General features: G+C 35.2%; 6 protein-coding genes and 4 pseudogenes across 6 annotated transcripts; 6 read left to right on the forward strand and 4 right to left on the reverse strand.

The window, feature by feature from the left end:
* Nucleotides 1-20761: 20761 nt before the first annotated feature.
* LOC110258887 lies at nucleotides 20762-21738 on the forward strand (annotated as a pseudogene).
* Nucleotides 21739-29071: 7333 nt separating this feature from the next.
* Nucleotides 29072-30100, reverse strand: LOC110258899 (annotated as a pseudogene).
* A 17517-nt stretch (nucleotides 30101-47617) lies between these two features.
* On the reverse strand, nucleotides 47618-48562 carry LOC110258877 (olfactory receptor 5F1-like). Its single transcript, XM_021082122.1, has one exon. It carries the CDS (start codon nucleotides 48560-48562, stop codon nucleotides 47618-47620), a length of 945 nt encoding a protein of 314 aa, XP_020937781.1.
* A 9368-nt stretch (nucleotides 48563-57930) lies between these two features.
* On the reverse strand, nucleotides 57931-63804 carry LOC100514090 (annotated as a pseudogene).
* A 3635-nt stretch (nucleotides 63805-67439) lies between these two features.
* Nucleotides 67440-68384, reverse strand: LOC110258878 (olfactory receptor 5F1-like). Its single transcript, XM_021082123.1, has one exon. The coding sequence runs from the start codon at nucleotides 68382-68384 to the stop codon at nucleotides 67440-67442; it is 945 nt and encodes a 314-aa protein (XP_020937782.1).
* A 5007-nt stretch (nucleotides 68385-73391) lies between these two features.
* LOC106507256 lies at nucleotides 73392-88552 on the forward strand (annotated as a pseudogene).
* Nucleotides 88553-102091: 13539 nt separating this feature from the next.
* On the forward strand, nucleotides 102092-103030 carry LOC110258903 (olfactory receptor 1052-like). Its single transcript, XM_021082148.1, has one exon. The coding sequence runs from the start codon at nucleotides 102092-102094 to the stop codon at nucleotides 103028-103030; it is 939 nt and encodes a 312-aa protein (XP_020937807.1).
* Nucleotides 103031-116561: 13531 nt separating this feature from the next.
* Nucleotides 116562-117491, forward strand: LOC100622779 (olfactory receptor 8I2). The gene has a single exon (XM_003354380.2). It carries the CDS (start codon nucleotides 116562-116564, stop codon nucleotides 117489-117491), a length of 930 nt encoding a protein of 309 aa, XP_003354428.2.
* Nucleotides 117492-122155: 4664 nt separating this feature from the next.
* LOC106507257 (olfactory receptor 8H3-like) lies at nucleotides 122156-125443 on the forward strand. The gene is made up of 3 exons (XM_013987099.1): nucleotides 122156-122220; nucleotides 122438-122474; nucleotides 124931-125443. Exons 1-3 carry the CDS (start codon nucleotides 122156-122158, stop codon nucleotides 125441-125443), a joined length of 615 nt encoding a protein of 204 aa, XP_013842553.1.
* Nucleotides 125444-134651: 9208 nt separating this feature from the next.
* On the forward strand, nucleotides 134652-135599 carry LOC100157785 (olfactory receptor 8H1-like). The gene has a single exon (XM_001926078.1). It carries the CDS (start codon nucleotides 134652-134654, stop codon nucleotides 135597-135599), a length of 948 nt encoding a protein of 315 aa, XP_001926113.1.
* The last annotated feature ends 2709 nt before the right edge of the window (nucleotides 135600-138308 follow it).

Raw genomic sequence — 138308 nt, forward strand, 5'->3', positions numbered from 1 at the left:
AATAATTCCATTCAATCCATTCAGGGAGGGCTGCACTCATTACATAAAAGCTATACTAAACTTGGTGGACAGTATCCAATCCCACCAGGACAGAGAGTTGAAAACAGGCTGGAGCAAGTGGTGAGCCAAGAGATGCCCAGGTGAAATGTGAAAGGGGGCACCCACATTAAGATCTGTGAGGTTCTACTGCACATCACAGGAAGTTATATCCAATCTCTTGGCATGGAACTTGATGGAAGATGGTATGAGAGAAAGAATACACACACACACACACACACACACATATATATATATATATATGTACACACACACACACACACACACACACATCTATAATAGATTCCTTAATGAGTACTCAGGGTTCTGCACATGTAGTAGTTGTATATGTCCTGATGACAAATACTATTTTAATTTATAAAGCTTATATTTTATTGTATTATTGGTTTCTATATGGGCACAAATGAAATCCGAGAGCCAGCTGTTGGATTATTATACCTAGATTAAAAATTAATTTTGGAATCATTGTTAATATTAATAGAGGAAATACTCTTCTTTCCAACTCAGCATCATATTATCTTTCCTCATTTCATTTCCAGGATGAATGAAATTTTAGGTGGGAATAGTACCAAACTTTATGTGGAATAAAATGAAATACTTGAATTTCCCAAATGAGAGAGTGGGAAAGATGCCAGGAGCATAGTCTGTGTCTCCTGGGCTTCAATTTTGGAAAAGACAATTATTTACAACATTGAGATTGTTTAAGAACCTTTTTGGCTTCCAGCCACTTCCTCATGTCAAGAAGTAGGATTTTTTCCCTGTTATTTAGTAAAAAGTGATTTCAAAGTGTTTATCATTAGAAGAGAAAATAGTTCCAAGAGAGGGAACTTCTACAGTAATGTGCTAACAGAGAATGAATATGAAGGTAATTACAGAGTATTTGGAGCCATGTGGCAGAGAGGGTGAAAAGCAAGTGAGGAGCGAGTGGTGAGAGAGTCTTCACATGGGGGCAAGATGTGACAAAGCACAGCAAGGGAGTGAGAGCCCAACCAGGGCTGAGCCCCTGCAGGTGCTCATCCAAGAGTAGCTATGCTGGGAAAGTGTCCTAAAACAGTGGAAAAAATAGTATCAGTCACAAATAGAAAAATCTTCTGATGCCATAAAACACAACACTGAAAAAAAAAACTCTAAGAGAAATGAAAATGTATCATATAATATGAATAGCACACAAATTTGACAAACTCTAAGAGAAATGAAAATGTATCATATAATATGAATAGCACACAAATTTGACAAACTCTAAGAGAAATGAAAATGTATCATATAATAAGAATAGCACACAAATTGGACTTTTAAAAAACACTGGTATTGGGATAGCAGAGGAAACTTCAGGAAATACAGAACACAAAAACTGACAAAAACACACAGAAATAATTCTAATGAGTACAAACAAACTTGCTATAAAAGTAAAGATAAAATGTATTGATAAAGATGACAAAACATGATAGATCAGGTAAGTACTATTTGCCTTTATTAATAACCACTATTTAATTATCAGAAAATCAAAATAAAACAAAAATAGATAAATGAGCCAAATACATGAAGTAATAGTTCACAGACAAAGGGGAAAAATCTCCTTTAAACACTTGGAGGATACTTAAATCATTCAAAAAAAAAAAAAAAAGGAATGATAGTTAAGAGGACAGAGATCTAGTTTATAAGAAAGCCTAAAATATTATCCTATATAATCTAGTGTTAAAATACGTTTGCTACAGTAGTTTTGAAAGTTCAAAAGCCCAAACCCTGTGGAGAGGAATTAGGAACCATCACTTACTCCTTTGCATCAATAAAACTTGTTAGAATATAAATTTAGGCAACTTTCCATTTGGCAACATTGTTTACACATGCAAAAGACTATAAACCAACCAAGTGTGAACGATCACTTGAGTTGTCTCTCAGATTAATGGGCTTTTATTTTTTTTTAGCTCAATGAGTTGTGTTACATTTGATAGTTGTACAATGATCATCGCAACCCAATTTTGTAGCATTTTCATCCCCAAACCCAAGCCCATTACCCAACCCCCCAAACTGTCTCCTTTGGAAAACAGTATTCCAAAGTCCTTGAGTCAGTATCTCTTCTGCAAAGAAGTTCGTTGTATCTTTTTTTTTTTTTTTTTTTGCCATTTCTAAGGCCGCTCCCAAGGCTAGGGGTCGAATCAGAGCTGTAGCCACCGGCCTACACCACAGCCACAGCAACGTGGGATCCAAGGTGCGTCTGCAACCTACACCACAGCACACAGCAACGCCTGATCCTTAGCCCACTGAGGAAGGCCAGGGATCGAACCTGCAACCTCATGGTTCCTAGTCAGATTGTTAATCACTGAGCCATGATGGGAACTCTGTATCTTTTTTTTTTAGATGCCACATGTAAGTGATAGCATATGATATTGGTGTCTCACTGTCTAACTAACCTCACTTAGCATGATAATTTCTAGGTCCATCCATGTTGCTAAAAATGCTGGTATTTTGTTCCTTTTAATAGTTGAGTGATATTCCATTATGAATATGTACCACATCTTCTTTATCCTCTCCTCTGTCAATGGGCATTTAGGTTGTTTCCATGCCTTGGCTATGGTATGTACTGCTGCAATGAACATTGGAGTACATGTATCTTTTTGAGTCATAGATGCTCAGGAGTAGGATTGCTGGGTCAAATGGTAATTTTATTTTTAGTTTTCTGAGGAATCTCCATACTGTTTCCCACAGTGGTTGCACCAATTTACATTCCCACTAACAGTGTAATAAGGTGCCTTTTCTCCACACCCTCTCCAGCATTTAGTGTTTATAGACTTTTCGATGATGGCCATTCTGGCTGGTGTAATGTGGTACCTCATAGTAGTTTTGATGTGCATTTCTCTAATAATTAGTGATGCTGAACATTTTCTTCATGTGTTTTTGGCCATCTGTATGTATACTTTGGAAAATTGTTTAGATCTTCTGTCCATTTTTTGATGATTTGTTTCTGTTTTTTTAGAATTGAGCTGCAGGAAATGTTAATACATTTTGGAGATTAATTGCTTGTCAGTCACTTCATTTTTCTCTAATTCTCTGGGCTGTCTTTTCATTTTGTTTAGGATTTCCTTTGCTGTGCAGAAACTTTAAGTTAAATTAGGTCCCATTTGTTTATTTTTGTTTTTATTGTCATTACTCTTAGGTGGTGGATCTGAGAAAATATTGCTATTGTTTATGTTGGAGAGTGTTCAGCCAATGTTTTCCTCTAGGAGTTTTATAGTATCCAGTCTTATATTTAGGTCTTTAGTCCATTTTGAGTTTATTTTTGTGTACAGTGTTAAGAAGTGTTCTACTTTCATTCTTTTACATGTAGCTTCCAGCTTTCCCAGCACTGTTTATTGAAGGGACTGTCTTTTCTCCATTATATATTCTTGCCTCCTTTGTCATAGATTCATTTATTGTAGGTGAGTGGGATTAATTCTGGGCTCTCTATCCTGTTCCCCTGAACTATTTTTCTGTTTTTGTGTCAGTACTATATGGTTTTGATGACTGTATCTTTGTGGTATAGTCTGAAGTCAAGGAGCCTGATTCTTCCACTTCATTTTCCTTTCTCAGGATAGATTTGGTTGTTCTGGGTCTTCTGTGCTTCCATAAAAATTTTAAAATATTTTGTTCAGAGTTCCCATCATGGCGCAGCAGAAATGAATCAGAGTAGGAACCATGAGGTTGTGGGTTCAATCCCTGGCTTTGCTCAGTGGATTAAGGATCCGGCATTGCCAGGAGCTGTGGTGTAGCTAGCAGACATGGCTCGGATCTGTCACTGTGGCTGTGGCATAGGCCAGCAACTACAGCTCCCATTTGACCCCTAGCCTGGGAACCTCCATATGTCATGGGTGTGGACCTAAAAAGACAAAAAAAATTTGTTCCTGTTCTGTGAAAAATGTCCTTGGTAATTTGATAGGAATTGCATTGTGTAGTATAGTCATTTCAGTAATATTATTTCTTCCAATCCAAGAGCATGCTATATTTTTCCATCTGTTTGTGTCATCTTTGATTCTTTTCATCAGTGTCTTATACTTGTCAGAGTACAGGTCTATTGTCTCTTTAGGTAGGTTTATTCCCAAGTATTTCATTCTTTTTGATGTGATGGTAAATGGGATTGTATCCCTAATTTCTCTTTCTGATTTTTGTTATTATTAATAGAAATACAGTTGATTTCTGTATATTAATTTTGTATCCTGCAACTCTGCCAAATTCATTGATGAGATCTAACAGTTTTCTGGTAGCATCTTTAGGGTTTTCTAGATATAATATCATGTCATCTGCAAACAATGATAGTTTTACTTCTTCTTTTCTAATTTGAATACATTTTATTTATTTTACGTCTCTGATTTCCATGGCTAGGACTTCCAAAACTATGTTGAACAGTAGTGGTGAGAGTGGACATCCTTGTCGTGTTCCTGAACTCAGTGGAAATTCTTTCAACTTTTCACTATTGAGAATGATGTTAGCTGTGGCCATAATGATATGGCCTTCATTATGTTGAGGTATCTTCCCTCTATGACCACTTTCTGAAGGTTTTTTTTAATCAGAAATGCATGTTGGATTTTGTCAAAATCTTTTTCTGCATTTCTTGAAAGGGTCATATGGTTTTTATTCTTAAGCTTGTTAGGGTGGAGTATCACCTGATTGATTTGTGGGTATTGAAGAATCCTTGCATCACTGGAATAAATTCCCCTTGATCATGATGCACAATCCTAGTAATGTGTCATTGGATTCAGTTTGCTAGTATTTTGTTAAGGATTTTTGCATCAGTGTTATTGGCCTGTAATTTTCTTTTATTTTGTGGTATCTTTGTTTGGTTTTGGTATCGGCGTGATGGTGGCCTCATAAAATGACTTTGAGAGTGTTCCTTCCTCTGCAATTTTTTGGAATAGTTTCAGAAACATACGTATTAGCTCTTCTCTAAATGTTGGATAGAATTTGCCTGTGAAGCCATCTAGTCCCAGACTTTTGTTTGTTGGAAGTTTTTAAATCACAGTTTCAATTTCAGTGCTTGTGATTGGTCCATGCATCTTTTCTATTTTGTCTTTGTTTAGTCTTGGAAGATCGTACTTTTCTAAGAATTTGTCAATTTCCTCTAGGTTGTCCATTTTATTGCAATATAGTTGCTTGTAGTAGTCTATTATCCTTTGTATTTCTGTGATATCTGTTGTAACTTCTCCTTTTTCATTTCTAATTTTATTGATTTGAGTCCTCTCTCTCTTTTTTTCTTGATGAGTCTGGCTAAGAGTTTATCAATTTTGTTGATCTTTTCAAAGAACCAGGATTTAGTTTCATTTATATTTTCTATGGTTTTCTTTGTTTCTATTTAATTTATTTCTGCTCTGATCTTTATGATTTCTTTCCTTCTGCTAACTTTAAGTCTTGTCTGTTCTTCTCTCTCTAGTTGCTTTAGATGTAAAGTTAAGTTGTTTATTTGAGCTTTTTCTTGTTTCCTGGGGTAGACTTGTATTGCTATAAACTTCCTTCTTACAACTGCTCTTGCTGCTTCCCATAGGTTTTGGATTTTTTTTGTGTTTGTTTTTGTTTGCTTCTAGGTATTTTTTAAGTTTCCTCTTTGATTTCTTCAGTGATCCATTGGTTGCTTAGTAGCATCTTGTTTAGTAACCATGTGTTTGTGTTTTTTTGTAGTTTTTTTTTTTTTTGTTCATTGCCAATCCTATAGTGCTGTCCTTGGAAAAGATGCTTGATATGATTTCAGTTTTCTTAGATACTGAAGCTTGATTTGTGGCCCAGAATGTGATCAATCCTAGAGAATGTTCCATGTGCACATGAGAAGAATGTATATTCTGCTGTTTTGGGTGGAATGTTTTATAAATGTCTATTAATTCCATCTGGTATAATGCATCATTTAGGGCCAGTGTTTCCTTGTTGATTTTCTGTCTGGATGATCTGTCCATAACTGCAAGCGGGGTGTTAAATTTCCCCACTATTATTGGGTTATTGTCAATTTCTCATTTTAAGGTTATTCGCAGTTGCCTTATATATTGAGGTGATCTTATGATATATTTACAATTTTTATACCTTCTTCTTGGAATGATCATTTTTTTATATCTTCTTCTTGGAATGATCATTTGATCATTTCATAATATCCTTCTTTGTATAATATTCTTTATTTTAAGGTAAATTTTTTCTGATGTAAGTATTGTTATTCCAGCTTTCTTTTGATTCCTGTTTGTATGTATGGAATATTTTCTGCCATCCTCTCATTTTCAATTTGTATGTGTCCCTAGAACTGAAGTGGGTATCTTGAAGACAGCATATATATGGGTCTTATTTTTGCATCCATTCAGCCAGTCTATGTTTTTTGGTTGGGACATTTAGTCCATTTACATTTAAGGCAATTGTTTACATGTATGTTCTCATTGCCATTTTATTAACTGTCTTGGATTTGTTTTTGTTGGTCTTTTTTCTTCCCTTTTTCTCTTGTGGTTTGATGACTATCTTTAGTGCTGTATTTGAGTTGTTTTTTCTTTTTTGTGTATGTATCTATTGTAGATTTTGGTTTGCAGTTACCCTGAAATTTTGATGTAGGACTCTATATATAAGATTGTTTTAAGTTGTTGGTTTCCTAATTGCAAGCGCATCTCCAGTGTCCTGCATTTGTACTCTCTTCTCACAGTTTCTGATTTTTGTAACATATTTGTGTGTAGATGATTTCTTACCTTTACTATATGTATACCTTTTCTGGTGAGCCTTGTCATTTGTAGTATTTTCGTTTCTAGTTGTGGCCTTTTCTTTTCCAATTAGTGAAGTTCCTTTAGTATTTGTGGTAAAGCTGGTTTAATGGTGCTGAATTCTCTTAGTTTTTGTTTATCTGTAAAGATTTTTATTTCTCCATCAAGTCTGAATGAGAGCCTTGTTGGGTAAAATAATCTTGGTTAAAGGTATTTTCCTGTCATCACTTTAAATATTTCATGCCACTCCCTTCTGGCCTGTAGAGTTTCTGCTGAAGAGTTTGCCAATTACCATATCAGGGTTTCCTTGTATGTAATTTGTTTCTTTTCCCTAGCTTCTTGCAATATTTTCTCTTTGTCTTTAATTTTAGTCAGTCTTGGGGTGTTCATCCTTGGGTTTATTTTATATGGTACTTGTGCTTCCTGGATTTGAATGAGTGATTTCTTTCCCCATGTTAGATACTTTTTCAGCTATTATCACTTCAAATATTTTTTCTGTCCCTTTATCTCTCTCTTCTTCTTCTGGCACCCCTATAATATGGATGTTGGTGTGTTAAACATTATCTCAAGAGTTCTCTTAGACTTCATTTCTTTTCTATCTTTCTGACATATCAGTGATGTCTGCTAGTCTGTGTTCCACCTCATTTGTTCTTCTGCCTCCTGTATTCTGCTTTTGTTTCTTCTAATGAATGTTTTATTTCCATTAATGTATTTTTCATCTCTTCTTGCCCAATCCTTAAATCTTATATTTGTTTGTTCAGTGTTTCTTGTAATTTCTCATTCTTTGCCTCAAGTTCATTTCCAAAGTCTTGAATCATCTTCATTATCATCAGTATAAAGTCTTTTTCATGTAGCTTGATAATCTCCAGATTAGTTAGCTTTTTTTCTATGGTTTCTTCTTTCTCCCTTATCTCAGTCTTAATTCTCTGCCTTTTCAATTTGTGTAGACTTTTGGTATGTGTCCTTTTTGCAGACAATAGAGTTAGTAGTCTCACTTGCTTGTGATGTCTGCCTCGCCCCTTGGTGACTAAAGTTGGTACAGGGGCTTGATATAAGCTTGCTGATGGGAGGGACTGGTGCCTGCCTACTGGTAGGGGGAGCTGATTCTCATCCCTCTGGTGGGTGGGGTTTTTTCTGGGTGAGATTTGAGGCAACTGTGTGTCTGGGGGGAAGGGCTTTAGTCAGCCTGTTTGCTGATGGGTGGAGCTGTGTTCCCACCTGGATTATTGTATGGCCTCAGGCTTTTCGGATATGATGGGTGGGGCCATATTTTTCCAAAATGGCCACCTCTAGAGGAACACACACTGATGATTATTCCAGAGAATTTTCCCTCCAGTGTTCTTCCCCATAATGAGTCATAGTCACCCCCTGTTTTCCCAGGAGATCCTCCAAGAACTTCAGTGAAGTATGGCCCAGATTCCTATGGAATCTCTGCTTTGCCCCGGGACCCAGTGCTCATTAAACCCTGTGTGTGCCTTTCAAGGATGGGGTCATCATTTCCCCCAGTCCTGTGGATCTCCTGCATGTAAGCCCACTGGCCTTCAATGCTAAATACCCTGGGGACTCCTTCTTCCAATGCCAGGTCCCCAGGCATGGGAACTTGATGTAGGGCTCTGAACTCTTACTCCCACAGGTGATTCTCTGTGATACTATTACATTCCAGTCTGTTTGCTCCCCACCTGGCAGGTATGGGGTTGCTTATATTGCATAATTGCCCCACCTATCACCTTGATGTGACCTCCTCTTTGTCTTCTGGAGTAGGATTTTTTTTAATGTATTTTGCAGTCTATTTGGTTAAGAGTGATTCAGTAGTTGGTTGTGGTAATTTTCTTGCTTTTATGAGAGAAGGTGAGCTCCAGTCCTCTACTCCATCTTAATCCTGTGTCAATAGGCTTCCATTTTGATATTGTCATCTACTCTTTCTCCCAAAAGTATTTGATGACCTCATAATGGAATTTTTATAATTTATCCAAATTTGTTTAGTGTTTTCAGCAGGAAAATAAGGCTTGCTGAGACCCTGTGTATCACAATCATAACTTAATTCTCTACTTGTTTTAAATGACCCTATTTTTATGCAGCTTATTTTTAAGTATGTCCATTTATAGATTTCACTTATTTAGTCTCAAAATAGTGCAGCAGTATCACCAATGTTGGAAAATTGATTTTTAAGTCAATTATTTGTTTGTTTGTCTTGAAGAAAAGGGAAATTGATTTGACTGATTTGGTTTCGGACTAAAATAGAAGCATGCCATTAAAAGAATAAAGAGCCTTTTGTTTTTGCTTTTGTTGTGAATGTGATGTATTGATTAGGGAAAATTTAAACAATAGAGCAAAAACTAAAAGAAAAAAATTTGTGTGTGAGTATTTTGATATATTTCTCTTCATCTTTTCTAGGCACTGTTTTATTTGATTCAAATCATATGCCCTCCAAAAAAATTATGAAATGTCAGCCATGTGAATCTATATAAAGCAAACATTCTGTAACCTCTGCTCAAGTCAGTTATAGAAAAACATGTGGGACATAGATACCCCATTAATCCTCCGATCAGTAAGAGTCATCTAATCAGTAGGCATCCTAAATATTGTCTTCTATCCTGATCTAAAGACATGCATGATGTGTTCATGCCTTATTTTGCACAACCTCATGTTTTATTCATCTCAAATGTACTTGTTTTATTCATTTTTTATCACTCTCTTCTTTTCCTTTATGTGAAGTTAACACAATCTTTTTTCCATTTTAATTTGATAAAAGTTTACTAGTATGAATGATGCTAAGATGAACATTCTTGTATATATGCATGGTATTCTACTGGACACACACCTATGAGAAGATTCTCCAGATGAAGGCAGGTATTTTCTAATTGAGTATCAATTTATATAGCAGCATTGAATGAGGGTTCCCATGACTCCACATCTTTTATATACTTGCTATGACCAGGCTTTTTAAGTTTGTGTTATTCTGATGGGTGTATCATGACCTTGGATTGGGGTTTTTGTTTGTTTGTTCTCAATCATGGATCTTACTTGTCATGAATGTCATTTTAATTTTCCTAGTTATCTTCTGTTGTTTCTTAACCATTAGGATTTTTTTAAAATAAGGTGTTTCTTCAAATTTCTTGTCAAGTTTTCTTTTGCATTTTCTATGATTTTAATATGGAACATTTATTTATAAGTTGTATACTTAAACACATTGTCCTGAAAATTTTCACTCTGACCACCTTATTTGAATAAAGTTTATTTCTTTTTCAATGCAGTCCAATTTATTAATTTTTGCCTATGGCTTATAATTCCCTGCAAAAATAATGGATATTATTTATATTATCCTTTAAATACTCTTCTGTGTGATAGTTTATATTTAATTTTAAAAACTACCTGGAGTTATTTTCTGCATAAATGATGTGATTTAAGGATTAAGTTTTGTTTTGTTTTCTTTCCTTATTTCTTAGCACACTTACACCTATGTTGTGTGAGTGATGGGATATATATTTTGTTCCACTCTTCCTTTTTTTTTCTCCTTGAATTACTATCATTAGATTTCTGCAGCACTATAATAAGTCTTGATTCCATAATAGGAAGTGTGTTTATTTGCTCTTTATCAAGCATGCCTTGGTTATTATTGGTTGTTGTCACTTCCATAATAATTTTACAATCAACTGAAGTTATACACAAACATACCCTCCCATCCCTCTCCTCTACACACACAGATGGGATTTCATTGTGTGTCACTGAATCTGTGGTTAATATTAGAGAAAATTGACTTCTTTTCAGTAATCAACACAGGAACATGATATATCAATCCATTTATTTCTTTTAAATTTTCCTCAAATTATTTTATAATTTATTGGATAGTCTTCTCACACATGTTTATTAGAATTACTCTTAAGTAGTTTATATATTTAATCATATTTACATTGTATTTTAGTATTCACCTATATTTGTATCTTTTATATGGAAACCAACTTATTATTATTATTATTTGCATTTTCATGCTGCACCCATGGCATATTGGAGGTTCTCAGTCTAGGGATCAAATCAGAGTTACAGCTGTTGGCCTATGCCACAGCCACAACAATGCAGGACCAGAGCCATGACAATGCCAGATCCTTTACCCACTGAGCAAGGCCAGGGATGGAAATTGCAACATCATGGTTCCTAGTCGGATTTGTTTCCATTATACCACAGTGGGAACTCCTGATTTTTATTTATTGACTATATTCAGAAAACATGTTAAACTAATTCATAATTTGTGATAATTTCATTTTATATTTTGTAATGTATTTTCTTTATATATATCCCCTGACAATAATATTAAGTATAGAAATTTTCACTCTCCACATTTTCCCTACTTCTTGGCCTGCACTTAATTATATTTTTAAAAATTGTTCTTATTTATCCTCTTCTGTATTTTCTTTTGCATCTTCTTCCTCTTTATTTTGTTAACATAATCATAAGTTAAATCTGTTTTCTAGCTGTAAATCTTATTGGTGAGATAAATGAGGTACATTAAGTGCCAGTTATGGTAGGGGAAGATCCTTAATCTCTGCTTATCCACACTAAATTTAACACCACCTAAATACTGCAAATACAATCTCATTCACAAGTTTGAACTTGATTTATTTTATTTTAAATTAAATTATTGAATAACACAATTTTATTTTTCCCCAATAGGATAAAAGTTTCACACAACTGGATTTTGTCTTTAATACACCATTGTAACTATATCATTTAGAAATACGAAGTCATTTTATATGTTCTTTGTTACAGCAGTCATCACCTGAATATCCCTGAGCAACCACAGTTAATACCACATGAAACAAAATAATCCCCTAACTATGCTCTGTCTGAATTCCTGACCCAAGCATTTATGAGATATAGAAAAAAATTATTCTAAGCTAGTGTTTTGTGTAGCAATGGAAAACTGGAATAGAGCCAGTCCATTATTTTTACAAAACCAAATTTCTTTGTATATTTTCTTCTATTAATCATCTAGATCAGCACCAAATAGAGCCATGTGACCAATAGTCACTCTCATTTAACATTCTCACCTCTGAAATTAGTGCTTTGATTTGCTTGCATGTTTGTCTTTTTAGATGATTTTAATGATGGCATGATATGTACCTAAACAACAGAAGAACTAGCTGGACACGTTAAGGCTATGTTGGAGCTCTCATCATGGCTCAGTGGAAAGGAGTATGTCTAGTATTCATGAGGACATAGGTTTGATTCCTAGGATGCTCAGTGGGTTAAGGATCCAGCGTTGCCATGAACATTGCCACGAGCTGTGGTGTAGGTCACAGATGTGGCTCAGATCAGGTGTTGCTGTGGCTGTGGAGTAGGCCAGCAGCTACAGCTCAGATTTGTCCCCTAGCCTGAGAACCTCCATATGCCACCAGTGCAACCCTAAAAACAACAGCAAAAAAAGGCTATGTCAAAAATAAATAGTTTTTACAATGATTTTTAATAAAGAGATAGATTTTTGTTAAAGGAGACTCATTCATTATTTACCAGTCCAGTTCAATTGAAAATGAATCTATTTTTAAGTAGAGTTTTGTCCGGATAGATGCCGCAGAGTGGGATTGCAGGGTCATACGGACAAAACTCTACTTAAAAGAGACACATGCACCCGCATTTTCATTGCAGCACTATTCACAATAGCCAGGACATGGAAACAACCCAAATGTCCATCGACAGATGATTGGATTCGGAAGATGTGGTATATATACACAATGGAATACTACTTAGCCATAAAAAAGAATGACATAATGCCATTTGCAGCAACATGGATGGAACTAGAGAATCTCATCCTGAGTGAAATGAGCCGGAAAGACAAAGGCAAATACCATATGATATCACTTATAACTGGAATCTAATATCCAGCACAAATGAACATCTCTTCAGAAAAGAAAATCCTGGACTTGGCGAAAAGACTTGTGGCTGCCTGATGGGAGGGGGAGGGAGTGGGAGGGATCAGGAGCTTGGGCTTATCAGACACAATTTAGAATAGATTTACAAGGAGATCCTGCTGAATAGCATTGAGAACTTTGTCTAGATACTCATGTTGCAACAGAACAAAGGGTGGGGAAAAAATGTAATTGTAATGTATACATGTAAGGATAACTTGATCCCCTTGCTGTACAGTGGGAAACTAAAAAAAAAATTAAAAAAAAGAAAGTGAATCTAAATGAGTCAATAGTGTTTTCAAGGAAAACATATATAGGAAAGAAAAGACTTGGTTTTCTTAACAATGCTTATTGCTCTTTGTTTGTTTAGACCCTAAAATGACTTGCTTTTCATGTGCCATCTTTCTCAAACAGGAAGTGTTAGAAAAAATAATGCAACAAATTTTCCTAGTACATTGATTTTAATTTCTCTTAATATTTCTTCAACTAAAGAATTCATAGTTAAGTCAAGAAATCTTGGTAAATAGATAATTCTATATTGGGGCAAAATAGTTAAAAATAGTTAAATCCACATCATATTATTTCCTTGAAAAAGAAAGGATACATTCATGTGTTTTTCTTTAATAAAGCATAAGGTGTAAAACTCTGGAGATGTCACTAACATGTTTCTGCCATATGTTGAAACATTTCCACAGAGATTTAGGCTAATCGGTAGAAGAGTAGAACAGAGAAATTCGAAAAATGATGAAGAAAAAACCTGACCTTTTTCAGATGTCTACTTCAATTCTTAGGGTAGATCAATCTCTCCTAGTTTAGAATTTTGGGGGGAGTAAACATTAAAAAAATTGTTACCATACACAAAATCATACAGTGTCTTTCTATAAAGTGTCTATAGCTAATTTTTAATTAGATTAAGTTTTAAATCTGAAAAAATAACATCGATGTGTTGAATGGGTAAAATTTCTGGAAATATAAGCTAGAGTTATTCAGAAATTATTCTCCAAAGACTTTCTATATAGTACATTTATTAACCGATGTCTTTTTGAAAACAAAACAAAACATGTAATAGCTAAGTAAGTAAGGAAAGGAACAAAGACATTCAAAATGATTTTTTAGGGTGGTATTATTATGATATTGGTTATTAAATAAGTGATTCTTTATTTTCAGTAAAATGGGTCCTAATCATGCGTTTGTTGGGTATGATAGACTAATTTGCTAAGAATGACATTTGAGGAAAATTTTGTTTCTTATTGTCAGGACAACACTGTAGCTATGTCAGATATTCTAGCATAAAAACAACATGCTCAAGAATGAGTAAAGACAAAGGACATACACAGTATGCATTCAATAGTTGATAGACATTTGGTTTATTTTCAGTTTAGTATTTTTTTTTCTTTCTTTGTTTTTTCCTTCCTTGCTCCCTGCCTTCTTTCCTTCCTTCCTTTCTCTCTCTTTCTTTCTTTTCCTTACTTCCTCCCTCTTTCCCTTTCTTTTCTCACTGTCTTTCTTTCTTTCCGTTCCTTCCTCCCTCCCTTTCTCTCTCCCTCACTTCTTTCCATTGCCTTTCTCTCTCTTTCTTTTTCTCCTTCTTTTGTTCTTTCTTCTTTCTTTGCATCTCTTGCTGTAGAATATCAACATTTGTGTAAGTTTCATAATCATTAATATAACTTCTTTTAGTACAAAGCCAGGTAATAATCCATAGAATCATATATGGGATCTGCAAGACAACACAACTCAAAAATTTGATCTTTGTCTCTGCCAGATCTGTAATATTCTAATGTTTTACTACATAAAATTTGACAGTTATTTTGATACTATTTATGAATTTATATATCTCCACTATTAAACTCTCAACAAGCTTAAATCTATCTCTCATACCACTTAGAAGTGTAGCACTTTAAAATGTAAATATCTACAGTAATCTTTAATGATAATTAAGGCTGCCCTAGGTTATGCTTTCATATTATTTCATTATATAAGTGCTTATAAAATTCTGAAAATAATAACTTATACTCTCCAAAAGAGGGAACTGGATTTCAGGAAAAGTGAATTATCAACTTATTGGCATAGCTATAAATATCAGAGCTAGGACTATGTCCTATATCATTAGCTCTCTTTTCCAGTTCTATGCATCTCCTCCTTCCCCTGAGACATCATTTTATACCAGAGGCCAAAGTGAAGCCATGTAATCATTTTTTGCCATGTAGTTCATTGCACATAGAATCAGGCTTTTTTAAATCACACACAAAAAGGAAATCATGTTTTCTATCCCAGAAGAGAATTAGTGTGTTTTGTCCTTGAAGCATCCCTGAGGACTTCAGGAAGAGCCAGAGAACCTGGTATAAGATTGCAAATGCTTAATATTGAGCAATTGGACTCTTATACCAAAAGAGTATAATTTTGAGTTAGTAGTTCATTTCCTCAGGTAAGATGAAAGATTTTTTTCATCACTTACAAAATATTTTAGAGGCTATACCCATGAATCTCAAACTAGAGTTTATGTTTTAATATTTACCTAGGAGATATCTATTTTAGTCAACTCAGAATTAAAGAATGAATGAGGAAATTTAAGGGAACACAGTATGGGAAATAGGGAAGACTTTACATATTTAGCTCAATAGCTATAAATTTAAAAATTATTTTAATTTATTTGATTAGGGATAATAATCAGAATAAGGGGAGTAGAAATAATTGGCTGTATTTAAACTTTAGGAAAATTATGGAATGGAAAGAAAATCATTAACCAGGTATTGGTTATATACCATTTGATTATTATTTTTTCTCTCATGGAGGGATTTAAGTGAATTTAAAATTTATTTCCCTTTTAGCTGATAACTCTAGAAGCTACATCAAAGTTTTTGTTTTGTGTGTTTTATATTAATTTCCTAATCTACTAAGCTTCATTTGAAAAAAAAAGTATCAAATATATAAACATGTTATTTTGTATTGTTTCTAGGGGATGACAGTTCCAAAATTGTGGGTGTCATGATTAGTCAATGGAAAATAGCTCAGCACACTGTATAGCAACAGAGAGATTTGTACTTTAATAATCCTGGTGCCGCTAGCAATTTGCTATGTGAGCTTGCTCAGTTCATAGGTCTAGCTGGTCCTCAATTGTGTCATCTATAAAAGAATACTGAATTATTAAGTTTGCAGGTAGATATATAGATTACGTGAAATAATGTATATACAATTTATAACTTCTTGTAACCACTTACACTATTTATGGTTGCTGTTATCACAGCTTTCTTTTCCTCAAGCTTAAAGCTTGTGATACTGTTTTCATGTCTATTACTGTATGTTCCCAGCTTTTTTGAGAGTAGGACTCAAAGAGCTACTTTGAGTCCTGCTCAAAGTAGGAACTCATTTTAGTTTTCCAGAATAATGCAACTCATTTTAGTCTTCCAGAATAATGACATTGTTATAGATTTGAGATCAACATTCTAGCCTCCTTCTCTCACAGTAAAATTAGCTAGATATAAAAACAATTAGTTCTAATTTTATTAAATATTAGTTGACAGAAGTCCTTGTTTCAAGAGCACCTTGTATGAAGTAAATCAACCATATTTTTTTATTGGCCATTCCTCCAGTTCCTTACAGTGAAGTAGATAATTGCTATAATTGAACATGATTTGCAATAAAATACAACTTCATTCAATGTCTTGCATTACAAAATCAGAGATATCAGAGTTATGAGAAAATTACTATGGATAAAATTATCACAGAGATTTAAGTGTTATTGACATGTCCAACATCAGGCTGTAATGAAAGAGATGAATTTTAGATGCTGTATATCATTTAATATTGGAATTTACTGGGTTTAATCACATAAGAATGATATTTTAATGTAATGTGTATCATATAACTTAAGGATAACAAAAGAAGAGATACTTAGATTCTGGTTTGCAGTCCATTCCTAGCTCAAAGCTTTGATAAAAATTTGATTTCATAGCTCCTTTTTTATTTTGTTGGACTTAAGAAAAATTTGAAAAAATGTCATATTTCATATGAGAGCATCCTTTGCATATAATTAACACTTCAAAATACATATTTAATGCATCTCATAAATTAGAATTCTGTAGTCTGACCATGTTAATGTTGTTGAACAAGACATGCATAGAAATCTTGATGAATCTTAGTATCCTCTTATTTGAGAGATAAAAGTACTTTCCTAGGTCACACTAAGTGTTAAATCTGAGATTTCAATATAAGGTCTTAGAATTCAAATATAATATTTTTTATCTTCCACAATTGTGCTGCTTCAAACACATCAGTTAAATAAAGGTTAGAATCATAATGAAGCTAAAATTTCCCAAAAAGTATGTCAACTAACACATTTATTTTAATGGATTCCTTTAGTTAGATGACCTATTGGTGCATTTTTCAAAATTTGCTTGAGTATTTTTTATTTATCCTCACTTTGTTTCTTTCTGTCACCCAAGTCCTGGTTTGTATCAGATTCTATTCAGTAAATATTTTGTATGTAGTATATGGATTCCTGAAAGAGAGGGTGAAAAAAAGAAATTTTTGTTATTTACTTATTGGCCATGCCTAAGTCATGTGGAAGTTCCTATGCCAGGGATCAAACTTGTGCCACAGCAGTGACCCAAGCCAATGCAGTGACAAAACCAGATCTTTAACCTACTTCACCACAAGATAACTCAACATAAACACATTTTTAATGTTCAAACAATATATTTAATGCATTTTAATGCTAACAATTTATTGTTTTATAAGATATATTAGTAATGCAACCATTCGAATTTAACTAGTTTTTATAATACATTTCTGTGTATATGTATGTTTAAATGAGTAATAGGTCAGTGGTCTGAATTAACAAAGAAATCAGTATTTGCCTTAATTATATATTTGCACTGTATAATTCTTCAAGGATTAAATGAGGCTTTTTCCTTAGTTTGGAAATCCCACATTTAAAAACTTATTTAATGTATGTACATATTAAGAAAAATTTTTACATGAATCTGAGAGGGATGTTCTCGGAAAATAAAAATACGTGACTTTTTTTCCCTTCTAATAGTAGTTTTAAACTGATTTGCTCATCCTCTGTTTGATGTTTGGAAGTCTCAAAATAACATAAAAATAGGTGCTTCACATTAGGAAATCATTTGATAGAACTTAGTCGTATGCACAGTAGGTTTTTCACTCTTTAAGATAAGTTTTAGTCACCATGCTGATATCTTGGTCTAAATACAACAGATACAATATTTAATTGTTTCAATGATAGAGGCTTTAGACATAGATACTGGTGACTGTAATATTTTGATTGTTTTGCACTTTTATTTCTTCATACTCCACTGAATAAGCAACAATCTTAAGGCATAGGGAGAGAGAGCAATCATAAAACACCACATTGCAGCTTATACTCTGATGTGCTTCTTTTATCAATAGCTTCTATAAATAGTTTTATTATCTATTATCAAGAGATATTTACAATCTGCCCTTTGGACACAAAAATTCCACCTCCTTGGATTCAATCATTTGTAGATCAAAAATATTGGGAAAATAGTAATTTCCAGATTTCAAAAACGAAAATTTTAACTTGCAGTGCACCAGCAACTATTTATATGGCATTTTCATTGCATTTACAATTATTTGCATGACATTCACATTGCATTATGCATTATAAGTAATCTCTACATGATTTAATGTATATGGGAAGATATGTGTAGCTTACGTATAGTCAGCCCATTTTACATAAGAAACTTGAGCATCTTCTCATTTGGTTATGGGGGAGGGGATTCTGGAACCACCCCACCCCTACTGAGGAACAATTGTATTTTATAGTAATTATAGAAACTTCATAAGCAATATGATACATTAAAGGCATAACCATAAATTATCTTTGATGGAAATATGTCTCAAAATATACAATATTTGTAGGAATAATGAGTATATTTATAGACAAAAACTTTGAATTGCCATTAAGTTAAAATTTGAGAACCAGGGAATTTGGGAATTTCCGTTGTGATGCAGCAGAAACGAATCCTACTAGCAACCATGGGGTTGTGGGTTCCATCTCTGGCCTTGCTCAGTGGGTTAAGCATCCAGTGTTGCTATGAGCTGTGGTGTAGGTTGCAGACATGGCTTGGATCCTGTGTTGCTGTGACTGTGGTGTAGGCTGATGGCTGTAGCTCCAATTTGACCCTTAGCCTGGGAACCTCAAATATGCCACAGGTGCAGCCCTTAAAAGCAACAACAACAATAACAAAAAATTGACAACCTATAACCATAAAATAAACTGCAGAGGCCAAAAGTTTACAATGTACTTTTATGTGTTTCAAGAAGCAAAGTTATTAAACAAAGAATCAAACCAAAACAACAATAAAACAATAATCTGCATTGTTTGCAAAACTTGGTACATTTATCTACGGAATAAAGTCCATTCACCACACCCAGAAATACTAATGAAATGAGATCATAACCAGAATAGAGGACATAAAATGATTTGATTGCAAAAGCCTGTCTCATATGATACCAGAATCCAGCTCCAGCAGCCAGGGTGTTCCTGTGGGGATAGACAGTGTTGGCGGATGCACATGGAGACAGCCTCTTTGTCCCTTCTTTCAGGGCACTGGACTGCTCAAATTTTATTAGCATGGGTAGCAGTTTATATAGACAGCTTAACTGTAACTTACATCACAGTGCTTAGATCATATTTTTAAAGGTTAAATTTTAGACTACATGGTACAGTAGATATACACTGTGTCCTAAGAATTTTAATTAAAACTGACAGATACAATGCATCATGTAAAACTATAATGGGTACAAAACATCATGCGGAAAAAACATTATATGAAAATAAGGTGATTTGGTACAAAACGTTTTGTGGTTACTCTTAGCAAGTACCACCCTTTATTGCTTTAAGCTAATCTTTAATAACTAGAAAGGTCACAAGCACAAAAATTTGACATTTACAAAAACTCATTTTTTAGATTAAAGCTTGGGGTACTAACTTCAAAGCATTATGGTCCGGGGACAGTATGAGAAAATATTTTTTTATATCAAAGGAACTTAATTTCCTAAAACATAAAAGCTTCCTACAAAATTCATTAAAAGCAAGATTATTATTATGTTTTTTTCCATCAAGAATAATGTATGTCTAACTTATTCTAACCTATTACACATTCCACAATTACCTACCTCTGAGACCTATTTTTACTTGTAACAAACTAACAAATACTTTGTTTTTACCTACATTAGATCTGAATAGGGGGAGTTCCACCAAGGTGAAGCTCTTATTATTTTATTACTGTTCCAATTTTTTGTTGTTCCAACTTTATTGAGTCACAATATAGGAAAATAACAAAGAATACCAAATAACAGGAAAGGCTGAATAATAAGTTAATAACAGGAAAGACTGATTTTTCAAGAAGCGACTTTTATTCTTGCACTGTTGTGCAAAGCCTTCATTTTGTTGTTGTTGCCATTGTTGTCGGGTTAGCAGGTGAGCCTCATTGTTTTTAGAGCTTGCCCTTGGAACTGTGCCACCAGGTAAGCCCTTTTCCGTATTTCTAAACCTGCCCTCGGAGCTGTGCCATCAGGCTAGTTCCCTTCCTTGGCCTCTTGCATCTCCTCGGCTCCCTGCACTATGACAAGTTGAAAAATAAAAACCAATAATCTAGGACATTTTAAAGCTAAATAATTTTCACATTGATTATGTTCAATACAATCTTATGATATAAGAGTATTTACTCCATTTTACTAATGGTAAATTGTATGCATGTTGTAGAAAATCTAGGATTAGCATTCGGATGTGTATTTTGTATTATAATATTTTTGGATTAAAAATTCTTATATTCATTTTTCTTTGTGAATTTTAATATGATGTGATATGAAAAATGTAGTAAATTAATATACTGGAAATTAAATCTAATGCACATAAATTGACACTATTTTTAACATGATGTATTTAACCAATAACAAAATGAAATAATTTCTTTAATTTATTTATACAGCATAATGCATCCACTTGGACTCAACTTTATGATCACTGTCCATTCTTCACTGCAAGGAATTTCAATCTACCCTTCTAGGAAACAAACATGAGTTTGTAATTGAGTGGACTCTATTTTTGCTGGATACTGCCTTTAGAACTTAATAACTAAAATGTCAGGGTTGCCATCAGACATGGATTTACACAGCGTTCAGATGAAAAATGTGACTGATGTCACCATGTTTATATTGATAGGCTTTACAGATGATTTTGAGCTGCAAGTTTTCCTATTTCTAGCAATCTATCTTTTTACTCGATAGGAAATTTGGGATTGGTTTTATTGGTCATCATCGATTCTCGGCTCCACAACCCTATGTACTATTTTCTTAGTGCCTTATCATTCTTGGATGCTTGCTATTCCTCAGTTATCACCCCTAACATGTTGGTCAATTTCCTATCAGAGTATAAAACTATTTCCTATCTTGGATGTGCAGCACAGATGTTTCTCTTTCTCACTTTTGGGACCACAGAATGCTTTATTTCGGCTGCAATGGCATATGATCGCTATGAAGCCATCTACAAGCCCCTCCTATATTCAGTTAGAATGTCACCCAGAGTCTATGTGCCACTTATAATCTTCTGCTACATTGGTGGCATTTTGCATGGTGCTTTACACACAGTGGCTACTTTTAGCCTATCCTTCTGTGCATCTAATGAAATTAGACATGTCTTCTGTGACATCCCTCCACTCCTTGCTCTTTCCTGCACTGACACTCACACAAACCAGCTTCTTGTCTTCTACTTTTCCGGCTCTATTGAGATATCCACTATATTGATTGTCCTGGTCTCTTACAGTTTCATTCTGTCAGCCATTCTGAGGATGCATTCCGCTGAAGGGAGAAGAAAAGTCTTCTCTACATGTGGCTCTCATCTAACTGGAGTGTCAATTTTTCATGGTACTGTTCTTTTCATGTACGTGAGACCAAATTCCAGCTATGCCTTGGATCATGACATGATAGTGTCTGTGTTTTATACTATTGTGATTCCCATGCTGAATCCCATCATCTATAGTTTGAGGAACAAGGATGTAAAAGAGGCAGTGAAGAGAGTGTTTGGGAAAAAAATTATTTGCTAATAAAGTATATTTTTCACATTAAACATAAAATTGAAAGAAATTGAAACATGCTTATTGTCTTCATATCAAAAAGTTATAATTAAATTGTTTTCTTGAAGTTTATGAATGTCTTTCTGTCCTTTTTGTATATTTTAAAATAAAGATCATAGCCAACCTACTACCTATGGAGGCTTTTTTTGTTGTTTGGTCACACCAAGCACAAGGAGGATCCTGGGCCAGAGGTCAAACCTGAGTGGTAGCTGCAGTCTACATAGCAGCTGTGACAATGTTTAATTCTTTAACTCATCATGCCAGGCCAGGGATAAAACCCAAATCCCTGCAGTAACCTGAGCCACTGAGTGGGATCCTTAACCCACTGCACTAAAGTGGGAATTCCTATGCAGTTTTATATACACACACACATACAGACACATACATATGTAAATATGCCAATACATGCACATGTATACATATATATGTATATATGCTAATACTGGTAATATTAGTTTGCTAGGGCTGACATAACAAAGTACCATAGACAGATTGTTTAAACAACATAATTTTTTTGTTTAAATAACAGAATTTTGGGAGTTCCCTTCGTGGCAGAGTGGTTAACTTATCCAACTAGGAAACATGAGGTTGCAGGCTCGATCTCTGCCCTTGCTCAGTGGGTTAAGGATCCAGCGTTGCCATGAGCTGCGTGGTGTGGGTCGCAGACGTGGCTCGGATCCCACATTGCTGTGGCTCTGGCCTAGGCCAGTGGCTACAGCTCCGATTCGACCCCTAGCCTAGGAACCTCCATATGCCATGGGAGTGGCTCAAGAAAAGGCAAAAAGACAAAAAATAAAATAAAAAAATAAATAACAATTATATTTTCTCACTGTTCTGGAATCTATACATCTGAAGTCAGTGTAAGGGCAGCACTAATTTCTTCTGATGCTTCTTTTCTTCATTTCTTGATGGCATCCTCACTCTTTGTCATCAAGTTATCATTTGTTCTCTGAATTTATGTGCCTGAATCTCTTCTTACAAAATCAGTAGTTACATTGTCTAAGACCCACCCTAAAGCCATCTTGTTCAGTTAATTGCCTCTTCAAAGACTCTATCTCCAAATACAGTTACATTCTGAGTTATTGGGGCCTAAGAATTCAGCCTGCAAGTATTGGATTTATTTGCAAGTATACAAACACAAATACACACACACACACACACACACACACACACACACACACACACACACACACAGAGGCACACATGGTTCCATGCTTGCATGCGAACATATGCAGAGGAATATTCTCGTGTAATCTTCACGTTAAATGTAAACTGTTAACTTTCATCCCCATATATCTCACGTTGGACAGGCTCCAGTGCAAGTATAAGTTACTTTACAATTATATCTGATAAGCAATTATCATCTCATGTATAGCAATATCACAGCTCATGTATTCCCAATCCACTTTGCATGAAGTCATTGGCATCTCACTCCAGATTATATAACCCTGCGTCATCCTTACATCTACACATTTGCAGAAAATGAATCCCAGCCTTTAATTCAGAGACCACAGATTCCGTGTTCAAATTCCTGGTGTCATGACCATGCTGTTTGAGAGGATACGTTTCTTTTACTTTCATTTGTTCAGTCAACATGTCCACTAAACCCACTCTATATTACTTCCAAGGGTACAGACACTAGGAATTAGCATTTATCAAGATCATATTTAAACTTAGGAATGACAACACCCATCATCATGGGTTTCCCTACTGGCTCTGACTCAGCTTTGACTCAGTTCTATTGGTTCTGCTTTTCTTGAGAACCCTGACTAATGCAGACTTTGTTACTGAGAATAGCTGTAGGGAATCTGAATTTTAAGGATTAATTATATAAATGTGTTCTGGCATCTCTGGAACTGGATGCCTAAGATGATTAAGCATTAGTATTATCTAAAGACACCAATGACGATTTCTAGTAATATTCTAGTAGTCTTCACTGATAGTCTGTGGTGTGGTCTGACAATAGAGCTATTCAATTATTACAATTGGTTACTTGTAATAAAGTAGAAGGATCAAGGATTGGGGTGGCTAAGTGTATGATATTTTCACACATTTTTAATCTGGCTAATTAATATAACAAGATTGATTTGTTGCTTCTAACGTCATTGGGCAAATTAGGGAATGGAAAGGATAATCTAATGGCTTCAACTGCCCAACATTAGAGCTACATAAATGTCTTCAAAGTTTCATTGCCTGCCCTTATCTCCAGTCGTGGCAGAAATAAGTTTTCTGAAAATGCAATGCAGAATCACCATCCTCACAGACTATCTACTATTAAAATGAGGGCACTGTGATTGTAGAATAAAAGGAATCCTTAAAATTGTAACAAGAACATGTGAGAAGTCCCTGATGAAGTTGGTATATCGATCCTCTAAATTTTGATCAGTCTATCTGGCCAATAGATATAGTGTTACCATTCTGATCACTTTGTTGGAGATAATTCTAAAGATAACACAGATAACTGTACTGGCCAAAGGGAGTGCTAAGGCCTCTTCTGAGGCAGTCATTGTGCCATTCAATGCTGATTCTCATCAGGACCCACCCCTAACACCCTTCTTTCCTTCTAGACCTATAACTACACAGGAGTCCTACAAAGCCCATAAAGGTGAGGTATGAAGTGTGACTCATGTAGAGGTATGCTACTCTTGCAAAGAACTGATTTCTCTAATTTATGTAGACAGTAATATGAGGAACATTTGTGGCTATTGAGGGTGAGGGACAATGGTGGAAAGAATATAATGTTAAATCAGAGCAAATTTATTGCTAGGGGTCTTCTAAGCCAAGATTCTTCTTTCATGTTGCCGATGGCAGAGTTATAAAGAACTCTAATAGGTTTGCTTGGTTAGTTGGCTAAACATGGAGCAAAAGGTGAGCTAATTGATAATGGCTGACCTGCCTTGGTTTAATATAGGGAACGTGACTCAAAGTCTTAAGGAGACTGGAATGTTAGAGTGCATTTCTCATTTAAGATCTATTCACTCACATTGGGAGTGTGCAAAAGACATGCCTTTCACTAGCAAGGTGAGACATACATTTGCGAAGGGAGCCCCGGCATTCTTGAAGATATCCATGATTGGTCTTTTCCATAGGCCAGATCTTACAAAGGTCACAGCTGCTAAACTGGGAATTCTAAATGTAGTGATTTGAACTGGATCCCAGAAAGGTAGAAGCCACCTGGCAGCATCCAACTCTCAAAAGTAAGGTGGTCATTTGTGTTCCCCTGTGACTCAGCATGTTAAGGATCCAGTGTTGTCACCACTGTGGCTCTGGTTAGAGCTGTGATGTGAGTTCAATCCCTGGCCTAGGAACTTCCACATGCCACAGGTGCAGCCAAAAAAAAGTAATGTGGTGTTTGTTACTGTAATGGACAGCAGAATCAGAATAGTTTGATTCACACAGACCTATGGCTTTGGCTATTTAATCACGGTTTTCTTAGAAGTAAAATAGATAGGAAACCTATTAAATTCTTACTTGGTCTGTATAAGCAGAAAAGTTTCAGATCAAATGAACCAAAGTCTAACTGAAGTCATTAAAATAGGTAGTCATGGGTCCTTAATTCCCAGACTTGAACCAGTTTATAGACCCATAATCCTTTTGATGAAAGGTGCCCCTTAAGGAAGCACCTAGTAAAATACCCCAAAATTTATATTTGTAATATTTACCCTAACCCTTCCCAAAGGGACCTAAAGATTTTTCCAGGGTTCCTGCACTGGGGAAAGGAAATAATCATGATTTTCTTGAACTACTGAAAACTGATGCTGAACTGACATTGATTACAGTAGAGACCCAAAATATCACGATGGCCTTCTAGTCAGAGCAGAACTTTATGCAGGTCAAGTGATTGTTAGAGTTTTAGCTCAGATCTGTCTCACAGTGAGCCCAGTGAATCCCTGAATCCATCTTGTGCTTGTTCTCCCAGTTCCAGAATGCATAATGGAATAGACACACTTAGCAGTTGACAGACTCCCCACATTCGTTACCTGAACTGTGGAGTGAGGGGTATTATGATGGGAAAATAAAAATAGAAACCATGAGAACTGACCATGCATATATGGTATATCAAAAGCAGTAGCACATTCCTAGAGGCATTGCTGAGATTAGTGCCACTGGCAAGGACTTAAAAGATGCAGGTATCTTCTCAATATGTTCCCATTTAACTCTCCTATTTGACTGGTACAGAAGAGAGGTGTTGAAGGGCAATAGTGATTATCATAAGCTTAACCAAGTGGTGTCTTCATTTGAAGCTGATGAACCAGATGTGGTTTCATTGCTTGAGCAAAAGATCTCATACCATGGACCCTAATTATCTTCTCCACACTTGTCTTTGAGGCCCACCAGAAACTATTTGTTTTCTGTTAGTAAGACAAGCAATTGCAGTAATACACCTTCACTCTCTCACCTCTGGGGTGTATAAATTCTTTGACTCTATGTGTCATAATTTAGTTTGCAGAGCTCTTAATCACCTATCCCTCCTAAAAAGCATAATATTTGTCCATTATACTGATGGCATGATGCTGATTGGTGCTAGTAAGCAAGAAGTAGCAACTACTCTTGTTTATTGGTAGTTTTTTCCTATCACAGGATGGAAAATAAATCCAACTAGATTTGAGGGGCCTTCTCCCTCTGAAATTTCTAGAGGGCCAATGATATGCAGCGTGTTGGGATCTCTTCTAAAATGAAGACTGAGAATGTACACATTTATATAAATGTATGACTGGGTCACTTAGGTGTACAGCAGAGGTTGTGAAAACAGTGTAAATCAACTACGCCTTAATTAATAAAAAAAGAATAATGAGTTGCATCAGGCATCTTCTGCAACAAAGAAAGAGGCATAACATCTAGTAGTCCTGTCTGAATTTTGGAGGCAACATATTGGAGTGTGTTCCTATGGCCCATTTACCAAGGGACCCAACAAACTTCTAGTTTTGATTGGAGCCCAGAGCAGAGAATGCTTTGCAGCAGGTCCAGGCTCCTGTGAAAGCTTCTCTATCACTTGGTCCATATGTTTCTGTAGACCCAATGGTACTCAAAGTATTCATGGCAGATAGGGATGCTATTTGAAGCCTTTTGCAAAGCCCTTAAAGGAAATTATAGCTCAAGCCCTTAGGATTTTAGAGCAAGACCCTTTCATCCTCTGTGGATAAATACTCTTCTTCTTAACAGTAAGCTCTTCCTGCCACTGGGTCTAAGTAGACACTGAACCCTTGACCATTATCCAGAAAGTTACCATAAACCTGAGATACCTATTATGAACTGGTATCATATGATTAAAATGGTAAAAACAGGAGTTCCTATTGTGGCTCAGTGACACACAAACCCTACTAGTATCCATGAGGATGTGAGTTATATCCCTGGCCTTGCTCAGTGGGTTAAGGATCTGTTGTTACTGTGAGCTGGCGTGTAGGTCACAGACACAGCTTGGATCTGGCATTGCTATAGCTGTGACAAAGGCCAGCAGTTGTAGCTCTAATTCAGCCCCTAGCCTGGGAACTTCCATATGCCACAGGTGTAGGCCCTAAAAAAAAAGTTAAGATGTTTTCCTTAAAGACACATGTGTACTCAAATAAATTAAAAGAAAAATATGATATTTGATGTTTAGACTTATACTTACCATATTTTATGTTTCTTTAGTTTATTTCTAATATGAAATTTCCACTGGTATCATGTAACTGCAGGTGAAATGATTTGTTTGACATTGCTGGTAGATCAGCACTGATAAGAGATTTTTTTTTGTTTTCTTTTACTGAAGTTTCTGTTTCAATTTTAAATAGTTCTTAACATTTTGTCAATGTGTAACTGAAGCATAATAATAATTGCATATCTGAAGCTTATGATTTGATGTAACTTGTATGTGTACACACCAGTGAAACCATCATCTCAGACAAGACGGTACCTATCATACCTAGAAATGTTCTCATCCTCTCCCCCTTCACCATTCCCTGACCCTCACAAAATAATGAAATTGAAATTTAATTCCGTTGTGGCTGGAGGATATATTCTGGATTGTTTTTTAATATTCTTTTTTTTTAATTGGTGCTGATTTTGGTCTATCTTGATGAACACTTTAAAAAGATACATAAATTATTGTGCTGGGAGTTATAGATTAAACACTTTGGTCATGTATTTTTATCCTAATTTTCAATATTTAATAATGTGTGTTTTTTATGCCTTTTATGATGACTGAATGACCTTTCCAAATGTGATCTACATTACTCAGCACAGACTTTTATTTCAGAGGAGACTCATATTGTGAAGGAAATGTCCATATATAAAGCAACTAGAAAATCTATCATGTATGGGCATTCCAAAACAACTAAAATGCAGATTCAAAATAGAAAGAGATTGGGAAATTTTTAAAGTCTAAGAATAACATACAGTTTAGAGAACAAGAGAGACATCTGTATAATAGATCCCAAAACTTTAAGTAGCCCTTTGTAAATCAGTTGAAATTTTATTCCATCTTTATATCATTTCTATATGACCTTTGGTCTCTTTCTATGTGCTCTTTCATTGTCAGGAGTCTAGTTGGACTTTTTTGCCACCGGGATGGAAATATTTCCATTGTTGGAGAGGACAAGTTGGAATGGTGAAGTGATATTCTTATATATTAATGTTCCCTTGGCCAAAGGTAATCATATAGATAAATCAAGAGTCAGTCTAGGAAGGATGACAAAAAAATGGATACAAGAAGAAATGATTTATTATTAACATGATCAGTGACTCTCTAATTTTCTATTATATTTATACATAATATTTATAAAATATTTCTCAATATGAACATTCATTTCCCTTTTTTGCTTAGAAAAATAGTTATGCTGTAAACATCATATTACACATAAATTATTTGTATTATTACTTCTTATACTTATATCCTTATGTATTCAGGCTTTTTTATTTCCTGTGAGGGAATCACTTAGTAATGACTCTGTTGCATCTAAAAGTGTTTTGTTTCTTTAATAATGCTATTGTGGTATAGAGAAAGGCATTAATAAAATAGAAAAATGGCATAATTTCAATCACAGACCATACTGCATATCACATCATCTGGTTTAGTTACATGTCTCTATTCACTAGTTTACAATGAAGGGGGAAACTGATCTTTAAAACTAAAACATTGTATATAATGTCTTACTTTTAAAGGTAAATAAACACAACTACCATAACTGAGGATATAAGGCTCTAATAAAAGGAAATTACATTTTATCTTACTAAAAATTTGAGAACATTACTGAAAAGTAGGTTTCAATTAAGTCTATATATAAATTTAATACATGAAAGAATAATTTGTGTTATTTCAAATGTCTCACAGTGCTGATAATTTGGGAAGAAATTTTCTCATTGCCTTTCTAACGTCTTTGTTCTCAGACTGTATATCATAGGATTAAATGTTGGGGTCAAAATTGTGTAAAGTAGAGAGAGCAGTTTGTCCATTCCTTCATACTGATGAGATTTAGGTTTTAAATAGGTGACAGTGGCTGATCCATAGAATAAAAATACGACAATGATATGAGAAGAGCAAGTGGAAAAGGCTTTGGTTTGTCCTGTTTTTGATGGCAACTTCAAGATTGTAGAGATAATTTTGACATAGAATCCAAGAATCAACAGAAAAGGAAGAGTGACAAATAATATTCACAAAGATATCTCCACAAGCCAGCTGCAATAATGGGGGGATATCACAGAAGAAGAGATTGATTTGGTTAGAACCACAAAAGGGGAAAGAGAAAATCTGGCATGTTTGTCCTATCTCAAATGGAAACCCACTGATCCAGGAGGCAACCACCAGCTGGACACAGACCTTGTGGTTCATGACTAAAGGATAATGTAATGGGTTACAAATGGCCACATAGCGGTCATAGGCCATCACAGCCAGAAGGAAACATTCTGTGACTCCCAGCATAAGGAAAAAACACATTTATGTAGCACAGGTTAAAAAAGAAATAGTTCCTTTCTGGGTCCAAAGGTCCATGAGCATCCTGGGAAGAGTGACCGATACATAACAGATTTCTAGGAAGGAAAAATTACTGAAAAAATTACATGGGGTTCTGAAGAGTGGCATCTACTTTTGTTATTAGAATAATGATGCCATTCCCCTAAAGGATAATCAAATATATGACTAAGAAATCCCCAAAAAGAAACCAGTGAAATTGGGGAATATCAGAAAAGCCCAAGAGAACAAATTCCATCATGATTGTAAGATTTGTTTCTGTAATTTTCAAATTATTTTCTCTCTGTAGATTTACATTTCTTGACTGCATTTTCTTCTTTTATAATTGGATCAAGACATGGGTTTTGGTTGTGATAAATTCTTAGTTACTTTGTAAGACTTGTGTTCTGTGATTCTGGGAGATTTGATGTGAAACCAGGAGCTATAAACTCATCTGCAGAAAAAAAATCAGTGCAATAAATAAGTTGCTGAAATTATGTTCCATGTTATATCTGCATTTTAATTATACCATTATGATCCGTATGCCTAGGTATTTTAATTTAAATTATGATATGAGAAGGGAGTATGCAGATGACATTTCTTTTGGTCAAAGCTGAAATTTAGCCATTAGTTGACCACTTTCATGATTTTCTTTACCAGTCAATCTGGTCCGTAACGTGATACCCACCCTATAACATCTAACACAATATTCCACTGACTATTTAGATGTCTTTTCTACCCTTGACACTACATGCAATAATTCAATCTATAAAGAATATAGGACAAGGCTCTGCCTCAATATGTTACTCCATAGATGCTTCTGAATTAAATTAAAAATAGAAATTACAATTAGAATTGGTATTGTCCAATAAGCAAGAAGAGATGATTAAACCTATAAGAATATAAAAGCCAATTTTTAAAAAATTTTCAACACCATATGTCTCCAGCAATACTTATTCTAATCTTCTGAATTAAAGTAGATTGCATTGCTTAAGAAACATAACTTTGGCCTTTAACTGCTTTAATTATTAATAATATTTGGAAATAGTGCTTTATTTCAAGCCAAAATTAATTGTTTCTAGGAAAAAGTAAGATCAATAAATAAGAAGTTCACCAAAGTAGTCAATACTCTGTCTAGCACCCTCACTGTGTACGACCTGATTTGTTTGGGTGCCATAAACAATACTAGAACATGGGCTACGGAAGTTGAACCAAATGTTCTTCTTCAGGAGATTATAATTTGAAAGAAAGAAATGCTTCACAAAATCCCCAACAGAAGGACAACCACTAATAAGAGGTTATTCATTCGCATAGAAATCTTTTACCCATAATGGCAACATTTACTTTATCATGAATATAGTAAAATATTTAATTAACTTAAATGCAATAAATCTTCTTTGAGTATAGTTCTCTTAAAATGTTATTTCTTAAAATGAATAAACTTAACATCTTTATCATTATTAACAATAATGTATATATTTTTAAATTAGAAATTATATATTTTTAAATGCTTTCATCACATTAACTTTTTAATTCTAAAAGTCAGAAATCTACCTTAAATCCTGGTAATTTAAATAATGAATACATTTCTGGCCCATATTCATGAGTTTAGTTGTTTGATATAATTTATTGAATCTTAATCATTAAATTAATAAAATTATCATGAAATACAAAATAATATCAAGATATTTACCACTTTTGATTTGGCTGATATAGCTTCTTATTGATAAGTATTTTTAATACTTTAAAGTATTAAGTTGTTTATGATCTGTAAGATTTTTAAACAAGAAGTACACTTGCTGTTAAAGAGCAAGTATGTTTATGAAGGAAATAGTCACTTCTTCCTCCTGAGAATATTTCTTTTCCCTCTTAACATCTAATTGCTAGTTGAATGTTCTTATTTGCAATTAAGTTGGTGTTTATGCAAACAGTTCTTCCATGATAGATCAGACTTTCCACTAAGCTCTCCATAGAATATGATTGCATACACTCTCCAATTCCCAAATACAGTCAGAAGGCATTGATGTCCTGGAAGAAAAACTATTCATAATGGTCCAACATTACCTGCAGGAAAATGTTCAAATTCTTTATCAGTTGATTTCTTACCTGGGATATTTTATTTTCTATAACCATTTGAATAGCCCTTCTCAGCCAATTATTCATTGTTATCATCGGACATGTTCTACTTCTTTTTGCAACTGTAAGAGGTGCTAATTTTCTTTGAAGAGGGTCTTATTTGTGTTTGTGGGATAAATTTTGTGAAAACAGAGGCAATTCTGTGTTATAAAAAATAAGATTATTTTACTCAAATTATGATTTTCTCTCAGACACTATGGAAATCCCTAAATATCCCCACCCAGCTTATTAATGGATTAAAAGATTAAGAAAAACTATTATCTATAATTTTTGTTCTAATGAAAAACCCATCTTTCTCATAGCAACATTTAGTAATTTAACATTTCTCAATCAACACTCCTCCATTTTTTTTTTTTGTCTTCTGTCTTTTTAGGGCTGCACCTGAGGCATAAGGAGGTTCCCAGGCTGAGGTCAAATCAGAGCTGGAGCCACCACCCCACACCACAGCCATGCCAGATCCCAGCCACATCTGCAACCTATACCACAGTTCATGGCAATGCTGGATCTTTAACCCATTGAGCAAGGCCAGGGATAAAACTCACATCCTCATGGATACTAGTTGGGTTCATTAACCACTGAGCCATGATGAGAATTCCCCTCTTCCAAACATTTCATTGGGAGAATCATTTCAAACATGAACCTAATTATTTCCAACCTTCTCGGACTCTGACTGCTTTACATTTGATCAAGTTTTGCTATTGTTCCTGTAACATAGTCATTTCCCTGCCTGAGGTTCTGCTCATCTTTCCTATATCAGGATAATATTTCTTCCAACTTTGCTCCTATATGTGTGTGTGTGTGTGTGTGTGTGTGTATTATATATTAAAGTAACAAATTATACTCTCTTTTAATTCTTTCACTACACTTTCCATGATGCTAGGTGCATTCTTTTTTTATTTTCATTAGAGTGTAGTTGATTTACAGTCTAGTGTCAATTTCTGCTGTACAGTGACCCAGTCACCAGTCATGTATACAGAACCTGAGAAGCTTCCATCACTATCTCCCTGATACATGTATGTTGCCAAGTCAGGGATGGAATCCTGGAATCTAAAAGGAGCTGTTAACTTACACCACAGCTTCAGTAATGCAGGATCCTTAACATGCTGCCAGAGGCTGGGTATTAAATGGGTGTCTCCAGAGAGACAAGCCATATTATTAACTCACCGTACCATAGTGGGAACACCAAAACATGTGAAGTTTTATTTCTTTATTATTTTTATATCTCTTTTTTATTACTCAAAGGAATTTATCATATCTGTAGTTGTATAATGATCATAACAATCTGATTTCACAGGATTTCCATCCCACAGCCCAAGCACATCCCCCCACCCCCCCAAACTGTCTTCTCTGGAGACCATAAGTTTTTTGATGTCTGTGAGTCAGCATCTGTTCTGCAAAGAAGATCAGTCTGTCCTTTTTTCAGATTCCACATGTCAGTGAAAGCATTTGATGTTGGTGTCTCATTGTATGGCTGACTTCACTTAGCATGATAGTTTCTAGATCTGTCCATGTTGCTAAAAATGCTAGTATTTCATTCTTTTTAATGGCCGAGTACTATTCCATTGTATATATGTACCATCTCTTCTTGATCCACTCCTCTGTCGATGGACATTTAGGTTGTTTCCATGTTTTGGCTATTGCAAATAGTGCTGCAGTGAACTTCGGAATACATGTGTCTTTGCAAGTCGTGGTTTTCTCTGGGTGGATGCGCAAGAGTGGGATTGCTGGATCAAATGGTAGTTCTATGTTTAGTTTCCTGAGGAATCTCCATACTGTTTTCCACAGTGGTGGCACCAATTTACAATCCCACCAACAGCGTACTAGGGTTCTTTTTTCTCTACACCCTCTCCCTCACTTATTGTTTGTAGACTTTTTGATGATGGCCATTCTGGCTGGTGGAAGGTGGTACCTCATCGTGGTTTTGAGTTGCATCTCTGTAATAATGAGTGATGTTGAACATCTTTTCATGTGTTTCTTGGCCATCTGTATGTCTTTGGAGAAATGTCTGTTTATGTCTTCTGCCCATTTTTTGATAGGCTTGTTTGTTTTTTTGGTATGGAATCGCAGAAGGAGTTTATAAATTTTGAAGATTAATCCCTTGTCAGTCTAGTCACATGCAAAGATTTTCTCCCATTCTGTGGGTTATCTTTTTGTGTTGTTTAGGCTTTCCTTTCCTGTGCAGAAACTTTGAAGTTTGATTAGGTCCCATTTGTTTATTTTTGTTTTTACTGTCATTACTCTAAGAGGTGGATCTGAGAAGATGTTGGTTTATGTCAGAGAGTGTTTGGCCTATGGTTTCCTCTAAGAGTTTTAGAGTGTCTGGTCTTATATCTAGGTCTTTAATCCATTTTGAGTTTATTTTTGTGTATGGTGTTATGGAATGTTCTAATTTCATTCTTGTACATGTGGCTGTCCAGTTTGTCCACAACCACTTATTGAACAAGCTGTCCTTTCTCCTTTGTATATCCTTGCCTCCTTTGTCATAGATGAGTTGGCTGTATGTGTGTGGGTTTAATTCTGGGCTTTCTATCTTGTTCCACTGATCTATGTTTCTGTCTTTGTGACAGTACCATACTGTTTTGATGATTGTTGCTTTGTAGTATACTCTGAGGTCTGGGAGCCTGATTCCTCCAGTTCCGTTTTTCTCTTTCAAGATGTCTGGCTATTCTGGGTCTTTTCTGCTTCCAAAGAAACTTTAACATATTTTGTTCAAGTTCTGTGAAAAATGTCCTTGGTAATTTGATAGGGATTGCATTGAATCTGTAGATTGCCTTAGGTAGTATAGTCATTTTGATAATATTAACTCTTCCAATCCATGAGCATGGTATATCTTTCCATCTATTTGTGTCATCTTTGATTTCTTTCATCAGTGGCTTATAGTTTTCAGAGTACACATCTTTTGTCTCTTTAGGTAGGTTTACTCCTAGGTATTTTATTCTTTTGGATGTGATGATAAACAGGATCGCTTCCCTAATTTCCTTTTCTGCTCTTTCATTGTTAGTATACAGAAATGCCATCGATTTCTGTGTATTAATTTTGTATCCTGTGACTTTGCCAAATTCATGGATGAGCTCTAGCAGTTTTTTGGAGGAGTATTTAAGATTCTCTAGGTATAGTATTATGTCATCTGCAAATAGGGATAGTTTTACTTCTTCCTTTCCAATTTGGATTCTTTTTATTTCTTTTACTTCTCTGATTGCTGTGGCTAGGACTTCCAGAACTATGTTGAAGAGTAGTGGTGAGAGCAGACATCCTTGTCTTGTTCCTGATCTCAGTGGGAATTCTTTCAGCTTTTCACCATTGAGAATGATGTTTGCTGTGGGTTTGTCTTATGTGGCCTTTATCATGTTGACGTAGGTTACAGTTATGCCCACTTTCTGAAGAAATGGGTGTTGGATTTTGTCAATGGCTTTCCATGTCCATGGAGAGGATAACATGGTTTTTATTCTTCAGTTTGTAAATGTGGTGTATCACACTGACGGATTTGTGGATATGGAAGAAAACTTGCATCCCTGGGATAAATCCCACTTAATTATGATGTACAATCCTTTTAATGCATTGTTGGATGCAGTTTGCTAGTATTTTGTTGAGGATTTTTGCATCGATGTTCATCAGTGAAATTGACCTGTAGTTTTCTATTTTTTTTTTTTTTGAATCTGTCTGGTTTGGGTATCAGGGTGATGGTGGCCTCATAGAATGAATTTGGGAGTATCCCTTCCTCTGCAATTTTTTAAAATAGTTTCAGAAGGAGAGGTGTTAGCTCTTCTCTAAATGTTTGATAGAATTCGCCTGTGAAGCCATCTGGTCCTGAACTTTTGTTTGTTGGAAGTTTTTCAATCAAAGTTTCAATTTCAGTGCTTGCGATGGGTCCATTCATCTTTTCTATTTCATCTTCGTTTAGTCTTGGAAGATTGTAGTTTTCTAAGAGTTTGTCCATTTCTTCTAGGTTTTCCATTTTATTGGAGTATACTTGCATATAGTAGTCTCTTATGATCCTTTGTATTTCTGTGATATCCATTGTTACTTCTCCTTTTTCATTTCTAATTTTATTGATTTGAGTCCTCGCTCTTTTTTGCTTGATAAGTCTGGCTAGGGGTTTATCCATTTTATTGATCTTTTCAAAGAACCAGCTTTTCATTTCATTGATCTTTTCTATGATTTTCTTTGTTTCTATTTCATTGATATCTGCTCTGGTCTTTATGATTTCTTTCCTTCTACTAACTTGAGGTCTTGTTTGTTGTTCTCTCTTGAGCTGCTTTAGACGCAAAGTTAGCTTGTTTATTTGAGCTTTTTCTTGTTTCCTGAGGTGGGTTTGTATTGCTATAAACTTTCCTCTTAGAACGACTTTTGCTGCATCCCATAGGTTTTGGATTGTCGTATCTTCATTGTCATTTGCTGCTAGGTGTTTTTTAATTTCCTCTTAGATTTCTTCAGTGATCCATTGGTTGTTTAGTAGCATGTTGTTTATTCTCCACCTGTTTGTGTTTTTTGCAGTTTTTTTTTTCCTGCTGTTTATTTCCATTTGTATAGCGTTGTGGTCGGAAGAGATGTTTGATATGATTTCAATTTTCCTAAAGTTACTGAGGTTGGATTTGTAGCCCAGGATATGATCAATCGTAGAGAATGTTCCATGTGCACTTGAGAAGAATGTGTCTTCTGTTGCTTTTGGATGGAATGTCCTATAAATATCTGTTAAGTCCATCTGGTTTAATGCATCATTCAGGGCCTGTGTTTCCTTATTGATTTTCTGTCTAGTTGATCTGTCCATTGCTTTGAGTGGGGTGTTGAAGTCCCCCACTATGATTGTGTTATTGTTGATTTGTCCTTTTAAGGTTGTTAGCAGTAGCCTTATATATTGTGGTGAACCTGTGTTGGGTGCATAGATATTTAAAATTGCTATATCTTCTTCTTGGATTGATCCTTTGATCATTATGTAATGTCCTTCTTTGTCCCTTAAAATACTCTTCATTTTAAAGTCTATTTTGTCTGATATGAGTATTGCTACTCCAGCTTTTTTTGATCCCACTTTGCATGAAATATTTTCTTCCATCCTCTCACTTTCAATTTGTATGTGTCCCTAGAAGTGAAGTGGGTCTCTTGAAGACAGCATGTATATGGGTCTTGTTTTTGTATCCATTCAGCCCGTCTATGTCTTTTGGTTGGGGTGTTTAGTCCATTCACATTTAAGGTAATTTTTGATATGTATGTTCTTATTGCCATTTTATTAATTACTTTGGATTTGTTTTTGCTGCTCTTTTTTCTTTCCTTCTCCTCTTGTTCTTTTCTGCCTATAGAATTTCTTTTAGTATTTGTTGTAAGGCTGGTTTAGTGTTGCTGAATTCTCTTATCTTTTCCTTATCTGTGAAGGTTTTGAGTTCTCCTTTAAATCTGAATTTGAGCCTTGCTGGGTAGAGTAATCTTGGCTGGAGGTTTTTTCCTTTCACCACATTAAGTATATAATGCCACTCCCTTCTGGCTTGCAGAGTTTCTGTTAAAAAATCTGCAGATAACCTTATTGGGGTTCCATTGTATGTTATTTGTTTCTTTTCCCTAGCTGATTTCAAGATTTTCTCTTTGTCTTTGATTTTGATCAGTTTGATTAATATGTGTCTCACTGTATTCCTCCTTGGGTTTATTTTGTATGGTACTCATTGTGCTTCCTGGATTTGAGTGAGTGATTCCTTCCCCATGTTAGGGAAATTTTTGGCTATTATCTCTTGGAAAATTTCTTCTGTTTCCTTCTCTCTCTCTTCTTATGCTGGCACCCCTATAATATGGATGTTGGTGTGTTTAACGTTGTCTCAGAGTTGTCTGAGACTCTCTTCATTCTTTTCAGTCTTTTTTTCTCTTTTCTGTTCTGCATCCATAATTTCCACTAATATGAGCTCCACCTCACTTATTCATTCTTCTGCCTTCTGTATTTTGCTGTTGGCTGCTTATAGCGAAATTTTTATTTGTTATTGTATTTTGCATCTCTTCTTGTTTGTTTTCTATCTTGTATATCTTTGCTCAGTGTTTCCTGTAAGTTATCCATCTTTGCCTCCAGTTTACTTCCAATGTCTTGCATCATCCTCAGCATCAACAGTCTAAAGTCTTTTTTCTGGAGGCTAAGAATCTCCTTCACACTTAGCTGATTTTCTGGGGTTTTTCCTTTTTCCCTCATCTGAATTATAGTTCTCTGTCTTTCATTTTTATAGTTTTTTGGTGTGGTGACCTTTTTACAGATAAAAGAGTTGTAGCCTCTCTTACTTCTGATGTCTGCCCCCCTGAGGCTGAAGTCCTCACTCTCTTCCCATCTTGCAGATTCATGTCTATGCTTCCTTTCCACTGGCCAAACTCAACTGAAACCTGAAAGTACTGACCCCAGTGATAGATTCTGCACCCTTGGCCTCCAGGACCAGGGGCCAGTGGAGAGTGGTCGTATTGCTTGTTCTCAGGCCTAGGTCCTTAAGTTGCCTCCTCTCTGCAGAAGGGATTTGTATACACTAAATGTTCGAAGGCTTTCCAGAATTTCTGCCCACCCTTCCTTTCCTGGAATTGAATCTCCCTGTGAAGTTTTAGATTCGAATAATCTTAGACCTTGTGAATTCCTCCAAATTTTTTCTTGTCTTTTCTGTTTGATTTTTCTGGTCTTTTTTTTTTCTCTTTTCAAATTTTGGTAATTATTTTCTCATTTTATTTCATTGCAAAAATATCAATTGACTATGTACTATAGACTATTTACACATAGTGTATATGTATATAGTATATATACATGTATATGTATGGTATATATATCACATATATATGTATTCTTTCTAATCTATATACTTTCCATATATGTGTGTGTGTGTGTGTGTGTGTGTGTATAGAAAGGGAATTAAATGTTCAGTGAAACAAATATGTTTGAATGAATTATCAGGCTATCGACCAATGTGTGTTTTGTCATATATATTGTGGTTTATTATAAATAAACACTAAATGTGTGTTAAATACTAAGTGTACAATTGGTAAAAAATATAAGCTCATTTTTTGTTATTATAGAGCTTATCAACTACTGAAGACAGATGGGTAATCAAGTACCTTAGAATATGCAATCTTCATGTCTGCATTATCATAAGATGTTATGGGAAGGCCAGATAAATAAATACTCAATAAAGTGATATCTAACCTAAGATTTTATCAGATCCCAGCTTATCACAGAATCATTGTTATTTTTAAGAAAAATAACAAAACATTTGCCAGGGAAAAAAATGCCCTCAGGTTCTTCTTCATTTTTGCATTCCAAAGGCTAGTCAAGTGCTTACATGAGTGAGTGGCTTATAATTTTTCCCAACAAGTAACTATGTAAATGAAGATATTCCACTGACTTAAACAATCAGGCTCCATTAACTAGATTCAAGTACTAACTGACCAAAGGATTGCAACATTGAGTGACTTAAAAAGGAAATTAGGTATTGTTATTGATAATTGATATCTTTTTTTTAATGATCTTTTATCCTGCCTTGGAGTAGCCTTTACTCAATCTAGGAGAGAAAGGAACGTACAGAGTAGTATTTTGGCAGGAATATTGAGTTAAAATTAAGAGAATATTTTAGTATGAGAGGATACAAATGAGCAGCAATACCTAGAGAAAAACCACACTAACTTACTGGGCTTTTATTTTTAGTTTCTCTTTTATCTGTGCCAATCTTTTAGAGTTGTACTTTGAACACATAAGAAAAGTAGAGCATGTTGTAGAAATATAAGCAAAATCAAATTTAAAAGTCCAAGTAGAAGCCTATTGAACATCTGAAAGCATACCCAAAGATCAATGTCTATGAATATTTTTTTCTTAATTTGATGTATTCTCTCCATAAACAATGTTTCTTTGGCAGTTCTAACTTGGGAAATTTAGTTTTTCCTGTAGCAATGTTTCCATTTGAGCAAGAACTATCCTAGACATGGAGAGTAGAGAAGCTTTATTATGAGAAACTGTATTTTTACTATTAACAATTTTTGAACATTGTTGGTGTGCTAACCCCTCTGTTAATGACTTTGTCTGTGTTACCTCATTTATTATATTCTGAATGAAGAAATTACTGTTATTATTCACATTTTGCCTATAGAACCAGAGGCATAGAGAGGTTAAGAAACTTGCCCAATGTCAAAAAGGTAGTATGTGACTTAGGTGACTTCAAATTAAGTAGTGTGATGCCAGTGTATATATTCTTAATGAAAACACAAAGGGCTTCATAGAATATTCAGTAAGAAATATTTTAATTTAATATTATGCATATTAATAAAACTAAGTAATTTTAAACTCACAAGAAGTTGATCTCACATCTAATTTATACCTAATTTACTACTGCAAAGATGAATGACTGATTACTTATAGTTACAGTCTGTGAATTTCAAGTTGTAGTGATTTATCTCCTTAATGAATCTGATTGGAAGGAAGTGTTCTCTTTATGAGTTAAAAAAGGATGCACCACAATTAAAAAGGCAGGTTAAAAATAGTTACTGGTCATATTTTATATCCTGTAGAAATCACTGTTGCTCTTTTGTCTGATGGGAGGCGGAGGGGGAGGGAGTGGGAGGGAAAAAAAAGAAATGGTCCTATGTAAAATATATATCTGGTCTGAATTATTCAAGTCCAAACTCAGACATTCTTATTTTTACTTGAAGCTTGTATTTACTTACATCAATTGGTGCACGTAGGTAGAAAATAATCCCTTATTATTGTGGAGATATCTTCTCTCCATGGGATACTGCATTTTTAATTCAGTAAACTCATTATCAAGTGGCAACTTAGACAAAAACCATGACTGTCTCTGGGTTGGCTGGTCCTGTATTGAAGTTCCTCTCTCTGAAATATGGTCTGAGGAGCCCACCTCCTGGCCACTCCTCTTTACCTGTCTCCCCATCCTCTCTACCTTAGGAAAGTAGAGGAATTCTCCTACTGAGAAAGTCTGTATAAGACATTCTCTGTTAAAGTTGGTCTACATCCACGTATGCTATCAGTAGATACTCAATTTTAAATTATTACAACACCATTTCTTAACCTCACCCAATGTTACTTGGAAATTATCTAGAATTCATGTGTTATCTTGTTTGTTTGTGTGTTAAGGCTCTCAGTTAATGTCACAGATAAAATTGATCATTAGTGACAAGTGTATACATAAGAAGAAGAACTGAATGGAAATAAGAGGATAAAATACACTGAATTTCAAGTTTTCTATATCAAAAAGTTAGGATGAGAAAATGATATGATGAGAACATGAGTAGGAGAGAAAATGTGGTGTAAATTTCTTTTGTTGCTATGAATCCTTGGTAAACTGTGAAAATAATTCATATACTCATTGTTTCCAATTTTTTTCTTGACTCATTCAGTCAATATATAACCATGTCATATGCTGTGCCCTACTCTTCAGGAGGCACAGAAAATGTATCTAAATCATTGGTCACAATGTCTGACTCCCAAACACCTGTTCATATCTTGGATGGGGCTGGTATGTCACATTCTATGGAATGTAACCCACTCTTCCTGCAAGGAAAGCTAAATATTTCTACTCTCATGTTTTCACACATAACTTCTAGTTTGACTTTTATTGTGTTTAAACGTTTATTCCATAATTTAACTTTCCCTCTTGTCATAAACCCCTTGAATCTAGGGTGTTTGTCCTGTTCAGTGACACAAATCCAGCTCCAATTATGGAGACATCTACACAGAACACTCTGAGTCTTTTAGGCACTCAATATTTGCATCTGTATCATGGAATCCTGACAGATCACAGATAATAGGCATTGTGTTCCTTTCCATTGTTAAAAGTGAATGTGAATGTCTGAAGGATGGTATGAAATAAGAGCACAATACACTTTAGTACAAATAAGAGTAGAAGCAGAGAAAGCAGGTAAGATGTGATGGCAGTTATCTACATGGGAAATGGTGACAGGATTTATGTAGAGATATGTCCAAATATTTTTTTGTTTTGAATCTCAGTTTTACCACAGATGATATCAAACACATTGGAAAATATTCTCCATCTCTTTCACCCACTTTATTCTGTCATTCATCAAATTATGCTGACTCTTTCATATAAATATGAATTAATTTCACTCATTTCCCTCTATTTCAATGAAGATTTCTTTAATTTATATCCAGGAATCCTTTCTATATTGAAATATTTTGTAAAAAGTTCTTTATCTTTACTATTATCTGACTTTCATCAATCTTCTCTTTCTTAATTCGAGAATGATATTTCTTCCTGGGAAGTAGACAAAACCATGCCCTTTTCCTCCTTAATTCACTTCATTGGCCCTCCTCGTTCTGCCTGACTGTATTGTGTGCCTTGATAAAGGATAAAAAGTGATCAACAAATTTAATTCTTCATTTCTTGTTTTCTTTCTTTTTTTTTTTCCACAGTAGATGGGATGTCTTACCAGTGTTTCATGCAACTTGTATGACCGGGTGACTCAGTTCCAGGTGATGAAATAGGAGAGAAAACAGCACGTGGAGATTTACTCCCTTGCTTAAGAGGACACCTCCCCCAATGTCTACCTCCCCTGCTTTGGCTGGCCAGCCCAGGAATGATCCCAGGAACTGAGTTAATCACCAGCAGAAAATGTCAAAGCCACTTGCCCATGAATGATTGTTTGTGGTGTAGTTTCACCCTAAACCTGGGATTCTGTTCAAGGTCACACTTCGTTAGAGCCCTTGTATCATAGAAATGTAGGAGAGTCCTATCTGCAGCTTCATTTAACCTAATTGAAGTAGATGTATTATTTATTTTTTACTCACTCTGCTTAAATCATCCTAGAACTTTCTTCATTCTCATACCCCACATTTCAAGTAGTCAGTAAATACCTCATAGCTGCACTCACCTGGCCACAGATTATTGCTTCAACAATGTGTGTTACACCAAAAGCATTTCCTGAGACTCTTTGAATAAGAAGCAGGAGAAAGTTTCTCCTCTGTACTTGCCATTTTTTTAAATTTAGGAAATATGAGCCATTGCAACATTTTAAAATTAGGAATTATAAGCCATATCTCCATCCATATTAAGTGGAGAAAAATTGAGATTCAGGCATTAGGGTCACAGGGAGAATCAAGCATATATATAAACAATTCTGTATAGTCTTTTCATTTTCTGTCTTCTCTTGACCAGTGTATTAATGAAACTGACACATAAAAAACCCAAGTATGGCTACTAAGTATATTTTGAAATTTTATTTGTCTTACAACACAAGGTTAAAACCATCATACAACTTCAGGAAGTTGAATGCTTTGAACTCAATTCACAACTCAGAGTTTTGGGCATAGCTCTTATTAGGTTTGATCTCCTCTTTGCAAAACCTTGAAATTACCTGACCAATATTTATCAACTCTTTCTTTAGAAACAAATATAAGGATCATAATACTTCTTAAGTGAATGAACTATCCCAAGGTCTATTCTGAGACTTAAGGATAGGATGCATGCAGTGATTTCACAGTAGGATTAATATCACAAAATATAAAAAGAATGTTAATGATAGTACATGCTTATTCTCCAGCCAAAACTGTACATTTTATCTCAGTTTAGCAATGAATGTCCATATTTCTTCTTTCTGATGCCAAACATTCTATTTGACATACATTCTATATATCTCAATAAAACTATTTTCTTTAAAATTATTTTTATAAAGCAGAACATTTCAATAAAGCTATATGTTTAATTAAAGCTATATGTTTTAATAAGATTATTTGTACTTTTCTCTTCTACAGATAATGTGTTCTCACAGCAATTCAACTACTTTATTTTGGATTTGGGTTTTAACTTCTCTGCACAATATTGTTTATCTCTGTCCTTTTGAAACTAATTAAAAACTACTATGCTATAATATGATGTTACTTAAACAGTGTAAAGTAAATTAGGATTCTTGCTTCACTTAATCTAAGTACTAACACATTATTATGAAATGCAAAACTTCTCATTTTTAATAGACCAATGAAAATTCTGTTGTGTATATTAGTTTATGCTTAACAAACTAAATTAAAAATTATTATGTATTAATATCAAGCTGTCTTCACAATTTTTTTGCCTAAAGGCAAGACCTTGTCTCTTACTAATAGCATCTTTTTTTTGCTTGTTTTCTGAATCCACATGATTCTTGAATATTGACTATTTAATTGCCTCCAACATGTTTATTTACTCTTTTAACTTCTTTAATCTGTGGCATTCACAGGTTTTCTAAGTCTCTGATTTATCTTACAGGTTACTAATTAATATTAAGAAAAACAATGCTAAGGCATACATTTCAAAATTCCTTTATTAATTTTAGTAAATAAACTACTCAAAAAACGTTGAAAAAGACAAACATGGATCGATAGCCTACATGGATAAAGTGGTGATAACATTTTCCTTTTTTTGTCTTTTTAGGCCACACCCATGACATATGAAGTTCCCAGGCTAGGGCTGAATTGGAGTTCTATCTGCCACCTATGCCATAGCCACAGCAATGTGGGATCTGAGCCACATCTGCAACCTATGCTACAACTCAAGGCAAGGCTGGATCCTTAGCCTGCTGAGTGAGGCCACGGATCAAACCCACATCCTCATGGATACTAGTCAGGTTCATTAGCGCTGAGCCAATCAGGAACTCCTGAAGGTGGTAAAATTAAACATTCAGGTAACATAAAAGAGTTGGAAATTTAGAGAAAGAGGAAGCAATGGAGATAGACTAGCAAAGAGGCACAAAGTAACTACATCCAAATGGAGGGGGATTGAAAAATGCCAAACTGTAAAGAAATGAGAAGGATAAAATCAAACACTATAATATCTAGAAGTTTCATTGGTTTTGCAACTTAAATTTCTTTGGCATTAAGGAAAATAAATATATTGTGTACCTATTTTGCATAAGTGTTTTGAAAAATAAGCAAAATATATGATAATTTAATAAATAATTTTTATAAGAAATTAGTTTATGTAAGAAGCACACATTGAGTTTACTTACAAATTGCCAATATCTACAACCACCATGAAAAATAGTATGGAGGTAACTCAGAAAATAAATATAGAGCTACCATATGAACAAGCAATCCCACTCTGTACAAAGGAGAATGGGATTAAAACTACTACTACACTATGATATGATATTACTTAAACTTGGGCATATAGCTGGACAAAACTTTCCTCAAAAAAGTCACATGCACCGGTATGTTCATCGCAGTGCTATTCACCATACCCAAGACATGGAAAAAACCTAAATGTCCATTGACAGATGAATGGATAAAGAATATGTGGTATATGTATACACACAATGGAATATTACTCAGCCATAAAATGAACAAAATAATGCCATTTGTAGCAACATGGATGGAACTAGAAACTCTCATACTAAGTGAAGTAAGTCAGAAAAAGAAAGAAAAATACCATATGATATCACTTATATCTGGAATCTAATATATGGAAAAAATGAACATTTCTACAGAATAGAAACTCATGGATTTGGAGATCATACTTGTGGATGCCAAGGGGGAGGGGGGAGGAGTAGGATGGACTGGGAGTCTTGGCTTAATAGATGAAAACTATTGCCTTTGGAGTGGATAAGCAATGAGATCCTCTGTATAGCACAGGTAACTATATCTAGTCACTTGTGAAGGCAACTTATGGAGGATAATGAGAGAAAAAGAATGTATATATGTGTGTGTGGGGGGGGTCACTTTGCTCTACAGTAGAAATTGATAGAACACTGTAAAACAACTATAATGGAAAAAATAAAAAATCATTTAAAAATTGCCAATATCATTGAGTTAATAGCTCCCCAAGTTGGAGATATTTGCAGACCTTGTAAATGAAATTAATTGTATATACGATACTGAAATAGAGAGGAGAGAACCTGATTCAAAATCCAATGTTTCAAACAAAAATCTCAGAATAACTGTACTTCGCTCACACAAAATATTTATCTTCCTACACTTTACTATAAAGTATTTAATGAAAGGAATAGAATATTATTATTTACTAGTGAAATATCTGGGTCTCATATATGATGCCACTCAGGGCAGGAAAAGATGAAAGAGAGCAGCCAACCAGCATCCAGTTGATGCAGAAGAATATAGGTAAGCCACTCAGTTAAAGAGGGAACCATCTCTGAGATCAGCCTGGTAAGTCTGCTTCAGGTCCTCCAGGGCCAGGTAACATGGAGGATGGCCCAATAGTGCAGAGACGAAGGAAATGTCTACATGAATATTCTTCTGACCAAGTTCAACTATGTGGACCACATAGAGCTTCCCAGATGGTGGAGCTGGATGGCCTTCTGTGACAGTTTATAAGCTCTATTTTACCACATCCTAGATGACTTGCCCATCATAACTTTTATCACATGCAACTTCAGTAGAATTTCCACCCAAAACCAATAAATGAGGCTGTTATTTTAGCAAGTGCTGAATCCCCCTCAGTTTTCTCCAGAATTCTACTAAACCAACTCCCATTCTACCTTTATATTAAAGCTAAGCTCTAGGAGTTCCTGTTCTGGCACAGTAGAAATGAATCCAGCTAGGAACCATGAGATTGCAGGTTCAATCCCTGGCCTCACTCAGTGGGTTAAGGATCCAATGCTGCCATGAGCTGTGGTGTAGGTCTTAGATGCAGGACAGATCTGGCATTGTTGTGGCTATAGTATAGGCTGGCAGCTACATCCCCAATTAGACCTCTAGCCTGGGAACCTCCATATGCCTGGAAACCTCCATATATACTGTCAGTGTGGCCCTAGAAATACAAAAGACAAAAATAAAAAAATAAAGCTAAGCTCTAATATTAACATTAACTTTACCAGAATTTTTTCGGTAAGTGATAATTTCCATAGGCAGGAAATCCATGAGCCTATTGTAAAGAATATATATACACATTTTTTTTTTGCCTTGCCTGCAGCATGTGGAAGTTCCCAGCCAGGGATTGTAACTGCACCAAAGCTGTAACTAGAACAACAAAACTACACAAGTGAAAATGCCAGATCATTAACCTGATGAGCCACAAGGGAACTCTCTAAATAATATGTTTTAGATTCACCCATTTAACATTAATCTACCTGCTTTGGGATTATGCACTGTTTAAACTGAGATAGCTGAATGTGTACACATGTGGCTTTATGTGTATGTACCATCTGGAAGAGAAAAGTAAGAGAATAGGAAAATTTTGAGAAGAAATCAAGAGAAAAGAAGAAAAACTGTTGTTATTGGTGCATTCTAAGCAGACAGCAGTTTTTGAAATAGAAATCTTTTACACAAATTATTACTTGTTCTTTAATGAACACATTTGTTTTTGAGGAGATAAAAGAAATAAAAGTTGAGGAGTTTACTGTTGCAATTAAAACTATGTACCTGAATTTTGATTTAAGCATCTACCTAGGAAATAATAAATAAAATAATACAAAGATAAATCGAATTTAAAATGTCTTGACCCGTGATATATAACAATCTCTTACAAATCATAAATGGTGAAAAAATGCATCAGAAAAATGCTGATAATTATAAGTATTCTGAATCGTTAGTTTCCGGTGCTATTGTTACTTTTGTCTCTAAATACTTAACCTTTTATCTCCCTAACTATGATTGATTAAAAAATAAACTCTATTTTTGAGAAACTAATGGAAATAGCGAATGATTGGATAAAAGGTTGATGTTCTAACATAAACTTGATAATTTCTACCTAATTACATATTCTTGAGTAATATCAGAGCATGATTACTCAGAAAATATCCTAACACATTCTACCTGAAATATGACCTACCATTTAAAATTTCACTAAATTCATTAAATACACTATTTAGTTAAGAAAATTAAGCCAACAATCATAGGAATGAAGGGACACTCTTCCTAGTAATTCCATTCCATAGAGCCTTCTTTACTTCCTTATTCCTGAGGCTGTAGATCAGAGGGTTCAGCATGGGGATCACCACTGTGTAGAACACAGAAGTCACTTTGTCCTGATTCAGGGAGTAGCTGGAAGTAGGTCTCAGATAATTATAGATGCCAGTGGAATAAAACAGAATAATAGTTGTCAGGTGGGAGGCACAGGTTGAGAATGCTTTGTGCCTCCCCTCCCCTGAATGCATACGAAAGATGGAGAAGAGAATGTAGGAGTAGGAGGTGAGGATCACCAGCAGAGTCCCAACTGTATTCACACCAGTAATAGTGGACACAATGACTTCATACAGGTGTGTGTCCGAACATGAGAGCTTAAAAAGTGGAGGGCACTCACAGAAGAAGTGATGGATGACATTGGACCTGCAGAATGGCAAACTGCTTATATAACCTGTGTGGACCGTGGCGTTCAACAGTCCTGCTGTAAGAGCCCCTGCTGCCATTTTTAGGCAGACGGTCCTGGACATGATCAAGGAGTAAAGCAGAGGGTTGCATATGGCCACATAACGGTCATAGGCCATTAACCCAAAAAGGATGCATTCCGTTGTGGCAAAGGTTATAAAGAAGTACATCTGCAGGAAGCAGCCGGCAAAGGAGATGGTTTTCTTTTCTGATAATAGGTCTACCAGCATCTTTGGAGTGATGGTGGATGAATAACTAACGTCTGCAAAAGATAGGACAGCCAGGAAGAAGTACATGGGTGTGTGAAGTCGGGCCTCCATCCTGATTAAGAGGATCATTCCAACATTCCCCAAGACTGTAAGTGTGTACATCACCAAAAAAAGCATAAAGAGGGTAATCTGTTGCTCCAGTGTGTCTGCTAACCCCAACAGGACGAACTCAGTCAGCAAAGTATGATTTTTTCTGGCCATTTATCACAATTAGAGTGCACGTAACCTTAAATTAAATGTAAATATTTCCCTCTGCAAAGCGCACAGGAATCAGTAGAAATGTTGATAAGTTTATTCATACATGACAAAAAAACTTGGATAATACGTATAGTAAATAGAGTGACAAGAAGAAAATTAGTGGATTGGAATATATGAGGAATTTGTATCTGCATTGTAAGACTCCCAAATCTCTGGTCTAAGTTCTCATAGCCCATCTCATTGTCCAAAAATGCATTACATGTGTTCCAATATTTCTCACTGTCTGAATTTATGAGAAATAGTAGAAATGTTAATGAGGTTAATGGCATATTGAAAAAAACACTAGGATACTATGGTGTGGTAAATAGAGTGACTGATATGAGTTAAATTAGTGACAAATGAATAAGCATTGGGATTTATTAAGTAACTGTCTGTATTGAATCTGGTTTGTAGGACTCTCAAATAATGATGTAAGTCCACATATTTCCCTTCAGTGTCTGCAAATGCAATGTATATGTCCTAGTCTTTCTCTTCTAGTCCACATCCAAAATGCAAAGTCCAGAACTATTCTCGATGAAGTTTCTCTCTTTCTATCAACAGGTATGTCTGTTTACCTCAAATGCAGCTTTTCTTTTCCTCCTCAAGGCCACTCCATATGTCCCTCAACTCCAAAATCCATGTATTGCCACCCCAAAATCAAAAGCAGAAAAAATAGCCAGCTTCAGATAACAAATACATTGACATCCATCATGTTTTTCAGTATATTTTTGTAGTGTTTCTAGCAGCGGCCCCAACAACCTTTTTCAGGACAAAATAAACTGTCAAATTAATGTCACAGTAGCAGTAGCAGCCACTGTACCTGTCCAAGTGAATGGCAGCACCAGATACTCAAAACTTCCTCCCAGGGTCTTACTTGTATAGCCTTTTATTTTTCTTTTTATGAGAATCACTAATAACTCATTGAGGCATAAAAGTAAAAGAGAAGAAATGTTTCCTCTTTCCAATGAAATACCGAAAAATTGAAATAGCTCTTCATAAAAATTTGAGACATCTTCTGAGTAAATACACACTGCTGCCCTTTTATCTTGTTTTCCTCAAAGAGGATTGGGAAACCGTGGGGACTAGATTATAGGTTTTAATTGAAGTCAATTCTCTAAAGATGGAAACTCCAGTCTCAAAAGGAAACAAGTTATAATCACAGGCATTAAACTGAATCAAGCATTAAGTGGGATTTGTATCCAAATGAAACGGGTTGGGGGGGGACGTGGATGCACTGAGGGTCTGGGATGGAAATGCTCTAAAATTTAGTTGTGATGATTGTTTTACAACTATGAATGTAATAAAATCCATTGAGTAATAAAAAAAGCAGTTCCTGGTCTCTGTGCTACTTTAAAATTTGGGGCAAAAGTTAAAAAAAAATTTCAATTGGCTATTTGCTTGCATCTTTCTTTGTAGTTTTATCTTATTCCAAAAAGTAACAAAGGCTCCCTACCAGGTTATTATTCTCCTGTGCATGTGTTGTGTGTGTGTGTGTGTGTGTGTATGTGTGTGTGTGTGTGTGTGTATCCCTCCCTTGTCTGGGTAAATTCAATGTCCAATCAAGCTCTGATCCAGGGTGAAATAAATGAGAAGGGGATGCTAACTACATCTGTCGTTTAAAGAAATATGATATCTTGAGCAAATAAGACAATCTGTAAGAAAACCTGTTTTTTTATTATTATTTCAGAACTATGCTGGTTGAATTGTCTGTGATTTTTATCTTACAAGGAGATGAAACTCCAGAATTTCCATGTCAAATACTGAGTCCATATGCACAGAGAGTCTGTATTTATATTATGATCTCATAATCCATCATTTCCCATTTAAATTCTCAATCTTCTACACCAGTCTTTGAGACTGACATTTTTATTTTACATATTTTGCAGAAGAGAAAAGGAAATTTTAAAGCTATTAACTGAATTTGCCATACACAAATTGTTAGGAGTTGTTAGAATAGACTCTGTTGACCTAATATTAAGAGACTGTCCGGCAGTTCTCCAGCAAAAATGAGTTTATTAGGACTCAGCAGAGAATTGCAGTGTAGTGTCTGCAACCATGGCAAGCCACCTGGAAGTTCCCACAAGCCAGGGGAAAGAGTGCTCTTTCATAGAAAGGAAGTGAACTTTCAGAGGACTCTAGTAAGCAAAAAGTCCATGACTTTCACTGGCTGCATCCTTTGCAGGAAAGGAGAGGAGTCCTTTTTCTTCCTGTTGGGCTTTGCTATAGTCATAAGCATGAGAGGTCCCCCTTTTCTGTTCTCTAAACTGTATTTAATTGAAGTTTGTGTTTTATTAACATTTTAAAAACTGAATATAATTTTGAGCCTGAAGAATTAATACCCAGATAACTTATTTTCCTGTTGAATGCCATTTTATCTTAGTCAGATTATTACGTATCACTTAGATTATTACATAGAGTCACACGTATATTTTTGTAAATGAATGCACATGCTTGTGTTATCTTCTATAAAATTCAATTTTCCAGTCATCAGAATAGATATAATGCCCCTGTACCTAATGATAGATTCTGCAAATTCATGGAAGGCAGTCCTTAAAAGCTTGACTTGTAAAGACCCTGTCTTCATGCCATGGAAAACTACTCCCTGCTTGATGATTATCAACTATGTAATATTTTTTTCTAAAGTATGAGAGTTAACTAAACAATTTAAGACAAGTATGAGCTTATGTGATGTTTCAGGTCATCATCAAGAACTAACTAAAACCAAGGCTTTTAACTGTAATTGCAGAATGACTTAATTTCTTGTGCCTCACTGTCCTCATGAATAAAATTGGGCTAATTATATCAAACTTCTGGGTTGTCATAAAAATTAAACAAAACAATGTATGCCAAGTTCTATGCAAAAAGCTTGGTGTATAGAAATCCTCAATAATATAAACTCCTATTAGTATCTCATCAAGGGAATAGACTATCAAATTGCCTACACCCAAAATATAATATTGGCACACTCACATATTAACCTATGATCTGAAATTTATCAGAGATTTCATGCACTTTAACTTTCATCCTCCCTGCATAAGCACTATGAGATTTTGTTATTTATTTTTTTGAATTTATTGGAATACAACTTGTGAAGTTGTATTTATTTCAGGCATACAGCAAAGTAAATCTGTTATACACATATGTGTATGTGTGTGTGTGTGTGTGTGTGTGTGTGTATCCATTTCTTTTCAGATTCTTTTCCATATAGGTTACCACACAGTACTGAGTAAATTTTTCTGTGCTATGTGGTAGGTCCTCTGTCTATTCTCTATATGGTAGTATGTATATATCAATCCCAGGCCTCTAACTTATACATCCCTCACCATTTTTCCACCTTGGTAAACATAATTTTGTTTCAAAATCTTTGAGTTTTTTCTGTTTTGTAAGTTCTATTGTATCATTTCTATTATATTCCATGTATTAGTGATCTCATATGATATTTGTCTCTGACTTACTTTACTTAATACAATAAATTCTTTCTTTTTTTTTCTTTTTAGGGCTGCAACCACAACATATGGGAGTTCCCAGGTTAGTGGTCAAATCAGAGATACACCTGCTAGCCTATGCCACAGCCACAGCAATGTGGGATCCAAGCTGCATCTATGACCTACACCATACTTCATGGCAATGCTGGATCCTTAACCCTCTGAGTGAGGCCAGGGATTGAGCCTGCATCCTCATAGATACTTGTAGGGTTTGTTTCCAGTGAGCCACAACAGGTACTCCTTCATTTAGTATGATAATTTCTAGGTCTATCCATGTTGCTGCAAATGGCATTATTTCCTGCTTATCATGACTGAGTAATATTCCATTGTATATATGTACCACATGTTTTTATTTTTAAATTATACATTTTACTGCCTACTGAAAAGGATCTTTCCCTATTACCTTTATAATCAGTGCTCCAAAGAGGCTAGAAATACAAGTTTTAAGGTTTAACATTAATCCTAGAATTAATTGGTTTGAATACTTTGGGTGCTTGTATATTTCAAGGGAAAAGATACAAAGGACTTTAAGCACTTTCTTGGAGAAAATCAGTACAAACTTAAAAATATCAAGGAAAATAGAAATTTGAGTGGACAGATAAATCACTCGAGGATTTAAAAATTAGTCTTCAAGGGGATGAAGTATGTAAATATCTCCTTTTATCCCACACCAAATATTCATGAAAATCTACTTTACATACCAATGCAAAAAAATTGGTAACTGGTATTGGATAAAAACTGATATGTGTAAAATATAAAATCTGAGTTACACATTTTCTATATTTTGTAGTTGCTAAAAAAGGACTTAAACAATGAGCCTGGATGAATCACTTAACCTTAGTATACATGCTGTTCTGACCCATTACTATGTCCAAAAGCAGAATAGTAGGTCAGAGTGTGACAGTCCAGGTTTCAAGCTTGTTTCTGCCACTTTTAGACCAATCACTGATTAAATTTTAATGGAGTGTAGTTGACCAACAATGTTGTGTTAGTTTCAGGTGTATAGCAAAGTGAATCAGTGACACATACACATATATCCATTCTTTTTCAGATTATTTTCCCTAGGTAGATTCTTAGAGAATATTGAGTAGATTTCCCTGTTCTACACAATAGATCCTTATTAGTTATCTATTTTATATGTAGTAATGTGTATGTGTTAATCCTAAACTAATTTATCTCTGCCCCTCACCTTTCTACTTTGGTAGCCTTAAATTTGATTCTGAAATCTTCGAATCTGTTTCTATCTTATGAATACATTCTTTTGTGTCATTTTTAACTAGATTTCACATCTACATGATATCATGTTCTTTCATTTTTTTATTAAAGCACAGTTGATTTACAATGTTCTGTCAATTTCTGCTGTACAGCAAAGTAAGCCAGTCATATATACATATATACATATATATATATACATACACACACATATATATACAAACACATATTCTTTTTCTTATTATCTTCCATCATGTTCTATCACAAGTGATTGGATATAGTGCCCTGTAATATCATATGTTTTAATGAGTCATTTTACTCACCTGTAAAATAAGTATCATTGATGCTTTCTTTCTATGGATTTAAGATGGATTTATATTAGTGTAGTAAAACATAAGTGTGCATTGCAATTAGTATAAGGGACTCATCAAGACCAAATCACCAGTATGAGGCTGAGGAGACAAGGATGAGAATATCTCTGGTCTATTTGTCTTTATCTTTTCATCCCTGACTTATTCAACATTCAATTCTTTCTCCTGACTTATAAGCAGGATCTTACACCATTCTTGTATAAAATATCTCTCCATTTTTTTTTCTGTGATAGTGGCACTTAACACTACAGTGAAAAGACAACTATTGGTTAGACAGCAATCTTCTGCTCCTATGTAGCATAAGCGGATCAGTTAAATAATGGTGGGATAAAGGAATTCCCATTGTGAGGCAGCAGGAATGAATCTGACTAGTAACCATGAGGTTGGGGGTTTGATCCCTGGGTTAAGAATCTAGTGTTGCCATGAGCTATGGTGTAGGTCACAGACCTGGCTCAGATCCTGTGTTGCTGTGGCTGTGATGTAGCCTGACGGCTGTAGCTCTGATTCAACCCATAGCCTGGGAACCTCCATATGCTTCAGGAGCAGCCCCCCCACAAAAAAAAGGCTAAAAAATAATAATGATGGGATATAATCTTAATGTAGTACCTCAAATAACAGAACTTGTGATTTTTCACTGGCTCCATGGTAGTAAACATGTTATATATGTGGTATAATGCAGTATGTATCTGCATGCTATAGAGCTGGAGAAATTCTTATGGATGACTGGCAAATTGCCTAAACTATTTAAGCTCCATTGTTTCTTTTTAATGCTATGAAAATTAAGTTGTTTTAATAAAGTGTGTGGCAAAAATTCCTGACATTTAGAAAGCATTCAATAATTACTATTCACTCATTTTTAGACCTTATTAATAAATACAATGATAATATGAATACAGCAATTCATTCAAGACTCCATGAATTGTTATGTTTAATCACTCTAATAATTATGAAAAAACCTAAAATATTACATTTGAATTCCATAAGAAATAGTCAACGTGGAGTCACTCACAAACTAAATTTAAAATGTCTCTTTGGAGTTCCCACTCTGGCACAGTGAGTTAAGAATCTGACTGCAGGGGCTTGGGTCACTGCAGAGGTACATGTTCAACCCCCCACCTGGCACAGTGGGATAAAGGATCCGGCATTGCCACAGTGTCAGCATCAGTGGCCGCAGTGGCCCAGATTATATTTCAGCCTCAGTGATGCTTTCTCTAGATTACAGGTCATCTCCAGTTTGTGCTTATTTGTCTGCTCTTCATTGCTCTTCTCCCTCTGATTCTGGATCTTTACCGCTTACTCTCTGCTTCTGCTCCCTTTCTCTCTTGAATTCAAAACTCATAGAAATTGTGATTCTATTTTTACCTTGAGACTGGAAGTTGATTTGGGGGTTTGAAATGATAGGGTCCATTGATTAGCAGGACACCCCAACTCTGAAAAAGTTTTACTCCAGACCACTCTGTAAACACTGCTTCGAGAGTTGTTTCCTTTGGAATATTATATATATTCTTTACTCTGTCAGTTTCCATCATGGTAGAGGTAGGGAGATAAAGCAGGAGAATGGAGGTGTGTGTGTTCGTACATATCATATAACCTTTTTCACTGAAGAAAACATGTTGCAGTCTCATGAATTAAGCATGTATACAACGTTGAAATAAAATAGAGAAAGCTTGCAGGGTGATCTTACCTAGTTTTTCTCCAGGCCAGGTTTTTGTTTTTCTTTTTTTTTTTTTTTTTTTTTTTTTTGTTAGATTGTTTTGTTTGTTTTTTTAACTTTATTTTTTTATTACTCAAATGAATTTATCACATCTGTAGTTGTATAATGATCATAACAATCCAATTTCTCAGGATTTCCAGGCCAGTTTTAAACTGAAGCCAATAACTTCCTTCCAAAGTACATTTTTTTTCATTATACCAACCAAACACACACACACACACACACAAACACACACACACGCTCTGCACATTTTCGTTTAAAAAATAGAGGTATGAAACCTGAGAATGACACCTTTATCCCCAAACTAAACTAAAAATCACTTTATTTTTTTTTACTTTTTGAGATGACTTTCTATTTCTGTATCCACTGACCCTGACTAGATTCTCACTGTTTTTAAACTAAAATAATGATACAAATTGTGAATGCTTTACTTTCCCTCTATACACTCTGCCCCATCATTTATTCACTATCATGACCACAGGATTCCTATGCCAACTGTTAGTACAAGTCACCCTCTGACAAGGCATTATTTAACTTTTCCCTCTAATTTCAGAGGAAAATATTCTTCTTCCTTTCCAACATGGACCTGGATCTTTGTGAAAGGATATATATTTCCCAAGGAAACAGTGATATGCAGAGTTTAAAAGGCTTGTTCAGAGAGAAGTGCCAGTTAAAAGAAGATTTTGGAGTCCATGTAAGTCGTCAAAACTAGAAAACCGAATCTGGGAAGGTTTGGTCTGCCTTTTATGTTGAAGGAAATTTGTACAGGAGTGATCTTGTACCCTGGCAATAACTGAGTTGGCCATTGCTGGAAAATATCTCTTTGGCACCAATATTGACCAGAGCAATGGTTCTTCTACAAAACTACACAGTCTCCTCATGTAGGTGGTAGGTATTGAGAGGACTATTATATTCAGAAACCAATATCTGGAGTTTGGGAGAGGTGAATGCAAACTATTACATTTAGAGTGGATAAGCAATGAGGTCCTCCTGTGCAGCACAGGGAACCATATCCAGTGTCTTTGGGATAGAACATGATGGAAGATAGTATGAGAAAAAAATGTATATATGTGTGATTGGGTTGCTATGTTTGTACAGAAGAAATTAACATGACACTGTAAATCAACTATCCTTTAATAAAAAAATAGAAAACATGACTAAACCACATAAATAACTAAAGTGACTCAAAGAAGAAAAGAAGGAAAGACACCAATATCTGAGGATGCCCTCCCATCATAAATGGTGGCATCCCCAGATTCAGACCTTCCCTAATTCTTGTAGAAACAGGGGTGTAGATAGGAATGCCTCACATTTATTTTCCTTCCCATAGCACACATTGCTTTCATTCAACATGCGATGATAATACAGCCACAACCTCTTCTCATCACAGTGGACAAATCTACACTGAGAGCTTTAGAGGCTACCATCTCCCAGCAATGTCTACTTTCTTCATTCTAGAAACCAGTTTCAAATGTTCTCTTCATGAATGTTGTTCTATAGGTAAATAACCACATCTTCCTGACCTACACTGACCCCTTACATAGGGAACTTTTAGAAAGCCTTCCTCAACTCAAATGCAGCAAGGTATTATTCTTCTTCCCCTTGTTCTTTGGAGCCAGGTGGTACACTGCCATTGAGTTAACATTTTATGTTTCTAAAAATTATGTTGTATTTGCAGCTAGAGTGCTCATCTAAATGGGACTATCAGTGCCATGCTTGCTATATTTTGCTATTAGTCACATATTAAAATAATAAAGTTAATTCAATGTCTATTACTTTTTCAGACCATGTATTGGGATGAGATATAAATATGAATAATCTATTTTGAAACAGAAAACGTAGGCAACATTCTGGAATCTTAAGCAACAATGATAACAACAATCATTAATGACTTCTATGTGTTCATTCAGAGAATCCAATACCTTGGCTTGAGCTTGGGATTAATTTTCTATATAAAAATAACAGCAACAGTTCCCTCATGGCTTGGTGGTTAACGAATCTGACTGGGAGCCAGGAGGTCACAGGTTCGATCCCTGGCCTTACTCGGTGGGTTGGGGATCTGGTGTTGCCATGAGCTGTGGTGTAGGTTGTAGACTCAGCTCTGATCCTGTGTTGCTGTGGCTCTGGTGTAGGTCAGCAGCAACAACAGCTCTGATTGGACCCCTAGCCTGGGAACCTCCATGTTCCACAGGTATGACCCTAGAAAAGGGCAAAAAGACAAAATAAAATAAAATAAAAAATAACAGCAGACCTTATGTAATGCAAAAATGTGAAATTTCTCATCTAGAATCATTAAGATTCATATAAAAATTGGGAAAGGACTTAAATTAGTGTGTGTAGACAGTTATCAATAAGAAATAAAGCAACTATATTGAATTTTTTTAAAAAAATTAAAAAAGAAGGCTGGATTTGAAACTCGTTTCTACCCCTGATAACTACATGACCTCAGACGAGTTTCCTCAACTTCCTCATTTGTGAAATGACAATAAAACATAGGATTATTTAAGATGATAAGAGATGAAAAAAAGTTTATAAAGTTATGTTTTTGAGTCATAGCACAACCTGTTTCAGTAGAAATTTTCTCAAGGCCACCATAACATCTTTGTTTCTCAGACAATATATCACAGGGTTAAACACTGGTGTGACAATGGTGTAAAAAAGAGAAAGAAATTTGTCCACCCCTATTGAACGACTGAAATTTGGTCTCAAATATGTCATGATGCCTGATCCAAAGAATAAAGCCACAACCATGAGATGGGAGTAACAGGCGGAAAAGGCTTTGGCTCACCCCGTGGCTGAAGGCAGATTCAAGATGCTCCCAAATAATTTTCACATATGATCCAAGAGTCAACATAAATGGAATAGTGACAACTATGACAGCAACCACATAAATAAACATCTCAATCATAAAAGTATCCCCACAGGTGAGTTTAAGGACTGGAGGTATGTCACAGAAAAAGTGATTCAACTGGTTTGAGCCACAGAAAGGGAGAGAGAAGATCTGGTAGGTAAACCCTACATGCACGAGGATTCCACTGACCCAACAGCCAGCTCCCAGTTGATTGCACAGCCTACTGTTCATGATGAGAGGGTAGAGTAATGGGTTTCAAATGGCAATATACCTGTCATAAGCCATGGGAGTCAGAAGAAAACACTCAGTTGCTCCCAACACCAGAAAGAAGTACATTTGAGTAGAACAGGCCAGAAAGGATATGTTTCTATTTTGTTTACAAAGACCTGTCAATAATCTGGGGACACTGACTGATACATAACATATTTCCAAGGATGAAAATTTCCTCAGGAAAAAATACATAGGGGTCTGGAGGGAAGGATCAATCTTGGTTATGATGATAATCAGGCTGTTTCCCATCACAATAATCACATAGATGATCAAAAACACCCCAAAAAGATATCCTTGGAGGCTGGGAACATCAGAGAAGCCAAGCAAGATGAAATCCAGCAATGTAGTCTGATTCCACTGCAAGGGATTTTGTCCCCTGGTTCCCTTCTATGAACAAAAATTTAGAATTCACTTCAATTTGATGGGTCCAGCAGAAAATGGGCCATAACAAATTACGCTTTTAAATGCACTGACACAGGGTAGATATCCATCTTTTGGGTTTGTTTTATATTTTTGTTAATGAATTCTAAACCACAATTTCAAATCAGAAATAATATGAAACCCTCTCATTTATGCCCATATTAAAGATTATGAATATGTGAATAACCCAGCACACACACACACACACACACACACACACACACACACACACACACACACAGACACACACACAAACAGTGATGCAAGAACCAATACATAAAGTAATCTATTCTCAGAAAAAGAACTGCTCTAGGCAACATGGGACATTCTCTCTTGAAAAACGTTTCTCTATCCTGATCATTTTCGTCTCCATTTGCTTAATTGTATATTTTTTGCCTACCCCCTTTTAGTCTGCAATCATTTATGTTATTCTTTCACATTCACTTTGATATTTTCCCTGAGAGCTCCATCTTGGATAATCAAAAAGCAGGGGTTATTGGTAAGACTCTGCTGCTAGGCCAAGTTCAGGCTAGCCCGACCACTCACTATCTGGGAAAGAGACTTGTAAAATAAGAAATATTTTCTTGCCTCCATTATAGAAAAATATTCCATTAAACATATCAGAGAAATATATGTAAGAAATAAAACATCCTGTGAGTCATATGTTCACTTGACACTTAGAAAACGAAATAAAATTAACAGGATTTTGTCATAATAGTTTCTCAACCCCACTAGGACCCTCAACCCTCTTACCAACCCTACTTATTCAAAATCGTAGACCTGTAATATTAATTAAATATGCGTATAGCCTTTATGGGTTAATTTTTTAAAAATAGAAAATTAAATGTATAAAAAAAAAGAATTTGATCTCAGAAATCATATACCTCACACCTGGCAAAATTCAGTATCTGTCTGTATGTTATATTTACCTTTAAATATGAATTTCTGAATATATATAAAACATGTTATACACTGAGGATGTGTTATATAGGTATATACATAATATATATTCAAAATCACTATATCTGAATTAACTATCAGAAAGCCTAGTGCTGGAGTTCCCATTGTGGCCTAGTGGGTTAAGAACCGACGTAGTCTCTCTGAGGATGCTGATTTGATCCCCGGTCTTGCTCAGTGGGTTAAGGACACACTGCCACAACCTGATGAGGTGAATGTGATGTTGCTCTCGCTGAGGCTGTGGAATAGGCTGTAGCTGCAGCTCTGATTTGACCGTTGGTCTGGGGACTTCCATATGCTGCAGGTGTGGCTACAAAAAAAATTAAAACAAATTGAAATTAAAAAAGAAAGTCTAATTCCAATTGCGATGTAGCATTAGCCTAATCATCTCCTCATAATTAAGCATTTGCAGACCAAATAAGTTCAGTCTCTTGTCCATGGTGCTGGATCCTAAAATCACTTTTTGTGGTTTCCATCCAACCTTCATTAATGCTGAACTGTGACCTTTTTCAACAGACTGCCATATATTCCTAAAGTCACATTTCTGTGAGTGATTTACATTTTCCTTAATTTCCCAAGTCTGTATTCACTTCCTACACAGTACAGCCTCCCTTTTTTCTTTTAAAGTCCTGAGTTCCTCTTCCTTTTCACAAAACCCAATCAACTGAAACAACTTAAAATTTCTTTTAGTTTCTTAGTTCTCACTAATATTAAACTCCCCCCTTCTGCGTTCATTAATTTTTCTTTAATTCACAAACTTTAATTTTTCACAGCACACTCTAATGGCAAAAGTTCCCTTCTGGCTCATCTCTGCTTATAGCTCAGAAATGTCAAAAGAAGGGACCAAGGACCTGGGGAGTTATAGATACAAATAATATCTTATTCCAACTCAGACCTATGATACTCCACTAAAGCTTATCTTGCTATATCTGTCTTTGTGTTTTCTGGTCTCTTCTCTTTTTATTTATCCTCTTTTTGCAATTTGGTAGTTCTTTTAGCACTTTATATCTTCTTACAATTTTTGAGATTTTATGTCTATTACAGTGTATGTGTGTTTTGTTTATCTTCCTCAATTATACCTTATGAAAACAAACTGGAGAATAAGGGAATTAAATATTTGGTCACTAACATGTTTGAATGTAAATCAATATTTTGCAATAATAATAATAATAATATATTATTATACAATAATAATGTATATTATTAGAGTATATTATGAATAAATACCAAGTTGGTGTTAAATACAAGGTGTATTAAATACTATGGACACTAATAATAAACAGTATGAGCTCAGTTACTGTCATCACAAAGCTTAGAGATGAGTGGTAACTTCAGACATGTGAGTCAGGTATTACCCTAAAATGTGCAGAGTCTGTGCAGAGTCTATGTCCAGTTACTGGAGAACTGGACAATGACTCAGGGCATGATATTTAATCTAAGACTTCATCAGATCTTAGAGTATCACAGAATCATTCCATTATTTTTACTTTTTAAAAAAATTTATTGGAGTATAGTTAATTTACAATATTGTATTAGTTTCAGGTGCACAGCAAAATGAATCAGTTTTACATATACACATGTCCATTCTTTCCCATATGGGTTACTACAGACTATTGAGGAGATCCCCTGTGTTGTACAGCGGATCCTTCATAATTACCTATTTTATATACAGTGCTATGTATATATTATTCCCATCCTCCTAATTTATACCTTCCCTCCCACAGTTCCCCTATGGTAACCATAAGTTTGATTTTGAAATCTGTGAGTTTGTTTCTGTTTTCTATGTAAGTTTACTTTTAATAAAACATAATGAAACATTTTCCAGGAAAAAAAATATCCTTCTCTTTTGATTCAGTTTTATATCTCTAAGACTATCCAGGTGTTGTTATGGGTGAGTAGCTTATAAGTATTTCCTGACAGGTAATTAATTGAATGTAGATTTGCCCCTAATTTCAGTAATCACATTCCATTTACCTAGATTCAAGTATTCACTGATCTTGACACTGAGCGACGTTAAATGGAAATGAGATATATTCTTATAATATATCCTTATTTAAATTATCAGAGTTTAACTTTTCTTGTTTTAAGATGTATGCAATAATAATATGTAACACAGGAAGTTGTTTTGAGGAGTAAGTAGCATAATCTATGTTAATGACTGATTTAAATAGGTGGGTAGGGTTCTTCAAGGCATTCTTATAATCATCAAACTTACTGTATTTATCATCATTATGTTAACAGATGACTTCTTTTTTTTCTCTCTTTTGAAAATTTGGTCTCTTTTTCCTACCTTGGAGTAGTCTTTCCTCAATCTAGGAAAGGAAAAATGTACAGGATAGAGTTTTGTCAGGATTAATGAGTTAAAATTAGTACACTACTTTCTACTGAGTGAGTACAAATCAGCAGCTATATCAAGGTGGGAAAAAAAAAAACAACACTCTAACTTACTGGGATTTTCATCTTTATTTTTTCTCTTTCTTATCTGTGCCAGTCTCTGACAATTGTTCTTCAAACACATAAGACAAGAAGACTATGATATAGAAATGTAAGTAAAATTAAACTAAAAGTCTAATTCAAATCTTGTTTAGGATCTGAGCCTCCTAAGAGATAACCTTTGATAATTTGCCTTCCTGAAGTTGATCTATCCTCTCCATTAACAATTAACGGTAGGTGGACAGTTCTAACATGGGAACTTCAGTTCATCCTTTGGCAATTTTTCCATTTTAGCAGGAATTGGCATAGCTGTGGAGAGTAGAGAAGAATGGCTATTCGAATTTTTTAAATTGTTAACAATGTTTCAACATATTATGTGCTAACCCTGCTAATGATTTTGTGTTATCTCAATGATCGTATTCTGAGTAAAGTAGGCACTGTTATTATTTACATTTTCACAGAGAGCCAGAGGCATAGAGAGGTTAATAAACTTCTCCAGTGTCAAGGAACTAGCAAGTGACTTAAGTGATTCAAATTCAGGAAAGCAATGCTAGAACCCATATCTTTAATCAAAATCAATGTGTTTCACAGAACATTCAATGGTAATTTTTTTTTTTTTTTTTTAGGTTTGCACCCATGGCCTATGGAGGTTCCCAGGCTAGTAGTAGAATTGGAGCTGTAGCTGCTGGCCTACACCACAGCCATAGCAATGTCAGATCCACACTGCATCTGTGACCTACACCAAGGTTCACAGCAACACCGGATCCTTAACCCGCTGAGGGAGTTCAGGGATCGAACCTGCATCCTCATGGATGCTAGTCAGATTCATTTGCTCTGAGCCATGGCGGGAACTCTGTAAATATCATTTTGAGTTTAATATTCTGAATAATAGTAATAGAACTGAGTACTATAAAACTCTTCACAACACCCAATTAAAATCACATCTATTTAATATTTCAAGTTTTGTTTTAAAAATGAATGGCATTACTGACAGTATGTATATTTCAAGTTCAGAAGATGTATTTCATAAAAGAATCTTATTGGAAGAAATTATTTTTATGTCTTTTGGCTTTTGAGTTAAAAATTTACTATAATAAAATAAGCCTGGTAATATTATAATTGTTCACCTTTTGATTTTATGGAGCAATAACCATGTGTTGGTCTTTTAGAGAAAATACGGTCTTGTGAAATACAAATGCCTGGTTTGAAGTGTTCAAGTAACAAGTTGAGCTATTCTTATTTTTTCCTTGAAATTCAGACTTGTTTTAAATGAATCAGCACATCTTAAAAAATACCCTTTTATTTATGGCAAACATCTTCTCTCCAGGACATGCTGTACTTTTAAGTTCGATAAACCATTTATCAAGTGTTAACTTAGAAAATCATCACAACTGTCTCTCATTGGATTAGTGCTGCACTGAAGTTTCTCTCTCTAAAGAATACGGCCTGAGGAGCAGGAGCCTACTGGCCACTCTCTTTACCTGCCTCCCCATCCCCTCCACCTTTGGAAAGTAAAGCAATTCCCATACTGGGAAAGGTTGTATAAGACAGTCTTAAAGTTGTATCTGTGAATGAATTCTTTAGATACTAAATTTTCAATTGTTTATAAATATTTTTTAACTTAGACTGGAACTTGGAAATTTTCTAGTGTTCATGCATGATCTAATTTTTGTATGGGTTAAGGCTCTCTGTTCATGCCATGTAAAGAAGTTATCTTTAGTTATAGGTACATACAAGAAAAAGATGAATTTGACCAAGAGTTCGTAGTACAATAAGTTTCAAGTTTTTTATTTGAATTAGGTCAGGATGGGAAAATAACTTGAGGGCTGTAAAACTAATAGGAGAGAGAAGGTAGAATGAATTTTTATCGTTGCTATGAATCTGCTAAGCTATGTAACATAATTAATTCATGCATTCAGCATTTCTATATTTATTTAATCATTCAATAAATATCTAACCATATCATATGCTCCTCTATACTTTTCAGGAGGCACAGAAAACTCTGTATCCTACAAACAGGGGGTTCTTGAAATAATAGTGTTTATGTATTTTAAAACATGATTATGCATTAATACACTACATTTGATTTTATTTGAGCTGTCTTAAGTTAAAAAGGTTTGCTATTTATCTTATCTCACAACTACCCTTTACTTAATTGTTGTTTACAGGATGTAGGATTTCTAATTTTAATAAACCAATGAAAATTATTTTTGAAAATATCAGTTTAGATTTAACAAAGCAAGTAAAACATTTTTTCTTTTTAGGGCTGCACCTATAGCATATGGAAGTTCCCAGGCTAAGGGTAGAATCAGAGCTGCAGTTGCTGGCCACAGCCACAGCCACAGCAATGCAGGATCCAAGCCACATCTCTGATCTATGCCACAGTTTGCAGCAATACCAGATCCTTAACCAACCAGTTGAGGCCAGGGATCAAACCTGCATCCTCACAGACACTGTATCAGGTTCTTAACCCACTGAGCCACAATGGAAACTCCAAAACATTATTTTTATGTATTAATGCCAGTCTGTTTCTGCACATTTTTTTCAGCAAAATAAAGGACTTTATTTATTAATAATCTCATCTTTTTTAGGGGGCTGTTTATTTGGATCTATGTGATTCTTAAATATTGGTGATTTCATTTCTTCCACTGTGTTTGCTTTATGACATTCACAGGTTTTGTAAATTAATTTCTGATCCCACTGAATCGCTGAAGAATATTGACCAGAACAACATAAAGGCATGCATTTTAAACTGAATTCATTACAAATTATTCAAAAACCCTTTAATAAGGAAGAATATCAGTTGATAACTATATTTGAGGAAGGCAGTAATATTAAATATTTCAGTGAAATAAAAGAAGATAAACATTAGAAAAACTGAAAGCAATCCAGAGAAGAAAAAGGCAAAAAGAATGCTACATTCATAATGGAGGGGCTTAATAAATATTGTCAGATTAAGAAGAAAGAAAGAGAGAAGAGAAAGAAGAGAATGATAAACTCAAAGTCGGTATGATAATTGGAAGCCTTAACACTTTTGCAATTAAAATTTCTTTTGAGTTAAAGAAAATAAAAATATTCTGAACATGTTTTATGTAAGTGCTTTGAAACATAAGCAAAAAATATAATAATTTAAAAATACTTTTGGAGTTCCCATTGTGACTCAGTGGTAACGAACTCAGTTAGTATCCAAGAGGATGCAGGTTTGATTCCTGGCTTTGCTCAGTGAGTTAAGGATCCAGCATTGCCATGAGTTGTGGTGTAAGTCATAGACACAGGTCAGATCCCATACTGCTGTGGCTGTGCTTCCATATGCAGTGGGTGAGGCCCTAAAAAGTAAAAAAAAAGTTTTACAAACAACTATAGGTTAAAAAATAATCTTGATTTATGTAAGAATTACATATTCAATGAATTAAAGTTAACTAATAACATTAAATGATAATGACCCACAAAGTTGGAAATATTTGTAGGATTTCTAAATGAGAGTAATTAAATGTAGGAGAGCAGAATTAGAAATTAAAGAAGGTTCAAAATATAGATGTCTAAAGTCGAAATCTCAGAATAACTGAATCTCATTCCACACGCATTATTTCTATTGCTAAATTTTACTAGAAATTAAAGTTTTTAATGGAAGGAATAGAATATGAGTATTTACTAGTGAAATATCTTGGTGCCCTATGTGATGCCACTAAATAACTATGACAGGGGAAACAGAAAGACACCAGCGTAGGAGAAACCAGCTGGTGCAGAAGAATATAGATTTTCGACTCAGTGAAGGAGGGAACCATCTCTGAGATCAGCCTGATCAGTCTGCTGCTGGACCTCTCAGGCCAGATGACCAACAGAACCTGTGGGGTGAGAGCATGGCCCAGGGTGCAGGGACAACACTGATGACTTCAGGAACTTCCCCAAGATGAAGGTCCAATATGTGCACCATTGAGGACAAGGGATGATAAAACTGGATCAACTTTAGTGATATGTCAGTAGTCTGCTTTGCCACATCCTGGGTGACTTAAATATCACAGCTTCTATCATGTGGCACTTCAGCAGCAAGGGCAAGGGAAGGGTTGTGGGAGTTTCCCTCTAAAAACTTTAAGGGTGGGCTGTCTTCTTAGCAAGGCCTGGCCCCCACTCAGTTTCCTCCAGAGTTCTACGAAGCCAACTCACATGTACCTCCATAGTAATGCTTAGTTTTAACATTAAGATGCATTTTAGGTTATTTTTTAATTGTTATTTCCTGAAAACAATTTTTAATTGATGTTTATTGTCCATTGATAAAATATTTTCATAAGCAGGAAATCCATGAGCCTATTGCAAAGAGTATATGTCAGGTTCATCCATTAAACATTAATCTGCTTGCTTTGGAACTATGCATTGATTAAACTTGCCAGTAGCTGAATGTGTGTGCCTGTGGCTTTGCGTGCATGTGTCAGTCTGAGTGAGTGAAAGGGAGAGAAGAATCGGAAAATTTTGAGAGATAGGAAAGGAATTGGAGAGTTTTGTAGTTGGTATATTCTAACCATATAGCAGTTTACTTGATACCATACATTGGTACAAACTCACACTTGGTATTTAATGAATATATGTGTGCTTTGAAGGAGAGAAAAGGAATACATATGGTGGAGAGTTTATTATTGCAGTTATAAACATAGTCCTTGAATGTAATGTAGGCAACTCCTCAGGAAATAAGTCAATAAATTGAAATGGAAATCTATTGTAAATTCAAAACATTGGTGACATAGGTGATATCTAACAATATTTAATGAATCGTGAATGGTGAAAAAGACGGCCCAGAGAAAAAACAAATGGACAATTACAAATATTTTATGTGGCTACAGCCATGTGATTATAACCTTTACTTCTAAATGCTTAACCTTTCCTTCTGTAACCAAATTTTCATTACTAATAAGCCCTGTTTTTGAGAACTTAACAGAAATATAGAATGATTAGGTGAAAATTTCCATAGGTTTATATAAGTTTGATAACTTAGTTTATATCTAATTAGATACATACACTTGAGTATTAAAATAAAATGATTATTAGAAAATAATCTAGCAAAAAACAGAAAGCTTGGAAGAGTATTTGAAAATTCATTAAATACACTATTTAGTTAAGAAAATTAAGCCAACAATCATAGGAATGAAGGGACACTTTTCCTAGTAATTCCATTCCATAGAGCCTTCTTTACTTCCTTATTCCTGAGGCTGTAGATCAGAGGGTTCAGCATGGGGATCACCACTGTGTAGAACACAGAAGTCACTTTGTCCTGATTCAGGGAGTAGCTGGAAGTAGGTCTCAGATAATTATAGATGCCAGTGGAATAAAACAGAATAATAGCTGTCAGGTGGGAGGCACAGGTTGAGAATGCTTTGTGCCTCCCCTCCCCTGAATGCATACGAAAGATGGAGAAGAGAATGTAGGAGTAGGAGGTGAGGATCACCAGCAGAGTCCCAACTGTATTCACACCAGTAATAGTGGACACAATGACTTCATACAGGTGTGTGTCCGAACATGAGAGCTTAAAAAGTGGAGGGCACTCACAGAAGAAGTGATGGATGACATTGGACCTGCAGAATGGCAAACTGCTTATATAACCTGTGTGGACCGTGGCGTTCAACAGTCCTGCTGTAAGAGCCCCTGCTGCCATTTTTAGGCAGACGGTCCTGGACATGATCAAGGAGTAAAGCAGAGGGTTGCATATGGCCACATAACGGTCATAGGCCATTAACCCAAAAAGGATGCATTCCGTTGTGGCAAAGGTTATAAAGAAGTACATCTGCAGGAAGCAGCCGGCAAAGGAGATGGTTTTCTTTTCTGATAATAGGTCTACCAGCATCTTTGGAGTGATGGTGGATGAATAACTAACGTCTGCAAAAGATAGGACAGCCAGGAAGAAGTACATGGGTGTGTGAAGTCGGGCCTCCATCCTGATTAAGAGGATCATTCCAACATTCCCCAAGACTGTAAGTGTGTACATCACCAAAAAAAGCATAAAGAGGGTAATCTGTTGCTCCAGTGTGTCTGCTAACCCCAACAGGACGAACTCAGTCAGCAAAGTATGATTTTTTCTGGCCATTTATCACAATTAGAGTACACGTAACCTTGTATTAAGTGTAAATACTTCCTTACCCAAACTTAACAGGAAATAGTAGAAATACTAATGAGGTCAGTAACACATGGGGAAAAAATAAACCCTGAGATAATATAGCTTATTAAATAGAGTCACCACAGTAATGGGAAAATTAGTGGACAAATGAGCATGCACCAGGATTTATTAAGCAATTGTCTGTATCTGATTCGAAGGATTCTCAATCACTGATCTAAGTCCCTTGCTTGGACTGCAATGCCGCATACATATTCTTTCTCTTCAAGCCCACATCCAAAATGCAAAGCACAGAATTATCCTTGCTGAAGCCTTTCTCATTCTCTCAACAAGTATGCGAGTTTAACTCAAATGTGGTTTTTTTTAATCTCATCAAGACTAGTCTGTATATTCTTCAACACCAAAATCCATGCAACGCCATCCAGAAATCACTCGGCTTTTGTCCAAGCAGCAAAAAGAGTGACCATTTCAAATTACCATTATGTTGATAGCTATCATATTCTTAAAAATGGTTTTCCAATATTTTCACAGTAGTCTCATTCCAGAGTATGCTATCAAATCAATGCCATGTAGTAGTAGACTCTATACCTGTCCACAGCTGTGAATAATGGCACCAGATACTTAGAGCTTCCTTCTCAGAGTTCTACTTGTGTAGTCAATTATTTTCTTTTTTATTACTGTCCTTAGCAAGCTCAGGTAAAACTTAAGAACATTTTTGTTCTTAAAATGAAATGAAAAGCAGAGAAACTTTGAATTAACACTTTCTAAAAACTTGAGATACCTTCTGAGTATATACACATTGCTGCCCTTTTATTTTGTTTTCCATAAAGAGGGTTGGGTAACCATGGGGACTGGATTACAGGTTTTAATTACGGTGTCAATCCTCTAAAAGGAGAAACTCCAGTCTCAAAGAAATTGAAATAGGATAACATGAAGATAAATGGAATAAAATATTATGTGGCTCTTTAATCATAAATTGGTTTCTGATCTCTACGTTACTTTCAAGTTTTTGTCAAAGCAGAAAATAATTTTAATTGGCTGTTGAATTGCCTCTTCATTTGTAGTTTAAGCTTATCAAAAACATAATTTATTCTTCTTTTGTGTGTGCATGTGTGTGTTTGTGTGTGTAAATGTGTGTCTGTGTGTGTGTGGGTACACACTCCCCTTGTTTGGGTAAGTTTAACCTTCATTCTAACTCTGTTTTGAGTGAAATGAGGAGAGGATACTAACTAAATCTGCTGTTTAAAGAAATACTATAGCCTGGGCAATTAAGACAGTGGATTATGATATCACTTATTTGTGGAATCTAAAATATGAAACAGATGCTATAAAATTTCATTGTGATGACCATTGTACAACTATAAATGTAATAAAATTCATTGAGTAATAAAAATAAAATAAATTAAAATTAAAAAATAAAATATGGAACAGATGATCCTATCTAAAAATGAAAACAAACAAACAAAAAAAACAGAAACAGATTATGGCCAAGAAGAGCAGACTTAGGGTTTCCAAGAGGGAAAGGGGAGGGAGTGGGATGAAGAGGCATTTTGGGGTTTTGGGGGAATGCATATTGTTGTATTTGGAATGGATGGGCTAGGATCCTACTGTACAGCACAGGGAAATATGTATGATTGGGTCACTCTGTTGTAAAACAGAACTTGACAAAATTCTGTAAATCAACTATAATAAAAAAGGACGTTGGTTTAGGAAAACCTAAATTTTTAAATTTAGATGTGGTCAATTTCCTATATTACATTAGTTTCAAGTTCACAGCATAGTGATTTCTATTTCTATAGATTATATTCCATTAAAATTATTACAAGATAATGGCTATAATTTCCTGTGCTATGCAGTATATCCTTGTTGGTTATCTATTTTATATATAATATCTTAATCACATACCCCTAGTTCCCCCTTCCCTCTTCCTCTTATTCATTTTGCTTTCAGAGATAGATCCAGAAAATATTGATATGATATATGGCAAAGCATGTTCTGCCTATGATCTCTTCTAGGGAATTTATGATTTCTGGTCTTACATTTAGGTTTTTAATCTATTTTGAGTTTATTTTTGTGAAATAATGTTCTAATCTCATTGTTTTACATGGAGCTGTGAAGTTTTCCTAGCAGTACTTGAAGGAACTGTCTTTTCACCACTCTATATTCCTGCTTTCTTTGTATTAGCTTAAATTGACCATAAGTGCATGGGTTTATTTTTGGGGTCTCTATTCTGTTCAATTGACTTATGTGTCTGTTTTCATTCTAGTATCATGCTGTTTTTGATTACTTTAACTTCATAGTGTGGTCTGAAGTCTGGGAAGGTGACACCTCCAGCTCTTAAAATTCACATGGAACCACAAAAACCCCTAATTGCCAAAGATACCTTGAAAAATAAGAACACAAGTTATTTTTATGATTTCAGAATTGTGTTGTCTTGTGCAATTTCTGTGATTCTGATCTTGCAAGGGGATGAACTTACAGTTTTTCCAGACTGAATTACACAAGTACAGGTGGTGAGATAAATCACACTGGGTGCCCAAATCATGGGGAATCTCTTTGCACAGAAAACTCATAATGCATCAAGTAGTATATTACAGTTTTCCATTTAAATTCTCAATTAATTTTCTATACCAGTCTTTGAATTTGACACTGATAGTTTACATATCTTGCAGATAAGACAAGCAAAATTTAAAACTACTAAATGACTTTGCAGTAGACAAACTGTTAGGAAGTGGAAGTATCAACTTTTTTGATGTGAAATAGACTGCCAGATAGTTAGTTCTCTAGCAAAGTTTATTTAGGATAAGCAAAGAATTCCAGTTCTGGCTCTGCACCTATGGTGAGCCACTTGCAAATTCTTACAAGGCAAAGGAAGGAGAACTGCTTTAAGGGGAAGAAAAGGAATTTGGGAGGGCTGCAGAAAAAAGCAAAGAGCTAATGGTTTTTTGTTGGATGATTCATTTTTCAGAAAAGAAGAGGAGTCTTTCTTCTTCCTCTTGGGTTCTGCTATAGTCAGAAGGCATGAGAGTCCCTGTTCTGGTCTCTGAACTCTTTAGCTGAGGTTTCTGTTTGTTAATTTTTTTACAACTTGAACATAATCTTCAACAGAAATAGTTATAACCAAGTACCTGATTATCTTGTTAAGTTCCATTTTATCAAATCACTTAGGATCCATATACATTTACATATGTGTGTGTGTGTGTGTGTGTGTGTGTGTGTGTGTGTGTGTGTGTGTGATACCATCTAGTTAATCCAATCTTCCAGCCATCAGAATAGGTAGAGTAGTTCTGCACCTAAAGATCTGCACATGGTACAAGATACTGTTTGAAAACTTGACTTGTAAAAATCCTTTCACCCTGCCATTAAAAATTATGTCATGATTGATACCTGTGAAATGCACAGTATTTATCTACATGTATGAAACAATTAACAGCTTAAGAATAGCAATGCTTAAAAACAACTTGTAACTGATCAATCAAAAATTTGAATAATGAGGAATAGGAGGAGAATTAGCATAGTGAGTCATCTTGAATTATAGATTGTCATAAAGAACAGATCAATATTATTGAACCCTAAAAACAAAAGGAATTCTTAAATTCTACAATACTAATAACAGCTTTCAACTTAAACTTCAAGAGAGAGACAGAAAACCCTGTTCTCTGCTCCTCCTAGAAACACAGCATAACTTCAGCCATGTCTAGAACAACTCTCTCAGAATGACCGGGAGACTAGTAGTATTCCCCCAAGAACTACACAGAGATGGGGGAGAAGAAATGATCTCATGGAGAGGCACACCCCTGGTGGGCGACCCAGAAGAGAACAGGGGTACCCCAGGCTCAGGCATTCCCTGAAAAACAAGGTGTTCAAGCCCCACAGTGCTCACCCCAGCCCTGGTGTTCTGAAACATGAAGACAAGCTCCCTTGGCTTCTTTTAAAAATTTTGGGCCTTATAGGAGGGCTGTGGGAAATCGAGACACAGCTTTTAAGGAACATACACACAGATGTGCTCACTCCCAGTTCCCAGTTAAACTTTCCAGTCTAAATCAGATTCACAGAGTTGTATCCAGGCTCTTTCTATAATAACTGAAATTCAGTTAAATAACACCTGTGTAAATAACACCAGCTATGCACAACTCCTTTTTAATACATACACAAGCCTAATAATATGATCATAATTTTCATAAAGCTTTTAACATTTTTAAATCTTACTTTAGTTGAATGAATGTACCCACATATAATAATATTGTCATACCAGTTAGGTAATACTATGTATAACTAGAAAACTTACAGTGGAGATTGATTCAATTGTCTTTTACCCAAATCTGGTATACACACACACACACACAAAAAGAAAAATAACCATTTGTTTTCTAAGAAAATCTTGAATAATTACAATTCCATTTATTTTTGGATATGTGAGTGTTTAATATTTGAAGCTAATGGGATAATATTGTAGGTATTTCTGAGCAAATGATATAGGATGTGAAACTGATGGAAATCTTAAAACTGGTAAATAAAATTTCATTTAACTTTAAAGGTTTTAAATTTAATAGATGCTTATATTATTTTATATTATCCAGATCATTCAACTCTTACAAATATCTGCAATAGTTATAAACAGGCAAGATTTTGTGACTATTTTCCTAGAAGTCGTTTCAAAGCTTCCCAGAAAACCAGTCACTTTTTAGCCTATGGACACCTTTCTCTACTGGAAGGTGAATCTTTCCCTAGGTTTCTCTGGGCAACCAGCATTTCTCAGTACTTTCCTAAAAAACTAATCCAAACCTGGGCTTAGCCATCTGAGTTCATAATATTTGTCCCTCAGTAATAAGGCCACACACACAAACTTTCCCCATAAAAAACATAGCAGGAGTTCCCACTTTGGCACAGTGGGTTAAAGAATCTGGCATTGGTACACCTGAGGCATGGCTTGTGGCTGTGGCTCGGATTCAATCCCTGGCCTGGGAACTTCTGTATGGCATGAGTACTGACATTAAAAAGAAGAAGGAGGAGGAGAAGAAAGTAGCAGAGGTAGAGCTGTCTTCTAGAATGCAAACTTACTCCCTATCATACAGTTTTTCAAGGTCTCCATAGAATAATAAAGAGGTGAGGGAGATATATGTCTTTTTTGAAGACTTCTCACTTATAAACTTCCCCCAATCTTGATCCTTCACTCCAAAGAATTAGTGGTTAACGAATCTGACTAGGAACCATGAGGTTGCAGGTTCCATCCCTGGCCTTGCTCAGTGGGTTAAGGATCCCGCTTTGCCATGAGCTGTGGTGTAGGTTGCAGATGCAGCTCAGATCCCATGTTGCTGTGACTGTGGCATAGGCTGGCAGCTATGGCCCAGATTCAATCCCTAGCCTAGGAACCTCCATATGCTGCAGAAGCGGCTCAAGAAATGGCAAAAAAAAAAAAAAAAAAAAAAAAAAAAAAAGTAGAGTGGTGTTTGCATTCAACTTCCTCACCACAATAACTAATTAAATTAACTATGACTCTAATGACTTAGACTCTGGAGAAAATCTTGTTTTCTAAGTGAGAGTATAATGTTCACAGGTGCAATATTACTGTCTTGTCACCAATGATTCCTCTTGTGACAATACAGGAAAAATAGAAAACTGCATAGGCTACTACAGTAATAGAATAATTTAAAATTCAGCTGAGAAGATCGCCTTGACAATAACTGAGGTTCTTACCATTTCTTAAATAATGTATTAATTCACATTATGTAGACATAAATATTGTAAGGGCTAAATATTGAGACTATGGGAATTATCTTCCACAAAGGGAGGTCCTATGAAATGTACCTTTGGGTAGAGACATCATAGAGTTTGAACTTCTGTAAGGTGTCTTTCCTTCAGTGCCATTGCTAACTTACTTTGTGTTAAATCTAATGACTTTATTTTATTCTTTAATTTAATAATATCTCAAGAATTTCACGCATCTATGGAAACTTCTATTATTTCTGCATGAATATATTTATTTTTCCTTCTGATTATCTTATGAGGTGATATAGAAATTGACTTCACGGAAGGTGCACAAGAAATAAACTCTCCTATTCCAATAATTATAGTATTTTGACCAGCTATAAATTGGGTGCTAATCAAAGGGACATTACAGTTTATGAGATGTGAGGTAAGTCCTATATTATCAGGTCACTAACTCAACTATTACCATAAACAAATTACACAAAAAAGTAATTTGAAAGACCTTTTAAATGAGCAATCTTTGTTAATTATTGTTATCAAGTAAAGATGATATTTATTTTTTGACAATTCAGTTTTCCACATATCTTGGTTTATTAGATAAGATTATCATATACTTCTTAATTAAACATTTTCAGAGACTTCAACATCAGATAGAATGAAATCCTTAGTAATAATAATAAAAATGTAATTATATATATATAACTAATATAAATAATAAAATATAATATAATTATACAATATAATATAGTAATAATAACCAAAAAATCCACTCTAGTGTATTTATAAACCATGTTACTAACTGAATGCATTTTTGGTTTTTTGTTTATGTTTTTCCTTTTTACTTTCCTAATAACCTTTTTAGAGAACAAATCTTTGTAGTTATTGGCCAAAGTAATAGAACAGTGTCTGTCATGTAGTACCCATTACTTCATTATATTTTAAAATGTTGAATTCAAATCTTTAATCAGCTTTATAAATGATTAATGATACATCACTTCTTATATTATGAACATTTTTATGCATGTCATTTCTCTAAGGATAACCTAAATATGTAAATATTACTCTAGTAAGTTTATTCAAATTAATAAGGGAAATGCATATAATAAATCATAATTTAAGAATGTAGGAAACACAGGGCCTTTACAGCCATTTCTGTTGCTAAAATGCATGTGTGGGTTTTTTGCTAATATAGATGAATGAAAATTATGTTGATTCATTAAATAACTGTAATGTCTGCTGTTTTCTCTTGAGATTCAATAAGAAATAGCATAATTAGGGGACATTCAGATTCTGAGCCCTATATTTTCCCCAATGCAAGACATAGCAATTCACAATTTTCAAAGGGATTCATTACATTAAGAAAAAAATAAAGCTAGGAAGGAGTCCTGATTTCTTTACCATTTATTCATCAATTATCTCTTAGGAGAGCATTGTTAACAGTACTTATTCCCTCAGTAATAACTGCTCGGTATAGTCTTTAAATTTAAGCTAAAAAATGTACCAAAGATTATAGTTAATGAGACTCTTTGGGTATTCAGTTTGCATGATTAGTGTTGGTCTATCTCAAAAGATGGCAGCATTAGCACAGCAAATATGGGGATTAAAAATGGAAAATGAAAATGCTTCCATAAATATTGGACAGTTACCTTAAATGTCATATTTGCTTTCACAAATTAATGATTAAAGGTTTTTTATTTTTTTGCTTGAGTATTTTTCTAAAAGAGTTATTACCCAAAGTGGTTTTCTTGGTTGTTTGTTTGTTTTTTTTTTGGTTTTGTTTAACTTATCTTCTTTTATGTGAATAACAATACATGGCAAGCCAGATAAGTTGCAAATATAATTTTAATTAGTACTTATGATTTTAATCAGTACTTATGATTGAATTGACATCTCATGATCCAAATATAATTTTAATCAGTACTTATGATTGAATTGACATCTCATGATCCAAACTAATAAACTGAAGATTAGTTATATTCAATTTAAAATTACATAAAAGAAAGCCATGTGCAATGTTGCCAATTCTATGTAACAATTACGGGAGGGTGCAGATAGCAGAGGAAAACACCCCCACAATAATAAATAACATATGCATGTTTAAAATGTATAAGGAATCGAGTCATTTTAAGGGGTAAAAATGACAGATTATGGGAAAAGGTTTCTCTGGGTTGCTAAATATAGAATCAGTATTTTATTTGAAAATTATTTGCATTTCTCATCACCGCCTAAAATACTTAGAGCACAATTTTTCTTTTTTCTTTCTTCTTTTTTTTTTTAGTCTTTTCAAGGCCACACCCCCAGCATATGGAGGTTCCCAGGCTAGGGGTCCAATTAGAGTTGCAGCTGCCACCTACACTACAGCCACAGCAAAGCCAAATCCAAGCTGCATCTGTGACCTACGCTACAGCTCAGGGCAACACTACAGTTCACGGCAACACTGGCTCCTTAACCCACTGAGAAAGGCCAGGGATCAAACCCACACACTCATGGATGCTAGTCTGGTTCATTAAGAGCTGAGCCATGATGGGAACTCCATAGAACACAATTTTCCAAAGAACAACACAACAAGGTCCATAAGAAAATAAATCCAACATCAGATACTCAAAACATTTTGGAGAAAATTATAAAAATGATTAAATTATTTTAAATAAAGTAAACAGTAATAACATTTTTATGAGAATGACTCGATATTTTAAAGATATAAGTTTTGCAAAATTGGTCTATAAATTTGACGTGATTCCAAATAAAATTTCAAAAATATTCTAAAAGGGATAAGCTGGCGGTAAAGTTTTGGTAGAATAACCACACCCACACACAAAATTAAGCCATTCCTTTAGAAGTATCTGGCAGATTTCAATGCCATTATAGGAAAGAAAGTTTACCAATAGACTCATGACCAGAAAGGAGTCCAGAAACAGATCCACACATAAATTGAAATTGAATACACCATAAGGTGGCACTGAAAATAAATGGAGGACATACATTTAAAAAATCAGTGGGGAAAACATGCTATCTGCATTCAAAAAAGAAAAGATCGCCAATATAATACAATGGTCAAAAAATAATTTCAGAAGTGTTAAAGATTGAAATATCTATCACCTCCATTATGTTGGCAGTGTGTTGAATGTCTGACTAAAACAAGTGTTCAAAGGGATTTAGAACCTAAGGTAAGGTGTGCTGTTCTTGAGACTATAAATGTGAGACAAATTTAGGAAACATTTTACTGTATCATAAAATTGAACGTATGTATACCCTGTATCCAATCAATGCCACGTCTAGGGATGTACCAGGACAAACTCTTGTGCATGTGCACCCAGTGACATGCAAAGTAACACAGACATCAACATTGGTCATGATAAAAGGAAATGGACATTTAATGAAGACAAGTGAAGGAACAATAATACTTTAAATTTTTGAAATTAAGAGCACAGAAATACTTACGAACAGAAGAGAATGTTAGAAACGTACTATCAAAGAAAAGTACAAACAAAATAGAAGACAAACTGAAATTATATGACATCACATTCATAATATTCAAAAATAAAAAATAGATTTATTTAAAATATCATTTTAGGGACATGGATAAATTTTATTTTTAAAATTGATTATATTCAGGAATGTTCCCTCTATACCCAGTTTGGCGAGGGTCTTGATCATGAATGGATGCTGGACTTTGTCAAATGATTTTTCTGTGTCTATTGAGATGATAATATGATTTTTGACTTTTCTTTTGTTAATGTGGTGTATGATGCTGATTGATTTGCATATGTTGAACCATCCTTGTGGACCTGGGATGAATCCAACCTGGTCATGGTGTATAATTTTTTTGGTATGTTGTTGGATTCGGTTGGCTAAGATTTTGTTGAGAATTTTTGCATCTATATTCATCAATGATATTGGCCAATAGTTTTCTTTTTTGGTGATATCTCTGTCTGGTTTTGGAATGAGGGTGATGGTGGCATCATAGAATGTCTTTGGGAGTATTCCTTCTTCTTCAACCTTTTGAAAGAGTTTAAGGAGGATGGGCACCAATTCCTCTTTATATGTTTGATAAAATTCACCTGTGAAGCCATCTGGTCCTGGACTTTTATTTGTAGGGAGTGATTTTATGACCTCTTCAATTTCATTTCTAGTGATGGGTCTGTTCAGTTGGTCTGTTTCTGCTTGATTCAGTTTTGGCAGGCTGTAAGATTCTAGAAAATTTTCCATTTCTTCCAGATTGTCAAAGTTGTTGCCATACAGTTGTTCATAGTATTCTCTTATGGTTTTTTGTATTTCTGCTGTATCCGTTGTGATTTCTCCTTTTTCATTTCTAATTTTGGTGATTTGGGTTCGTTCTCTCCTCTTTTTAGTGAGTCTGGCCATCATTAATAAATCCACAAATAACAAGTGCTGGAGGGGCTGTGGAGAAAAGGGAACCCTCCTGCACTGCTGGTGGGAATGTAAACTGGTACAGCCACTATGGAGAACAGTTTGGAGATACCTTAGAGATCTTTACATAGAACTTCCATATGACCCTGCAATCCCACTCTTGGGCCTCTATCCGGACAAAGCTCTACTTAAAAGAGACACTTGCACCCGCATGTTCATTGCAGCACTATTCACAATAGCCAGGACATGGAAACAACCCAAATGTCCATCGACAGATGATTGGATTCGGAAGAGGTGATATATATACACAATGGAATACTACTCAGCCATAAAAAAGGATGACATAATGCCATTTGCAGCAACATGGATGGAACTAGAGAATCTCATCCTGAGTGAAATGAGCCGGAAAGACAAAGGCAAATACCATATGATATCACTTATAACTGGAATCTAATATCCAGCACAAATGAACATCTCAGAAAAGAAAATCATGGACTTGGAGAAGAGACTTGTGGTTGCCTGATGGGAGGGGGAGGGAGTGGGAGGGATCGGGAGCTTGGGCTTATCAGACACAACTTAGAATAGATTTACAAGGAGATCCTGCTGAATAGCATTGAGAACTATGTCTAGATACTCATGTTGCAACAGAAGAAAGGGTGGGGGAAAAACTGTAATTGCAATGTATACAGGTAAGGATAACCTGACCCCCTTGCTGTACAGTGGGAGAATAAAATAAATAAATAAATAAATAAATAAATAAATAAAAAGAAAGCTTGAAGAAAAAAATATAAATAAAATTGAAACTAAAGGAATAATAAAAATAAAGAGGAGTGCTGAGTTCCTGTCATGGCTCAGTGGTTAATTAGCTCTACTAGCATCCATGAGGACTTGGGATCAATCCCTAACCTTGCTCAGTAGGTTAAGGATCCAGCATCGCCATGAACTGTGGTGTCGGTCACAGACGTGACTTGGATCCTGAGTTGCTGTGGCTGTGGCTGTGGTGTAGGCTGGTGGCTAGATCTCTGATTCAACCCCTAGCCTGGGAATATGCATATGTCATGGGTGTGGCCCTAAAAAGATAAAAAATTAAAAATAAATAAAAAATAAAAAATGCAGGGGTGCTTTTTTATTATTTTGTAAATTGAGGTATACTTGAGTTACAATATTATATTAGTTTCAACATTACAATATAGTGTTTCAAAATTTTATACATTATACTCAATTTAAAGTTATTATAAAATATTGTATATATTCCCTATTGCTGTACAATATATCCTTATGGCTTATTTAGTTTGTACCATTTAACCCTCTACCTCTGTTTTGTCCATGCCCCTTTCCTGGTAACTACTAGTTTGTCTCTATATCTGTGATTCTATTTATGTTTTATTATATTCATTCATTTGTTTTATTTGTTAGATTCCACATATCGGTGATAACATAAAGTAATTGTCTTTCTCTGACTTACTTATATCACCAAGCATAGTACCATTTAGGTCCACCCATGTTGTTGCAAATGGCAAAATTTCGTTCTTTTTTATAGCTGAGTATTTTTCAATTGTGCATATATATCACATCTTCATTTATCCATTTTTCTGTTGATTAAAGATACTGCTGTGGTGCAGTGGGATAGGCAGCATCTCTGGAGCACTGGAACACAGGTTCTAAACCTGGATTGGCATAGTGGTTTAAGGATCTGGTGTTGCTGCAGCTCATAAGTTGCAGCTTCAGCTCAGATCTGATCCCTAGCCCAAGAACTTCATATGCAGTGGGGCAGCCAAAAAAGAAAAATGTGGTCATTTGTTGATGGACACAGGTTGCTTCTATTCCTTGGCTATAGTAAATAGGGCTGATGTGAATACTAGGATGCAAGCATCTCTTTGAATCCCTGTTTTTATTTTCTTCAGATATATAAGCAGGAGTGGAATTGCTTGCTCATCATGCTGGTTTACCTTTCGTTTTATAAGAAATCTCCATACTGTTTTCCATAGGGGTTGCACCAATTTAAATTTGTAGCATCGCACAAGGATTCCCTTTTTTCCACATCCTCAGCAACTTTTGCTATTTATGGTCTTTTTTAGGATAGCCGCTGTGACAGGTATGAAGTGATTTTGTGGTCTTCATTAAGGAAGTAGGATAGTGGGGGTGATCACAGAGAACTTCTGCTTTGGGGAATATTCAAAGTTTTTTGTTTTATATTTAACCCAGGAGTTAAGTTTATATGTATTCATTTCTCCTAATTTGCATATTTTAGAATAAAATTTCATATTTAATGTAATATAAAAATAAAGAAGTTTAAAATCTTAACTAAAAAAAAAGAAAAAAAAATCCAGGAACTTTTTCAAATTTAGCACTTGTGTCAGAGGGGCCCCAGACCACTATCAGGTTCAGGGATTCACTAGAAAGGAAGGCCTCAGAAAACTTAGAAAAGCTGTTATATTTATGGTTATGGTTTATTTCAGCTAAGATACAGGTTGAAATTGGCAAAAGACAAGCGTGTATAGAACAGTGTCAAGGAGACACCAGGCAGGAGCTTCCAGTGTCCTCTCCTGGTGGAGTCACATATACAACTTAATTCTCCCAGCAGTAATGTCTGTCAACTCTTAGGAAGTACTGTCAACTAGAAAAACTTAACCAAATATTGGTGCCTAGGGTTTTATTAAGGGTCAGTTCACAGGCATGGAGAAGCCACAAAATTGTCCCTAGTTACTTCATCTTGAACAACTCCACCCCAGAGGCAAAATGATGACAGCTTAGTCAAAGCCTCAGGTGTATAAAAAATAGCCATTCACCATTAACCACATTATTGGCATATATTGCTTGGTGTGGAATCCAGGATACAAAAATGCTCTCATTAGACAGGCTATCCCAAGGTTCTAGAGGTTATCTCCCAGGAGCTAGACAAGAGCTAATCTTGAAGATCTTCAGAATATGCGGTGTTTGGGCAGCTCAGGATGATTTAGTTAACTGCTGACTACCTAATAACAATATAAATAACATGGTGACAATGATTCATCAATAATTGTAATTCGACTCTTTAATTCCCCAAGCATAGCAAATGATTGAATCTTCAAAATAAGAGTTAACTATTGTGTTTTTTTTTTCCTTTGTATTTAATGGCTGCACTCATGGCATATAGAAGTTCCCAGAACAAGGATTGAATTTAAGCTGCAGCTCCGACCTGTGGCAATGCCAGTTCCTTTAACCCACTGTACCAGACCAGGCATTGAACTGGGACCTCCATGGCGCCCCAAGATGCTACAGGTGCATTCTTAAATGACTGAGCCATAGTGGAAACTTCTGAGTTAGTTATCCTTTATGAATGTAATCACCTGAGTGCCTCTGTTTATAAGCACTATTCCATGTCTGATCCTCTTACCAGTTACATGGTTACAAGTTTCATAGGACAGTAACTACTATGTAGCTTTTAATGTGTATAGTGCTTTATCCACCTCCCTGTCTGACAACTGGGAAATAAACCTTCCATATTATTTTACTTTTTCTTTGCAGGGAAAACCAAGAACTTTCAGAATTCTGTCTAAATATGGACAGTTTAAGCTCTGAGGAAACAAATCCACAATGGACAACTGGACAACTACCATGGCCAACTGGAAATGTCAGAGATCTAGATCCAAATTTTCCATGAGTCCAGTCACTTGGGGTATTTTGGGATATCCCCTGGAAGTGGAAGAACACTTTTCAAAACCTTGAGTTCCCAACCACAAAAAAGATACAACATATTAATAAACTGCTTCCAGTTATGGAGGCTACACCTTATATATGACTTTGGACCTACTTAGGAAATCCTCTTAAAGGTTAACAACTTTGTGTAAGATGCCTTGCCAGCAATTCTGGATTTCAGTCCTCTTCATACAGCAGTCTCAAAATTGACTCTGGCACATCAAGGTGCTATATGTAGTAGCAGAAAATTTTCACTATTTTATGTAGATCAAATTTTGGCTTCAGCAAATTTGCCTTTCTGATTTTGAGAAATAAGCATCATGTTGCTACAAGGATCTAGTTGAGACGAAATATATAACCAGGCAACACCATGTTATCCTGTATCCTAAATTCTCTGTTATGAACATGAAGTTATAAGAGAAAATGTCATTATTTCCTATAATTTGCATATATGGAGCCAGGCCTGAGAAAATCCTGAAGGTTAAGTAATTTGTAGGAGATCCTCTCTTATTTTTTCCAACACAACATAGTGTCCAGAACCTCTCTGTTACCAGTTTTAAAAAAGAGATTTTTTTTTAAATAATCAAAAATAAAAAACACTAGCCTGACTGATAGATGGCTCTTCATGCTACAGTGGCTATTGCCAAGAGTGGATTGCTACAGTATTATGATCCCAGACTAGGAAATTCCTAAAGAGTATTAGAGCACATCAGAGAATATTATCAATAAGCATAGCTTCAAGAAATAAAACCTTTTGTCTGCAGTGCTCTTGGTAGGAGACATCTATTTTGGGTTGTCTAGAGGACCAGGACCTAAAGGAATACAACTGGTAAGAAAGGTGGAAGTTCAAGAAAGTTGTGTATAGATGGACTTCCTGGTATGGCTCAATCTTCAATCTAGGACATTCTCATAAAAATCTTGCTCCCCTTCTGTGGAACTCCTGGCCCAGAATGGGATTTCTGATTAGCCTAGGGCACATGCCCAAGCTTTAGTTTCTATGGAGCTGGAAAAGGAAATATATTTCCTTAGGTTCAGTCATGGAGCATGGAAAGACCCTGTGACATTGCCCAATTTTGTTGAGTCACCACTGGTATCTTAGAGGAAATGTTCTCTGCCTGTGAAAGGCTCTAAAGTGGCTAGGCCGAGAGATCCACAGAACTTTGTTTTTACCAGACAGGTAGGGTTTATTACATGAAAAAGAAAAAGAAAGTAAGAAAGAAAAATATTATGGGCAATTTCTCTCACTCTGAAAAAAATCTTAGCTGTATTTTTTCAGGTCCTAATTTTTCATACATATGGCAGTTTTGACTAAGGAAAGATGGCTTTTTTCTTTAAATACACTGGCCTTTCATCTGTTGAATAAGACACGCATCTCACAGCAGCAAAACTCATTTCAGTTCCCTTTTCTCCACAGCCCCTCCAGCACTTGTCATGTGTGCATTTATTAACGATGGCCATTCTGACTGGTGTGAGGTGGTCTCTCATGGTAGTTTTGATTTGCATTTCTCTTATGATCAGAGATGTTGAACATTTTTTCATGTGTTTGCTGGCCATCTGTATATCTTCTTTGGAGAAATATCTATTCAGGTCTTTTGCCCATTTTTCCATTGATTGATTGGCTTTTTTGCTGTTGGGTTGTATAAGTTGCTTATAGAGTCTAGAGATTAAGCCCTTGTCAGTTGCATCATTTGAAACTATTTTCTCCCATTCTGTAAGTTGTCTTTCTGTTTTCCTTTTGGGTTTCCTTTGCTGTGCAAAAGCTTTTCAGTTTGATGATGTCCCATGGGTTTATTTTTGCTCTAATTTCTATTGCTTTGGGAGACTGACCTGAGAAAATGTTCATGATGTTGATGTCAGAGAGTGTTTTGCCTATGTTTTCTTCTAGGAGTTTGATGGTGTCCTGTCGTATATTATTTTTGTGCATGGTGTGAGGGTGTGTTCCAATTTCATTGCTTTGCATGCAGCTGTCCAGGTTTCCCAGCAATGCTTGCTGAATAGACTTTCTTTTTCCCATTTGATATTCTTGCCTCCCTTGTCAAAGATTAATTGACCATAGGTGTCGAGGTTTATTTATGGGTTTTCTATTCTGTTCCATTGGTCTGTCTGTCTATCTGTTTTGATACCAGTACCACACTGTTTTGATGACTGTGGCTTTGTAGTATTTCTTGAAGTCTGGGAGAGTTATGCCTCCTGCTTGGTTTTTGTTTCTCAGGATTGCTTTGGCGATTCTGGGTCTTTTGTGGTTCCATATGAATATTTGGATTGTTTGTTCTAGTTCTGTGAAAAGTGTCCTGGGTAATTTCATAGGGATTGCATTGAATCTGTAGATTGCTTTGGGTAGTATGGCCATTTTTACAATATTGATTTTTCCAATCCAGGAACATGGAATATCTTTCCATTTCTTTCCATCTTCTTTGATTTCTTTGATTAAAGTTTTATAGTTCTCGGGCTATAGGTCCTTTCTCCTTGGTCAGGTGTATTCCAAGGTATTTGATTTTGTGAGGTGCAATTTTAAAAGGTATCGTATTTTTGTATTCCTTTTCTAATATTTCAAAAATACGATACCTTTTAAAATTGCACCTCATTTCAGTTTTCTCACCAGAATTGGGAAAGAGACCAGTTGTTTGCTATAAGTCTGGCATCTTGTTTATTTACGAATTATCCATTACCTTGTTATCTTGTTTTTTACCCATTACCCATTCTCCTGTCTGTCCATCTTAAAAGGCTTAAGACATAAATTCCATACCATTTCTCATAATTTAAAGAAAGGTAAAATCTAGAATTGCACTTTAGAATATTAAGAAATATTGCCATAAATATTGACACGGGGAGCCGAGGAGATGCAGGGATTCGAGGATGGGACCTTGGCTGATGGCCAAAAAAAAAAAAAAAAAAAAAAATGAAGTCAGGTTCCTAATCAAGGAAGGGAGCTCACCTGAATGGTGCAAGCCGAAGGTGGGCTTCTGGTCAGGATAGAAGCCTGTATATTCGGTGAAAAACCAAAGGCGGGCTGAGGCCTGTCTGTATGGTGAAAAACTGAGGACAGGCTGAGACCTGCCTGTAAGGTGCAATCCGAGGGCAGGCCTCAGGTTACACGGCTCTCACGTTGATGTTGATGGGGAAGAATTGGGGCTTTCCTGGGAAAACAATTTCCATGTTTGCGCTGGAGAACATGGATTGTTTCTCGGGTGACCTTCTCTTTCCTGTTCTTTTATTTGTTATTCAGTTTTCCTCAGTCTTTCCTGATTATTTGCTTATTATTCTTATTTCCCATTCTTATTTTCCTGTGGTGATTTGTGATTTAACAAAATCACAATAATAATATAATAGGAATTTCATCCTAAAGGACTTTCTGCTATATAAATCCAATTTAATTAAAAACATAGTATTTATCTATTAACCAGTTATATAGTAAACTTTAGAGTTAGGATTTTAATGAAGTTTATAGAAGTTAGACACATATTATTCATGATCAAAAGAAACCCAGCTGTGAGTTTTGTCCTTGATTTTAGAAACTTTTAGTGGTAGCTAGCTAAGTTGATGTGTATTTTCTCACACTGTCTCTCTGCCAAGGACACTTTGAAGATAGACACTAGTCTGAAGACAGGATTTTGTGTGTCTGTAACTTCTTCAGCTTGTGGGAATTGGCTGGCCATGAGATGGTTTGTGCTGGGTCTCCTCTTTCACATGATATGCTGTGCCTGTTTGTCCTTGAATTGTACTCACTGAATCTAGTTAGGCTAATGACTTTAAAACATGATGTATTGCTTCTGTACCACGTGATCAAAAAACAAAGCCTAATAGCTAACCAATGTACTTTTAACACTATGATGTAATCTGTAGTGAAATACTGTCTGTATAATCAACCACTTATGCCAATAAAATTTGAGCAGTCCAGTGCCTTGAAAGAAGGGACAAAGAGGCTGTCTCCCTTGCATTCGCCAATGCCATCCATCTACTTCAGGGTGTGCACTCCCTGGCCATTGGAGCTGGCCTCTGGCAGTATTGATATAATTACAAAAGAAAGCTAAGTGTCTTCAAATGAGTACACTGTGCTACAGAAGGGGTTACGTATTTGCATGTGTTATCCCAATCTTAATAAGAATCTAGTGAGGTAGGCAATAATTATTCTTAATTTAAAAATTTGTAACAACATTAGATAATCAATAATAATAAACCTTAAGCAATTACCTTGATAACAATAACATTAAATAATATCTCACATGGAGTTCCTGTCGTGGCTCAGGGATTAACGAATCCAACTAGGAACTATGAGGTTGCAGGTTTAATCTCTGGCCTTGCTCAGTGGGTTAAAGATCCAGCATTACCATGAGCTGTGGTGTAGGTTACAGATGTGGCTCAGATATGGAGATGCCATGCCTGTGGCGAAGGCCAGTGGCTACAGCTCCAATTAGACCCCTAGCCTGGGACCCTCCATATGCTGTGGGCGTGGCCCTAAAAAGACAAAGACAATAAATAAATAAATAAATACATAAATAAATAAATAACATCTCACAGTTGGAAAATGGCAAATCTAACACTCAAATCCAGGTTGTTTGATTCATAAGCTCTTACTTTTCATCATTCAAGGCACATTTCCTCCTAGTCAGGCAGATAATTGAGAAACGAACTAAAATGGAGGTACCTGGGATTCTTCTCAATATCATTGGGCTTGCACTTTAGAATCCTAAATCTTAAAAGCATAGAATATAAGTAAATGCTTTAAAGTATCTTTAAGTATCTGATAGAGATCATAGAATTTATGGGAAGTTTTTTTGTTTGTTTTATTTTAAATCACTTGGTAGAATGAAAGGATTTTTGTTGTTTAATCTTAGATCTGCCAGTAAATGGCACATGTTACACTGTATTTGGCTACAAGATAGTGAATTATGTTACCATTTTTCACTGTTCTCTGACAACATTCTTCTAGCCATGCCACCTGAAAGGTCGTTGACAACCTGAAACCCACTGTGAGGTTGGGAATTATATTGGCATGATATCACACTTGTCACAGACTAGAATATAAATACTCACCCCTTGTAAGTTCTATGTGTAAAATCTGGGGAGAAATGATGTCAGCCTCTTGACAAATAAATTCTAGATTTCAAATCCCAGATGGTGCTGAGGTAAGTGAGACATTCCCTAAAGCAGCAATAAAATGCCTGGTATGAATGTAGCAAACACAATGTTGCCTTAGATAAAATGTATCTTCATTGACTCTGCAGGGTTTCTCAGTTCCTATGTGCATGTGGGCTGTAGGAGTAAATAGAGGTGGTGGACTTTACTTCCTCAGGGCATTTTCCACAAGTCACTACCTGATTCATTGTGTTCCTTATTTCCTTGATGGGAAAGCTGACTGTGCCTATTTGTAAATTTTGAAAAAGCCAGTAGACTAAGTGAGTAAGCTAAATTAAGTAAGCTGAACTTCATCAGTAGGCCAAACCTGTTTCTCTGAGCACATACATGTATTCATGTACAGTATGACTATTTTATACTTGTTCCCATAATTATCAACTGAAGGAACTTGTGATTTTGAAGTCAGTTATTGAATTCTTGGTATTTCTATCAATATATATACTAACTGTGGTGGGAATATAGGTTTAATAATTATAGTTAATATCAATCCGAGCCTTCAAACTCCCATGTATTATATTCTCAGCAATTTGTCTTTCTTGGACATCAGCTATTCTACAGCAATCACTCCTAAAATGCTCATGAATTTTGTAGCATCCAAGAAAAGCATCTCTCCCTAATGCTGTGTCCTGCAAATGTTTTTCTTTGGCTGTTTTGCTGATGCTGAGTGCCTTAATCTGGCAGCAATGGTGTATGACCACTATGCAGCCACCTGCAATCCATTGATCTATTCTACGCTTATGTCTAGGAGAGTCTGTGTCTGCTTCATTGTGTTGGCATACGTCAGTGGAAGTATGATTTCAATGGTGCATGTCTCACTCGAATTCAGACTGCCATTTTGTGGTTCCAATATTGTCAACCATTTTTTTCTGTGACATCCCACCTCTCCTAGCTTTGTCATGTGCCAATACTCATGTCAATGAGCTTCTGCTCTTTGCCTTGTGTGGCTTCATTCAGACCAGAACTTTTGTGGTCATAGTTATCTCTTAATTCTGTGTCCTCATCACTGTTTGAGCATCAAGTGCTCAGGGGGTAGAAGCAAAACATTCCCTACCTGTACCTCCCACCTCATAGCCGTCCACTTGTTCTATGGAACACTCCTGTTGCTGTACTTACATCCCACTGCCAGCTACTCCCTAGACACTGATAAAGTGGTTGCAGTGTTTTACACTGTTGTCTTTCCCATGTTTAATCCAATCATCTACAGCTTCAGAAACAAGGATGTAAAAAATGCCCTCCAAAGGTATTAGACTGAATGTGTATGTGTTCAAGTCAATTAGGAATACCTAAGGCATAGCCTACCCCTCCAATGTTGTCATCAGTATACCACCTAATGTGTCAACTTTTTAAAATGTATCAATCACTCTCCAGAAATAAGGATAACTTTCATTCTCAATACTTTAAAATGTTTTCATTCTCTCTTGCAGATATGTTCTCTCCAAAATTCTGTTCTGTGAAACATTCCTAAAAGAAAATAAATAATAATAATTGTTCTGCAATTATTGTTCCCAAAATACCTTGTGCATTGATTTGTTATATTCTTTTTTTTTGGGGGGGGGCTTTTTATCTTTTCTAGGGCCCCTCCTTCGGCATATGGGGATTCCCAGGCTAGGGGTCTAATCGGAGCTGTAGCCGCCAGCCTACGCCAGAGCCACAGCAACACAGGATCGGAGCCACGTCTGCAACCTACACTACAGCTCATGGCAAGGTGGGATCCTTAACCCACTAAGCGAAGCCAGGGATCGAACCCTCAACCTCACGGTTCCTAGTCAGATTCATTAAGCACTGCGCCTTGACAGGAACTCCAATTTATTATATTCTGTATCATTTTTATTGAGGGTATATGTAGACATCTATTAACTCACCCATATTAGGAACTCCTTGTCAACTGGCAATATGTAACTTGTTTGATTTTTCTAACCTCTATGCAGCACCTGGTATTTAGCACATCTTCATTACATATGTATATAATTAATAAATTATTATACACTTCAGTGGATGGATGGATGAGTAAATCCAGCCTTCTGTATTTGGGGAAATAAATCTAGATTCTACACTTTCAAAACATTTTCCACCAGGGATCCCCTAGTGGATGATGATGCTTTCACTGGATCTCAGAAAATCAGGTATAAGGCACATATAGCAATAGTCTCTTTAATAGTAGAGCAAAGTGACGTTATAGGACATTGCTTTCCTTTGGGCTAGATTGAGTCCTGCGATGGAGCCTCTCCTTCTCCACTCACAGTGGATGTGTGTGAACACCAGACATGTTTGGGAGTATCAGAAAGGTTATAAACTATACACATTACTAATTATTTGCACAAATGTTATTGGCATAATCTTTGAGGCTCTGTCTTCAGGAAGGGGTGAACGATTGCACTGGCCTTGGTATTCTGCAAATTGGCAATGCAAACTAATTGAAGCATGAACACTTCTCTCTCTGGGATCAATTTTTTTTTTTTTGTCTTTTTGCCATTTCTTGGGCTGCTCTCATGGCATATGGAGGTTCCCAGGCTATGGGATTAATCAGAGCTGTAGCTGCCAGCCTATGTCAGAGCCAGAGCAACGCAGGATCTGAGCCACATCTGTGACCTACACCACATCTCATGGCAACACCGGATTGTTAACCCACTGAGCAAAGGGCAGGGATCGAACCTGCAACCTCATGGTTCCTAGTCAGATTCATTAACCACTGTGTCATGACGGAACTCCTGGGATCAATTTTGAAACTTAAATCATGAGGCATTTTCTGTAGTCACTTTATTTATTTATTTATTTATTTGCTTACTTGCTTGCTTAATTTTGCCACTCCCAGGACATGCAAAGTTCTGGGCCAGTAATTAAACCTGTGCCACAGCAGTTACCTGAGCCACAGCAGTGACAACACTAGATCCTTAACCTGATGAGCCACTAGGGAACTCTTCTGGGGTTGCATTTAATCCTTGAGTCTTCATTTCTTTTTTATTTCATTTTGGCAAGCTTGAAGGAATAGATTGTATACATGCAAATATATAATATTGTGCATTATGTGGTAATTATGAAACTATAAAAGACTGGATTTATTATAGGAATTCAATCTTGTAAATGAATACTATAAAATATTGCACACTGAAATGGATTATTTTGAAGCACAAATGAACATATATATGTAAAGCTACTAGTATATGCATAATTTGAGAATTACATGATCTAAAATGTATAAATATATATAAATGTATAATTCTCCCAGACTATATGTAAAGATCTTTGTGCCTGTCACATGGCAATAACATATAATTGTTATTTTATCATTATTGTATTACTACTTGATTTTAAGACAACAATCAGGATTTGATTTTTAAAAGAAATTAGGAACTTTAAAAATATCTGTGAGGCATTCTAAATGTTCTGAGATGCTATCAGAGAGAAAAAAATAAATAAAAAACTGGAACAGGAGTTCCCGTCGTGGGTCAGTGGTTAGCGAATCTGACTAGCATCCATGAGGTTGCAGGTTCAATCCTTGGCCTCGCTCAATGGGTTGAGGATCCAGCATTGCCGTGAGCTGTGGTGTAGGTAGCAGATGTGGCTCAGATCCTGTGTTGTTGTGGCTGTGGTGTAGGCCAACAGTTACAGCTCTGATTCGACCCCCAACCTGGAAACATCTTATACCATGGGTGTGGCCCTAAAAAGCAAAAAAAAAAAAAAAAAAACAACCTGGAACATAATACACAACTGAGGCCACTTCATCTTGTGAAAACATATGCCCTCAGTGAAAACTTTGTCAGAGTACAGAGTACAATGCCATTTACTTGTTCTAATTTGTGAGTGGTTTCTGAAATGTATGGGTTATTTTTCATAGTTCTTTTACTTTTACTGTACTCTCCTAATAAAAAATATTGACAATTATCATAGAAAGATCAGATTTCTTATACTCATCCATCCATTGTGTTAATGGGTCATAAAGTTGTGTAACGAAGCAGAACAGCTTCCTTATAGGAACCTATCAAACTTAAGCCATAAATAAATAAGTAAATCTAATTAATTAAAAGTAATAGTTACAAATATCCTGCTTTAGTGCAACATACTTTCAACTGTGTTCTGCTTTATAAAATATATGCAATGTTTATACATGTATATATATACATACAGCTTTATTTTATGTCTTTGTTAAAAATCATGTGTTAACTCTCTGGTTTATGTATGTTATCACAGCAGATTTTAGAATTTAGGGAAATAATGCTGAACAAAATAAATAAAATCACATCTGAGTTGTTCTTACCAAAATAATTATTCTGACTTAAGTTCAGATAGTGACCCCTTTCTTAAGGGTTTCATTTGCCTTATGGACAAAAATATAGTGTGGAGTAAGTCCAGTTCAGTGGTTCTCACTCAGGGATAATTTGCCTCCAAGGGACATATGGAAATGTTTGAATACCTCTTTTTATTTTCTTCTTTCTTTTTAGGGCCACACCTGGAACATAAGAAAGTTCCTGGGCTAAGGGTCAAATCAGAGCTGCACCTGCCAGACTATGCCATAGCCATAGACACTCAGGATCTGAGCCATGTCTGTGACCTACCACACAGCTCATGGCCATGCCAGATCCTTAACCCACTGAGCAATGCCAGGGATTGAACCACATCCTCGTGGATACTAATTGGCTTCATTTCTACTGAGCCACAACAGAAACCCCTGAATATGTTTTGATTATCATAAATGGGGAGGTGCTACTAGCATCCATAGAGTAGAGACCAGGGAGACAGCCAGCCACTCTAAAATGTACAGGGTAGGAGTTCCCCATGGATTAAGAGGTTAAGGATCTGACATTGTCACTGCTGTGGCGAGGGTGTGATCTCTCACCCGGGAAATTTTATATACCATAGACGAGGCAAATTTGTTTTTAATTAAAAGAAATTTACAGGGTAGAGCTTTCCTCTTCTTCTCCCAACATGAGTATTGGCCCAAAAGTTCAATAGCGTTGCTTTTAGAAATTCTGGGCTAGATAACCTCTTTTAACAATTTTGTAGTTTATGAATACATTGTAGTTTACTTATTTTAGGCTTCATTTAAAAAATGCTATGTCTTAAATTCTTTTTTTTTCTTTTATGGCCACTACCACCATATGGAGTTCCTGGGCCAGGGATCAGATCCAAGCCACAGTTTTGACCCATACACAAATACAGTAACGGTTTACTTCAGTTAAATCCTTTAACCCACTGTGCCAGGCAGGGGATCAGACCTGAGTCCTGTCTCTGCAGAGGTGCCTCTGATCCCTTATGCCACAGTGGTAACTCCAAATCCTAGGGTTTTTTTACACACTGGAGAATAAGTTTGTAGAACCATGTAATAGAACTATGCATATTAATTAGAAACAATAGCAATGTATCAGTTATAAATTACAGCATGTCCTGTCCACCATTCTTAACAAAGTTTTCAGCCAGCTAAAAGAAGGTATGAGTTCTCAACCATATTCTCTTCAAATCTCTAGCCTTATGCTATTAACATGGAAACATTATCTTACATGTTTCAAGAAAATATTTTTATTTACTTCTGAGAAACAAAATTTACTCATGGATATACCCCTTGGGAAATAAATATTTACTTTATCCTTTAAATATTACAATTTTTTTGTCTGATGTTATTAGAAAAAATTGTATTTTTCCACTCATGCCATCTAACTCATTTTCTCCTGACGCCCAGAGCTCAGCATTAAGGGCCATCAAGATGGAGATTTGGCACATTATTTCTGATGTGAATTTGAGATGTTCATTACAATGTAGGTATTTTTAAAGAGTGAGCATATGTTTTACTTTTTTAATTTGTATGTTGTATTACTTTCTCATGACTGAAATGTAATAAGCTTCTTGGCATTCTCTCTTACCATAGATAAGATTAAAATAAAGATAACAGGAGTGCCCTTGCTGCTCAGTGGGTTAACAAACTAATATAGTGTCCTTGAGGATCAGGTCTGGTCCCTGGCCTCGCTCAGTGGATTAAGGATCTGGCTAGCCCAGGAACTTCCATATGCCACAGCCAAAAAGGATAAATAATAAAACCCTAGGATTTTACTATAACACATCATTTTTCCTATATGAGAAGATAAAATATTTTATCTCTACAAAAATCATCTTTTTTGTTTCATGCATTCTTGAGCAAACTAAAGGAAAATGACCTGACACCTCATAGAGACAGAAAATTTGTTAGGAGTACTGTTCTTTTCACTCATCCCATTCTGAAGTAAGTCTAGCTGGATCATCCATTGTTAGAAGTGGGATATATGTCTTTTAAAGTATAGTATTAGAGACGCATCAATCCTTCCTTTAGCTGATTGGGAAATGGGTTCCACCAGCCATATGCCACGGCCAAACCCTGAGTTCTAGCTCTTTTCTGCAAACGCAAAATTCTTTAGTTGGAGGGCACCAGCTTCTCCTATAGCTTGACCTTGAGGCTGAAAAATAAGCCTTATCACTGAGACCATGCAAGGGACAGAATACTGGCATTGTCACAAAATGACATCACCACATCTCTGGATAGCAAGGACTGGGGCCAGATCTCCGAAGCTGTTAAACATGTGACTAGCTGCCACTGCAGTATCTGTTCTGATTGTATGTCACTCTGCTACAAAACTTAGTAGCTGAAAACAATAAGTATTCATTTATCTCAGGAATCTATGATGTGGGTAGAACTGGAGAGAGATAAAGTCTTTGCTTTCCGATGTCTGGAATGTCATTTGGAATGACTTGAATAGCTCATACTAGAATAGCTGGAGGTTGGCTGGGCATCTCTTTTTCAGGGCATCTGCCTTTAAACTTTTCAGGTGTTCTCTTCAGCAAGATGGCCTCAGAGTAGTTCATGAGCAAGTGTTCCAAAAGCCCAAGGCTGAAGCTGCTAGCTTCTCATGTTTTAGCCTTGGAAATTCCATAGCATCATTCCTATTGTCTCCTATGGGAAAGCAAATCACTAAAGCCACTGGGATTCAGGAGGAAGATTGTCAGTGGATTCACAGCCATGTTTAATCCATGACAGCTCGCTATCATCATTTATTTTTTCTTTCTTTCTTTCTTTCTTCTTTTTTTCCTTCCTTTTCCTTCCTTCCTTCTTCCTTCTTCCTTCTTCCTTCCTTTCTTTCTTTCTTTCTTTCTTTCTTTCTTCTTTCTTTCTTTTCTTTTTTTTTTCTAGCAGCTGCACATGCAGTATATGGAAATTCTCAGGCTAGGAGACAAATCAGAGCAGCAACTAGAGCCTATACTGCCACCACATCTGCAACTTATGCCACAGCCTGCAGCAACACTGGACCCTTAACTCACTGAGCGAGGACAAAGGATCAATATACATCCTCACAGAGACTACATTGGGTTAACTTGCTGAACCATAATGGGAATGCCATAATTTATTCTCTTAACTTCTCAACTCTACATACTTTTCATAGGAATATGAAAAAGCAACCAGGAGGGAACTGATTTGGACAAGTTAGCCCTTAATTCTAGTTTCTCAATTCTCATCCAAAGGGTGTTTTCCATGATTTATACATTACGATGTCAGTGATCCATGCCATTTTAACTAAAAATGACTGTAAGCCCAAACCCAGATATTGCACAGGGACACGGTTATATATATTTAGGGTAGTATAAATATATGTTTTTTCTATGTATACAAAAAGAAAAGTGTAGCAACACTTGAAGCCTCAGTAAACCAGGGGCCAGTCCATCTAAATATCATCCAAGAAAATGTCAAAGGATAGGAATTCACCTGGACCTTCCTCAGGGCAGGAGACTCCTGATGCTGAGCTACATGCAACATAATGTGCACTAATTAAAATTGCTTTGATCTCCATTAAAAAAATTGTTAGCATTATTTTAATATCCATATTTTTACAGATGTAATTGCTCTGCATAAAATGAAATCAAAGATAACATAATGGTGGACTTGTCTGAATACGACATCATGTAGCTCTATTTTTTTTTTTTCTTTTTAGGGTCACACTGGAGCATATGGAGATTCCCAGGCTAGGGGTCAAATCAGAGCTGTTGCTTCTGGCCTACACCACAGCCACGGTAATGCCAGATCAAAGTCACATCTGCTATCTACACCGCATGTCACAGCAATGCCAGATCCTTAACCCACTGAGCAAAGCCAGGAATCAAACCTACGTCCTCACGGATGCTAGTCAGATTCATTTCCACTGAGCCACGGCAGGAATTCCAGGCGGCTCTATTTTTCAGAGACACCCACGCAAAAATTCTAGAGTGTCTCTCTATTTCATAGACCAATGTTCCTCGTTCTTTTTCCTGAATCAAGTTGAAAGTTCATAAGGCAGTTTGAGCTGCAACTGTGGATGAGGAAACAGGTTTGCTGAGGCCTAACAGATATGTAAGTTTTCTTTCCTCTATGATGTAGTGACTCAGAGTGTGGATGCTTGGGTCAGATAACCCCTCTGAGTATCCATTTCTTCTACTACCTAGATCATCTCTCTACTGCACCTATGAAATGGGAACCAATAATATTATTGATCTTATAGCAGGTCTGTGAACATTAAATGGAATGATGTATTAGTCATAAGAGGTCACCTATGGTATGAGTTCATTTATATGAAATATCCAGAAAAGATAAATAAATGGAAATAGATGGATTGGTGATTCCAAGGGGATGGGCGAGAAGGGAATGGAAAATGCTTCTTTAATGGAATGAAGTTTTATTTTGGGGGTGACGAAAGTGTTTTGCAACCAGATAGATGTGCTAATTATACAATGTGGTGAACCAATGAAATAACACTGTATTGTTCACTTGAAATAATTAATTTCATGTTATATGAAGTTCAACTAAATAAAAAATCTTGTTCTAAATTTAAATTACAACACACATGGGGAATTTCTAATGTCACTCCAGGCTGCCACCATATTATAATTTACCTTTAAATACACATTGAGGCTTCTTTTCTTTTTTCTATCCTTCCCTCCCTCCTTTCTTCTTTGTCCCTCTCTCTGTCTCAGCTTCTCTCTTTTTTAGTATTAGATTTAAGGGGGCACAAAAATGCAACTTTAAATCCAATATCACTAGAATTCTGTGAATGATATGTGGGGATCTGGATATAATGTTTATATTAATAAGCCAAAAGGAAGGCATGCACTTTAATTCTGTGTGTGTGTCTGTGTCTGTGTAATCACTCATAAACTTTAGTGTGAATGATTATTAAAGGTTTGGGAGTATAATGTCATGCATTAATTTACATCAATTTCATAATGTATCAATGAAGTAGATAAAGCATGTATGAATGTTACCATTTTACAGGAAAAAAAAACTTCAGCTTCTTCCTCATTAGAACACTTGAATATTTCTCTGAGCAGTGTCTATGTCATTGGATCATATTCCTTGGTTTCCGCAATAACATTTATTCTCTGTGTTGTGCCTTATCCCAAGGTTTTTGAGTTTTTAGACAACATACCCATTTTAAGGTTGTTTTATTTATAAAGGAAAGTATATTTTTATCACAGTGAGAGATGAGGCACCTACTGAACAGCTTTTGAGAGGAACTGAAGCTCTGATTACTTTCAGTCTCAAGAGAACAAAAAAGATGCAAATGATCCAACCTGTGGACATCTGAGATTCACATCTACAAGGTGCTACTGCTTGTGTCCCCAAAAGAAAAAGAAGCAATAATAATAACTCTACTCTCAATGATAAGTCCTTTAAGAATCTTGAAAACCTGGTCTTCTCTGGATATTCTGCTTACTCGATTTGCTTAATTGTGAGTATGTTGAGGAAGTAGTGATAGATGTTTCTTTAAAAGCAAAAAATTTTTTTCAGTCTTTTTAGGGCTGAACCTGCAGCATATGGAAGTTGCCAGTCTAGGAGTTGAATTGGAGCTGTAGCAGCTGGCCTATGCAACAGCCATAGCAAAGTGTGATCGGAACACCGTCTGCTACGTATACCACAGCTCACAGCAACACTGTATCCTTAACCCACTGAGCAAGGCCAGGGATTGAACCTGCATCCTCATGGATACTAGTAAGGCTCGTTACTGCTGACCCATGACAGGAGCTCCTGGTTTCTTTAAAATTTTGACATTTCCTGCTATCTCCACACTAAAAGCAGCTGTTACCAGCCCTATGACTTCAGTCCTATTCCCAAATAGCCAGATAACAATTTCCTAACTTGTGTTTACTATCTTTCAAAAGCTTTCTTTCTCCTTTTGTGGAAAAAGGACACTGTTTATAATATCCATGTTCAATAGTTTCATCTGTGTGTGTATGTTCATGGTATTTCATATATGATTTATATGATTTATACTGTCAGTTAAAGTCATCTGCACATGTGGGGAAAATTCGAGACATTTCATGGAAAATGGAATGTTGCAGAACTGCAACGTATTTGGCAAGGAAATGTACAAGGAAGATCATTTCTTCCCTAGCTTATTAATAGCAGTTTCTTATATGTGGAATCTAAAAAAGGATACAAATGCACTTATTTGCAGAACAGAAGCAGACTTACAGATTTGGAAAAATTTAGGATTATCAACAGGGACAGATTGGTGGGAGTGGCCTGGGGGTCTGAGATTAGCACTTGCACTCTGTTTTAAATGGAATGACTGGCCAAAGGGGAGCAGCTATATAGCACAGAGAACTCTACCCAATATTCTGTAATAAACCATGCAGGAAAAGAATTTGACAGAGAATAGATATGTGTACATGTATAAGTAAATCACTTTTTTGTACCACAGAAATTATCACACCATTGTAAATCAACTATACATCAATAAATTTACAAAAATATAAAATTACAAAAATATAAAATTACAAAAATATAGTTTCTGAAATCTTGTAGATCTACATTTATATAATACTTCCAATATAATATTTAAAGAATTATTTTCTGCTTTCCTTGAGCTCATTATTGCATGCCGTCTGATACAAAGCCTGAGCATGGACGCAGATAATGATTTCCATGGCTTAAGACTGCTTTTACTGCCATAGCTCCTACTTCTCCCCAATTCAACTCCAGTGTGCCCGAATAAAGTAGTCTACAAATAAATATGTATTATTTAAAACTAGACTACCTAAGCTATATAGTTGTGGGTTTTTCATTGTTAAACTGGTTGTTGTTGATAGAGGTTTTTTTTTTTTAGTTTTTATTTATGATTGTTGTTTAAGTTTGTGTGTGTGTGTGTGTGTGTGTTTGAAGTTTTTACTTCTTTTTGTCTTATAAACGGGTTTCATGATAAATCATTTAGTTTAGGAGTTCCTGTTGTGGCTCAGCGGTAATGAAACCAACTAATATCCATGAGGCTGCAGGTTCTACCCCTGGACTCAGTCAATGGGTTAAGGATCAGGCATTGCCCTGAACTGTGATGTAGGTTGCAGATGTGGCTTGGATCCAGCATTGCTGTGGCATGGTGTAGATGGCAATTGCAGCTCCAATTTGTCCCCTATCCTGGGAAAATTTATATGCTGCAGGTATGACCTAAAAAGCAAAATAAATAAATAAATAAATCATTCAGTTTATATTACTTTAAGGTATAAGTATGTTTATACACTTAGAAATGTATGTATTTATGTATGTAGTTCATAGATAATGTAGTCAGTTATATATTTGTCTGTATATAATATTCTGTAATAGCTTTTACAATAACATAAATGATAAATGAAATATAATATTTCCACATAATGTTTTATCATAATTTCAGTTATAAATATGATGAAAACATAGTCATATTTGGAGAGCGAATCTCATTGAGAACATATAGTGAAATAATTCCATTTTGGTTTACAGCATAGTGAGACCATTTTTGGCAAATTATTGATTCTTTTGATAGGTATTTGCCTAGAATCCCTTTTTTATTATCATAATAAATGCTTTAACTTTGTGACTTCTCTTGCCAATACTCTACTTGCTGTGTCCTTGATCCTTTAGGATAGCATATTTTCTAATGTTCTTTTGGAGTCATAAGCCAAAAACAAATTACTGTGAAAGAATTTCATATTTTTTAAAACAAATACCAAGTCCTGCATTTAGTGACAGAATGATTCTGTGTTATAGTCACAATTCTAACAACAGGAGAGAAAATCATACCTTGATCTTTGGTAACACTTTTCTCTATTTATATTTTTCTCCTGTCATTCTGTCAAACTGTTGCTAGAACTCTTACTGCTAATTCATTGGACTCACATATGTGGCTTTTATGTGTCCTGGTGTTGAGACATGTTCATCAATATCATGCATATCAATATCATGTATCAAATCATTGTTACATCTTCCATGGGAAAACTAATGCTGGTTACACTGACATAGGAACTCCATTTTTCCCTCTTTCTCTAAATGATAAATAGATAACTTACATAAACTCTGTGGTCTTCATTATTTTTATGATTTATTGTGGATAGATGGAACGTATAACAGCTCAAAGGAAGAGCTATATTGGAACTCAACCATCATAATTCTAATATACTCCAAGAATGTGATGTTCCCATTATACTAAGCAGGCTTGCAGAAGAAAAAGTTTGCCAATACAAACATTATATGTCCCTTCACCGCCAAAGTTTTTTTCTTTGATTGAGCTTATTTCTGAATTATAAAACCCTGATTCTGTATTTTACATTCTGGGTTTATTGACAGAAAAAAAAATGTTCGTTATTTCCAACAATTGTTCCCAGAGGGAGTTAGACTTGGATTGATATTTCTTCCCAATTCCATTGATCTAAAGGGGGTATAGACAGGATCTAACTTAATATCTTGGTCTGTGGGTGATGCACCTCTGTACTAATAGAATGAAGATTTGGGTTTTGATTTACAAGATCCTGAGGACTGCATCCCAAGCTCACCCAAGTCCTGATTTCTGTAGTCCTCAAGTTCCATAAGAACACAACACAAATATCCTTCCTGAGATGTTTAATGTCTAACATGGCACCTTGCATAAGAGGCGTGTTTATTCTTTGAAGACACCAATTGTTGCAAACTTATTACAGTAGCAAGAGGAAACACTCTATATGAGTACTTACCATCTCTTTCTAGTCATCCTCTCCTTTACTTTTCTTCCTTGTACTTACCAACATATAAGCTCCTTGACATTATGACATTTTTCTTGTTCACTGCCTCACCTCTGGCAAATACAACATTTCTTGGCGTAGGTAGTAAGTAATACATATTTATTCAATGTTCAAAAGTATACATGAATGGATTAATTTATTGATATTGCACCACAAATATTGTTGAATTAGTATTATATCATGTAAAAAAATGAAACTTAGTGGCAGCCTACATATTGAAAGCAGGACATATGTGACCAATATAGACACTTTAAAGGCACACTGTTCTTCTTTACAGTGAATTTTGGGGTTTATTGTTTTAATGCTAATAAAATCCAGAGATGAGAAGGTACATACAAAAATATGAAAGGAAGGAATTTTCAGGAGAAATCGCTCTGCCGTTTTGTTTGATTGGGTTTAATACTAAGTAAGTGAACATTTGCTTTAGGACTGAAGAACAGGTGCTCTGAAACTTAAGAAAAAGTTAACATAAAACAAGACACAGAGACAGTTATCTTAATTAAAGGTGGGAATGAGGGATTGAAGGTCTCAGGGACCAAAAGTGCTGCCTCAAGAAACCACACTGCTCTTTAGGATTATTCCAAGTGAGGAGGAGGTTGTAGGTGCAGGATATAGTTTTTTTATTATTACTATTTTAAAAGTTCTTTTATTACTTTAAAAGTCACATAGCTGGTAGATGGCTAAGCTTTTATTCTGACCTTCAGGCATTTAACAGTCATCAGCATTTGAGGAAGCTTGGCATCCGCTATCTATGCATAGCATGTAGAGAATCATCATTGTGCTTCCACAAATGGTATACCTATCTGCAGCAACCTGGTGTGTGTGTGCCTAGGATTGCACCTTGGTTCTCCTTGCTGATGCATATCTGGCTAACGACCCCTCAGAAACCCCTTGGGACCATGAGGCAGATCTTCCTCTTAATCTTAACAGGACATATCATGTATGCAAACGGTGTGCCTATCTACACAGATCAAGCATGCTTAGACAATGCATTATGTCCTCATTCAGCTGACCACTTGAATAACTTATGCCTTTTGGTCTTTGTTCTTAAGCTTAAATTGTTTACCCACACTGTGACTGTTTTTTCGAGCAGGAATATGGGGTAAAATAAAGCAGGACAAGATGGAAATTTTAGTATGGAAAATAGAAGCAAAGAGGCTAAGAAAATATTGTAGAAACGTGTCTCCCGACATCCTGATTTACCTTTCCCAGAAGGCACAGCAACGGCATGATTGTCCAAGTGGGGAAACTGAGCATAAGGTGAGGTCAAAAAAAGAAAAAAAAAAGGTCTGTTGTTTGAGATTTGTAAAGGAAGGGAGCTGAATATTATGAAAGATAATGTCATGAGTTACCTGTGTGTGAAAACACAGGAGGAGGTTAGCCAGAGAGGAAATCATTTCCATCACAGTGGGCCATAGATTGTAACCCATGTAAACAGACCCCTTGTACATGTAAGACTGAGTCAGGGGTTTGGCAGGAGGCATTAGAATATCAGTTCTACCTATTAACAGCTTCATGATAGAAGAGAATCCCCTAATCCCAACTTCAATGGTGTGGAAACTGAGAAGAAAGGGATAAAATAATCTCTCACTCCAAAAATTTGAGTGACTATAAATGAATTATGGTACACTTCTGATGTTAATTTCTTTTTTCATCTAACTATGGGGTAAACCTGAAGGTCCCCAGCTATTATTGACACCAGATTATGGTGATCATATACATATTTTTTTTTATCTTGTTATACAGCTAAAGAGCTATCCAAACCTGAATGCATGGCTGGCTGGAATCATACAGGTGTGAAGGAATTCCTTCTGGTAGGTTTAACTGAAAATCCTAATTTGCAGATTCCTCTCTTTTTGCTTTTTACCCTTATTTATTTTATCACTCTGGTAGGTAATGGGGGCATGATTATGTTGATCTGGCTAAATGCCCAACTTCATACACCCATGTACTTCTTCCTAAGCAACCTGTCTTTTTGTGATATCTGCTACGCTACTGTGTTTGCTCCTAAAATGTTGGTCAATTTCCTTGCAAAACACAAGTCCAGCACATTTTCTGGCTGTGTTCTACAGAGTTTCTTTTTTGCAGTATACATCACCACAGAAGGCATCCTCCTGTCCGTGATGGCTTATGACCGCTATGTAGCAATAGCTAGCCCCTTGCTGTATTCAGTTATTATGACCCAAAAGGTTTGTATTCAGATGGTTCTTGCATCTTACTTGGGAGGGCTCATTAACTCCCTGACACACACAATAGGTTTGCTCAAACTAGATTTCTGTGGTCCTAACACTGTGAATCACTATTTCTGTGACATTCCTCCTCTTCTGAGACTTTCCTGTTCAGATGCCCATAACAATGAACTGCTGCTTTTGCTATTCTCTGGGATCATTGCAACGTTCGCTTTGATTATCATCATGGTCTCTTACATCTGCATCATCATTGCCATCCAGAGAATCCACTCAGCTGAGGGGAGGCGCAAGGCCTTCTCCACATGTGCCTCCCATCTGACTACTGTGACCTTACTCTATGGGTCTGTGACCTTCAGTTACATCCAGCCAAGCTCTAAGTATTCCCTGGAACAGGAGAAGGTCTCTGCTGTGTTTTATACTTTGGTGATCCCCATGCTCAACCCACTGATTTATAGTCTGAGAAATAAGGATGTGAAGGAGGCAGCGAAATGGTCTATATGGCGGAAGAGAACTTCAGCTTAACCCAATCTTCTCTATGGCTTTGCAAACCTAACATTAAACTGAAAATAGACTTTCTGTTAACCTGTATCACAGATATGACCACAGAGTTTGACCTGAAGATGGAAAATCACTCCATTTCACCCTTCATTGTTTTGTGATTTAATAGTTTCATTCTCAAAAGAGCTGATAAATATTTTTTCCTAAAAAAAAAAACCCCATGATAAACTCTGAAAGTGTTCACATGGATTTTAAAGGATCTGCTATTGACTCAAATCAAAAGAATAGTCCAGTAATAAGCATGTATCAAATGCAACATTATGTCAGAGAGAAATGGAAATGTTTCCTTAGCATGGTTTTTATCGATATACCATTATTTTTTCTTCTAAAAATCCAATCACTCAACTAAAAAATCTAATATTCAATTATTTATTTATTTATCTATTTATTTTTTGTCTTTTGACTTTTTAGAGCTGCACACGTAGCAAATGGACATTCCCAGGCTAGGGGTCTGATGGTAGCTACAGCTGCCAACCTATGCCACAGCCACAGCAATGTTGGATCCAAGCTGCGTCTGTAACCTACACCACAGCTCAAAGCAGTGCTGGATCCTCAACCCACTGAGAGAAGCAAGGGATCAAACCTGCAACCTGAAGATTCCTAGTCGGATTCGTTTCTGCTGTGCCATAATGGGAACTCCCTATTATGTATTTAAATGGCATATTTTAATAGTATCTTAGAAGAATGGCTATAGAAAATATATTTCTCATTAGTTATAGTTTGTTCATTCAATAATTTTTTTAGAGCTGCTTATGCATCATGTGGAAGTTCCCAGGCTATAGGGATTAAATCAGAGCTACAGCTGCTGGCCTATGCCACAGCCACAGCAATGCAGGATGGGACCCACCTCTGCAACTTATGCTGTAGCCCTAGGCAACACCAGATCTGTAACCCATTGAGTGGGGCCAAGGATGGAACCTACATCCTCTTGGATACTAGTTGGATTCATCACTGCTGAGCCACAATGGGAACTCCTCAACACATTTTTATTGAGTACTTTTATTGTACCAGTTACCTTGTTTTCCAAACCTAAATAGATTTAAGGTATGGGCAAAAGCTGTTAAGAGGATCAGGCAACAGAGGAATATGGTAAAGAGGAAGGACAATTAAAATATAGGAAAATAAATGAATTTGACTCTAGCATGGAATTTTAAAGCAAAAATCGTCAAAAATAAATCTCTGAAGTTACTTAATGCCACCTGTATAAAAGCCTTTTAATGCCAGTATAATATATTTTAGACTCTATCAATGGTTAATAAATGCAACTATAATGAAATGTAAATATACACTTCCACAATGTCACTGTTATTAACATTTTGGAAAATCAAAGAACATATTAAGAAAAAGTTACTCCAAGATTCAAGGGATAGTTCATGAAAATTATCCACAGACTTGAGAAATGATTAGGGTTTAGGCATTCTTTTTCCTCTTTCTTTCTTGTTTTTAGATTTGCCTTTTTTTTTTTTTTTAGAAAAAAAATAGTTAAATGATTGGGAAGTTTTGAGCCTGTGTCATTAGTCAGATAAATTAGATAAGAGAAAAAATAGATGTTATATATTCCCGTCATTAGAATTGCTAAAGGAAATTTCTAGGAAGTGTATATAACCAAGAACAATGAGAAAAAGATGAGAGGTTTCCTAGAATGTTCGGGAGCTAACAGAAAGCTGAGAACTGAAGAAAGAGAGAAGAATTTAAGTAAGAGATGTTGCCAGAGAGGAAAAGGGGTCCAGAATATGACTGGTATATGCATGGGGTTTGAATATGAGTGAAGAAAAATGCACAGGAGGGAGTCAGACACAAGAGAGACAGGATCCAACTCACATCTTAACAAGCTCACTCTGGCTGAAGTATTGATGATAGACCAGAAAATGGCAAGAGTGGCAGGCAGAGGCCCAGACAGGAGGTTGCATAACAAGTAAGCAAGGAATTGATGGCATGTTAGGCCAGAGCTGTTTCTCATGTTAGGGAAACATGAGAAAATCAAACACAGGATTTACTTTCATGTTCATCCTGGCAAGAGGGTGAGGGAAAGAGAGGAGTCAAAGATGATGCCAAAATTATTTCAACAGGGAGTGAACAAAACATGGTAACACATTCAGAGACCTCTGATAATGTGTATTATCTTCAAGCACACAGTTTCCAAGGTTGAACTCAAGATGAGAGCAAAGAAAGTCCCAAAACATATAAAAAGAGAGTGTGACTAATTCTATAACAGCAAACATGATACTTAAACTCCCTTAACTCAATTTCTTTACTTGTAGAGAGAGAATAAACATACCACTTCAAAGTTTCATAGCTAGATAGGTAGGCAAATGAGATAGATAATGATAGCTAACTAGCTAGCTCTATGTATATAAATTTAGATACAGGGTAGATGTAAACATAGTGTTTACTAATTTTAGCATCTGTTAAGAGCAGAAATTCTATAAGAAAGGAAAAGTATATAAAGGTGCATGATTCTGTCAAGTTCAAGGATCTCAAACTATAAACAACATGAGTCAAAATTCTGCAAAGCAAAACTATGTGATATAGCACATTGACTAGAGCTTACAGAGTATTATGAATATGCTACCGAATATTAGCTCTCAAAATTTGAGAAAGTATGAATACCTATTATATCATTATTATGGTTAAATATACATATGTATATACATTTATTTTTCATTTACAAAACTATGTATATTTTAAAAAGAAAGGGTTTACATGAGTGGGGGATTTTGTACCTGTGACACTAGTAAGATAAATTAAGAGGAATAAAATAGATTTTAAGTTCTGTATGCCATTAGAATTTTCTGTCTATATATAAATGAGATGAGTGAGAGACTGAGAGAGTGATACAGCAAATGTAGTAATTCCAGTTGGTATATATAGGTAAGTGGTACGATTGAGTGATTGTTTACTATTTTTGCCAATTTGCATTATCCTTCAGACTCTTCTGTAAGGCTGACACGTTTCAAAATAAAAAAGTTATGAAAAAATAAGGAAAGCTGATTATCAGATGAGAGACCACCTTTACTTCTGGATGGATGGATGTGATTCAAACAACATTTGTACAAAAGTCACACGAAAAATAAGATAATTTGGAATTTGAACAGGTGTAACCTTAGACATGTGAGCTGATTTTTGTCTTACTGACTCAGGGCACACTTGAAAATTCAAATAAATTTAAATTAAAAATAAAAAAAGAGTCATCAAAATCACAAAATGTGGACAAGGGATGTTAGGAAATAAATAGAACCCCTTTTTTGTTTCTCTTCTTAATTTTAGATAGTAATGAAGTGTTTGAACCTACAGGATCATCAGGCTAAAACACACAATTATAGCAGGGGTTAGCATACTGAAAAAACAGGGAAACCACAAGCCAAAACCAAACATTGTATTCACAAAAAATGAAAAAAAACAAAACCAAAAAACACTCAAGCAGATAATAACCAGAGACCATCCAACCAAAAAACGAAAGGAAGAGTGGAGAACCATAGCATCAACTGGAACATGAGGTTCAAAATGGCAATAAATAATCATCTATCAATTATCACCTTAAATGTCAATGGGCTGAATGCCCCAATCAAAAGACACAGAGTGGCTGAGTGTATAAAAAAGGCAAAAACCTTCTATTTGCTGTCTACAAGAAACTCACCTTAGGACAAAGTATACATATAGATTGAAAGTGAAGGGGTGGGAAAAAATATTTCGTGGCAGTAGACATGACAGAAAAGCAGGAGTTGCAATACTCATATCAGACAAAATAGACTTTAAAACAAAAGACATAAAGAAAGACAAATAAGGACACTACTTAATGATTAAGGGATCCATCCAAGGAGAGGATGCTACTATCATCAACATATATGCCCCAAATACAGGAGTATACATATACATACAACAAATGTTACAAGACATAAAGAGAGATATTGATGGGAATACAATAATAGTAGGAGACTTTAATACCCCCCTCACACAAATTGTCAGATGCTCTAGAGAGAAAACCAATAAAGCAACAGAGTTCCTAGAGGAAACAATAGAAACGTTAGACTTAATTGATATCTTCAGGACACTACATCCAAAAAAATCAGAATACACATTCTTCTCAAATGCACATGAAACATTCTCAAGAATCGACCACATATTGGGACACAAAGCTAACCTCAACAAATTGAGGAACATAGAAGTTATCTCAAGTATCTTTTCTGACCACAATGCCATGAAACTAGAATTCAACCACGGGAAAAGAAATGAGAAAAAACCTAGTACATGGAGACTAAACAACATGCTACTAAAAAACCAATGGGTCAATGAGGAAATCAAGAAGGAAATTAAAAAATACCTTGAAACAAATGATAATGAAGACACAACCTCTCAAAATCTATGGGATGCTGTGAATGCAGTGCTCAGAGGGAAATTTATAGCAATAGAGTCCTTTCTCAAAGAAGAAGAAACATCCCAAATTGACAACTTAATCCTCCAACTAAACGAATGAGAAAAAGAAGAAAAAAAAAAGACCTAAAGCCAGCAGAAGGAAGGAAATTATAAAGATCAAAGAAGAAATCAATAAAATAGAGATTCAAAAAATAGAAAAAATTGATAAAACCAAGAGCTGGTTCTTTGAAAAGGTAAACAAAATTGACAAATCCCTGGCCAGACTCACTAAGAAGCAGAGAGAAAGAACTCAAATAACCAAAATTATAAATGAAAAAGGAGAAATCAAAATGGATACTGCAGAAATACAAAAAAAAAAATAGTAGAATACTATGAACAACTATATGCCAACATGTTTGACAATCTGGAAGAAATGGACAATTTTCTAGAATCTTACAGCCTGTCAAAACTGAATCAAGAAGAAACAGACCAACTGAACAGACCCATCACTAGAAATGAAATTGAAGAGGTCATAAAAACACTCCCTACAAATAAAATACCAGGACCAGATGGCTTCACAGGTGAATTTTATCAAACATATAAAGAGGAACTGGTGCCCATCTTCCTTAAACTCTTTCAAAAGGTTGAAGAAGGAATACTGCCAAAGACATTCTATGATGCCACCATCACCCTAATTCCAAAACCAGAGATACCACCAAAAAAGAAAACTATCGCCCAATATCTTTGATTAACATAGATGCAAAAATTCTCAACAAAATCTTAGCCAACCGAATCCAACAACATATGAAAAAAATCATGCACAATGACCAGGTAGGGTTCATCCCAGGTTCACAAGGATGGTTCAACATATGCAAATCAATCAACGTCATACACAACATTAACAAAAGAAAAGTCAAAACTCATATGATCATCTCAATAGAGGCAGTACAAGCATTTGACAAAGTCCAACATCCATTCATGATCAAGACCCTTGCCAAAGTGGGTATAGGAGGACATTCCTGAACATAATCAAAGCCATTTATGAGAAACCCACAGCAAATATAATACTCAATGGGGAAACCTGAAAGCCTTCTCACTCCAATCTGGAACAAGACAGCGACGCCCACTCTCACCACCACTCTTCAACATAGTTTTGGATGTCCTAGCAACAACAATCAGGCAAACAAAGGAACTAAAAGGCATCCATATAGGAAGAGAAGAGATAAAACTGTCACTGTATGCAGATGACATGATACTATACATATAAAACCCTGAGGAATCAACCCCAAAACTACTTGAACTGATTAATAAATTCAGCAAAGTAGCAGGATATAAGATTAACATTCAGAAGTCAGTTGCATTTCTGTATACCAGCAATGAAATATTAGAAAAGGAATACAAAAATACAATACCTTTTAAAATTGCACCTCACAAAATCAAATAATCGGAATATGCCTGATAAAAGAGGTAATAGACTTATACACCTAGAAATATAAAATTTTAAAGAAATCAAAGAAGATGGAAAGAAATGGAAAGATATTCCATGTTCCTGGATTGGAAAAATCCATATTGTAAAAATGGCCATACTACCCAAAGCAATCTACAGATTCAATGCAATCCCTATCAAATTACCCATGATATTTTTCACAGAACTAGAACAAACAATCCAAACATTTATATGGAAGCAAAAAAGACCCAGAATCGCCAAAGCAATCCTGAGAAACAAAAACCAAGCAAGAGGCACAACTCTCCCAGACTTCAAGAAATACTACAAAGCCACAGTCATCAAAACAGTGTGTGGTACTGGTATCAAAACAGACAGACAGACCAATGGAACAGAATAGAGAACCCAGAAATAAACCCGGACACCTATGGTCAATTAATCTTTGACAAGGGAGGCAAGAACATAAAATGGGAAAAAGAAAGACTATTCAGCAAGCATTGCTGGGAAACCTGGACAGCTGCATGCAAAGCAATGAAACTAGAACACACCCTCACACCATGCACAAAAATAAACTTCAAATGGCTGAAAGACTTAAATAGATGACAGGACACCATCAAACTCCTAGAAGAAAACATAGGCAAAACACTCTCTGACATCAACCTCATGAACATTTTCTCAGGTCAGTCTCCCAAAGCAATAGAAATTAGAGCAAAAATAAACCCATGGGACCTCATCAAACTGAAAAGCTTTGGCACAGCAAAGGAAACCCAAAAGAAAACAAAAAGACAACTTTCAGAAATGGGGGAGAAAATAGTTTCAAATGATTCAACGGACAAGGGTTTAATCTCTAGAATATATAAGCACCTTGCACAAATCAACAGCAAAAGAGCCAATCAACCAATGGAAAAATGGGCAAAAGACTTGAATAGACTATTCTCCAAGGAAGATATACAGATAGCCAGAAAATACATAAGAAAATGCTCAACATTGCTCATCATAAGAGAAATGCAAATCAAAACAACGATGAGATACCACCTCACACCAGTCAGAAAGGCCATCATTAATAAGTCCACAAATAACAAGTGCTGGAGGGGTTGTGGAGAAAAGGGAATCTTCCTGCACTGTTGGTGGGAATGTAAACTGGTACAGCCACTATGGAGAATAGTTTGGAGATACCTTAGAGATCCATACATAGAACTTCCATATGACGCCACAATCCCACTCTTGGTCATATATCTGGACAAAACTCTACTTAAAAGAGACACATGCACCCACATGTTCATTGCAGCACTATTCACAATAGCCAGGACATGGAAACAACCCAAATGTCCATCAATAGTTGATTGGATTTGGAAATATGGTATATATACACAATGGAATACTACTCAGCCATAAAAAGAATGACATAATGCCACTTGCAGCAACATGGATGGAACTAGAGTATCTTATACTAGTGAAATGAGTCAGGAAGACAAAGACAAATACCATATGATATCACTTATAACTGGAATCTAATATAGAGAACAAATGAACATCTCCACAGAAAAGGAAATCATGGACTTTGAGAGTAGACTTATGGCTGCCTGATGGGAGAGGGAGGAAGTGGGAGGGATCAGGATCTTGGGGTTATCAGAGACAACTTAGAATAGATTTATAAGGAGATCCTGCTGAGTAGCATTGAGAACTATTTCTGGATACTCATGTTGCAACAGAACAAAGGGTGGGGAAAAAATGTATACATTGAAGAGTAACTTGATCCCCATGCTGTTCAGTGGGAAAAGATAAAATTAAAAAAAATAAAAATAAAAATAAATAAATAAATAAATAAATATTTATTACTCAAGCTATAAATTGATACATCAGATTATCCAAATAGCTTTAGACTGAAATCTAAAAAGTCACAAAAATTCACGTCTCAGATCTAACAAGACTTGTTTAATAAATTGTTGAGTTCATTATTTCAAAAAGTTGTTTTATTATATGTCCTGACATCTTGATATTAAAGAGTAAGTTGATGTTAAAATAGGAGTTTTTCCATTCAGTACAGTAAAACAAAACAAAAAGCATCCACTTGTTTGAAACTGATTTTCAAAAATATTTAAAATGACAGTCGTATAAACAGTATACAAAGATACGACGAAGTGTTTCTCCTGCAGAGTAATGAAATAAATACAGAACAAGATAACCTTTGTTTTATTAGGTTTTTAAAATATGATGCTTAAAAAGTTGTAAATGATCACTATGTGCAAGTTCTGATGAAACTGATGGTCGGGGAGTATGCTCATGGAAATTAAAATTTGCTAAATTGCTCTAGAATGCCTTACACTAATAAACCTCAAAATATTACTTTTAGTTACTTACTAAAGGAAGAAATCCATGGGTATTCTGCATTACTTCAAAAAAATCATGAATAGTGTGAAAGTTGAACAGAGGAGGAAATAGTTGAATAAATATGGGTGTCTGAATATGGTAGATTATCATCAAGCTATTCATATTAAGGATATATGACAAATACTACCTGAATGACCTGTATAATCCCAATACCACACAAGATATTTTATATGTATCATCTTGTTTCATCTTCACAAACACATGAGGCAGGTATTACTACTGTCACTTTGCAGACAAGGACACTGAGGATCAAAGAGACTAAGAAATGTTCACATGGCCACAAATCTAGTAAATTTCTGAACACAAATTCAGAATTACTTTTCCAAAATCTAAATGTTTACTATCACATAATCATCAACTGAAAAGTTACAATGACAAAAACTAGAAAAATTAAAAGCATTAAAATAGTAAATATTTGCTATATAGTTTGAAGTGGAAAATATAACCACACATGTGAAAATAAAATACATTGTCCATATCCTGGTTTCCAAATACAATCCTCTCATAAAAGATAGCAGAGCTCCTTGGGACAGTGGTTTTTCTAGAACTGAGTCTGGGAAAGATAAACCTGGAGCATATTGTGCTACCAGGATCTAGGAAGTAAAAACATAACAAACAAAAAAATGACAAGAACTTGTCCTAAAAGCAAAGCACACAGAAACAAATTCAATGATGGTTCCATTAGCAAAGCTAGAATGACTTGAGCAAGAAAATAAGTGTACTGGTATTGACTAATGACACCAAAAAACAAAATAATGATCAATGACTGTATATTGGTATAAATAAGAAAGAACTTATCTTTATAGAATAATTTCAATTAAAACATGGTAAAAGAATAAAGAAAATGGCAATTTACTGTGAAAACCATCACCATAGAAATTGGTAGTAAAAATATATTGATGGTGCTAAAAATATAAATGAAATATTTACATAGTCTAAGTTTTCTTCCATGTATGTAATTTATATGTATGTATATTATATCTATATCTCTATCTATCTATCTATCTATCTATCTATCCATCTATCTAGGTGACAAGGCAAAGCATCATAACCTTACAGTAAAGAAGTCTGGCAGACACTACATGAACTAAATGATCAAGTTTAAAATCACTAGTAGTTTTACTAATGAACATCATGTATACTCTTATTGTATGAAAAAGCATACATATCACAGTGCTGGTACTTTTTCCCATAATGAATAACTTCAAGTTAATTATGAAAAGACACCAGGCCAACTTAATTTGAGAGACATTCTGCAAAGTACTTGACCAAAAATCTTGAAAAATATCACAGTCTTGAAAGAAAAGGAAAGAAAATGGGACAGCCACATATTGCAGAAAACTAAAGAGACAGGACCCTAATCGCAGCTTGATATTCTCAATTGGATCCTGGAACAACAACAACAAAAAAGACATTGTGGGAATAACTGGTGAAACTGAATAAAATCTGTAATTTAGTTAATATTAATGCATCAATGTAAACTAATTTTTGTTAAAAATTGTGCTTTAACCATGTAACATGTTAGCATCTATGTTGCTGGGTAGAGTGCATATGGAAACTATAAGTCTGAAAATATCTAAATAAAAAGTTAAGTATAGATGATTAACAACTACAACTCAAATACATTTATAAGATATATGAATTGAATTGAGCAAGCACTTATTACATGTCCATTGAGCCTATAACATGGTCAACCATAGTCCCTCTACCAATTATATATTGGTAGCTACAATACCTACTAGCACAACAAATATCAGTGTATTGGGAAAACAGACAAATTTTGAGTCTTGAAAGAGGCAATCAACTCAAAGTAATGTATATATAGAGACACTTATTCTCATCTTTGCAATCTCACACAAAGCACAGTATCTATCAATTAACAGCTGCTTAATAAAGGTATGTTAAGAATAAGTAAGATCAGGAGTTCCCATCATGGCGCGGTGGTTAAAGAATCTGACTAGGAACCACGAGGTTGTGGGTTTGATCCCTGGCCTTGCTCAGTGGATTAAGGATCTGGTGTTTCTATAAGCTGTGGTGTAGGTCGCAGACACAGCTCAGATCCCTTGTTGCTGTGGATGTGGCGTAAGCCCTAGCCTGGGAAACTCCATATGCCATGGGTGAGGCCCTAGAAAAGGAAAGAAGACAAAAAAAAAAAAAAAAAGAATAAGTAAGATCAGTGTTTCCTGGTGGCCTTGCATTAGGGATCCAGCTTTGTCACTGCTGTGGCTGAGGTCACTGCTGTGGTATGGGTTGGATCCTTGCCCTGGAAAATTCCAAATACCACAAGTATAGTCAAAAAACAAAGTAGAATAGTGGATGGCAATTTGAAGTTGCAAGTATACAACCCAATTCTTTCAAAGTTTTGTTTTTCAAGACATAGTATAGTGGAAAAATGTAACCATTTTTTGATATAATATGTGAATATGTTGATCACTAGTTAAGTGATATGGCCCTTCTGTGATAGATTTCATTCCCCTTTTTAAATATCTATTGTGAGATATATCTTTTTTTCTTCAATGAAGAATCTGTCTTCCTTCATCATTGTAATACAAAATCCTTTCTAAAAATGAGTAAAATAGGAGAATACAGCATCAGTAGAAAATTAACTTAATTAGACAAGTCTGTGAGATACATATAACCGAGCACTTGGAAATAGTCCATGGATATGAGGCATTTTGAAAATTTTACTTTTGTGAATCAATCTAAGACCTACCAACCCAGAATCATTACAGGTGTGTGGCCTAGGAAGCTGCTTTTTTAAAAAAAAGAATAATAATGTAATTAAAGTTTTTGAAGTACTGACAGATCAGCTGAGCACGAAACTGAGAACATGGGCTTTAATTGTACTTAAGATTTTTTATTGTCCTTGATGGTGTACTTATCCTCAACCAATTATTTTTTTGTATGCAACATTATACACAGTCAATTAAAAATCACTGAATACCTGCATTAAAAATAAGTGTGTGTAATATATATGTGTGTGTGTGTGTACATATATATGATTTATTGACATAGGCGGAAACATAATTTCAGTGTATATTAACACCTTTAAATCAGATAGGAAAGCTCATTTCTCTTTGCTGGGAGAGTTTACCTTGACTGTCAGGCAGGGGCAGTAGTTACCTGATATCTTCTAATATCATATATATCACTTATATTTCATAATGTTTTAGAAGAGGTGTTATATATGGATGTGTGTTGGCATATAACATATAAATATCAAAATTAATAGAAAAATTTTAAACTATGGTAATTGCAGTTTTTAGTATATCTATGGATACTGACATTGAAAAACACAAAAGTAAGGAATATTTATTTCCAGGCATTTCCATTGACGATGTCTCCCAGACAAAATAAAAATAAACCTTTGGGTACAATTAAAATACAAATCTCAAGAGATCAAAGACGCTAATTAACCAATTCCTTTATGATATATGTTTGTGTGTTTAAAAAGAGATGCTGGTATAAAAAGACTGCTTAACTCTAGCTTTCTGAAGACAATCCTTTGGCATGGGACAGTTTTCGAAATATATTATGAAAAAAATTAATCCTGAATACAAATATAAATTTAAGCTTAAAAAAAGAAGGCACGTAAAATAATTGCTTTGTCAATTTGGCTCTTATTTGTATTCTATCAATGGAAGTTAATATACATATTATCAAGAAATGTTATCAAAACCACCAACATTTTTTCCATCAACTTCCTAATATTATTAGGTGTCCATTACATAGGAGATAGAGCTCAGTGTTAACAAGAGCAGCAGCAATAACATCAGATTCAAGCTATTCTATTGAGAATCCATGGGATTCAAAATTGTTGAGGCAAACACAGCTATATGCCAAAAATACATGGTGAATTTTGCAAATATTGCACAGTGTTTTCTTTTCTTATTGCCTGATCATAAGCCTGAAAATAGCTGGCAGAGAGCTGAAGGGGAAGGGAGTTTCCTCCTGAGGACTAAATCCCAGGTAAGTCTTAGTTGTCATCTTCTTCATTATTGTGTGTGTGTGCATGTGTGTTTCTCACACTGAGAATTTTTTCCTTTCACAAAGGCCTGTATCTTCCAGTAAGCTTTAAGAAAAGTACCTTTAATGACAACAAGAGAAAAATGCTGCCATTGACTAAATAGTAATTAAAGGAAAGAAGGGACACATAGGAATACCTTGAACTTGAGAGATACTAAGTTATTAAATATACTTAACATTCCATCAAGTCACTTAACATTCCATCAAGTCCTTTTGGGCTACTCCAGCAGAGTGCTAAATATCTGAAACAAACTTGCATTAACTTCATGCTAGTTTCAGTTCCGGATATTTATCACACACTTATGTCAATATAATGAAGCAAATATGTTCTCTAACTTCTAGAGTAACTACCTTATATTTTATTTTTTTTTGTTTTATAGAGCAAGTCATATTTATTGCACTGTTTGTATGCTTTTTATTATTGACTTGAAAAGTTCCATATTGGAATGAATTAGTTATCCCCTGAGGACGTAGGTAACCACGTGCTTCATGTTGGAAACAAATGTGGTTTCTAAGTGCACATAGAAAAATATTTGGCTCTGGTATAGATTAAGTTCCTCATTTGGTCATATCTCACCAATTGAAAGAAAGAATATGTGATAAAAAAAGTGTAGAGAATTTTGGCATTAACATAAAATAAGCATGCTGCTGCTTTCTTCCTTTTTATATATGTTTTTATATACTTTATAACTTTATAGCATGTGTTCATATGACATAAATGTGTATATCTATTTTACAAAATTTAACAAAATTTATTGATTCCAAGAACCATTAAAATGTGTCCATTGTAGATCTTATTAAACTCTTAAACAATCTGTTAAAGTAGCTGTTAAAAGCTGAAATTTTAATTCTGTGGCACAAAGATATTCTTAAATTCAGAAATTACAGATCATGCTTTCCTAAATAACCCTTATATTTTCTAAGAATACAGTATAATTTATTCCAGGAGGCAAATTTCAAAGTCAGCTAGGGTGGAGGCTGGTATACCTTAGAAGGAATCTCTTCAAAATCATTCCCAATAGATGCCTTTTTGAGTGCAACCAATTCCACACAACTGTGAAATTTGAAAAATTTTAATTCATGTGTGTCAGATCTTTAAAGGGTAAAAATTATATATAAATTCTCAATTAACTTGAAATCGTTAATATTCACATCCCATCGGTCACTCTCCCCTTGTGGGAGGCTGAGTCTGTGTTGATTATCAAGCCTTCAGACTTGCATCCTTCTCTAACTTCCATTACTGTTATTTGGCAGGTAAGTCAGAGGCCTCAGTTGATAGAAATGACGGGGAATAATTTCACGGAGGTGACTTTCTTCATCCTCTCTGGATTTGCAAATCGCACTGAGCTGCAAATCAGACTTTTCTTGATGTTTCTTTTTATTTATCTATTCACTGTTTTGGGGAACCTTGGACTGATTGTATTAATTAAAATTGACTCTCAGCTTCACACACCCATGTATTTTTTCCTTAGCAATTTAGCATTCATTGACATATTTTATTCCTCTACTGTAACACCCAAGGCACTGGTGAATTTCCTGTCAAAACAGAAAACCATCTCCTTCATTGGCTGCTTTGTCCAAATGTACTTTTTTGTGGGCTTGGTGTGTAGTGAGTGTTTTCTTCTGGGATCGATGGCCTATGACCGCTATGTTGCAATCTGTAATCCCTTATTGTATTCAGTAGTTATGTCACAGAAAGTATGTAACTGGCTGGGAGCAATGCCATATACAGTAGGCTTCACCAATTCTCTGATATCCATCTGTGTGATCAGCAGTTTGGCATTCTGCGATATTAGCATCAATCACTTTTTCTGTGACACCACAGCTCTTTTGGCCTTGTCCTGTGTGGATATATTCAGCACAGAAAGGGTGATCTTTGTTTTGGCTGGGTTCACCGTTCTTAGTTCTCTCTTCATCATCATCACCACTTACATTGCCATCATCTCAGCCATCCTGAAGATCAGGTCTGCAGCAGGCAGACAGGCCTTTTCCACCTGTGCATCCCACCTTATGGGTGTGGCCATCTTCTATGGGTCCCTGATTTTCACATATTTGCAGCCTGATAACACATCATCCTTGACCCAGGCACAGGTGGCATCTGTATTCTACACCATTGTCATTCCAATGCTGAATCCACTCATCTATAGTTTGAGGAACAAAGATGTAAAAAATGCTCTCCTGAGAGTCATGCAAAGGAAACACTTTGCATGACAAATCTCTTCATGTTGCAATTAAAGGAAATCTGGCTGGTTTCAAGCATTCCATTTGCTCCAACATTTAGTAAAACACTAGAATATCTCCAAAAAGCCTAACATGAAATAACTAACAACAGAGTCTTAAAATGTGAGAGACAAATTATTATTTAATGTGTATACCAAATCATCATCTTAAGAGTTCATTTCAGTACAGTATTCAGATGCAGCCATGCACAAATAAGAAAGCAACTGACTGGTAATTGAATCTTTCACTGAACTTTCTTGAGTGAGCATGCTGTCCTAGTAATACATGTTAGACAATTATTTAATTGACTTTTCCTATTGTTTGATATTGTTTCCTCAACCATCAGCAGATTGAGAGGAGTGATAAACTAGTAGATGAAGAGATGATGACTCTCAAATATCATTAACAAGAAATTATTGCTGAAAGTCAGAGAGCAAAAGAAAGTGCAGCATTACCAAAAGCAAATATAAGTCCAGCGTTGAACAGGTTGAGTTGTTGAAGTTATTTCAGTGGTGACCAATGATAACAAAAGACATTTCACCCTAAGAGTTATAATTTTGATCATTTATTTCTGAAACATGATTTTGATTACACAGAAAAGAGATGCACTCATGGAGTTCGGTCTCCATCAAAAAGAGCAGTTTAATTTCTTCATCACCTTGCTGTGCCTCCCTAAGTTCAAAGACTTGAGAAACTTTTAAATGTGTGTGTCTCTGTGTCTGTTTGTGTAGATAAATGAAGTACTCGCAGTAGCATAATTCCTGAGGCATTTCAGAGGTATCTGTAGAGATCCTCATTTTTCTGAAAGAAGCAAAAAAACTTCACCAAGTCTCTGGTATTAAAAGGAGAACCTGAGTTTCCCTTTTATTTTTCCTTGAAAAGACACTTAAATTAAATCTCATTTAATGAACTCTCCCAGGCATGGTTACAAAATGAAAATGAACTCTGGAAAAATAGTAACACTCAGTACTGTTTTACTGAGGGTGAATCATTGAGTAGTAACAAAGGAATTGGGCCACAGCATTTAAAATATGTTTTGAAAGGAATTTGATTAGGTGCTGTTAAAAGAATATGAGTGATTATGATATTTATCTCTCTCTAACAGGTTTGTAAGCTCTCTGGCAGGAGAGTTTGCTTTGTTATATTTTTGCTCTTTACTGCACATTGAGAATGTATCACATATACAATGCGTAATTAAATATTTCTTTGCTTCGTATTTGCTTGTGGAAGCACAGTGAGGGATGCATTGAGGTCAAAGATTCTACCTTAGTGATGTTGATTTCTTTCTTTGGTATTTGGAGACTTGTATGAATTTTGGCATTCAAAAACACATTAGTTGGGAGTTCCCTTCATGGCTCATTGTTAACAAACCTGACTTGGATCCATGAGGATGTGCGTTTGATCCCTGGCCTCGCTCAATGGGTAAAGGATCCTGTGTTGCTGTGGCTGTGGTGTAGGCTGGTGGCTACAGTTCCAATTTGTCCCCTAAACTTGGAACTTGCATATACCCTGGATGCGGACCTAAAAAAAGCCAAAAAAAAAACAAACCCCAAAACAAACAAAGAAAACAGTAGTTTAAACGAAACTTCTATTTCTAGGATTCTTGCAAAATCCTCTCATTTATATACTAAAATGGCATAGTAATTAACAGATTTCTTTTCAAATGATTTTTCCTTATGGTTAAGATATGGAAATGAGTATATATATATAGATTTATACATTGTCTATATGATTTCAAATCCTTGGAATCAACTGGTTAAGACTCTAATATATCTTACATCACAAAAAAACCACCTATGAAAACAATCAGCCTTCAGTCTTGGGAGTAAGTAGCTAAATATAATTCATGTGAAAGGATCTGTGTATGCACACATATATATTTGGTTTCAACTTTTTAATTTTCGTCTCTGATCTACAAGTTTCTGATCCCTGCAAACTCATTTTTAAAGTAATATACTACATTATCAACCATTGTAAGTGACAACTTGAAACATACCCTGCATTACTCTAGGGATGTATTGAGGTCTTATTGGTCATTTCCTTTGTTAAGTCCTCATGAATATTTTTCCTTCTAAGCACAGAGTTTAATTCAGATTGGTTGCTCTCAAGATTATTCCTCATCATCATGGAAAACCATTAAACTGATTATATTTCCTTTTTTTTTTTTTTTTTTTTTTTGGTCTTTTCAGGATCGCACCCATGGCATATGGAAGTTCCCAAGCTAGGGGTCTAATAGGAGCTGCAGCTACTGGCCTATACCACAGCCACAGCAATGCCATATCTGAGCCATCTCTGCAACTACTCCCACAGCTCATGGCAATGCCGGATCCTTAATCCACTGAGCAAGACGAGGGATTGAACCCGCAACCTCAAGATTCCTAGTCAGATTCGTTTCCACTGTGACATGTCAAGAACTCCCCTTTCTTTCCTTTTATTCCAAGGATTTTCCTTCATGCATTGCTCAATTTTTTTTATAATTGTCTGAAATATAATGACTATCGAACTTTATTTATATTTACCTTAGGTCTAATTATATGTATGATATTTATTTTCACTTGTGTTGAATATGTATACTTCTATAGATAATTGCAAGATTTTATAATTTTTACTATCAATAAAATTATGTATCTAATTATTTTTATGTTTTAATGTTTCTTGTCTCAAAAAGAAAAAACATGCCATACTTTTCTCACTAATCATAAGTAGAAAAATAACTTATTTGTCCAATGTTATGACTAAATATCCATGTATATTTTTCAATATTCTCCTCATATTTATGCCTGTATAACTTCCATCATTCTCTCTTCTAGATGCTCTTTCTATACCTTCCCTCTAGAACCTGTAATACACATCTGTCTAGAATGGCCATTTATATCTTTGTATTTTCTCCAGTCTTTCCTTCTGCCAGACTCTCTCCAGACTCTTGCACTTAATCAGGCCAGATGATCAATTCATTAATGTTTGGAACAATGTCCCCAAAGTGATCATGTGATCATAATGTGTAACATGACCCAGATATTTTCTTTTTCTTTATGCTAAAAAAAAGACACTCAGTTTAAAATGCTTGATTCATTGGTCTTCAAGATAAAAATGCTGAGTGTTTTTTCAGTTTGTTTAAACTGTAGTGCCCTTGAAATGTACCTGTTAACATTTGTGTTCCTTAAGTTTGTGTTCTATTTCACCAATTTAAGACATCTTTTCTATCAAAATAAAGACAAAATAAAAATTATGTTTCTTTTCTTTTCTTTTCTTTTTTCTTTTTTTTTTTGCTCATGCCCATGGCATGCAGATATTCCCAGGTCAGGGTTCCAGGGATCAAATTCAAGCTCCCAGCAGCAATGCTAGTTTCTGCAGTGACAATGCTGAATCCTTAACCAGCTGTACCATAGAACTCCTTAATTTCTTTGACTTCAGGAAGGATTGTAGAAATTCCTGAATAACCAAATTACTCAACGAATGTAAAATGAAATTGACTTTTTTTTGGTCTTTTTGCATTTTCTAGGGCCACTCCCATGGCATATGGAGGCTCCCAGGCTAAGGGTCTAATAGGAGCTGTAACTGAGGGCCTACGCCAGAGCCACAGCAATGCCAGATCCAAGCCGTGTTTGAGACCTACACCACAGCTTAGAGCAATGTTGGATCCTTAACCCACTGAGCAAGGCAAGGGATTGAACCCACAATTTCATGGTTCCTAGTTAGATTTGTTAACCACTGAGCCACGACAGGAACTCCAAAATTGACTTTTTAATAGCAGGCAGTCAGACTCACTCTTTTGACCACAGACAATGTTTAGAGATCAGTTCAGAAATGAATTCGAAATAGTATCTGAATTGGAAAAAGTACTATAAAGTTAAGATTTTACATGGGATATTTGCATTTCAAAATATGGAAAAGAGGAATGGGCTGAGAATCTAAAAATAAAGAAAATAAATAAGAAAGAAAAACACAATTTAGAAAAAATATAGAAATATTGGTATTATAAAACATGAATATATTAGAGAAAAATATAACTAATTTTATATTTATTCCATATGAGAAATTCTTCTAAAAAGACAAAAAATATCAGTGTGCGTCAAAATACAATCACTGGTATATTACATTTTTCACACAATTTTTACCAAAATAAAGTGATGCAAAACATTGGGATAGAGTAACTAATTTTATAGAATGTTGTTTTTACTCTTCCATTTGCCTGATTCTCATCTCCTCCAGATAGTTTTTGTATTTTCTACTTAACTTATTTCAGTGTGACCGTATCACTGACACCACTAATGAAATTTCCCTGAGGAAAAAAAAAATTAATGTTATGGCCATGCACACAGCACATTGAAGTTTGAATAGGAGCCACAGATATACCAACACTGGATCCTTTAACCATTGCACTGTGCCAGGAATCCAACCTGCACTTCTGCAATGACCAGAGCCACTGCACCCTGCACTTGGTTTCTTAAGGCAATCCACTACAGTAGGAACTCCAAAATTTGTTTTTTAAAAGAAGAGTTCCAATCATCCCCATGCATCCTTGGCTCTTTGTTTTTCTCTAAAACACTTATCACCATAGATGAGCAAATACTCCATTATTGTTTCTCCTGCCACACCTCCCACAACGTAAAAAAACACTGTTACTGCCAAGTACTCTCTGCCCCTTAGGTTGCATGGCCCATCCACCGCATGGGGCCTCTGCTCTGATGTTCCCCTGTCTCGATGACTCCCTTCCCAGGTACCTGCATGACTAACTCTTCCTTTGTCCACATCTTTGCTCAAATTCCAGCTTTGTATTTAAGCTTCCCTTGACCATACTATTTCTGATTGCTCTCTCATACCCCTACCCCAGAACTTCCTTCCTCCAAGATATCTCACATTTTATTTTTGGTAGCACTTTTCTTCTTATAACATGTTATATGACTATTTTGTTGTATTTTTCTTGTTTCACCCAGCTGTGAACTTATAATCTATGACGTTAAAATTGATCAGGTCAGACATACATATCAACATTTGACTTTTTCTTTCCCAGCATCTGTGAGTCAATTATACTAGTGGATTAATCTATAAATTTAAATCCAAAATTAACTGAATTTCAATTAATTAATCCATGAATTAATTGATAAATTGATTAATCCATAAATTTCACTGTTACCAAATTTAACTTAAAGGAGTCACATTTTCTGACTGCATTGAAGTACAATATAAAATTGATATTTAAAGAATAAAAATATATCTTTCAGCTTGAACTTAAATTTTTTAAAATCTTGAATTATTCTTACAACAGGAAATTTAAAAATTTAATTTTAGATTATCTATTCAATATGCCACAATAAGAACAATTAATATCACTACATATATATCAAATTTAAAACAACCCTCAGATGAATAATGTATATATTAAATTCCTATATTAATCAAACAGGTAACAAAAAGTAAATAAAAAACAGATATTACTGTGCTAGAGAAAAAAACAATGAATTCAACCTAAAGGGGAAAAGAATTGTTATGCCAAACTTTGCCTCTTCAGCTTAAGGATTATCTTGAGCTGGTTATTTTTAAGAAAGAGCAGACATAGGAGATGTTCTCAAAACTGAGTAGAAGTTACCTTTTTGTAAGAGATATTTACATTTAAAATAGAAGTTTTCAGGAGTTCTCATCATGGCATAGAGGAAACAAATCCGACTAAGAACCATGAGGTTGCAGGTTTGATCCCTGCCCTTGCTCAGTGGGTTAAGGATCTGGCATTGCCATGAGCTGTGGTGTAGGTTCCAGACTCAACTGGGATCCTGAGTTTCTGTGGCTGTGGTGTAGCCTGGCAGCTGTAGCTCTGATTCAACCCCTAGTCTGGGAACCTCCATATGCTGGGGGTATGGCCCTACAAAGCAAAAAAAAAAAAAAAAGGAAAATATTTTTAAAAGACCTCTCTCTCTGTATCAATAAGAAGATAACTAAATATCTAGAAACTCTTTTCAGTGAAGAGGCTTGGAATTGAACCAGCATTAACAAACATACCATTGTTTACTGTTTTGTCCTTCCTCCCATCCCACCCCTCAATCATCTTTGTCTTTAGCATTATATGGTATCTAAAGTGATGGCTTGGGACATTTAAAGGAGCCACTCAGTATTCCTGGGTGTTACCCATGGAAACAGTGGTATAAATGTTATTAAGTTTATGCTTCTTTTTCTCCTATTAATCTTTCCTGCATTAGAGTGGGTGGATCACAGCCAAAAACCAAGAAGAATAGAAGGAAAATTATTTGTTGTTCTCCATAATCCTAGTGAAGTAGGGGAAGAATGATAAAATTTAGATAAAAATTAATGGATTAGAAGACCAAAAAAATAGCATTTAGCCAAAAAAGAAGATGTTTTTCAGGAGTTAAAGAAGAAAGTAACTAGAATAAGTCAAGAGAGAAAGAAAAACATATATATGTATATATATATGCATAGTTATATATATATATATACACATATACATATACATATAGTTAGGGTATAACAGCATGTAATAATTAAATTAAAAGATATTTAACATCTCTGATCACATTTTGGTTTCCTCCATGACACAGTAAATGGTATAAGTATAGCTTAAAACAGATTTCCTTCATGGTTCAGTGGGTTAAAGATCTGGGGTTTTCACTGTGTAGCTTGAGAGTTTCAGTCCCTGGACCAGGAAATTTGCATGCAATGTTCATTAGAAACAAGTGCAAAGAACAACATGAAAACAATTCAAAACTGTTGAAACATTTTGATACATTTTTCTCAATTATTTTTATTCATAAAGTTTATTTGTATGCCTCTAGATTTGTGTAATTTTTTTGTACTGTATATTCAGTATTCATCCTCAATTCATATCTAATATTTCATAATATACTCTGAGCAATGTTATATTAGCCTATCATAGAACCCATAAAGGGTAGATTTTTTTTTACTTCATGACAATTAAATTCATGGTTGTGTGTATTAATAGGGACTCTTACAGAAAAGTCCCCTCATACTCCAGAATTTCAGGAGATAACATGTTGGTGTGGATTAAGAAGCACAGGGAAAAAAAATGAATGCACTAAAACTTAAAAAGAACTACTCTCATAGAAAAAATATATATATATTACAGAAATGCGCTACTTAAATAGTCTTCATGTCTTATTTATGAACAAAATTTGAGGTTGACCTATGGCTAAAAAGACAATATAGGAAGACAGTGTTTTTGCACCAATTTTGACTCCTGGTAAGTATTATTTTCAAAATTAAAAGATTTTCCTTAGGATCAAATAAAACTGGGACATTATCAGAAGAATATATATACAGACACTATATTGACATTACCCTAATTAATGCCAGGGCTTGTGGAACTAGAAATACAGAGTTTAGGTAATCAGGGTATGAAAGCAATACACATATTTTAGAAATATATTTTGGAAGAAATTTGATTTGAATGGTCAAATCAGCAAATCATAACTTTTGCATACTTCTTGGACTCCTTTGTCAATGTGCTTTGCATGAGCAGATTGGATTTCTGTGATTCCAATGTAATCCATCACTTTTTCTGTGACATATCCCCAATCTTAGCCTTGTCCTGCACTGACACCCAAATAACAGAAATAGTCATATTCATTTTAGGTGGATCCACACTAGTGGTGTCTCTTACCACGATAGTAGTGTCTTATGTGTCTATCCTGTCTACTATCCTGAAAATTACTTCCACGTCAGGAAAGCAAAAAGCCTTCTCTACCTGTGCCTCCCACCTCCTGGGTGTCACCATCTTTTATGGCACTATGATATTTACTTATTTAAAGCCAAGTAAGTCCTACTCCTTGGGAAGGGATCAAGTGGCTTCTGTTTTTTATACTATTGTCATCCCCATGCTGAATCCACTCATTTACAGTCTTAGAAACAAAGAAGTAAAAAATGCTTTCATTAGAGTCATGCAGAAAACAGTGGGCTCCAGGCAATTGAAATGAGAGTGTTGCTAAACTTCTGATTTCATCATTCTTTTTTTTCTCTTCCCTATGGTGTATTTCCTTGGTCTCTTTCCAGAAACAAATGCGTATATATTTTACGTGTTTTTTTTTTTTTTACCATCGAACCATCCTTTCCTTAGCCAAATATAATTTTTCATGTCTGGGAATATGACGTTAGAAATCCATGTAGGGGGTAAAACTCAGGAGTAGAGAATTTGAGTGCACAAATGCACTCTATAGTTAGAAACTATGAAATGTATTAAATCTTTGGTTTAAATTTACATGTTTTTAAGGGCAATGGCCTCATAAAATGAAAATATGATTGTCATTTTTTAAACTATAGCGTACAAATTCCCCTGTATCCTCCTAATTCATAGAATTGTATTATAGAAAAGAGTTTTGTTTGTGGAGTAATGATAATAGTTTTAGACGCCTTTTAATTTATTTTATGGAGACATGATAGAACTGAGTGATTATGAAAACTTGCTTTGGAACAAATCATTCCAGGACTTAGATTCTAGATCTGCTACACTTTTAGCTGTATAACCCCTAAAAAATCACCATAACGTTAAACCTCAAGTTTTCTCAACTGTGGAAGAGATATAATAATTCCAGATCCATAAATTTATTGTAAAGACTAGATCAGACAATGACTGTAAGGCATTTAGGGTAGTACTAATCAATGCTGGTCATTATCGTTAGAATGCTCACATTCCTGCATTATGCACCTTGTACTTTTCTTAAAGAATATTCACTTGTGTTATATAAATTACTTTTGGTTGATTTAAAGGATAAACACACAAATAGCTAAGGAAAAACTCACCCCTTCACACTTTGGATTTAGAATGTTATATATTAACATTAGAGAATATTTGGAAAATAGTGAACAAATTAAGGTAATAGAAGTGCCCTAACAATTATTAACAGCTTTGTATGTGGCCAAGATAGATAGTTATATGTGTATGGGTACATAATGTATACCTGAGCCTCATTTCTGTCCTTTCTTATGTATTTCTTTGCAACTTTCTGTGTACAGTTAACATGTTTACCCTTTGATTATTCCTTTGTTATTGAAACCTAAGGTGAATGTCTTCTTGTCACATGGGAAAAATCAAGCTTCTAATTTTGTAATGCTTTAGACCTGAAATGTTTGTAAATTCATCACATTAAAAATTTGCATGCAGTGCTCTATCTTTGGTGACTACCTTATCTTTCTGTTATGTGTCAACAAGCTTCCTTAAATTGCTTCTTTGTTGAACTTCTATAATTCAAAAATAATTCAAATTAAATTTGAATTCAAAAATTCAGAAATATTTCCTTTCTCTTGATTTCTAAAGGTTTGTCATGCTCATTACAGAAATTCTTGAGTTAAATACTATATTCATTTATTTTAATTTTTTTAACAGAGACAACTTGTAAAGCTGTGAATTTATATTTAATTCAGATTTTGAGGTAACTTGTAAACCTTAGTCACTTAGAGTGCTATATTTACATTTATTTAATTTTTTTTTCTATATAGCCTTGACTTGCAGTTTTAGCTTTCTCTGTTATTTGAAGGGATATTTAAGAACATAGTTTCCCTTTTCCCTACTATTTAAATTTTTCTTATTTAAACTCTTGAAATTAGATTGTTTTTATTCAAGCAATAATGATTACATCATTTTTATTTTTTGACATTTTGTTGCTTTCTTTATAAAGCTACATTTGATTATTTTTCTCTAAATATTTTTAAATGTTTAGGAGTTCCCATAGAGGTGCAGGATCCATTAGGTTGCAGGTTGGTTCCCTGGCCTCTTTCAGTGGGTTAAGGATCTGGCTGTTGCCTTGAGCTGTGTTTTAAGTTGCGGATGTGTTTTGGATCCTGTGTTGCTGTGACTGTGGCATAGGCCAGCAGCTATAACTCCGATTTGACTCCTAGGCTGGGAACCTCAATATGCAGCAGGTGCCGCCCTACAAAGAAAAAAAAAATTAACTGTTTAAAATAAAGTGCAGTATTTCCCTTCCTGGCACAGTGGAAATGAATCTGTCTAAGAACCATGAGATTGGGGGTTGGATCCCTGGCCTCGTTCAGTGGGTTAAAGATCCAGCGCTGCCATGAGCTGTCTGTCATGTAGGTCACAGATGTGGCTCAGATCTGGCATTGCTGTGGCTGTGGTGTAGGCCCATGGCTACAGCTCCCACTTGACCCCTGGCCTGGGAACCTCCATATGCCCCAGGTGCAGCCCCAAAAAGACAAAAATAAATAAATAAATAAATAAATAAAATAAAATAAAATAAAATAGTACAAAAGTGAAATTTTTTAGAGTTAAATTTTTAAACATTTTTCTCTAATTCAAGACTGTCAATTAACATATTCAAATCTTTTAAAAGTACATGCTTTTTTTCTTCGTAGTGAATTTAAAAATTCCCTTATCATATATGAACGCCATTTAAAATGTTGACTTATTTTTGCTTTGATATCCATGTTGTCTAAACTATACATTTACAGCTATTGCTATTTGTTTTTGTTTGCAGTTGTTTAATAATATGCTTTTGTGCCTCCTCTCTCATTTTGTCATTTTATATATTGGTAGGCTCTTTTCATTTTTCTTGACTTTTTTATAAACTGTGTTTCACCTTGCTTTCAGTTATTTCTATTTCTATAATTAGGAAAACACAGGGCTTGAAAATAATCTTAGCAATGCCTCTAAACCTAACTCCATTCTTACCTTATGTTTTTTGCCTAAATATGTTAAATACCTTTCCAAACACTCAGTCACATAAGCCAAATACATTAAAGTAACCTGATGTTCATCCTCTTTTTATTTATCTAAATATTTTTTGGATTAGGGGAATCCATGAATTTGACCTTCTATGCCAAATACCTAAAAATAAGTTTTCTCCTTTTTATTAATCATCATTGCTACTTTCTCTATTCCCATCCCCACATTCTCCAATCCTAAGAAAATAAGTAGATTTCTGAATTCTGCCTTTGCAGCTTGCCTAGTTTCCCTTTACTACACCTCCACTTTTATCCTAAAACAAAGGCTGTGGTCATAATTCTTTTCTTTGTGCCACCAATTTCATCTTCTTTTAATAAGAAGCACAAATTCCTTGGACGACTTATGCTCACCTTTAGATTTTACCTCTACTTAAATTGCCACTTCATTCCTCCATCCCATACTTGCAATTTCCTATGTAGTAAATGATTTATTTTCTTCAGTTTACCAGCATGTAAATGCCTTTCTCCCTGCTCTTGTGAATACCTTCCATGAGGTTTGAATTGTTTCTCTCTGATGCAGTGATCATCTCAAAATCCAAGAGCAAAATTTCTACCCCCTAATGATTTTCTTCATAACTTCCTTGAAAAAAATTGGATGTTTTCCTTCATTGTTGTATCATTGCTCACTGCATTGTACAAACAGATTATACATATTCATATTCACATATAACTCCTCTTCTGGACTGTAAGGAAAAGACCTTATCACAGTCAATGTCATCATTCCAAGATTACTGGGAAAGTGATTATCACACAATAGGTGATACATAATAGGTGCTCAATACTTCCTTGTTTAATAAATTGATGGTTAGTTATGTCAAAAGATTGTTTTCTTACATGAATCTACTGGCATTTTTTATATGAGAGAGTAAGTACCTGTTTTCAAATAATTTAAACATCTGGAGTTTTTCTAATCAGTACAGATAAAAACAAACAAAGAACAGAGCCACATATTGGAGTTGGATTTTCAGTAGTATTTATATATATAGTCTTTTTAGGGCAGGACTCATGGGATATAGAGGTTCCCAGGCTGGGGGTCAAATCAGAGCTGTAGTTACTGGCTTACATCACAGCCACAGCAACAAGGGATCTGAGCTGAATCTGTGACATATACCACAGGTCCTGGCAATGCTGAATGCTTAATCCACTGAGCAAGGCCAGGGATTGAACCTGTGGCCTTCATGGATGCTAGTTGGATTTGTTAACCACTGAGCCATTACTGGAACTCCTTCACCAATATTTAAACTTGTGGTCTTAAAAACAATAAACAAAGATATGAAGAAGTGTTCTTCATGCATAGTAATGAAATAAACCTCTAACAAGATAATCTTTGATTAGTTGAGCTCTATTAAACATGGAGCTTGGTCAGATGTAAATGGTCAGTGCAGGCAAGGTTATATCAAAATTGATGTGCAGGGACAGAGCTCATGGAAATTAAAATTTGTTAGACTGTTTTAGAACGCCTCACACAAATAACATAGCAAAATGTACAGTTTAAGCCCCCAAATATGACACCTAGTTATTTATCTAAAGGAAACAAACTGGATGTATGGATATAATGGATTACTATACGTCCATTTGTATTTACAATATATTGGGCATATATTGACTGAATAAGTATTAATATCATGCAAGTTATTTTATGTGTATTGTTAAATTCACCTTCACAAACCCTTGACGTACGTATTACTAGCATCATTTTGCAAAGACATTGCAAATCAAATAATTAAGAAATCTTGGTTCAAATTCTAACCTTTTTTTTAAGCCTGTCTCGACCATATCCTTCTTTTTTTCCTTTTGGTTGTACCTGCAGTATAAGGAAGTTCCTGGGCCAGGGATCAAACCCACACCACAGCAGTGACCCAAGTCACTGCAGTGACAACTTCAGATCCTTAAACGAGCTGCACCACAAGAAAATTCCAAGCATATTATTTCTGATGTCTTCTTCATGCTCCTAACCTTGAACCCTTCTTCTAAGCTCTTTTATCTTTTATTTTTTTATAGGATTTTAACCTTCTAACGTGTTCTAGTACTAATTTTTTTTTCTGCTTTTCCCCATTTAGAGTTTACACTCTATAGAACTACAATTGCTAAGGCCAGATTTGAAAATCAACATTTGACTCTTTCTCAGGATCTATATGTTTTTTACACTAGTTGGTCATAATTAATCCATAAATTTCTATAAGTTTGCAACATTTAACTTAAAGAGGTCACATTTTATGACTGCAGTGCAATACATTTTATATTGCTCTTTAAAGTATGATATATATAGGAGTTCCCATCTTGGTTCAGTGGATATGAATCTGACTAGGAAGCATGAGGTTGCAGGTTTCATCCCTGGCCCCATTCAGTGGATTAAGGATCTAGCATTGCCGTGAGCTGTGGTGTAAGTCACAGACGCAGCTCCGATCTGGCGTTGCTGTGGCTCTGGCGTAGGCTGGCAGCTACAGCTCTGATTAGACCCCTAGCCTGGGAACCTCCACATGCCATGGGTGCAGCCATAGAAAAGACATAAAGACAACAAAAAAGAGAATAATATATACATAAAATATCAGATAATATATGTATTTATAAGCTTAAAAATTAAAAAGTTTTTAAAAAATCTTGAATTATTCTTAGTCAATACAATTTAAATGCTCTTTAAAGTATAATATATACATAAACTATTAATATATATCTTTAAGCTTAAAAATTAAAAAGTTTTTAAAAAATCTTGTTATTCTTAGTCAATAATAAATTTAAAAATTTAGCTTTAGATTATCTATTTAATAGGCCACAGTAATAAAAATATCACTACATATAAGTTAAAATTGAGATAAAACATAGACGAACAAGGAAAGTACTAAATCCCGGTATTATTATACAGGTAAAAAAAAAAAAAATACATAAAATAAGCAGGTACTACTAGGTGCTAGGGAAAAAACAATGAATTCAATTTTAAGTGGAGCGGCATTTGCTATGCCAAAATATACCTCTTCTTCATAAAGATTATCTTGATCTGGTTACATTTAAGAAGCAGTAGACATACAAAAGCTCTGAAAACTGAGTACAAGTTACCATTTTCTAAGTGACATTTACACTTAAAAGGGAATCTCCACTTGTAAAAATGTCTCTCCCTCTGTACCAGGAAGAGGAAGATGACTGAATGTGTAGAACTTCTTATCAGTAAAAAAGTCATGGACCTGAATCTTTATTACCAAATATGCACTTTTCGCTATTCTTTTCCTGGCTCCCCTATCCACCCCACCTTCCCCACAAAAATTGCTTTTACCTTTACCTGGAGATAGTATTTAAAAGGGTGGAGTGAACAATTTTGGGGAAATTTCTCAGTTTTCCTGTATACCTCCCATGTAAACAAGGACATATATCTTTTTGAATTTCTGTTTGTTTTTCTCTTGTTATTCTCTTTTATTACAGGGATGGCTTTCAACCAATAAACCTAAAAAGGTCAAGATAAAACTATTTGTTGCCCCCTACAAACCTGGTAAAGTAGGGGCAAATGATAAAACCTAGATAACAGTTAATGCATAAGAAAACAAAGAATAATAATCATTTAATAGCATTCATTCCCCAACAAAAAAAAAGAATCATTCTTTCATGAGATGAAAAAGAAATTAGTAACCCAGTGGGTTAAAGATCTGGTGTTGTTACTTCTGCGTCTAGATTGTAGCTGTGGCACAGGTTTGAACCTTGGCCGTGGAAGTTTGCATGCCTTTTTTGTGGTAAAAAAAATAAATAAATAAAAAAATGAAGAAAATAGAAAATAACTGCAATAATCCACAGAGAAGGATAAAATTATATATATGTGTGTGTGTGTGTGTGTGTAATATTTATATAATATATGTGTATATATGTTTAGAATATATGGTAAGATACTCTATGAGGATTCAATCTAAAGATGTTTAAAATCTCTGCTCAGTCTTTGGCTTCTGCCAATGTTATTGAATCAAAGTTCCTGTGCTCAATGCACAGCAAGGCCAAACAAACCAGAAGGTTGGTGTTTGGATCTGAGAAAGGTTTATTGCAGGGGCAAGCAAGGAGAATGAGGTGACTCATGCTCAAAAGACCAAACTCCCTAGTGGTTTGGGGGAAAAATTTTATAGGAAAAAAAGGGATCTCCTTTATCCACTTCAACAGATTGCTCAAATTTGGGTGTATGAGCAGAATTTCCTGTAAGGCTCACTTTTAAATTTACATGAGCATTTATTTTATTATCATGAATTAATGAAAAATTCACAACAATATTTTAATCTGATTCACAAGATATCCCTCTTAAAAGTCTCCCTTTGCCTCCTAATTTAGATGAATATTCTCAATAAAATCCTTAATATCAGAGGAACACTTCTAGAGGGAAGTTAGCTATGGGTATCAGTCAATGCATGATACATGAATTTATGAGTTTTATAAGAGGCTACGATAACATTGTTTATAAGATACTATGAGATTATAGATATGAGATGAGGATGGATCATGAAAAAACAATATGCTGATAATTATGTAAATCTAGAGGCATACAAGTAAATATTTTATAAACAAAAATAATTTAGAGAAACGTATCAACTGCTTCAACAGTTTTGAATTATCTTCATATTCTTTGCATTTTGTCGTATTCTGATTTTGTTTCTAATGAACACATATACTCCTATATATTATCGCACATTTAAATATAAAAGTTTTGGAGTTTCCATAGCCGTACAGTTGAAATGAATCTGACTACTACACATGAGGATGTGTTTTTGATCACTGGCTTCCTTTAGCGGGTTAAGGATCTGGCACTGCCATGACCGACTGTGTAGGTCATAGAGGTGGCTTGGATCTGGCATTTTTGTGTATGTGGTATGGGCCAGCAGCTACAGCTTCAATTAAACCCTTAATCAGGGAACTTCCATGTGTCTCTGGTGTTGCCCTGAAAAGCAAAAAAAAAAAAAATCTTTTCATTCACTGAAGATTTCAGTCAGTTATAGGGTAATTAAGTACTTCCCTAGAAAGAGTGTCTCTACTAGCCCAGTATCAACTTAGACATGAAAAAGGAGACCACACCATGATGCTCTTCATTGTGTGGTTACGAAGGGAAAAGACAAGTAGCCTCTCAAAACCTAGCAGTGGTACACTGAGTTCTTGAATTTTCTTCCTTGGAAATATTCCAAGTAAACTTCATTGGAAACTGGTCCACAGGGAGGACCAAATGTTGCATCATCATCAATCCCGAGTATATGAGCACCCAGGAATTAACTGAATGAGTGGCAAGACATATGCTTCTCGGCATACATATACAATTGACCCCTGGTATTTATTTAAGACATAGCTTCTTGGCAAATTTTACCATTGATCAAAACACAATTTCTGGGTTGATATTTTTTTCCCCTCATGAAAAAAAAGTAAATGCACTAAAACTTAAAAAGAACTTGCAGAAAAGAAAAATATTACAGAGATTTTCTGCTTAAACAGTCTTCATGTCTAATCTGTGACCAGAATTTCAGGTTGACTTATGGCTAAAAAGACAGTATAGGAAGACAGTGTTTTTAGACCAATTTTGACTCCTGGTAAGTATTATTTTCTAAATTAGAAAGTTTTCCTTAGAATCAAATAAAAGGGAGACATCATCAAAATAATATATGTACAGATACTATTTGGACATTACCCTAGGTAATGCCAGAGTTTGTGGAACTAGAAATACAAAGTTGAGGTAAACAGGATATGAAATGCAATATACATATGTTAGAAATATATTTTGAAGGAACTTTGATTTTGAATGGTCAAATTAGGAAATCATATCTTGGAAGCTAATATTAACATGTGGTCTATCTTTTTAATGTACCCTATAATGACCAATTAGTTTTCAAATTTATTTATCATACATATTAAGTAATATTGGAAATGAAAGAGAGCACATGGTATATTAAAACTATTATTCTGTCATAATTTATTACATATCTAGCATTTTATTTCCTCAGGATAGCTGAATTTAATTATAAATAGAAACATAGTTATCATAAGCATGCTCTTTGGAGTCAACCTATCTTGAAAAAATAACAGAGGCAACATATAATAGTTCTGACTCTGTATAAGTTATCTAAATTCTCTGAGACCTTTTTCTCATCTGAAATACGTGGTTAATAGCATTACCTATGGTATGATAAATAGTCCGTGGAAACTTAAGGCTTTAATAAAGGGAAGCATTCAGAACAGTGTCATATATATTTTACATATCTGATATATATCTGATATATTAGCTTATATCCATATGCCCAATTTATAACTATTTCTATATTTGGCAATCACATTAAGATTTTACTCTGTGAATTCTGTAAATCATTCTTATTATCACTTTCTAGACACACTAAACTAATAAATATATGTCCTGACTTTCATATAAATACAAACAGTTTTGAAGTCATCCCTGCTAAGCATCAACTTTGATTTCTCAACAGTTTAGAGCAGGCGAACACTATGGCTACAAGGAATGACACACATGTGTCTGACTTCATCCTTATGGGATTGACAGATTCAGAAGCAATCCAGAGGATCCTGTTTATGCTTTTTCTCCTGATCTACCTGATAACTGTGCTGGGCAATGCAGGGATGATATTGATAATCCACCTGGATCTCCAGCTTCACACCCCCATGTACTTTTTCCTCAGCCACCTGTCATTCCTTGACCTCAGTTACTCAACTGTCATCACACCTCAAACCTTAGGGAACTTACTGACATCCACCAAGTACATTTCCTACATGAACTGCTTCACTCAGACGTATTTCTTTGTCTTCTTGGCTGGTGCTGAATGTTGTCTTCTCTCCTCCATGGCCTTTGATCGCCGTGTAGCTATCTGCAATCCTCTGCATTACCCAGTTGTAATGTCCACAAGAAGCTGCTGTTCCCTAGTTTTTGGATCTTATTTCACTGGCTTCTTGGACTCCTTTGTCAATGTGCTTTGCATGAGCAGATTGGATTTCTGTGATTCCAATGTAATCCATCACTTTTTCTGTGACATATCCCCAATCTTAGCCTTGTCCTGCACTGACACCCAAATAACAGAAATAGTCATATTCATTTTAGGTGGATCCACACTAGTGGTGTCTCTTACCACGATAGTAGTGTCTTATGTGTCTATCCTGTCTACTATCCTGAAAATTACTTCCACGTCAGGAAAGCAAAAAGCCTTCTCTACCTGTGCCTCCCACCTCCTGGGTGTCACCATCTTTTATGGCACTATGATATTTACTTATTTAAAGCCAAGTAAGTCCTACTCCTTGGGAAGGGATCAAGTGGCTTCTGTTTTTTATACTATTGTCATCCCCATGCTGAATCCACTCATTTACAGTCTTAGAAACAAAGAAGTAAAAAATGCTTTCATTAGAGTCATGCAGAAAACAGTGGGCTCCAGGCAATTGAAATGAGAGTGTTGCTAAACTTCTGATTTCATCATTCTTTTTTTTCTCTTCCCTATGGTGTATTTCCTTGGTCTCTTTCCAGAAACAGTTGAATCATTTATGTGTTTGTTTTCTGTTGAACCTTCACTTCTGCACCAAATATTCCCATTTCTGGGAATATTCCTTTAGAAATCCATGTAAGAGGTATAGCTCAACGGTTGAGTTTTGGCTGCAGAAATCCATAATATATTTGGAAACTATGAAATATATTAATGCTATAGTCTAAATTTACATGTTTTTAATTGCAACTGATTGGCAAAATGGAAAACTATGATTGTCATTTTTTAAACTATATTGTGCAAATTCCCATGTATCCTCCAAATACAGAGAAATTTATTATGGAAAAAAGCTTCCTTTGAGGAGTAATGATTACAGTTCTAAGAATTATTTCATTTTTTTTATGGAGACACACTATAGCTGGCTGATTAGGAGCACTTGATTTGGAACCAAACAGTCCAGACTTTACCCTTTTCACTGTAGAACCCTTGAAAACTCCCTGAAACTTTTAGCCTCAGGATTCCTCAACTGTGGAAGATAAATAATGATTCCAGGTCCATTATACTTATTGTAAAGATTACATCGGATAATGACTGTAAGACATTTAAGGCATTACTAAGAAGTGCTGATCCTAATCATTAGAACACTGGCATTCCTGCATTATTTTTAATGTTCCATGACTTTTTCTTAAAGAATATTCCCATGTGTTTTATAAAGTGCTTATGTTTGATTTAAGGGATAAACACACAGACATCTGAGGAACAACTCAGCATTTCCTAGTTTTGGAGTTAGAGTGCTATATATTAGCATTGGAGAAAATTTGGAAATTTTTGAAAAATTTAAGTTAATAGAAATGCCATAACATTTATCATTAGCTTTGTGTGTTGTCTAGATTTATAGTTATATGTATATGCATACACTTTATATAAACTAGCAATCTTTCTGTTATTTCCTATGTATTTTTTTGTAGCTTTCTACATAAACTTACACATTTAACCTTTTTTAATTCCTTTTTAACTGATACCTAAGGTAAATATGCTCTTGATATATGGTAAAAACTCAAGACTCATTTTGCAGTGCTTTGGACTTGAAATGTTTGTAAATTCATGTTAAAAAATCTGTATGCAGTGGTCTCTCTTTGGTGGCTACGGTAACTTTCTGTGATTTGTGAACAAGTCTTCAGTAAACTGCTGCTTTGTTGAAATTATGTGTATTTTTAAGAAATCATTGCCTTTCTCCTCCATTCTATGGGTTTTTATAATCATTAAAATAAATATTTGAATTAAATGTTGATTCACTAGTCCTAATTTTTTTAACAGAGGCAAGTTATAAAGCTACAAATTTATAATGAATTCAGATTTTGCAGCAACTCATACATTTTAGTCAGATTGAGTGCTAAAATTTCCTGTATTTTAATTTTTTTCCCCAGGCCTGAGGCATGTGAAAGCTCCTGGGCCAGGGATCAAACTGGTCCCACAGTAGCCACTTGAACAGCTATGAAGAGGCTGCATCCTGAACCCATGGCACCACAAGGGAACTCCCCAAATATTTTCTTCTATATAATCTGAAATTCCAGTTTTAATTTTCTCTGTTATTTATTTATTTATTTATCTATTTTTGTATTTTTTTTAAGGCCGCATCCACGGGGTAGAATCGGAGATGTAGCTGCAACCTACACCACAGCCACAGCAATGCAGGATCCTTAACCCACTGAGGGAGGCCAGGAATCAAAGCTGTGTGCTCAGGGATACTAGTTGTGTTCATTAAACACTGAGCCATGACGGGAACTCATTCTCTGCTATTTAAATGCTGTATAAAAACAAATGTTTCCTATTCCCCACTATTTGATACTTTTTGTTTAAGCTTTTGTAACTAGTTTTGTTTAACCAATAATAATTATAAATTTTTGTTTTTTTGAAATTTGTATTTTTTTCTTTATAAAATTACATGTGATTACTTTCCTTAAAACTTCTTAAATATTTAAAACAAAGTGCAAAATTATTACTTCCCTTTTAGGAGTTAAATGTTTAAAAATCTTTCTCTAATTCAAAACTGTCAATTAGCTTATTCAAATCTTTTAAATACAAATTATTTTTCCTCTAAATAGTTTATTTAAAAATTCCCATATTATACATGAATGACTTTAAAATTATTATTATGACTTATTTTTTCTCCAATATTCATGTTATTTAGACTATATTTATAACCTATTGCTATTGGGTTTGTCTTAGAATAATTTAATAATATGCTTTTTTATCTCCTCTCATTTTTTATCTTCTCTCATCTTGTATAAGCAGTATGTCGTTTTATATATTTATAGGCTCTTTTCATTTTTCACTTTTTAATTTTTTTTATTTTTTAAGGGAGAATTCCTTTTTAGGGCCACACCGGTAACATATGGAGGTTCCCAGGCTAGAGGTCCAATAGGAGCTACAGCTCCTGGCCACAGCAACACAGGACCTGAGCCACGTCTGCACCCTATGCCACAGATCATGGCAACTCCAGATCCTTAGCCCACTGAGCGAGGCCAGGGATGAAACTGCAACCTCATGTTTCCTAGTTGGATTTGTTTCTGCTGCGCCATAATGGGAATTCCTCTTTTCATTTTTCTACTGTATTTTACGAACTGTTTTTAACTTGCTTTCAGTTATTTCTACTTCTATGATTAGAAATGTTTCC

Source organism: Sus scrofa, unplaced genomic scaffold, assembly GCF_000003025.6.
Source record: "Sus scrofa isolate TJ Tabasco breed Duroc unplaced genomic scaffold, Sscrofa11.1 Contig53, whole genome shotgun sequence".
Classification (NCBI taxonomy): Eukaryota; Metazoa; Chordata; class Mammalia; order Artiodactyla; family Suidae; genus Sus; species Sus scrofa.

Excerpts from the sequence above, each read along its gene's own strand:
- LOC110258877 (XM_021082122.1), bottom strand. The coding sequence starts at position 48,562 with ATGGCCAGAAAAAATCATACTTTGCTGACTGAGTTCGTCCTGTTGGGG.
- LOC110258878 (XM_021082123.1), bottom strand. The coding sequence starts at position 68,384 with ATGGCCAGAAAAAATCATACTTTGCTGACTGAGTTCGTCCTGTTGGGG.
- LOC110258903 (XM_021082148.1), top strand. The coding sequence starts at position 102,092 with ATGGCTGGCTGGAATCATACAGGTGTGAAGGAATTCCTTCTGGTAGGT.
- LOC100622779 (XM_003354380.2), top strand. The coding sequence starts at position 116,562 with ATGACGGGGAATAATTTCACGGAGGTGACTTTCTTCATCCTCTCTGGA.
- LOC106507257 (XM_013987099.1), top strand. The coding sequence starts at position 122,156 with ATGGCCCATCCACCGCATGGGGCCTCTGCTCTGATGTTCCCCTGTCTC. Across the intron at positions 122,221-122,437 it reads CTCGATGACTCCCTTCCCAG|CTGTGAACTTATAATCTATG; the intron begins GTACCTGCATGA and ends TGTTTCACCCAG. Across the intron at positions 122,475-124,930 it reads ATGACGTTAAAATTGATCAG|CAAATCATAACTTTTGCATA; the intron begins GTCAGACATACA and ends TGGTCAAATCAG.
- LOC100157785 (XM_001926078.1), top strand. The coding sequence starts at position 134,652 with ATGGCTACAAGGAATGACACACATGTGTCTGACTTCATCCTTATGGGA.